The sequence below is a fragment of the Onychostoma macrolepis genome, chromosome 03 (genome assembly GCF_012432095.1).
Source record: "Onychostoma macrolepis isolate SWU-2019 chromosome 03, ASM1243209v1, whole genome shotgun sequence".
Classification (NCBI taxonomy): Eukaryota; Metazoa; Chordata; class Actinopteri; order Cypriniformes; family Cyprinidae; genus Onychostoma; species Onychostoma macrolepis.
In genome coordinates, this window is record NC_081157.1 from 15,126,705 (window position 1) to 15,270,520 (window position 143,816).

At 40.0% G+C, this 143,816-nt stretch overlaps 4 protein-coding genes and 3 long non-coding RNA genes across 16 annotated transcripts; 3 read left to right on the plus strand and 4 right to left on the minus strand.

Annotated features, from left to right (window-relative positions):
* Positions 1–4,706: 4,706 nt before the first annotated feature.
* On the minus strand, positions 4,707–14,115 carry LOC131537000 (uncharacterized). The gene is made up of 3 exons (XR_009270157.1): positions 14,053–14,115; positions 4,965–5,123; positions 4,707–4,801 (listed from the first exon to the last, which is right to left on the minus strand). It is a non-coding gene; the product is annotated as an uncharacterized LOC131537000 (long non-coding RNA).
* Positions 14,116–23,856: 9,741 nt separating this feature from the next.
* On the minus strand, positions 23,857–25,616 carry LOC131537915 (uncharacterized). Its single transcript, XR_009270427.1, has 2 exons — positions 25,574–25,616; positions 23,857–24,111 (listed from the first exon to the last, which is right to left on the minus strand). It is a non-coding gene; the product is annotated as an uncharacterized LOC131537915 (long non-coding RNA).
* Positions 25,617–25,659: 43 nt separating this feature from the next.
* On the plus strand, positions 25,660–55,838 carry LOC131536934 (gastrula zinc finger protein XlCGF26.1-like). 5 transcript variants are annotated; one of them, XR_009270146.1, is made up of 4 exons: positions 25,670–26,117; positions 47,384–48,902; positions 50,320–50,377; positions 51,493–52,888. XR_009270146.1 is itself a non-coding variant. In XM_058770137.1 (3 exons), the coding sequence occupies exons 2-3, from the start codon at positions 25,889–25,891 to the stop codon at positions 48,601–48,603; spliced, it is 1,449 nt and encodes a 482-aa protein (XP_058626120.1). In that variant the 5' UTR covers positions 25,660–25,739; positions 25,823–25,888; the 3' UTR covers positions 48,604–55,838. The 5 variants fall into 5 exon arrangements, 2 of the variants coding, with proteins under 2 accessions (XP_058626120.1, XP_058626118.1); XM_058770137.1 differs by having other exon boundaries at positions 25,660–25,739; positions 25,823–26,117; positions 47,384–55,838; XR_009270144.1 differs by having other exon boundaries at positions 47,384–50,377; positions 51,493–55,838.
* A 141-nt stretch (positions 55,839–55,979) lies between these two features.
* On the plus strand, positions 55,980–74,562 carry LOC131537957 (T-cell surface antigen CD2-like). Of its 5 annotated transcripts, none has more exons than XM_058771693.1 (6): positions 55,980–60,060; positions 68,932–70,351; positions 70,459–70,563; positions 70,675–70,739; positions 71,491–71,666; positions 71,848–74,562. In XM_058771693.1, the coding sequence occupies exons 2-5, from the start codon at positions 69,697–69,699 to the stop codon at positions 71,503–71,505; spliced, it is 840 nt and encodes a 279-aa protein (XP_058627676.1). In that variant the 5' UTR covers positions 55,980–60,060; positions 68,932–69,696; the 3' UTR covers positions 71,506–71,666; positions 71,848–74,562. The 5 variants fall into 5 exon arrangements, with proteins under 5 accessions (XP_058627676.1, XP_058627678.1, XP_058627679.1 ...); XM_058771695.1 differs by lacking the exon at positions 55,980–60,060 and having other exon boundaries at positions 66,855–70,351; positions 71,848–73,614; positions 73,866–74,562; XM_058771696.1 differs by lacking the exon at positions 55,980–60,060 and having other exon boundaries at positions 66,855–69,210; positions 69,743–70,351.
* Positions 74,563–94,100: 19,538 nt separating this feature from the next.
* On the minus strand, positions 94,101–96,380 carry LOC131537748 (uncharacterized). Of its 2 annotated transcripts, XM_058771372.1 has the most exons (4): positions 96,184–96,380; positions 95,951–96,105; positions 95,702–95,858; positions 94,101–95,578 (listed from the first exon to the last, which is right to left on the minus strand). In XM_058771372.1, the coding sequence occupies exons 1-4, from the start codon at positions 96,341–96,343 to the stop codon at positions 95,466–95,468; spliced, it is 585 nt and encodes a 194-aa protein (XP_058627355.1). In that variant the 5' UTR covers positions 96,344–96,380; the 3' UTR covers positions 94,101–95,465. The 2 variants fall into 2 exon arrangements, 1 of the variants encoding a protein (XP_058627355.1); XR_009270377.1 differs by having other exon boundaries at positions 94,101–95,170; positions 95,462–96,105.
* An 8,222-nt stretch (positions 96,381–104,602) lies between these two features.
* Positions 104,603–107,687, minus strand: LOC131534721 (uncharacterized). Its single transcript, XM_058767768.1, has 5 exons — positions 107,111–107,687; positions 106,990–107,039; positions 106,567–106,641; positions 106,402–106,476; positions 104,603–105,139 (listed from the first exon to the last, which is right to left on the minus strand). The coding sequence occupies exons 1-5, from the start codon at positions 107,247–107,249 to the stop codon at positions 104,603–104,605; spliced, it is 876 nt and encodes a 291-aa protein (XP_058623751.1). The 5' UTR covers positions 107,250–107,687.
* Positions 107,688–110,105: 2,418 nt separating this feature from the next.
* On the plus strand, positions 110,106–110,568 carry LOC131537796 (uncharacterized). The gene is made up of 3 exons (XR_009270390.1): positions 110,106–110,135; positions 110,295–110,350; positions 110,452–110,568. It is a non-coding gene; the product is annotated as an uncharacterized LOC131537796 (long non-coding RNA).
* Positions 110,569–143,816: the final 33,248 nt, after the last annotated feature.

Below are 143,816 nucleotides of genomic sequence, written 5' to 3' on the forward strand. Positions count from 1 at the left end.
CATAATATTACAATAATAGCACATTTTATTCTCGCTGGAAAGCGCTAATGACATCATGTCTGCGCAAACAAGAGTGCTCAGAGGTATGCAAAAACATATTTGACAGGCAGGCAGGACAGCCTATCATAATGTTCGGACCGAGCATTTTGATTGGATGAACAATTTTATGGTCCTACGCCTTCCACAGATGATATGAATACGTATAAATAAATTTAGAGCACTAGGTGATTGCTATTGGGAAGAGACTTTCAACCAGCATCATAAAAAAGGTTTTTGAACCAAATCACCTTCCCTGCCTTTAAACGTGTTAGTCCTCGGCCAGTAGGGGTCAGGTTTTTATGGTGGACCTTGTCTAGCCAGCCTGGTGAAGATATTAAGTAAATATATATATTACAGAGTTGTGCATGTCTCCAATTGAATATGTTGTGCTGCCCAATGGAGGTTTGCTGAAACCGATGGATAAGATTAAAACGGGTGAATGTAAAATGGCATTGTCTTCTTTGAGAAATTCTTTAGCTCATGATGCCTAACTTCACCCTCTGAGGTGCCATCAATCCTCTGATTTATCTTCTTGAGAAAGTGGTTTATCTTGACACATGCATTATGTTGATTTTTGTGTGATTTTTCAGCAGCCCTTACCAAGTGAATATTTTATCTCCTCATTGGTGGAACATGATGTTGTTCAAGAAGTGTGTGCCAATGTATCTTCATTTATTTTGAGTGAGGATTTGCATGAGAAGTGTTTTAAGTGTTTGAGCATGCAGCATGCATGAGCCATGTTTAATGGCACCTCCAATTGCACACTCTAGACAAGGGTGTTCAAATCAAAATGTTCAAAATGTTTTCCACATGAGCTAGGGTCCTGGCGATCCAATGCAGATGGACAGCTCATATCTTATGCACCAAACAGACATCAGAAAGTTTTCTCAGATCTGCACTTTGACATGCAAGCACTAAACACAGTGGAGCCTAAATGGTCGCTTGTTCCACCTAGGCTCTTTTTCTTATAGACTTGAAAATTCTGTCATTAATTACTCACCCTAATGTCGTTCCAAACCCGTAAGACCTCCTCCGTTCATCTTCGGAACACAAATTAAGATATTTTTGATGGAATCTGAGAGCTCTCAGACCCTCCCATAGAGCGCATTTACATTCACGTTCTTAAGCCGATTATGCTTAAGCCAAAAACGCACGTGGTCATCTTTCTTTCATCGGAGTAAGGTCATAAACAGCTTAAGCATAAACCAGTCGTAACAGGTAGTTTTTTGCCTCTTACTCCAATTTCGCGCAGCATGTAAACGCAATAACCCACTTTCTGTCAGCTTATTGAAGTGCGCATGTGTGATTTGTGACAGGAACGCATCGTTAGTGCAGATTAAAGAGCAAATGTCTCGCAGTAAAGAAAGAAGGAAATATATCCCAAAAGCAGACTTTTTCATGACTCAGAAAATGATAAAAATGTGTTCTCATCTCGTGCAGCAGAAGTAGAAGTGGTTCAGTCACAATGCTGCATTTATAACTGCATGAGAGGATAATATACAGTATGAGCTGAAAGTTTCCCGCTGATATGTTGCAGGCTTAATTTAACATCACAACTGACAAATGTATGGAATACTCGGAGTCAGATACGCAAATTCACAAGAGAAACAGTAGAGATGAAAATGTGGAATAAAATCGTTATTTGTTTTCTTTGCGCAAAAAGTATTCTCGTGGCTTCATAAAATTACAGTTGACGGACTGATGTCACACGGACTACTTTGTCAATCGTGTTTACATGCACATCAGTAACCTGACAACGCAAGTAAGGGTTTGGAACGACATGAGTAATTAATGACAGAATTTTCATTTTTTGGGTGAACTATCCCTTTAAGCAGTGGAGAGTCTGATGCCTCTCTCTTCATGTGGTTGCATGGTGGCACCTCACACTTTCACAAAATACTTGAATGCTGCTCTGACTTGCAACTTTAGGGAATCTGTATCTCTACATATTTTTCATATGTTTCACTCTGAATGCTTCTTTAATCTTCATGTTCTCAGTCCTTTTTTTAATAAACAGCATTTTTAAAATAGTATGACACATGGAGTTTTTTCTTTGTCTTGTCTTAGAAGAGAATAAAAAAAAAAACTGAAAGAAAAAATAAATCCAAACTAAATCTCTGGATGTCTCGATCAGGGCTACGTTTCCCAAAAGCATTGTAAGCCTAAGAAGTTCGTAAAAAACGATTGTACGACTGATCTTAATATTACGGTCTGTTTCCCAAAAGCATCGTAACTTACGTAGCACTTGAAAATCATCGTAGATCTACGAGTGCTCTGGAATAATCGTAAAGCCTTACGTGCATCGTAAGAAGACAGAATTATGAGGTCACCTGCAGGACAATCAGCAGATTACACCTTTAACTTTATTCATGTGCAGTGTGATTATAATTGAAGCTTTTGATTGTACTTTATTGTACACTTTAGTACTCGTTTTTTTATTTCTATAAAATTAAATTAAATACCGTATTGACCCGAATATAAGACGATGTTTTTTTTTGGAAATACATCTGAAAAAACGCGGTCGACTTATATTCAGGGTCTAGACTTTGACATGTCAATAATACACCCACAACAATAGATGGCGCAAAAATGCATAAAACGAGTGTGCCATGTAATGTGTGTTGTAAAGATCGTGAGTGAAAACAAAAGAAAAAGAAAATGCTGACAGCGGCATGAGATCGTGACTGTCATGTTAGCCTGATGGGACCAAATTTCCTCTGTAAGTGATTTTAAAACATAAGATTGTACCCATATTTGAAGACTACCATAAGATTTCACTTCTAATGTTAATAAAATTTTGGTAGGCTACTATGAGATGGATAGCCTAAATGATAGCCTATTTTTATGGTATATCAAAAAGTGTATATTTTTCAATGCCATTGTTGGTACAAATACACCAGTATTTACCATACTTTCAAAACAAAAATTAAAATAGGAAAAATATGCAATATGAAAATAATTTAAGAAAAAGTGTTTTACAGAGAGAAAAAACAAAACAAGATTTGGTTTTCAAAAAGCCTTTTTCCAAAAGGTACATCTGGAAAAAGGGAGTCGTCTTATAATCAGGGTTGTCTTATATTCGGGTCAATACGGTAATACGGGCAGAACCCTCTTTAATTATTTAATTATTATTATTATATATAGTATATTAATATTACACTTTTTATATATTAATATATAGGCTACTATATTATATTATCCGAGCTGTCTGGAATGCAGCATTAGGTTAACATTTCAATAAACGAACATGTACTACAATTACCAGCCATTCTATAAATTGATATTTCAGCACTTGACCAACGGATAGCGACTCCTAAGTAGCACTTAAAGCTACTTAAGGAGGAATCTTTAGACTCTTCTGGAATGTGGTGATTCTGCAGGATATTGAACAGAGTCCCTATCACGAATCCGGTCTATGAACTTCCGTTTACTCACCATCAAAGGTCACCCGCTCACCACATGGACTCTCACACTACACAGACTGTTACACTATACACTGGACTACATTTCCCATCATCCATTGCACTGATTACACACAAACAGCTGAATCACATCAGACACGCTTTATAAGCCTTGGACTTCCTCTTTCAGATCGTAGAGTATTGTTTAACGTATATGTAACACTTCCCAGTGTGCAGTGAAGAGTTCACAAAGAGGGGTTGCACATTTAAAGGGTGTTTATTCTGCAAAACAGTAAATAAAAGTTTTAGTTGCGGCTCTCGTGGTTATCGCAAAACATCACACACCATCACTCGCGCGAGATTCCACACATGTGCAAAAACATTGGGGGTTTTTAAACATGCAAATATACTCAGTTCGGCGTGAAATAATTGCAACAATATCTCAGCTTAGGTTTATTTAACTAATGACCTAAACAACTATGTGTGTCTGATACAATAGCTCAAACTTACCTAGGTAGAAACGCACACTATGTGTGTCATTAACAAACAGGAATCATGTTGTAGGCTGATAGATGATGTAACCCACAGCAACCACCCCTGAGCAAATAGTTTTAAATTTGTCATTCAAGAGTTGATTTTGTTTTTTGTAACGTTCATCAACGTTACTGCAATGGAAATACTTACTTTTTTGAAAGCATAAATCGCTGTACACCCTGTATTTGTTGTGTCATGTGCCCAGAACTAGTTCTGCCTAAAAAGCAGCTGCTCACTTATTTTGATAGTTTAAAATATTTGTATGAATATTAAGAACAATAATGTTTGCATTGTATGATAAAATCATTAGCTAAATGTGTGGCTCATTCTGTGTCCTGCAGTAAAAAGAAGCATAAAGACAGAATCAAAACCCATTTTTTGATTGATTGAATTCTGCTAGACCAGAAAGAGCTTTTTATATTGTTTGTGATAGGTCACCCAAAATTCACATGTGCAGTAATTTTCCCATTGTGTTTGCTTGGGTATAACACTTGTTGAATTAGTGCTGTCAGACTTATCACTGAGAAGGATTCAACTAAGATTATTCAATAAATACATTTTTACCAACACTTTGTCTCCTCCTTTCTACTCTTTCCCCTGCCTTTTGGCTTATAGAACAGATAGCATATTAGTTTCGGACAGCAGACAAAACTGTTTACTCTTTACAGGATCTGGTTAGTATCTCAGGTATGAGTGTATATGCTGATGACAGACTGATAACACACACTTACCAGGTAAGTCTTCAGGAAGTTTCCAGACTTTTCCCTCATAAACAAAGGTAGACCTTTGAGAGCTGTAGCCTTTCTTTGAGCAAGCACATCAGAAGCCTGAAAGACACAGAAAAAGTTATATGCATGTTATATTCAACTAGAAGCTATTAGGGCTTACTTTTAAAGGGCACTATTATGCTCATTCACAGGTTACAAATTTCATAATATGTTTACATGATTTAACACTAAATAATTACTTATCCAGTTGGTAAATAATTACTTGATTATCAAGTTGGTCTAGGAGGGTCTTCATTTCAGCTCCATAGACACCACCAAGTGATCGGTACAACATGATCATCTTTAACGTGTATTCATCCAAAGAAGAGAAAAAGGTACTCTTCAGGTTGGTTTGTGTAATTCTGTAAAACTCAGCACAGACCTTTAAAAAACACACACACACACACACACACACACACAGTGAACAGTTAGAATTAAGGTTACACCAGTTAATTAATCTTTAAATAAATAATCTCAAATACATAAACTCTGGCCAAAAATGCTGGCCATTGTTTTAGGACATCAGCCACAAGAGGTTCTTCACCAACTATCTCCTTCCTTCTCAGAGAGAATGTCAGTTTCATTTTGGAGTCAACAAATGCCATGCTGAAATGTTTCTTCTTCATTTCTTCCTGTATTGCTTCTTTTTCCTTCTGTAAGGAATAATCTGTCTGCCCTACTGGGTTGTCTGGGAGGAAGTTTACCTCGCATCTCTTTGCTTTCTTTAAACATCTAGAGTCCTTGTTCACTCTTTTTTGGTTCACAGTGACTTCAGAGCAACCTGCTGATCGTAGTTCTGTCAGGACCACTATCGTCAAAAGATAGATACTTGGCATAAAGTTTTGATTTCGCGGTATGGTTCTGTTCTGTGCAAAAACTCCCTGCCCATCCATGCAGCCTGTCATGAATGAGCAGGGAGAGCAACAATAATAACCCCCTTAGGGTAAACAGAACAGAACAAAGCAGATATCATTAATGTACTTAATGATATTTAAGTGTATTTAGTGTATTTAAGTCTGATTCATCAGGAATATCAGAAAGACAAGTCCTGACTGCGAAAGGAGGAGTTGGGAATGAAGGGGATGGAGGAGGGTGATTTGCTCCTGAGCAAGCGGAAAAAGCTGCTGATTGATACGGAATAGAGCTTATATAGGAATGCCGCGATAGGTGTTGTATTCCTATAGGTAGATACGATCAGCTGAGAATCAGCTGATGCAAGCTTGACTCACGTGACCTGCCAGAACTAACGCTAACGCTTCATTTTCTGACGGTAGTTCCCAACCTTATATTTGATGCTCATAGTCCAGCTGTGATAACCTGTTCCTGAGCCTGGGTCCTTGATTGTTTGGGTAAGCTTTGAATGAAAAGATTTCCTGAGCTATGCTATCCAGGATGTCCATTTTCATTTCTCTTGGTACTGTGATCAGTGTTCCATCTTCTTTAAAATTCCCATTCCCCTTCTCAAGCCGCAACTCAACATCATAAGAGAACTTGGGAATCGGGAAAGGAGAGGGCCATTGAGAATTTTCATGCTGTCTCACAAACACAAAGGGGGAACTCTGGTTTGAGCTATCAGATGGGGAAGATACTGGCAGTGTCTAAATAGGAAATCGAGGTCTCAGGTTCTGATTCTTCAGGTACTTTCTGGAGTATCTTCAGCACTGCTCTTTCTGGTGGAAGCTCTGTTATATTGGTCAAGTTACAGAGTTCATTTCCGAACTCAGGATCCTCAAACTGAATCAGAAAATCATCCTTGATTTCAAGCTTTTCTTGAAGAATTGTTTTCAAGTGTTCAACCGAAGTGAGACTTTCCAAAATATCCAGCCTCCTAATATTATCAGGGGCCAACACAACACGGAGTAAAACAAAATTTTCTGATTAAAAATAAATCAAGTACATTAAGTATATGGCACACCAATGGTAACATGAAAAATTATTTAAAGGGGGTAGTTCCAAAATTAAAACTTTCATAAGTTGCTAAGCTTAAGTCATGTCATTCCAAATTGGTGTTACTTTCTAATGCAGAAGAAGCAAAATAAGATTTTTTTTTAATACTCTTTTCAACACAACAGCGGTGCATACTGACTTGCTTAAAGGTTCCAAAAACATTACAAAACCTGAAATATAATGCACAAGTAAAATGGACTACTTTTGAGATTTCTGTGTCTTTAAAGTTAGATATAGAAAAAAGGAGAAAAAAAGAGACTGTTAAATTCATTAAAGGGATAGTTCACCAAAAATGAAAAGTCTGTCATTAATTACTCACTCTCATGTCATTCCAAATCCTTAAGAACTTTGTTCCATCCTCGGAGCACAAATTAAGATATTTTTTGATTAAACCCTCCTGACAGGAGTCCTACCACATTAACAAGAACATTGATAAACTAATCCATGTGGTTCAACCGTAATGTTATGAAGCTACGAGAATACTTTTTGTGCAAAAAAAATTAAATACCTTTATTTAACAATTCTTCAATTTTGGAGAGTACCAACAAAAAGTATTCTCGTAGCTTCAAAAAATTACGGTTGAACCACTGATGTCACATGGACTATTTTGTAAATTTTCTTGGTACCTTCCTCGACCTTGAACGTGGTAGGACCCTTGCTATCTATGGGAGGGTCAGCGAGCTCTCAGATTTAATCAGAAATATCTTAATTTGTGTTCCGAAGATGAACAAAGGTCTTATGGGTTTGGAACGACACGAGGGTGAGTAATTAATGACAGACTTTTCATTTTTGGGTGAACTATCCCTTTAAAACACCCGCTTTTGTCTTCTACATTAGGAAGTCATACAGGTTTAAAATGTAATTTACATTTTGGGGAACAGTTCCTTCAACCTGTGACATACTTTGTCAAGATCAAATCAGAATACAATGAACCACTTTTAATGTACACTGTGTGGCCATGTGAAAAACAATTAATGGAGAAGGAATCTCTTTAGCGCAATCATGTTCCTTCCCTGAACTGTATACGATGTGAGGCAGAAGGTCGTGTATCTTTAGTAGGAGAGGAGAAAGAAGTCCCTGTTAAAATATTAAGGAATACTGGATCAATGGATTCATTCATCTTAGTCTGTTCTGCCGTTTTCTTCACAATCCCATACTAGTGAGAGTGTGTTAATTAAGGGAATAGGACTGAATGTTTTGTCTGTGCCTCTTCATAAGGTAAGACTTCAGTCTGAATTGATTCAAGGTGAGGTTGCAGTGGGAGTACAACCAGCCTTGCCAATTGAAGGAGTTCATATTATTCTAGGAAACGGACTAGTAGATGAGCGTGTATGGGCTGACAGTTCAGTGTTCCCTATAATTAATGCTAATAATAAAAACAAAATGGAACAGTCAAGATGCCACCTGTGTAGTGACTCGTGCAATGGGTTGACTGATCAAAAGAAAATTCAGTTTAATAAAGCTTGCACTGATTTGTTTGTTCCTGATTTGCATTGTCTTTTCCTGTTTCGGCAGAGGAACTTGGAAAAGAGCAGCGAGCTGATTATTCTTTGGATTAGCTTTCCCAGTGTGCTGTCACTCCCGCAGAAATACAGTGGGGCAAAAAAGTATTTAGTCAGCCACCAATTGTGCAAGTTCTCCCACTTAAAAAGATGAGAGAGGCCTGTAATTTTCATCATAGGTATATGAGAAAAAAATGAGAAAAAAAATCCAGAAAATCACATTGTAGGATTTTTAAAGAATTAATTGGTAAATTCCTTGGTAAAATAAGTATTTGATCACCTACAAACAAGCAAGATTTCTGGCTCTCACAGACCTGTAATTTATTCTTTAAGAGGCTCCTCTGTCCTCCACTCGTTACCTGTATTAATGGCATCTGTTTGAACTCATTATCAGTATAAAAGACACCTGTCCACAACCTCAAACAGTCCAACTCCAAACTCCACCATGGCCAAGACCAAAGAGCTGTCAGAGGACACCAGAAACAAAATTGTAGACCTGCACCATGCTGGGAAGACTGAATCTGCAATAGGTAAGCAGCTTGGTGTGAAGAAATCAACTGTGGGAGCAATTATTAGAAAATGGAAGACATGCAAGACCACTGATAATCTCCCTCGATCTGGGGCTCCACGCAAGATCTCACCCCGTGGGGTCAAAATGATCACAAGAACTATGAGCAAAAATCCCAGAACCACATGGGGGGACCTAGTGAATGACCTGCAGAGAGCTGGGACCAAAGTAACAAAGGCTACCATCAGTAACACACTGCGCCGCCAGGGACTCAAATCCTGCAGTGCCAGACGTGTCCCCCTGCTTAAGCCAGTACATGTCTGGGCCCATCTGAAGTTTGCTAGAGAGCATTTGGATGATCCAGAAGAGGATTGGGACCATATTTTCATATGGTCAGATCAAACCAAAATATAACTTTTTGGTAAAAACTCAACTTGTCGTGTTTGGAGGAGAAAGAATGCTGAGTTGCATCCAAAGAACACCATACCTACTGTGAAGCATGGGGGTGGAAACATCATGTTTTGGGGCTGTTTTTCTGCAAAGGGACCAGGACGACTGATCCGTGTAAACGAAAGAATGAATGGGGCCATGTATCGTGAGATTTTGAGTGAAAACCTCCTTCCATCAGCAAGGGCATTGAAGATGAAACGTGGCTGGGTCTTTCAGCATGACAATGATCCCAAACACACCGCCTGGGCAACGAAGGAGTGGCTTCATAAGAAGCATTTCAAGGTCCTGGAGTGGCCTAGCCAGTCTCCAGATTTCAACCCCATCGAAAATCTTTGGAGGGAGTTGAAAGTCCATGTTGCCCAGCGACAACCCCAAAACATTACTGCTCTAGAGGAGATCTGCATGGAGGAATGGGCCAAAATACCAGCAACTGTGTGTGAAAACCTTGTGAAGATTTACAGAAAACGTTTGACCTCTGTCATTGCCAACAAAGGGTATATAACAAAGTATTGAGATTTTGTTATTGACCAAATACTTATTTTCCACCATAATTTGCAAATAAATTCTTTAAAAATCCTACAATGTGATTTTCTGGATTTTTTTTTCTCATTTTGTCTCTCATAGTTGAGGTATACCTATGATGACAATTACAGGCCTCTCTCATCTTTTTAAGTGGGAAAACTTGCACAATTGGTGGCTGACTAAATACTTTTTTGCCCCACTGTAGGTAACCTTGCTCTTGGATATTTTGTTAGCGATGGCGTGTTACTGAGGAAATGGATTCATCACAAAGGTGATTTTGTTGGGTATCCTGTCTTCCAGGTGGTGATTTCTGTTAAGTTTCGACGTACAATGATCGAAATTGCACATGATCAATCAGGGTGTGCGTAAAACTTATGAACGCTTGCTGCAAAACTTTTTTTTGTCTGCGTCTAAAACGAGACATCTCTATTGTATTAAAAAATGTAAGACCTGCCAGCTAACCAGTAAGCCGAATCAAGTGTTGAAACCTGCACCTTTGAAACCAATTCAAGCTGTTGGTGAACCTTTTGAACACCTCATCGTCGATTGTTTTGGGTCACTTCCTCGTTCGAAGTCCAGAAGCAATTATTTATTTACTGTGATGTGCTTGAACACGCGTTTTCCGGCAGCATATCTGTTACATAGTATAACGTCACGTTCTATTGTGAGAGCGTTAACTCAATTTATATCTGTCTCTGGAATTCCAAAAATCATCCAAAGTGACTAAGGTTCAAACCTGACTTTTTTTCAGCAGGTTCTGAAACAGCTTCACATTAAGCATAATCAATCTACTGCATACCACGCACAAAGTCAGGGTGCGTTGGAGAGATTTCATCAGTCTGTAAAATCGCTTCTTCGAGCATATTTTGTGCAATTAGATCAAGATTGGGAAGAGGGTTTACCCTGGATGATGTTAGCTGCTCGCGAATTAGTACTAGAAAGTACGGCTGATGATTTAGTCTTTGGTCATAAAGTTTGTGGTTTATTGTTTGTTTTTCAAGAGGCTGGTAAAGTTGCAGAGCCTCCAAGAATTTGACATCGTATGTTTTGGGGTTCAAGAACCGACTCAGTCAAACGTCGTGTGTTTGAACAAAGAGATCAAGTTTTGGTAGTCCGGCCAATAGTGTCTTCTCCTTTTGAAGCCAAATTTAATGGCCCGTTTCTTATGCAATGTTGAGTGATGAAAATTATGAAGTTATAACTTCATCATGGAAAAAGTCAGTTAAACAGTACCATGTAAACTTATTAAAACCATACTATGAAAATGAGACTAAATCTGTAACGAATCAGATATCTTTGCATTCGGTACTTTCTTCCGTATCTGTTGGTGGGGGTACGGTGAGTTTAGTGGGGGAGGAAGAGGAGATTATTTCACCTGATGTTTGTGTGTTCCGCGGTCGCTTAAAAAAATTCTGAATCTTTGCAGAACTTACTCTCCATTATTTGTCTCATGAAAGATGTCAGGAGTTATGTCAGTTGTTACGTAGCTTTCCTGAATTGTTTGGAGATGTGCCTTCGCGTACTGACTGGGTGCAAAATGATATTGATGTGGGGGATGCAAAGCCTATCAAACTGCGTTTTTACCGTGTTGCACCTGAGAAACGGGAATTGATGGAGAAAGAAATCAAGTATATGCTGGATCACAATATTGCGGTACCTTCGTCCTCTGATTGGGCTTCCCCATGTTTATTAGTGGGAAAGTCAGATGGTACTGTTTGATTCTGTACAGATTTTCACAAAGTCAATAGCTTAACTAAGCCAGACTGTTTCCCTCTGTCCTGCATTGAAGATTGCGTTGATCAGGTGGGGTCAGCCAAGTTCGTTAGCAAGTTTGACTTGCTGAAGGGCTATTGGCAAGTGCCTTTAACAAAGAGAGCACAAGAAATATCGTCTTTTGTCACTCCGTCCGGGATTTTCTCTTATCAAGTTATGAGTTTCGGTCTTCGAAACGCTCCAGTTACTTTTCAACGCCTCATGAACCGAATAATTTCAGGTCTTGAGGGCTGTGCTGGACGATTTGGTCGTTTTTAGTGACAGTTGGGAATCTCATTTAAAGTGCCTTCCTGCGGTGTTGCAATGTCTTTCTGATGCTTGGCTTACAGTGAATTTAGAATGTGAGTTCGCTACAGTGACCCTGACGTACCTCGGTAAGGTGGTGGGCAATGGTAAAGTGTGTCCAGTGCAGGCTAAGTTACAAGCCATCCAGGACTTTCCCCCTCCGATGACAAAAAAAGAGCTCATGCGGTTTTTAGGATTGGTAGGATACTACCAGTCTTCTTGTTGTAATTTCTCCACAGTAGTGGCACCTCTTATGGATTAATTGAAGAGTAAGACAAAGTTTGTCTGGTCCTGTAGTTGCCAACTGGCTTTTGAAAATGTTAAGTCCTTGCTGTCTTCTGCACCTGTGCTTCTGGCTCCGTGTTTCGATAAAACGTTTACGTTGTATGTTGATGCCAGTAACGTTGGAGCTGGAGCTGTTTTTCAGCAGTCCGATACAGAGGGAGTCGATCATCCAGCCAGTTTCTTTTCAAGGAAGTTTTACTCTTATCAGCGTCATTACTCTGTAGTTGAGAAAGAAGCATTAGCTCTTATTCAGCTCAACCTGGCAAAGACTGAGCTTCTTGTCTTTCCCGCCGCTCCAACTCTACAGCATGACATCACGATCCAGTTAGGTTCATCAACAATTACCCCATCAACTTCGGTCAGAAATCTTGGTGTAATCTTTGATCGTACATCGTACGAGATGGCGCCGAGGATGGCAGCCGTGTTGCGAGCTCCGAGAAAACTCTGCAGGTTTTCGTATGTTTTGTTTGTTTTTTTTTGTTGTTTTTGCGTGTTAGATGTCGTTAGTATAACTGTCTACGATAGAGACACGCTTTTAAACATCGGTTCTTCTGTCGCGCAACGCAAACCGGACTTTGAGTTCCTGAACGCCGGTGGATTGTTCACAGACACCGCATCAGAGCCCTTTGTCTGGAACGCACGACCACGACGAAAGAAACGCAGCCGAAAAAGAGGGAAGAGAGCTGGCGTTCTCGTCAGACTGAGACGCCGTGCCTTTCGACCTCCTCTCCCAAACCATTTTGCTGGCTAACGTTCAGTCACTGGATAACAAACTCTGTGAACTGCGTGCACGCATCTCATACCAACGAGAAACAAGGGACTTCTGCGTTATTTGCCTCATAGAAACCTGGATGCCTGCAATGGTTCCACACTCAGCCATCGAGCTCACAGGCTTCTCCGTGCATCGCTCGGACAGAACGAAAGAGCTCACAGGGAAAAGCAGAGGTGGGGGCGTTTGTTTCTATATCAACAACTCGTGGTGTGATGAAAGGAACCTACACTCCATTAAATCCTTCTGCTCCCCTGATCTGGAATTTCATATGCTTCTGTGTCGACCATTCTGGCTGCCGAGGGAATTCACAGCGATCATAATCACGGCTGTCTACATTCACCCTCAAGCCAACACAGACCAGGCACTCAGGGAACTGTACAGGAATATAAGTGATCAGGAAACCGCACACCCAGATTCAGCGTTTGTCATTACGGGGGACTTTAGCTCCAAAATACTTTCAACACATCACCATCAACACGCGTGCGACGCCTCGTGGTACCATCACAAAGAGGCTCAAAATCACTCTCCAGAACATTCTCGGTCACCATTCCTGGCTGGTGGAATGATCTTCCCACCCATATTCGGAGTGCTGGATCCCTGTCCATCTTCAAGCAACAGCTGAAAACTCATCTCTTTCGACACTACTTGACTACTTGACTACTTGAAAAAAAAAAAAAACTCTTTCTCCTTTTTTATTCCTTCCCTTGCTAGCTTGTACTTATTTAAACAATGCCTGAGACTTGGTGTTACAAGCACTTCGTTTGTCGGATTGCCTCTTCAGGATGAATCGCTTTATGTATTCCCCAAATTGTAAGTCGCTTTGGATAAAAGCGTCTGCAAAATGACTAAATGTAAATGTAAATGTAAATTTGGGCATTTCAGCATTTTGCTGTTTATCTTACTTCCAGTGCACCAATTGTGATATATACAGATCATAATCCTTTGACATTTTTAAATTCTTTACAGTGTCCGAATCAAAGGTTGATCCGGTGGTCTCTGTTTTTGTAGTCTTTCTGCTTGGATATTCGGCACGTTCAAGGATCGAAAAATGTGGTAGCGGATGCGCTGTCGCGCGTTCCAAATACACCATAATGTAGCTATTGGATTTAACTGGTGTTTGAAAAAAAACATGAAAGCATGAAAGCGCTGATGACGTATCCTGTCTGCGCGAACAGGATGAGCTCTGAACGCTCTTTGTTTGCACGTGTCATTGTTTACGAATAACGAATATCTTGGTAGTAAAAAACAACACTGTTTTGTAGCATACCGTCACAAACAGAATGAGACCATCCACTCACTCCACATCACATCCACCGCTGGAAAATTGTCAATGAACAGAGGTAAGTCTGCTGTGTATATACACGCCTCTTATCTTGTTAACTGGGTTGATTACTGATTGTGCTCCTCTCGTGTTAATTAGGTTAATTATCTGTACGTGCTCCTCCCGAACTTTGTTAATAAAACATCATTTCACGAGTTCACACTTACATATAATAAATTATGGAGTCAATTTAATGCAAAAGAAAATAAAGTTTTGCAAAAGAAAATGAAGTATTGCAAGAAGAAAATAAATTTTGCAAAGAAAAATAAAGAATTGCAAAAGAAAATGAAGTATTGCAAAAAGAAAATAAGTTTTGCAAAGAAAAATAAAGAATTGCAAAATATAAATAAAACAGAGCAAAAGCAATGATTTTGCAATACATATTTTCCATGGCCATATCTACTAATTTATTTGCAATGCAGCTTTTATTTTGCGTTTCAGTCAAGTTTGCGCTTGCGATACCGTTTTCCCCTTTGCGCTTCACGTTTCTGCGCATCTCACTATGTGGCGCTGTTTTGACATGGGGGTGGAGTCAGCAGACGGGGGCGTGTCCAACAGGCCTGGGCATGCCTCCCTGGAAGTGACGTCATCGGCCCGAGACGCAGATCACAACTGATCCAAATGGATGATATTACATTTAGTTGACTACATCTTTGCATTTATAACAAGATTTTTCTCTTGCAGGGTTTCACACAGCTAATTTTATGGTAGAACAGGGGTGTCCGACCCTGCTCCTATAGGGCCACCATCCTGCAGCATTTAGCTTCAATCCTGTTCAAACACATCTGAAAAATCTGACAAAAGTGTTCAGGATTACATAAAAAATTATATTTTGTTACATAAATTACATTATATGATTGTTTAGGGATGGCGCTTAACTGTGCAGGACAGTGGACCTCAAGGGTTGAAATTGCCCACCCCTGAGGATAAAGATGAGACAGTTAAAAAATGTAAAAATACAAAAAATGTCTATGCCTCAATTTTAGGACACTTAGACATGTCATACATGCAGCATATTTTTAATAATCCATATTTGTTTGCATTAAATAAATCATAGAATTATTGATGACTTGGGCTGTTTTTTATACCCTAAACAGGCAACGTTACCTGGGAGATACAAATCATAAAATCCAAAATATATCAAATATTACAAAAAGTCCAGATTATATAAAAAAATGACATGAAATTATTTTTTGCTTATCATTTTCTACTCTTGCCTATTTAAGGGTTAATAATTAAAACATTTTTTAGTAAAATAATTTAAATAATCAACATTATAGCACTATTTTATATATATTTTTTAATGTTAATATTACATTATCTAATTGTGTCATTGATTAAATTTATTAAATAGTTCTCACATCAGAAACATGGGATTTGTTCCTTTAATATTTTAAAAATAACTAAATGATCAATGTATGTCATTTATGAAAAGTTTCAGGAACTTATAGTTATTTATAGGAAGGCATCAAAATGATGGTAATATTTTATTTTATTACATCATCACTCTTCTGTCCATTCACAACTCTTTTTTTCCTTTAATTTCAGAGCTGATGGAAAAAAATGAGGAGAGTGAAGAACTGAGTGAAGTGGAGGAGGAACTGGAACATCATGACAAACCTGGAGAAAAACCTTTTGAGCTGCTTAAAGACTAAAAAGACACTTTAAAAAAAAAAGAAGAGCCAAGAAATCTGTCACCTGCACTCAGTGTGGAAAGAGTTTCTTCTGCAAACGTAATAATGACTTAACGGTACTGTATGTAGGATTTTGACTCTACTAAAGCATAAAAATACCATAATGTGTTTGCAGATATTTAAGAAACATGCTAAGTTAATCTTAGCATGTTTTTCAGATAACTTGTTTATCTGAAAAACAATTCTACAGTCAGTTATTCTCCTTTGAAAATGTGCATTCCGGCCCGGAATTTCTGGGTTTGTTATGGTTTGTGAAACCCGCCCACTGCCAGTTTACTAGGGGTGTCCCCGAATAGTCGACGATTCAATGCTTCGAATTCGAGGAGCCTGATTCGACTCCCAATCTCACAGTCGAATATTCGCGGGGTGTTATGATCATACCATTTTGGCTATAAGGGGGTGCTTGGTGTCTGATTTCACATCGAACTACCGGTTTTCTCCCAATAAGTTAATATACAGCCTATTATGATAATGCTGTAAATAAGAATCTTAAAAGAAAGAAGCTTTAAATAGATATTTCAAAGTGCGTGAATAAATCCAATTTCCCCTATAGATTAAAGTTTCGCTTTCTAATCCATCACCGACAGAGGAGCATCTTGGCGGCAGGGATTTAAATCTTTAAAAGACTCAAATCAACTTCATTTTTTTTTTTTTTCCGATCAGGTAGGGTACAACAAGTGATTTCAAAACATTTCAGTCAGTTTATTTATATCGTGTATATATTATTTATCTCGTATAAGATGCATTTGGTTGAGTTACGCTGCAGTAAAACGCATACGGTGATTATCTCTTCAGCGCGCGGTGCGAGCAGAACAACAATGCGGAATATTAATAACTATGACTAAACCTGTCATAAACATAGCATTATTGTCATGAATCCGGGTCCACGATGCTCCCTCTCACCACCAGAGGTCACTGTCTCCCGGATTCAATTCCCCAAACTCCACTCACCTCATTATTGTTTAATTTGCCCCAGCTGTGTTCCTGATTGCTGTCCCTTCTTAAGCTCCCTGTGTTTTCTGTTTTGGGCTCGTTCGTCTCACTTTTGTGCCAGGTATGCCTGTTACCTATGTCTGCCCTGTGCCTTGTGTATGTCTTGTTTTCAGTGGTTGTGTTATTCTGGCGTTTTCCCCTTCGGGGTGGTTTCAGTTGTGTTTTTGTTTATTTTATAATTTGTTAATAAAGAAGATTCCTTTTGCCAGCAATTAAGTCTTCGTTCCTCCCAACCCGTGACAGTACGAACGAGCCATTTGAAGACTCAGCGGCAATGGGAATCTTCTTGTACCCAGCTCCTGGTCGACAGAGGAACCAGGCCCCAGCCAGTGGGCCGCATCCTTGCCCACAAGACAATCGCCCTTTTGGGTGTTACGCCGAAGACCTCTTCGAGGTAGGCCAGGAGCTGGGGATTAGAGGGAGCACCCTCATCCACCTGTTTTTAGCGGGCCTGGATGAGCCTGTCAACCGGGAGGAGCTGGGGGAGCTAGATGTGGTCCTATTGGGAGATGGTCGACCACGTCATCTACTTGAAGGAGGTGGAGCTGCGGGAGGGTGCCCCCCTCCCAGTCTGGGCTGTTGCTCCAGAACCTCCTCGGATCGTGCCAGCCACTTCCAAAATCTCGGGGTTTTTCTTTGGGCGTCCCGGGCTGAGACGCAGCGTTGAGGATCCTCTGCTGATGTCGGTGAGGAGAGCGGCGGTTCCCGCTCACGAAGTTCCCGAGGCGGCGGCACCCGCTCACAGGGCTACCGAAGCGGCGGTGTCCGCACACAGGGTTCCCGAGGCGGCGGTGCCCGTACACAAAGCTCCCGAAGCGGCGGTGTCCGCTCACGATCGTCCCGAGGCGGCGGTGTCCGCACACAAGGTTCCCGAGGCGGCGGTGTCCGCTCACGAACCTCTCGAGGCGGCGGTGCCCGCTCACAGTTCCTCCGAGGCGGCGGTGCCCGCTCACGATCCTCTCGAGGTGGCGTTTCCCGCTCACAAACCTCTCGAGGCGGCGGTACCCGCTACGGTGTGGCCGCTGGTTCTGCCCTGGGTCCCCATCCCGCCGGCGCTGCCTCAGTCCCCAGGTCCCCCTCCAGCGCATGGACCTGGCCCTCCCCCATCCCTCCCCTTCCCCTGCTCCGTTCTCGCCTTGCCTTCCCCTGGTTGGGTGCTTGGGAACGTCTGGAATCCGTTCCTTAGAGGGGGGGTCCTGTCATGAATCCGGGTCCACGATGCTCCCTCTCACCACCAGAGGTCACTGTCTCCCGGATTCAATTCCCCAAACTCCACTCACCTCATTATTGTTTAATTTGCCCCAGCTGTGTTCCTGATTGCTGTCCCTTCTTAAGCTCCCTGTGTTTTCTGTTTTGGGCTCGTTCGTCTCTCACTTTTGTGCCAGGTATGCCTGTTACCTATGTCTGCCCTGTGCCTTGTGTATGTCTTGTTTTCAGTGGTTGTGTTATTCTGGCGTTTTCCCCTTCGGGGTGGTTTCAGTTGTGTTTTTGTTTATTTTATCATTTGTTAATAAAGAAGATTCCTTTTGCCAGCAATTAAGTCTTTGTTCCTCCCAACCCGTGACAGTTATAATGAGAACACTATTATAATAAAACGCTGTTATTTTTTTAGTGTTTAGTTGTGTTTCTGCATGTTATTGCGTGAAGAACGCGTCCACAAAAGGAGTTCAGAGCCGCGCAGACGCGTTCATGTGCATTCGGGGCATTTTGTGCAGATAGCCTATAAGTTGTAATATTAACGTTATGTTATATAAATAACGAAGCGTATTCGATGTGAGATAAATGAGTTAAATCCCATTGATTAAAAACCTGCTATCATATGCTTCATTCTATTGGTCATCTGCAGCGCGCGCAGCTCAAAACAGAAATGCAGAACATTATAACTACGATCATATACATAACGTTATAATGAGAGCACTATAGTAAAAAAAAAAAATTGTGAATTCTTAAGGGTTTCGCTGACGTTTAATGTTAACTATCTTTTAATCAAAACATAAAACATTATTTACCCGGTTTGTATCTGGGCATCCGTTACACATTTTCCTTGTTTATTTATAACTGTCGAACGTCTGACTTGACTCTTGGTAATGTATTTTGTCCCGCCCCCAAAGGCTTGGGGTTAGGCCGCACCAGAGCCATAGAGAGAGAGAGTTGCGACAACTCTGTTGACTCCAATGGACCGTTTTTTTTACAGCAATGGCGGATCGTGGAGCCGCTCAATAGTTCCCAGAAGTTAGCTCTCATACTATCAGCGCCATAGAGATGCAGCAGAAGAGACCGCTGTGATGAACTTTTAAAAGGTAAGACATTTATAGAACAAAATGGTATATTATCAGAACAGCTAATCAAATTACCTTGTGCATTAAAGCAGATTATTATTAGATTATTCCTCACTTAATTAGTAGATTTACGCGATGTTATTCATTCTCTTCAGGCAGTTTCATTCCTTGTTGTGTAATTAAGGCTTTTAAACGTGATTTCTGCTGCTGGGAAGTTATTTAATAGATTTACATTTATTGCAAAGGATGCTGATGGACCTGAGTGAGAATAAAAAAAGTTTAAAATAGGCGAGCGTTTCTCCTGTGTTTTTCTCCTTCTCTATCTGGATCAGAACAAGAACCACCTGAAGACTCCCTGTAATGAGATATCACCCTCACAATGAGTCCCTTCACTGGGTTTGGCAAGTCTTTCCCTGTTCTTTGTGAAAAAGTGCCAGTTCCTATATGATTACATCACATTTTGTTGGTGTAATCTATAGATTGCTCCTGCTGACTATATCCAGCCTCTTATGAAGACTTAAGATGACCAGCACCTGTGAAGAGATGACGCCAGCCCTTGAGAGGACTTCAGATAAAGCTGACTCTGACTCTGAATAAACATACAAAACTGCTAATTTTTCCTTGCATTGTAATCAACATGATCAAATCACGTAACCATTGCTTTAATTTATTCATTGTTTCTGAACTCATGACATTACTTAACTGCATGATTTGTATAGCCTAATTTTAGAACATTTTTGCCATATGAGCATTACTTTGACACAGTTACACCTGTTAACAGAACTCTTATTTGTAATGTAGAAACATTCATTTTCTGTAAAGCTGCTTTGAAACAATGTTTGTAATAAAAAGTGCTATACAAATAAATGTGAATTGAACAAAACTTGATGCATCCTTTTTTTTCTCCTCTCCATGTCAGTAAGGAAACCATACATTCACACTCCTTTCTGTGAGTGACTGGAGCACTCCCATGCAGCACAGCAAACTATAGTGGAGACTGTTCAAGGACAGCATGCTTTATAGTACGTAAATAAGTGCATAACAAAAGTTAACATACATAAAATATATGATTAAATGGGTAAAAATGTTTTAAGTTATTTTAAATTTGAATATAGGCTACTACAAATATATATTTATATATTAATAACGGAGGGGTGCACAAGAATCAAAAACATTAAAAGAGATTAATTCCCACTTAATCTTAAAATATCTTCACTTATTTGGAATGAATTTTCAAAGACAACAAACTTGACATTTACCATGAGATTAATAAAATGACAATGAACATTAAGATGTGATTGCACTTGACTAACATACAAGTTGTTAGAAAACACACACACACACATAATTATATTTATACAGAGAGGCTGAAGTTACATTGGTAAAAGACCACGATGTTGTTTATATAGCAAACATGGACTTTTACCATGATAACATCAACCTAAAATATGTTAACATGGCAGGTAAGGATAGCTGACCACATTAATCCTCAAATATTAGCGGATTTTATCTTTTAAAAGCAACACTGATACAGCTACATAGACTACGTATACATTATTTTATAAATAATGTAAATAAAGTATTTTATTGTCTGCTAATTACCAAAAATCGCAGTTCTGTCTCTCTAACTCAATGCATTCCAATTGCCCGCTATTAACTTCCTGGAACTATTGAGGTCTACGTGAATCACGTGACGATTGAGCGTTTTGAACTTCCGTTGTCGCAACTCTGTCTCTCTATGGCTCTGGGCCGCACTACAGAGAGGAAGTGGCACAGCTGGCGACTATCAGTCGACTATCGGCATGATTCGAAAATTCCGATTCGACTATGAAAACCCTTAGTCGGGGACACCCCTACAGTTTACCCAATTGTATTTCGTCACCCCGGGTTGCCAGTTGGCGGAAAACACAACAAATTTCATTTCATTCATCGTTCCTGTTGGTGTCGTTAATCTTGCAACCTGCGTGTGAGTCAAGTCTGAGGAGGAGGGGCCGGGTGAAGAAAACCGTCTCCAATATTTTGAATTTGGACTGCAATACCTAGTTCAACCGCTAGGTGTCAATCCTACATACAGCACCTTTAATATCTCATAATAATAATGCTTTCTCGTAATTATGACTTAATAGTTAGGGTTAGGTACTTTAAATGCTCTCTCATAATAACTTCCCTTGTGAAAAAGAAGTGCACTTAAGTATACTTTTATAAAGTGTACTTATTGCAGAAATAATATACTTTAAAAGAACACACACAAGTGCAAATTAAATATGCTATTTTAGACGCTTAAATACATTGTATTTGTAATTAACTTCAAATGTATCACATTTTAAAGTGATATTAAATGCAATTACTGCATTCAACATACCTGGCCGTGTACTGAAAGACTGTGCTGTACAGCTGACAGATGTCCTAACAGATATCTTCAACACCTCGCTGAGCCAGGCAGTCGTCCCATGTCTCAAATCCACAACAATCATACCGGTACCAAAGATATCACCTGTGTCCTGTCTAAATGACTACCGTCCAATAGCACTGACTCCAATCATGATGAAGTGCTTTGAGAGGTTAGTCATCATGCACAACATCAAAACCAGCCTCCCCAACACACTCGATCCGCTCCAGTTTGCATACCGTCCAAACCGCTCTACGGACGATGCAATTTCCTCCACCCTCCACCTGGCTTTTACCCACCTAGAAAACAAAGACTCTTATGTTAGAATGCTGTTCATTGACTTCAGCTCAGCATTCAACACAATAATCCCACAACAGCTCATAAATAAACTAAACCTGCTGGGCCTTAACAACTCCCTCTGTAATTGGATTCTGGACTTTCTAACCGGAAGACCTCAGTCAGTCCGTGTCGGCCACAACACCTCGAGCGCTACCACACTGAGCACAGGTGCCCCACAAGGCTGTGTGCTCAGCCCGCTGCTCTTCACGCTGCTGACCCACGACTACACTGCGAAGTCCAGCTCCAACCACATCATCAAGTTCGTTGATGACACAACAGTGGTAGGTCTCATCAGCAACAACGATGAAACGCACTACAGAGAGGAAGTGGCACAGCTGGCGAAATGGTGTGGCACTAACAACCTGTCCCTCAATGTGAGTAAGACAAAGGAGGTTGTGATGGACTTCAGAAGAAACTCCGGTGATCACCCCCCACTGACCATCGACAGCTCGCCTGTGGAGAGAGTCAGCAGCACTAAATTCCTGGGGGTGCACATCACAGAGGATCTCACCTGGACCACCAACACCATGTCACTCTCCAAGAAGGCACAACAGCGCCTACACTTTCTCCGCCGGCTGAAAAGAGCAAATCTCCCTCCACCCATCCTCACCACTTTCTACAGGGGCACCATTGAGAGTGTGCTGACCAGCTGCATCACTGTCTGGTACGGGAACTGTACTGCAGCAGACCGCAAGACCCTGCAGCGGACAGTGAACACAGCTGCAAAGATCATCGGTGCCCCTCTCCCCTCCATCCTAGACATTTTACTTACACGATGCTCCAGCAAAGCCAATAGTATCGTAAAGGAATCCACACACCCCTCCCACAGTCTCTTCCAGCTCCTACCATCAGGAAGACGGTACCGAAGCATCAGAGCCCGATCTGCCAGACTGCTCAACAGCTTTTTCCCCCAGGCTGTGAGAGCCCTGAACTCAAATCACCCCGCCCCTCTCTGAACCCCCATACAAACCCCCTACCTCCTGAAACATGGACCATCTGAAACTTATGGAACTTTTTTTGTGCAATCGAAGTGTTCTACACACAGGTGAGTGGGCCTGTACAAACCACCTGTAGTAGCACACTCTCCTCCTCTATGCGCACTAGTCACTTTTCACACACACTGCTATGTGTATACAAATCCCACAAAAAGACTCAGTAATATATGTATGTTTACATGCTCATGCACTACAAATCATCCTGCACTGTTCCCCAGCCAGCTGCTGACTCAATGTTTCTCTTCGCACATGTACAGTATTTATCTGAAGCACTCGTATAGTTTGTATAGTTTGTATTTTTTAGTTTATGTATAGGTAAAAAAAATTTTATATATAGTATATTTATAGTCAAAATCTATCAGTAGAATAGTTGTGTATAGGTTTATATTGTTTTACTTCATTGCTGTATGCCTGTATTTATGTAGCACCATGGTCCTGTGAGGCACGACATTTCGTTCCACTGTATGCCCCGCATGTAGCGGAATGACAATAAAACTCAACTTGACTTGAATTAGTTGAACTTTTGAGTGATTTTTGTAAACCACTGAAGTGGGACTTTTTAGTACATCTTCATATGTACTTTCATAATTGCTTCTAGTGTCTTTAAAATGTGTTTAAAGTGTACTACTGACAAGCAATTAATGTTAACTAAAATATACTTTTATGTCAGTTAACAATACACTTAAGCGTGAATTAAATGTAATGTTTTCGACCACCTAAATGCATGTTATTTGTAATTGATTTCAAATATATTACAGTTTAAAATGTGGCTTCTACTAGTGTGAAAACAAATTCACACGCAGTCTCACACGCTCCGAGTTCAACAGTTTTATGATTCCAGAAAGCAAAAATAAAGTCTAATAATTAAATCTCCTTGGTGTCAGTTCAGTCACATTTCCATAAGAAACATTGAAAATGGATTTAAGATATTTTAATGACAGTTAAGGTCTTATTTTTACATAAAGGATCTGTGGGTGTACCACAAACAGTCATTAAAGATGAAAGGAGGAACAAAGAGGTTGATGTTTATTCTTCAGTTTTATTCTCCAGGTTTCTGGTTCCTCCTGTTTTATTCTCCGGGTTTCTGGTTCCTCCTGTTTTATTCTCCAGGTTTCTGGTTCCTCCTGTTTTATTCTCCTGGGTTCTGTTTCCTCCTGTTTTATTCCCCATGGTTCTGGTTTCTCGTGTTTTATTTTCCAGGTTTCTGGTTCACTCATGTCTTCCTCTCTCTCCTCTTTAACAAACACCATCTTCACAGCAGATCTCAGTTTAGCTGATACTCCTCCAGATATTCCTGCTTCAAAACTTAGTCATGACTGTGAGGATGAGAATATTACAGTTATTTATTGACCTAATTCAAAAACTGTATTTTTCTATTTACAGAAACAACATCTAACAGTTTGTATTAAAACAGCATCACGACAAAACAGCAGAGAGCGCGGTAAAACTAAACTTCTTCATCTGAGGTTTAATGGTGTTTGACAAACAAGCTTATGTGTTTTAGCGCCACCCGCTGGACTGGAGTATGAAGCAGCGAGAGGAGGAAAATACACATACCGTACATCACGGAGATGTCTAGTCTATATAATGATTGTCAGCTCCATTTGATATATTTCCCTAGCTAGTTTTGGCCAGATTACCCATTTTAGATAGTAATAACCCACTTAATGAATGGGTCCAGATCGGATCCGGTTCGGATGAGGGGCTTCATTAACAGACTGAACCGGATTTGAACCGCTTTATTAGTGGATATGGTTAGGGTCCGGACCGGATCCGTAATCCTTAATTATCTTTTCTGGAGCTTGTGGTATCTCCAGGGCGGATCCACTCCGGAGTCATTTTGCTATCTGGGACATTCTGTTTAAGTTATTTTTAGGTTGTTATGGTAACATTATTTTATGGTTGCAAAAAAGATAACCTAAAATAACAATTAGGGAACTTTATCTATAAGGTTTTTTTTTTAGGTTATTTAATAATAACCACCATGCAACATTCTGGGAACATTGTTTTATGTTACAAAAAAATATAACATAAAAAGAATGTTCCCCCAATGTTAGTATTTGGTTCCCCGAAAATAAAAACACACACACACACAAAAACAAAAAACAACCAAACTGGAACCAAAAACTAATGTTGGGGGAACGTTCTTTGTTTGCTGGGACTATCATCTGTTGGCACAACCCTTTGAAAATTGATAAGCTTGAGGTTTGAGTCACCTTTAAAATGAAAAATGGGTTTGTGTACCTTAGATGCCCCCAAAAAACTAGATAAATAGTGATTTTTTTTTAAATGATAATTATTATAATTTTTTTTTACCATGAAACCAACAATTTCTTTAAAATAAACACCTGCTTGAGGGGAAAATTAATTAATTTTTGACATATTTTGAAATATGCTTTTTTAATTGAGAAAAATACATCCATCTTCCACTTACAAATCATGCAAAAAATTAAATACAGTAACCTGAGATTGACCTGTACAGATTTTGAATAGTTAAATATGTGTATTAATATCCAGTTTTTTTTTTTGTTTTTTTTTGGAAGAGAGTTTTGGAAGCAAATAGCAACCATTCCGTGGACTGTCCCTTAACCATTAGGGAACCTTGTGTGATTTTCACTGAAATATTTGACTTCTCTCGTTTTTCTCTTCTAATCCTCACTCACGAAGACTGTTGGTGTTTATCGAATACCATTCGAGTCTATTTATTTAGTCTATTTTAATTTATTTTCATTTATCTGTGCAGATCGGCTTTTTTTAAAGGAAAACAAATCAGTTCACCTTATAGACGCATTATTTCCATCCTCGCGCCGCTTCACACTCCAGTCCAGCGGGTGGCGCTAAAACACATACGTTTGTTTATCAAACACCATTAAACCTCAGAGGAAGACGATTAGCTTAACCACTCTATCTGTTGTTTTGTAGTGATGCTGGCTTAATACAAACGGTTAGAAATGTTATTTCTGTAAATAGAAAAATACCGTTTTTGGATCAGGTGAGTAAATACCTGTAACATTCTCATCCAAACAGTCGTGACTAAGTTTTGAAGCAGGAATATCTGGAGGAGTATCAGCTGAACTGAGATCTGCTGTGAAGATGGTGTTTGTTAAAGAGGAGAGAGAGGAGGAGATGAGTGAACCAGAACCCTGGGGAATAAAACAGGAGGAACCAGAACCCTGTAGAATAAAACACGAAGAACCAGAACCCTGGATAATAAAACAGGAGGAACCAGAACCCTGTAGAATAAAACACGAGGAACCAGAACCCTGGATAATAAAACAGGAGGAACCAGAACCCTGGATAATAAAACACGAGGGACACGGAGGTTGGTGTTTAATCTTCATTCATCTTTGATTACTGTCATTATTATGACTTTTATTTAGCAATGATGCTTTAAATTGATCAAAAGTGATAATAAAGGTATTTATAATGCTACAAAACGCTTCTATTTAAGTTAAATGCTGTTCTTCTTAACTTTCTATTCATCAGAGAAACCTGGAAAAAAACTTTTCAACATAATAATAATAATAATAATAATTATATAAATTTTTTTTTTTTTTTTTTTTTAGTAGCAAATCAGCATATTAGAATGTCTTCTGAAGGATCATGTAACACTGAAGACTGGAGAAATGAAAATTCAGCTTTGAAATCCCAGGAATAAAATACATTTTAATATATATTCAAATAGAAATCAGTTATTTTAAATAATAAAAATATTTCATGATATTACTGTGTTTGCTGTATTTTGAATCAAATAAATGCAGGCTTCGTGAGCAGAAGAGACTTCTTTAAAAAAAAAAATTAAATACACAACACACATTAAAAATCTCAATGATCAAAAACGTTTGACTGGTAGTGTATTAAAACACATTTTCTAAAGTGCCTAAATGTCAAAATTAGTACAATATATTCGTTGAAAATTTTTTTTTTTTTTTCTGTCTACTCTAGCTCCCTCCCTCCCTGTACAATAAGTCCATGTGAATATCTGTCTGTGCTAAATTTATTGATGTAACTTTACAATCGATATTGATGTCCGTTAGCACAGTATTCTGAATGATGATCGTAATGGGGTGCTACTGATAGCCTAACAGGTGCTAGCAGTTTAATAATCAACTAATAAAGACAAAACTCTTTAGCATATTTACAGATGAAACTGACCTGGGGCCTGTTTCAATAAGGAGGTTCAACCAACTCTGAGTTGAAACTTGAACTCTGAGTTTTCAGTTTCTGAACAACTGAACTGAGTTAGTTCAGTGCACTCTGAGTAGGTTGACTCTAAGTTTAGCGCGTATGAGAAGTCATGATCAATGGAGCTCCGAAATTATGATTCACAATGGCAACAGCTCCCGCCAAGTGTACATACTTCTGAGTCAATACGTAACTTTCATTCATAATCACAGTTATAATATCAGAGGTGAAAACAGTAAATTATTGAACTAATATTTATTTTCATGGTATCCCACGGCAAAAAAAAGAAAAGAAAAAAGAATGTGGTCAATGTCAGATTCAGTGTCTATTTCACTTTTCACGAGGCACACTTTCCTTATCGGTCTGCATACAGCGGACTTATAATGTGCTCTGCATCTCAGATTGCATTCTTCCAATGCAATGTGATAGATGCTATTTGCACTAAGTGAAAATAGCAATGGATTCTATTTACACTAAGTGCAAATAGCTATATATGAAGAACTCTTTTCCAAAACACGATAAACGCCAAATAAAAAAAAAATGAGTTCGTCATGCCATTTTGCTGTGTACTGAACCTATTCACTGCTCCATCAATGTTTCATGCCAAATCGCTATATTTCCTTGTTTTAAATGTGCTGCAAGATACAGTTCCTTTCCAAACCGCTATAAGCGCCGAACCTGTTTTAAGCCTAAATGCGATATGTCCTCTCGACCAATCAGAATTCGTTCGATGCAATCCAACATGGCGACGCTTTGAAGCGTTTTTTTGTGCTCAGTCTTCAAAATGAGTGCTTTAAACTCTAATAACACTTTTGATGGCCTGGTTGAGCCAGTGAGACCTACACCTGGGGGTAGAAAACGCAGACTGGACAAAGAAAATCACAAAAAACAACAAAAAAAGAAGGTTTGTCACTCAGGTGGTGCGTTAATACTGTTAATACCCACTGTGGGATGTCAACACAAGGCTGGTGCGCCCGGTTTCTGTCAGGCCGAGAAGCTGTCACCGGACAACCTTTTTTAAAAAGACATAAACCAACATTTTTATGAAAAAAAGGATGGATTTGTAGCGTTTAAAAAAAAACAAAAAACAAACTTTGAATTTATAATCGACAATATTGTTGCTTCATTTAACAATCATTGTTTAACATGTTCAGACTGAGTTAACAGATCATTTTAACAGGATAAATTGAATATTAACAATGTATGGGTCTAGGTAAAATGTCATTTTCATGAAAACTATTAAAATGGATTTATAGCGTTTTGGAAAAGAGCTCTTCATATTCTACTTTCACTGTTAAAATAGCAAGATGTTCTGCTATTTATACTACTTATTGCAAATAGTGGCAATTATCTGCACCTCAGTATTGTAGTACATTTTAAAACAGTACGCAATAATAACGTATTGAGTGTAAATTATAGATTTAATTAAGATTATTAAATGGATGCCACCTTATTGGGACAATAAAGCCGTTCCTACACCTACCCTAACCGATATTATATTTTCAACTTTTTGATAATTTCCTTAATTTTTATTGAAAATAAATACCTTTCAAGGATTCAAGAGCTTTATTGTCATATGTACTAGAGTACAATGAAATTCTTACTTTGTTTTTACCTCTCGAGAATGACAGGGTAGAAGGGGATGTTGGAAACGTTTTCCTCGTCGAAGCAGAGACCAGGAGACGTTGGGATACCTTTCATACAGAAGTTACTCTTTATTGAGAACTCGCTGTGCGTCGCTGCAGTCATCCAAGTCTAACTAAAGCAGTGAAACATTGTAGTTTATATACATTTAGGGGGCAGTGCTTAGGAATGGAGACAAATCACCTGGGTGACGACCTTAAACAAAGCATGCAAATGTAGTATTCAGGTATAGCAGCCTGCCCCATTTAACCACTCCTAATCCAATCAGCATAACTGCCCAAAGATTGGGGCGGGGCACCAAGAGTTATTACAAACAAAAGGTGAGAGTCTCCGAGAATGGCTCATTGGACTTACAATAAGAGAACAGGAACTGGCAGGAACCTCTTGCTACAAACTTTGTTTAACAGAATCGTTCATCTGATCATAATGCTAAATACTATAATTCACCATAAATGCTAAATACAATGTACCTAACTTTTTCAGCTTATATACTATTACATTGGAACCTAGATTTAACATTTTATGAATTTGTAATCCAACAGGGAACAAACATAACTTACATGGACAATACAAAATATGTAGAACATATAGAATTTACAGTAAAGTATAGCAAAAATATAAATAAAACCGCATAAAAAAAGAAAGTGATGAAGAAAAAGAAGAGAACCCGTACGCTAATTAGAAAAACAACTGTCAATAAAAAATTCTTCACAGTATAAATGTGCAGTGCAAGTAGCAATAAAATGACAATTTTAAAGTGTTTAAAATGACTAGTGTTTAAAATTGCCCATGATTGTCAAATGCCTGATGAGTGTATGATGGTCCAGCTGGTAAAGTGCAGAGTGCCATTGAACAGGCTGAATTTATCTTGATGATACAGGTGGAAGTGGCAGTGGGTTTTGACTATTTATCAGTCTAATGGCCTGGGGGTATAAACTGTTCTGGAGTCTGGATGTTCTGGCCGCAGTGTTCTGGTACCGCTTGCCAGACTTCATGAGGGTGAAGAAATTGTGGATGGGATGGGTGGTGTCCTTGATAAGCCCATTTGTTTTGTTGAAAGCCCATTTGCAGATCCTTTTGTTGTAGATGTCCGGCAGTGAGGGGAGATCTGTCCCTGTGATTTTCCGGGCCAGCTTTATCACCCTCTGTAAAGCCTCTCTGTCATGTGTTGTGCTGTTGCCAAACCACACAGCAATGCAGCAAGTTAGCACACTCTCCACAGTGCTTCTATAGAAGTTATGGAGTGTGTGATGACATGCCAAACTTCCTTAGCCTCCTCAGGAAGTACATTCTTTGATTGGCCTTGCTAACTAGTTTCACTGTGTTTTCTGTCCAGGCCCAGGTTATACAGCTTGTTTATGAGTTTGGAGGGGATGATAGTGTTGAATGCCGAACTGTAATCAATGAAAAGCAGTCTGGCATAGCTGTCTTTATTTTGCAGGTGAGTTAGGATTTTGTGAAGGGCAAATGAAGTGGCATCCTCTGTTGATCTATTAGTCCTGTACTCAAACTGAAATGGGGCCAGGGTGGCTGGTACAATGCTTTGAATGTGTTTCTGGATGAGACTCTCAAAACACTTCATGAGAACTGGTGTGAGAGCCACAGGTCTGTAGTCATTCAGACTAGAAACGGTGGCTTTTTTTGGGACAGGGATGATTTGTGGACTTGAAACAGACAGGGACTGTAACCATTGAGAGGGAAAGATTGAAGATGTCAGTGGTTACATTTGTAACGTCTGTGTAGGATCAGTGATGGCTGATTACACTTTGTTTTAAAAAACCCTTTTAGCCTTTTGACATTTGCATATAATTACAGACCTGGCCTCAGCGTTTACATTTATATGGGTACTAAATTGCAGATGGTCTTTATCACTATCAAAAGGATGCTAAAACAGGTCGCCTCTGGGGTGTCTCCATCAAGCTTCAAACACATTCCACAGAAGGGGGGGTGACCCCCGTGCCAGGCACCAGAGCAGTTGTCTGTCTCCACAACTTCCAATACACGTCACACACACACACCTAAAGACATTTTCTGTATTTAGGCCATAGTAAGCAGTTATAAATGTATCTGCTATATGCATGTGTTGTATTTATATTCCCCTATTATATTAACTTAGTTAAAACCCTTTACTTGTATTAGTTAAACGTTAAATGCCTGTATTCAAGTGTATGAGTGCATCTCTGCTTTAATATCGTCTGGAGGTTACCTTCTTGGTATCAAAATGATCTTCTCTTTATTTCTCACACAATAATGTACACTATGTGATCGTGAAATGCATCGAACAATTCTTACTATGTTTTGAATTAAAAGCTGCACTAGCGGTCCAGATCAGCAATAAAATGAGAATGGGCCATAAACGGAGACGAAGGATGTCTTTCCCGCTCAAAATGCATGCCTCTGATTGGCCACTCCACCCACAAAATGGGTGCGGCAATGAACTATTAAAAGTTCCGAACGCAGACTAATCATCGCTCAAAACTCTTCTTCTTGAGACAAACACACTCCAGAACTCCTCTTGAGTTTAACCTTCTGGCAGTGTTTACCTTCAAGTAACTTTGTGGATTTGCTGTGGACTTCTTCAACTCGCAGAAAGAAACCATCGAGAACCTCGTCTACCGCATCAAGACTCTTATTCAGCAACAAACCAATGCAAATAACCATTTACAACTGATTAGATGCGTGTTTAAGTTTGAACCCCTCTTAAGGTGAATTGTGTCTCTATTGATTCTCATTTTAGGTTGTGGTTAATTGATGTGAAATACTGCCATTCTTTGCTCTTCTCTCTCTTTTCCTTACTTTCCTTCATTCTATATATATATGTTTTGCTTAGTTTGTTTGTATGTTAGTTATAGTTTCATTTATTAAATCCCTTATATTCACAATTGATTGTCTCTGTGTTCCGCTCACAATTCAAAGTCACTGAATGTTGCTCCTTGCTACATGCTAAACTACTGCTAGCACTGTATAAGTAGGAAGGCTATTGTTCCTTGGCCAGGAAAGTAATCTTCCTAGAACTGATAAATAGTCTTCACTGTATAAATTAAGTCTAATAAGTCTGTGTTAAAGCTACTGCTGGGCGGTATGACCAAAAATTTATATCACAGTATTTTTCAAAATTATACCGGTTTCACGGTATATGACGGTATTTATTTTTTTCATGCATGACTGGGTGTTAACCACATTTTCTACTGATTGAGAGAGGAAAAACTGCAGGAGATTGACTTTAATTCCACACTAAATAGTGACTAAACACTACCTAAACACTACCCATTATTACATGTTAACCAGGAGTCACTCTCATTTATAATCACGACATCGTCTGATAAAATCAACATGCATCTAACCTTACACTAAAGAGCGGCTATGCGGTGGTTTTGGCTATATTACTTTTTTGTCTCATGCAGCGCACTGCCTGCGTAACAAACTAAAAAAAAAACAACAAACAAAAAAGTGCATAATATTAACAGACGAACTATGCTCATATTTATAATTTCAAATGGCAGGTGCTTGGAAACGCTGTATTGTACTCATATTTACTGACGAGTCTGCGGCGGTACGGCCAGCAGAATGCGGTGCTTCTATACCGCTCACTGCACAGAACAGACGCTGAGAGAGGCGACGCTGCGCCGGGAGATTCAGATCTTGCGCTTGCAGGGCAGCACTGGTGATATCTTCCAACTGAACCATAGCTAAGGTTTATCCAAAAAGTTGCTAGGTTTGTCAGTTTGTATATTCTATGGAAAAACACAGCTAAAAGGGTCTGAAAGTTGCTAAATATGCAATATATATATATTAGGGGTGTTAACGCGTTAATGCATGCGATTAATCAAAAAAATTTAACGCGTTAATATTTTTTTTAACGCAGATTAATCGTTTGATAAGGTTTGACCCCAACTTCTTCCCGTCATCGCAGCGTGGAAGGTCATCTATCATTGTGTGATGAGGGGAGAGCACCAGTGTTGCCAGGCTAACGATAGCAGCGCAAGTGGTTTAGTTCAAAAATACATATGAGTGTATTCACCTGAATATGAGTGTTTAGAGCTTACTAATACGAATAATGAGCGGTAACTAGGCTAATATATTAAGGAAACATACAAACAACACATGCATATGCCAGATACATTTGTAACTGATTAATTATGGTCTAAATAAAGAAAATGCCTCTATGTGTGTGTTATGTTTCTTGTAATCGTGGGGGTAGTCCACTGGTCAGCCAGGCCTGGTACCGAGGGTCATTTAGTTCTCTTGGAATTTGTTTGAAGTCCGATGGAGAGACAAGATAGTCGATCTGTTTAGCATCTTTTTGACAGTGGGGGGGACAACCCTTGGCAATTAGCACCCATATAACGGTAGAATGTGGGGCCAGGCTGTGAATTATATGCAAATGTCAAAAGGCTAAAAGGGTCTCTTAAGACATAAAGTCCCAATGACCATCAAGGATCATAAGCAGATGTTACACTGAAATATCCTTATTTAGCCACGTTTCAGTAAATATTAAGGCACAACAGTCTCTGTACTCCCTTTGAATTGAAACGCTGGTGTGGATCTCATCCATTTTGTTTAGAAGCGACCAAACATTCGCGAGTAACAGGCTGGGTAGGGGTGGCCTGGTTGCTCAAGCCTTTAGCCTAGCGTGCAGCCTGTCTCGTTTCACTCTCCTCCGCTTGAGGCCGGGTGTATAATGCAATCCAAATCTGGAAGACTAAAAAGCAGTTCTTGTGTTCTCATTCCAATCTTCAATAAAATCTCTCTGTCGTATGTTCTGTGTCCGATGGTTTTCTTAAGTAAAAGTACTAAAATAATAAGTAAAACTATAATAAAAAGGGAACATTCTCGAGAGGTGCAAACAAAGACGTCTGCCACGGGGGGGGGGCACCATCTTTCCGATGCGATAAGAGATTTGAAAAGGGAGGAAAACAAGTTTGGCAAAAAGCATGCGCCTTACCATCTACGCCACTGAAACTGATGTTAAATGAGCGTCGTTTTTCAGTGTTGACTATCCCAATCACACGTTGGTGGGCGGAGTTAGTGTAAATGGCCTCTGCCAACAAGGCGGGCTATATGCACTTAGTGTAAATAGACACTCTGAATAAATATACATGTGAATGACAACAACAACAAAAAAAGTGCATTTTTCTTATTTTGCTAATTATCTGCCAGTGGGGTGAGAAATTAAAAATATTCTTGTTTCCGTTTGCATTAAGATTTTAAGATTATTTTTCTTACCCTATGGTGGACAGTCTTGCATGTTTTACGTAAAATGCATTTAAATGCATTTCCCCCAGGAAGCAAGACTAAATATATAATTTTTTATCTATAGAAAATGCATTTTAACTTAAGAATTTTGATTTTTGTACTTGAAATAAGACAAAAATACTCCGTAAGAAAAACATTTTTGCTGCATGAATGAATGAAAGGGGTATTTAAACATCACTTACACTTTAAAAAGGAGGAGGAGATGGAAAGAAACTCTGGGTTTACTGAAGAAAACCTGCTCCCGACCAGGTTAGGTTCACAGAGTAAGTTACCACAGTAACTGATTCTGAGTATAAGTTACCGAAACGGGCTTGACTTACCCTGCTTTCTTGGGTTTGACAAACCTCCCATTTTGAAACGGAAAACCCAGAGTTTCCCTCATTTCAGGGTTAACATACTCAAGAGTTTTCACTTAACCTCCTTTCTGAAACGGGCCCCTGCACCTGAAGCCCTGAACAGGTCAGTGATGTTGCTACATTTCACTGCTTCTTCTGGCCGCTTTCTCGCTTTCATCGAGTCCTGCGCAGGATGGAACAGACGTGAGCTCATTTGTATAGTGCAGCGAGATTAAGCAATTTATGATTTATCAATTTATTGTTGAATAAAAAAAAAAATCAGAAATGATCACTTTGGTACATTGAGAAGTTATAAATATAAAATGTTAAATATAGCTGCAAGCAGCGATGGCGGGCCCAAGCCGTCAGTGCAAACGCCACCCCGGTGGCATCAGGAAAACTGTGCCCAGCAGGCACATGCATTACAGTAACCCTCTGGCAGTCTGGTTTTGAGGGATACAGCAATGAAAGGGTTAATCCAAACTATCAAGACTGTGAGAGACACACACACAACAATATATCAAATTTTGGTAACACTTTCAATAAGGTTTCAGTTACTAAATTAACTATATTAATTAATATGAACAATAATTATATAGCTTTTATTAATGTTAGTCTCTCTCTATCCTCTATCTCTCACACACACACACACACACACACACACACACACAAACACATACACACAACAACATATACAATTTTGGTAACACTTTCAATAAGGTTTCAGTTACTAAATTAACTATATTAATTAATATGAACAATAATTATATAGCTTTTATTAATGTTAGTCTTTCTCTATCCTCTCTCTCTCACACACACTCACACACACATAAAGAACAATATGTAAATCTTTTGTAACACTTTTAAACAAGTTTTTAGTTTTTAACATTATATAAGTTAACATGAACAATAGTTTTATAGCATTTGTGACCCTGGACGAAAAAACCAGTCTTAAGTGTCAATTTTTTAAAATTGATATTTATACATCATCTGAGAGCTGAATAAGCTTTCCATTGATGTATGGTTTGTTAGAATAGGACAATATTTGGCTGAGATACAACTATTTGAAAATCTGGAATCTGAGAGTGCAAAAAAATCTAAATATTGTAAAAAATGGCCTTTTAAAGTTGTCCAAATGAAGTTCTTAGCAATGCATATTACTAATCAAACATTAAGTTTTGATACATTTACTGTAAGAAATTTACAAAATATCTTCATGGAACATGATCTTTACTTAATATCCTAATGATTTTTGGCTTAAAAGAAAAATCTATAATTTTGACCTATAAAATGTAGTTTTGGCTATTGCTACAAATATACCTCAGCGACTTAAGACTGGTTTTGTGATCCAGGGTCACATTTATGAATCTTGGTTAATGATATGTTCAAAATTGACTACTACATTATTAATTAAAATTTCTGGTTAATGTACATCAGTTACTGTACCATGAACTAACATAAAGATTTTTTTTACTAACACAAAGAAATATAGTAAAACATATGTTGATCATACTTAGTTTGTTAGTTTTGAATTAATGTTAAAAACTGTTATTGAACTATACTAGTTAACATGAACAATATTTATATAACATTTATTAATGTTAAGTTAAAAATTTATTAATACATCATTAAAATTTAAAGTTGTATCTTAACATTATTTTATGTTCTGTGAATTAACATAAATTAATATTTTTAATGTTAGTATTAACTAACATTAAATAAGATTAATAAATGATTTTAAAATATATTGTTCCTTTTTAGTTCATGTTAATTAATGTAATAACTTATGTTAACCAAAGAGACCTTAATGTAAATTGTTACCAATACTTTTAATATTCTATAACTATTAAAAATAATATATATATATATATATATATATATATATATATATATGTGTATATATATATATATATATATATATATATATATATATATATATATATATATTATGTGTATGTATATATATATATATATATATATATATATATATACTGTATATGTGTGTGTGTAAAAGAATACTGACAGTACAGAACATTTCAGCTGATTCTATTGTGGGATTACAAATTTATTTAAATGTTTAATTTAGATCTGCTCAGCAAAGTTGCAATTCCTGTTCACTCCATTGTAAGTTAAATGAGTCAGATCACTGAGACTCGAATCTTTTGTTCTGCAAATCAATGCAATCAAGTGTTATGCTGATTGGGTCTGTTTTTCTCTTTTGAGCAAGCCAGATAACCTGCCAAACCGGTTTTCGCTTGATAGAATCAAATCCTCCCTCATTTGCATGCTTTGTTTGAATTTGTCTCCACCTCCAAAAGTCCCTCCTCCAAAAATGCCTTTAAGATACCATGTAAAATTACTTGAGATTGAGATTTTCGATGACTACAGCTACCAACAGCTTGTGTTCTCAATAAAAGAATCCTGCTGAAGATACAACCCGAAGTCTCCATGGTCTTCACTTCTGAGTTGCCTAAACTTTAGAAGATAAAAGTTCACAACAGATGGTGCCGTGACCCGGATAGAGTTCCAGCTTCCTCCAGAATCCAGATTGAAAACTTCAAGCTCAAACAAAGATCTGCTTCCAGACTGCATTTTTTGGAATCCAGCGAAAACTTCCAGCTGAACAAAGATTTCCAGACTGAATTTTTCTCTCAACCAAGGTTGTGGTGAGTGCTGTCTCTAATCCAAAAAGAACCTAAGACCAGTACAAATTTGTTATCCTCTGCGCCGTCAGAGAAGAGTTAACAGACAGCTGTAGGGTTTGGTTAACTAAGTTATCCTCTAAAAATGTCCTTTTAGAGATGAAGGTTATCCTCTGTTCAGGCAGGGAAGATTAGCATCACGTGCTAATAGTGTGCTACCCTCTGTTTCGGCAGGGAAGAATTGGTTATCCTCTGTTCAGGCAGGGAAGATTAGCATCACATGCTAATATTTGTTATCCTCTGTTTCGGCAGGGAAGAATTGGTTATCCTCTGTTCAGGCAGGGAAGAATTGGTTATCCTCTGTTCAGACAGGGAAGATTAGCATCACATGCTAATATTTGTTATCCTCTGCTTTGCCAGGGAAGGTTAACAATAGTTGATCTGTGTTAACAAGCGTACCCTCTGTTGATCAGAGAAGTTTTAGTGTTTTTGATTGTGTGGTAACAAAGAAACTCGCAAAATGTTTAGAAAGAATGCTAGACTGATCTCCACAACTGAAAAAGGTGGTCTCGCGACTCCTTTGTGGTCAGATAGTGAATTCAAATCACTGTTAGGAGTGCAAATGAACCTAATAGTCACTGAGAAAGTTAGACAAGAACTAACTCAGAAATATGAGATCCATCCAGACAAGACTTGGTCTGTAGATGAGTGCAAAAAGGTATTAGGAGCATGTATTCGCAAGAACAATGTGAAAGGCATTATCTGCTGCCACAGAGAATTTGGTTTAGCGCTAGCTACACAACAGTCTCAGCGTAACTCAGAGCTAGAGGAACAGAACAAAGAGCTCTGTGCTAGAGTATCCTCTTTGACTAAGAAATTGAACCGCAACAAAGCTTCAGCAAAAACTGATGTGGAAGAGGTTAGTCAGACTGATAACAATTATCCTGATTTACAAGCTTTCTTTGAAAGAGATGTAGCTCTCCAATCAGTAATTGATGTGCCTGTAAGTTCGGTCAATGTGTGTGGTGCTAGGAGAAGATCTCAGGGAATTGAGGAAACTGAAAGTGTTCCTCTCAACTCTTCTGTTGTGCAAGTACAAACTGTTGCCAAAGCACTAGGACCTAAAGATATAGAGAGACTGTCTCAGAGCTTACCCTCAGCACGCACACATTTTTCTGAATTTAGAAGAGCATTGATCAGGAAAATGCGTCTCTACGACATGTCGTTAACGGAGGTAACGCAGCTGATGTCACAAATTCTAACTGAATCTGAATTCAACAGTTTTGAATCTGCTATTACTTCTGAACTGCGACATGCAAGTAAAGGTGATTTAAGAGAAGGTATTTTGAAAGTCCTAAAGAATATCTTAGGACCCAAAATAGATTGGTCTAGAATTACTACCTGTGTGCAAAGGAAAGACCTGTGAGTGAATATACTGAGAGATTTTGTCAGTCAGCTGTAATTTACAGTGGAATCGTTGATGACCCTGAAAGTGTGCTAGATGACAAGGGACCCTTGGTTCGTATCTGGTCAGATGGCCTTGTAGCCGAATACAGAAAAGCTTTACCATTCTTAGATCTAACTTGGTCTAACAGAACTCTCAGAAGTAACCTAGACAGGTTAGCTACATGGGAAAGAGATGCTGATGTCAAGGCAAAAGTGAGAGTAGCAGCAGCTACGTTTAACACAACAAAACAAGACAATAGATGGTCTAAAAGAGAAGGCAAATGCAACTACTGTGGAAAATTAGGACATTGGGAGAAAGAGTGTAGGAAGAAGTTGCAAGATAGTAAAAGAAATGCTATGCATAATTCTGCTCCTTCTCAGCCTGCCTACAACCCTGAAGTAGTTCCGCCAGTGACCACTGAAACTTTAGGACAGCTCGTACAGGCTCTTCAAAGAGGACAATAAGACCAGGAAAAAAACTAATTGTTGGGGCTGTGAGTAGCTACCTTTCCCCTGTAATCCAACACAATGACCAAAGAATTTTTGTGAAAAGTAGCGTAAAAAAAAAGGGAAAGAGATTGATTTTTTGCTTGATACAGGTGCAGAGTGTACAGTAATTCCTACAAAATTGGCACAAGTTTTAAACATCCCATACAAGAAAACCAAACTTTGTTTAACTGGCGTAATAGGTGAAGATTCGGTTTTGTATGAAACCCCGCCCATAGAGGTACAATTTGGCCCAAAAACTCTGACTACAAAATTGCTATGTGCTCCATTAAATACAGGTGCAATTTTAGGCTTGGATCTTCTGAGACAAGTACATCTAACGTTAGACATGTCCTCAGAATCTGCTAGCATAAAAATTTCCTCAGCACAAGTTTCTACCAATAATGCAACCCCTACCGAGTATGCTTTCTTACAGAATCATCTAATTTGGGCTAAAGACAAGGATGATTGTGGTTTGTTGACAGGTGTAGAACCAGTTAAATTGACGGGAAATCCACCTCCGGTCACCAAACAATATCCGATTAATAAGGAAGCTATACAGGGAATCAAACCTATTGTAGAAAAGTTGCTGAAGCAAGGAGTGCTAGTTAAAACCAACAGTCCATGTAATTCACCCATATGGCCCATCAAGAAATCCAATGGGACATGGAGACTTACAATAGACTACAGAGTAGCCAATAAACATATTGATAAAATCACCCCCCTAGTGGCAGATCCATCTACAATTTGTAATGGCTTACCATTAGATTGTAAGATTTTTTCAGTAATTGATATGTCTAATGGATTCTTTTCTGTACAGTTGCACTCTGACAGCCAGACATGGTTAGCTTTCACAGTTGACTATGAACAATACCAGTGGACACGTTTGCCACAGGGATTTCAGAATTCGCCGACCATATACCATCAGGCTGTCAGACGTGATTTGTGTGACCCAGAATGTCCAGTCAAACAGTCCAATATTATTCAATATGTCGATGATATTTTGCTTGCCTCAACAGATCATGAGGTACATCAAACTGAATTGGCAGCATTGTTGGACTATTTGCATAAAAAAGGACACAAATGCAGCTTTCACAAAGCTCAAATTGCTAAAAAGCAAGTCACATTTCTGGGTCAAACAATTGGTGCAGGAAATAGATCCATTACACAGGATCGAGCGGCTTCAGTCAAAGCCATACCTCTGCCTACTACCATTAAAACACTCCGCTCATTTTTAGGAACAGCAGGTTACTGTAGACCTTGGATTGAAGATTATGCCTCGATTGCTCAGCCTCTCTATGATTTGTTGAAAGGCCATGGTAAAGATTCAGATACTGTTTGTATGGAAGAACTTCATCTCAAAGCTTTTAATGATTTGAAGAGAGCACTATGTCAAGCACCAGCATTAGGAATTGCCCAATCTGATAGACCCTTTGTGCTTTATGTCCATGAACACTTAGGCTTTATGACTGCATGTCTAATGCAAGATCATGGGGGCAGCTTACGCCCAATTCATTACTATTCTGGTAAACTTGACATAGTCGCTCAAGGTATGGGCCCATGCCTCAGAGCAGTACAGGCAGTTCATCTAGCGCTTCAGGCTTCATCAGGAATGGTGTTAGGTCAGAATGTAAATGTAAAATGCCCTCACGCAGTGTCCGCACTAATGAATCAAGCAAAAGTCACTTCTGTCACCTCCTCCCGTTGGGGAAATTGGGTAGCAACTCTCACAGCCCGAACATTGTTATACAGCGTGCACCAGTCACGAACCCATCCTCATGTATGATGTCTGCAATGACTGAAGTTGTGTTAGAGGGTGAAGGTGAAATGACTCATGATTGTGTTACGCTTACATATGCAGCGACAAGTGAAATAGCAGAAACTCCCATAGAGAACGCATGAATTGGAGTTGTTTGTTGATGGTTCAGCTCAAGTTATTGAAGGTAACAGACAAGCAGGATATGCAGTAACTTCCACCACTGAAGTAGTTGCTTCAGGTCGTCTTCCAGATCATTTTTCAGCTCAAGCTGCAGAACTAGTAGCCTTAACAAGAGCATGCACGCTAGCTTCAGGATCAGTTGCAAATATCTACACAGATTCCAGGTATGCTTTTGGGGTAATTCATGATTTTGGTGTCATTTGGCAAACCAGACAATTTCTAACTTCTGCTGGATCACCCATTAAGCATGCTGGATTAGTGAAAGATTTAATGTTTGCCATGAAACTCCCAAAGAAATTAGCGGTGATCAAAGTGAAAGCACACCTCGCAACTAATACTACGGAAGCTAAAGGTAATGCTCTTGCTGATGTAGCGGCTAAACAGGCTTGTTTCTATGCAACTGTACAAGTGTGTTCAGGTAGTACAGCACAGAAGACAATTCTACCTCCTGAATCAATCATTGATCTGTATAAAGACGTTCCTCTATATGAAGCATGGACATGGTTAGACAAAGGAGCCACTGTGGATTCATCCGGCTGCTGGACCAAAGGGGGAAAGTATGTTGCTCCCGAATCACTGTTGCCATATTTGGCTCAACAAATACACAATTTGGGTCACAGTGGTCCAGCAACGATGAATCACAGGTTCTCAAATCAATGGTGGAATCCAAAATTCAGAAACATAGCCACTGAAACAGTCAAGAGACGTGTTACATGTCAGAAAAATAATGATGTACCAGCAGCCACCACACCAGCAGCACATACCCCAGCTCCACCAGGGCCATTTCGTCACCTGCAAGTTGATTACATATCGTTGCCCCCTTGTAAAGGAAAAACTGACGTTTTGGTAGTAATAGACAAGTTCTCAAGATGGGTAGAAGCTTATCCAACAGGGCGTGCTACAGCTGCACATACTGCTAAATGTCTTCCCAGATGGGGATTACCAGATTGCATTGACTCAGATCAAGGTACCCACTTCACAGGACAGTTAGTCAAGGAAGTGTCTAGAATGTTGAAGATTAAGTGGAACCTTCACTGTCCCTATAGGCCACAAGCATCAGGACAGTTTGAACGATCAAACAGAACAATCAAAACCAGGCTAAGCAAAATGCATCAGGAAGGAGTACCATGGGTTGAAGCACTGCCCGCAGTACTGTGTAGTATGAGCGCATCACCTAACAGATCAGTAGGACTGAGCCCTCATGAGATTATTACTGGGCGCCCAATGCAGATGCCAGGTGTGATTGAGCTTAGAAATGCTGATGTTCACATTGCTTCAGATGCCCTGATCGCTTACTCTGAAAACCTCACAAAGGCAGTACAGAGTGCCAGAGAGAGAGTTGAGTCGTGTTGGCAGACTCCACCAGAAGGTGGACACACTATCATCCCAGGTCAAAGGAAAACTTGGACTCATGTGTCACACTGTAAAGTTGTTCCTCCACCTACAGGGATAGGATAGGACACAGAACCTGTGAGGAGCCCAGGGAAGAACCGAACGCAACATGCTTCGGGGGCCAACCCTGCGGTGAAGACTCCCTCATAGGCCCTTCCCCATCCAATAGTCCATCCTTTCCTCACTGTTCTTTAGGTGTCGCAAGAATTAAGAAATAGGGAAAGAAGGAACAACAATAGCAGATTCAGATCGAACAGAGGATACAACCCTAGTGTTTGCAGTCTTTTACAACAAACACTGCTCTGTCGTCTTTTGTTTTCTTTCTTACTCTGTGCAGATAACACTTGATTGCTGTCCCAGGACCCATACGCACCGACCTCCTCACCTGCGTATGAAGCCACAACCTCAAAAAGACTTGACCCACTGCCGAGCCAACTGTCACGGAAGACAGAACAAATAAATAAAAAAAATTAAAAAATACACAACGCAGAGAATCGCATACGAGAACTTCATCATCCATCAACATGATCAAGATTGCCGTACTAGTAATCATCATGGACATCGCACAAAGTGTAGACTCCAGAAACAACATATTCCTAGAGCTGATGAATATGTCAAGAAATGCCTTGTTTGCTGGAAAGAACGTTTGCATGCCACACCCGCCTTCAGTAGGAGCAGGAATCCCATGGGTGGCACACCCCATCTCCAACTGTGATACGTGCACCTTATTTAGAGTTCATACCAGTGGAATATACAACAAGAGTACATGTCACAACTTCACAACTCCTCCAGCTTCTCCGTGTTGCATTCCTGGATTACCATCCTGCAACCTAACTTCAGCTACTCCCATCATGACAGATCTACTCTTGCCAATGATTTTTCCTTGGTGCATTGGGTGAAATTCCACGTGAACGTTGCAGCTTTGTGGTAGAAATGAGAACAGAATCCCATGTGGACATTACTCCATCAGCAGGGAGAGAGGAAAAGGACTTAGAAGGGTGTCTCCACAGGACACCATCTCTCCCGAAACTCTTTGCAGTAAATCAGTGGTGTATGATTCCTCCACCGACTGGCACCTTTTGGTTATGTGGAACTTCTGTCTACAACACCCTACCCAGCCAATTCAACGGCAGGTGCACCCTGGTTTATGTTCTACCGGCTATCAGAGAAAATACACACTCCACCCCAAGCTCTTCACATCTACATAATTCAGCTCCTACCACGAACAAAGAAGATGGCTGCATTTCAGGACTCACTTGTGCACAAACATGGTGGTCAAGAACTCTTGGAGCATTAATCCCATCTTATGGTGTCATGCAGGCCCTTGATCAAGTCAGAAGCTTATCGAATTATGTACAAAAACTGGCCAATGATACAGTTTTGGCCCTGGGTAACATCACGGACACTCTCACTTCGCACAAGATAATGATCTTACAGAACAGAGTGGCCTTGGATTACATTCTTGCAACGCAAGGGGGAGCCTGCACCATTATCGGCCCTGAGTGCTGCACCGGGTTAATGGATCCAACAGAGAACTTAAACAAAATCCAACAAGACATTCTTGATCTTTTAGCAAAATTACACCAGATGACTGAAGATAATTTTTCATGGTTCGGAAACCTGTTAGGTAAACCCTGGCTGTGGATCAAGGAAATAGCAATTCTGATGTTATTTTTCCTACTGGTGTACTATCTATGCGTCCACATTATCAAGTGTTTCATTCAACAAATGACTCACGCCCATCACGAGGAAATGACAGTTCCAACCAGAAAAGACTATTACCCGTAAGAACCTCACGGACCCTAGCTGCATGTTTGTTTCTGTGTCAGCATGCTGTTCGTCACTACAGACAATCAACACAGAACAAGTGCTATGTGCCTGTAATGATCACAAGTTACAAGAATGAACTTTTAAGTGTTAAATTTGTATTTTGTGAGAGTTATTAGAACTCTCAAAGGGGGAATTGTGGGATTACAAATTTATTTAAATGTTTAATTTAGATCTGCTCAGCAAAGTTGCAATTCCTGTTCACTCCATTGTAAGTTAAATGAGTCAGATCACTGAGACTCAAATCTTTTGTTCTGCAAATGGCTTTCGGAGCCCCTGGCCCAGACGTTGAATCGTTAGACTGATTGGATTATCAATGCAATCGAGTGTTATGCTGATTGGGTCTGTTTTTCTCTTTTGAGCAAGCCAGATAACCTGCCAAACCGGTTTTTGCTTGATAGAATCAAATCCTCCCTCATTTGCATGCTTTGTTTGAATTTGTCTCCACCTCCAAAAGTCCCTCCTCCAAAAATGCCTTTATGATACCATGTAAAATTACTTGAGATTGAGATTTGCGATGACTACAGCTACCAACAGCTTGTGTTCTCAATAAAAGAATCCTGCTGAAGATACAACCCGAAGTCTCCATGGTCTTCACTTCTGAGTTGCCTAAACTTTAGAAGATAAAAGTTCACAACACTATGCATTATTTTTCATTCTGATACACAGACAGGCAGATATCAGGCAGCTCATGAGAATTAAGGTCATGCCTCCATTTGGTGGTCATCCTTGGTATTACACTCTTCACCTTTAAACCAATTTCAGTGATATTTTTAATTGTTTTGTGGCCCCTGAGCATGATACATTTTTGAAACTAAGCATGTTTCCTCAGAAAGACTTGTTATATTTATGTAAAAAGTTTTGAAGTGTTTGGAAACTGCACTTTAAAGATATAAGAAAATTACTGCTATTTTTTTTACTATTACTTTAATAAATCACTATTGCCACACCGTTCGAGATATCCTAAATCCGTCCGAAATTTAAAATCTTCAGTATATTGGCATCATGTTGACAAAGTTTGGTGTGAACTACTTGTTTCTGCTTGGAGGAGTATGAATTTATTTACAGCCTGTTTTCTCAAAAAACAAACATTAAAATAAAAATAGCCGACTTCTTGTTGGTCGTAGCTAATGACTGTAAATTAGAAAGTTGTCCGGCTTAATAAGAACAATTTATGTACCGAGTTTGGTGTCTGTAGCTAAAACTAACCCCCCCACTTTTGACAAAAGGTGGCGCTATAAAGTGCCTCTTCCACGCCCATTTATGAGATTTTTCCGGTGTCTAACTATCATTAATACGGATATGTCTATTGAGTTTCATGGAATTCTAAGCATGTTATCTGCCTCAAAATCACCAGAAAAGAATATTAAACTTTAACATATTACCATGGCAACAATATTTTAGATATCAATATTCCCTGCACAGTTTTACATCGGCCGTGTTTTGTCATTATTCTGATGAAGTTTGAAGCAAATCGGGTAAAAATAAGATGCTGAATTCAAAGCATTTACAAAAATGACACATTTCCTGGTGCCAGTTGGTGGCGCTATAACTTTTACTCATAATAGTCACATCTATTCGATCGGCATCGTACAACGAACAAACCCCTGACGTTTGATCAAAATCAGACAATGTATGTGGATGTTATTAGACATTTCCTGTCTCTCATTTTTCGCCATAATTCATCGCCTCGCCACGGGCAAACCGTTCGAGATATCAAAAATCCCTCTGCAATTTAGCATTCCCAATGTCTTGAGATCAAGTTCACCGAGTTTGGTGACAATCGGATGGAAGTCCTCAGAGGAGTATATCAAATTCCAGAGCATACGCTTTTCAAACAGCCTTGAATAGCCGACTTCCTGTTGGGCGGAGCTTATGACATGCAGCGCGAAATTTGTTCGGCTCAATGAGATCTATATGTGTACCGAGTTTCATATTAATATGTGCAAGTATGTGTGAGCTAGACATCAATATTTCTGACTGTTTTCTAGGGGGCGCCGTAGAGCCCCTGTGCCACACCCGGGTCCCAGCCTGGGTGGCGTCCTAATGGCCGCGGATTCCAATGTGTGTGCAAATTTTCAAGAGTTTTTGAGCACGTTAAGGCCCCCAAAAACCCCCGTAAGGTTGAAAAAAAAAAAAAAATCCTTAGGAAAACAAGAGGGCCCTGCGCCTTACTGGCTTGGGCCCTAATAATAATAACAAAAAAAAAAAAAAAAACAACAGGGCAGTGGGCCAAATCAGTCGCCAGGCCACCAGGTATTCTCCCAGTACTCCCGATGGCCAGTACTACTGTCTTAAATCAATGTTTCATAGTTTTTATGGAAATGTGACTGAACCGACACAAAGAAGATTAAATTATTTGACTTTATTTTCGCTGTTTTGGAATTGTAAAACTGTGTTGAACTCAGAGCATGTGAGACTGAATATACAAATTATTATTATTTTTTTAACATTATTTGAAGTCAAGTCGCTTGGACTGTGGTTATTTTCAACCATGTGAATGTTTGCTTGTTCAGTAACGTTTACTGTGGATTCTCTGGTAAATCAGTTACAGTTTTGCAGCAGCAAACAGATTTTTGTTTAAAGAAATAAACGTGATCTGTGATTTATTTTGTAATTATTTAAATTCAATCAGATTTTCTGTCTTAAAATCGTTTAATGTTTTTTGTTTGACAGTAAATCAAGTCAGTGATCAAATTTAACACTTAAAACCAAACTTGGACACTTAAAACTCTCATTATAATCAGTGGTTCTCTTACACAACACAATGAACCTTTTACAGTATTTACATCATGTTTGCTCTTAGTTATGATGAGTACAGAAAATGAGATGTAACGATGAGATCAAACAGACTGTCATCTGCTCAGTTCTCATCACTGCAACCTTTCATGTGATGGGAGTAGATCTACATATAATGCTAAATTGACACTTTACGTGACAGCTGTTATTGTAAAAACATAGAGACTGTATTTGTGACTGTTCCACATGTAATACTTCCTATGCAAAGATGTTAGCCTGTCATTGTCAGTGGGCAGTTACACTGAAGTCTCACAGCGTTCAAATCAGAGACTAAAATAATTTATTTCTATGTAAAAACATTATAGGTGCAGGAAACATTATAAATAATAATAATAATAAATGCAGGTCATGACCCCTTTAAAAGTATTAAATTTGAGGTGCTGATACCTGCAGATTCCCTGTAGACAGCAGTGACATCATCCACATTTGTATTACATGTTCAGCCTATAGATGTGGTGTTTCTTTACAAAGTGACATCGCCAACTACTGGCCTGTCAGCATAATGCCGCGTTTTAGTCGTTTTCATGGATCTGTCTGAAAAGGGACAGTTTTGACAGTTTCGTCTGTAGACAAATATTTTCCTTTTATTTTCCAAATGTCCCAATTGATTTTCATCACTTTACTGTTTTCATTTTAGGCCTGAAGAAAGCAAAAGAAGAAAGACAAGACCTGAATGAGGTGGAGGAGAAACATCAGGATCAGAAAGATCATGATGTCAGTGGAGAAAAATCAGTGAGTTGCAGCATTCAAATAACAGACGTCAAAAGGCCTTTCAGCTGCTCTCAGTGTGGAAACACTTTCAAACATAAAGGAAGCCTTATGAATCATATGAGAATTCACAGTGAGGAAAAGCCTTTTACCTGCCCTCAGTGTGGAAAGAGTTTTACACTGAAAGGACATCTTAAGGATCATTTGGTTAGCCATACTTCAAAAAAGCCTTTCAGCTGCTCTCAGTGTGGAAACACTTTCAAACAGAAAGGACATCTTAAGAAACACATGAGAATTCATAGTGGGGAAAAGCCTTTCAGCTGCTCTCAATGCGGAAACACTTTCACGTGTAATGAAAACCTTAAGAATCACATGTTAAATCATGCTGGAATAAAGCCTTTTATCTGCTCTGAGTGTGGAAAGAGTTTTACAAAGAAAAGGCAACTTCAGGATCATTTGTTAACTCACACTTCAGAAAAGCCTTTTACCTGCTCTCAGTGTGGAAACACTTTCACACGTAAAGCAAGCCTTAAGAATCACATGCTAATTCATACTGGGATAAAGTCTTACAGCTGCTCTCAGTGTGGAAATAGTTTTATGCAGAAAGGAGAGCTTATGGATCATATGGTAACTCACTCTTCAGAAAAGCCTTTCAGCTGCTCTCAGTGTGGAAAGTCTTTCACACGTAAAGGATATCTTAAGACTCACATGTTAATTCATGGTGGAATAAAGCCTTTCACCTGCGCTCAGTGTGGGAAGAGTTTCATATGTAAAGGAATCCTGAGGAATCACATGTTAATTCATACTGGGAAAAAGCCTTTCAGCTGCTCTGAGTGTGGAAAGACTTTTACACATAAAGGAAGCCTTAAGAATCATTTGCTAACTCACACTTCAGAAAAGCCTTTCAGTTGCTCTCAGTGTGGAAAGAGTTTTACACAGAAAGGACACCTTAATGATCATTTAGTAACTCACTCTTCAGAAAAGCCTTTCAGCTGCTCTCAGTGTGGAATCACTTTCACACGTAAAACAAACCTTAAGAATCACATGTTAATTCATACTGGAAAAAAGCCTTTCATCTGCTCTCAGTGTGGAAAGTCTTTCACACGTAAAACAAACCTTAAGAATCACATGTTAATTCATACTGGGTAAAAGCCTTTCAGCTGCTCCCAATATGGATATGTAAATGAGGATTTAATCATCACATGAGAATTTACACTAAAGCCAACCCACACCAAGCCGACGCCGACGAAAGCAGACTGCGGGGTCGGCTCACGTCGGCAGGATGATTAGATGGCCCGACTGACTGATGAGCTCCGACGGCGATTCAATATGTAGAATTGGCCAAAAAAAAGCAGACGAGGACCAACTATAGCCGACAGCGTGGAACACACTGAAAAAACTTAGTCGGCCGACGAACAAAAACTGCCCGACCGCCGACTGTCGGCTTGGTGTGTACCGGGTTTAAAAGAGATGCCTTACCAGACAATTCATACAAATTAAAGTGTCATGAAACCCCCGTTTCAGCACTGGTCTTTAACACCTTAGATCTGAAAAAGACTCCAGAAATGGGCGTTTAAAACTGTGGAAAGTGGGAGTGAACAGGGTGGGAAGAGGGGAGAAAACAACCAATAAAACACAGACCAGCAACACACTCATTACGCAGACAAATGAATATTAAAATCTGTTTAAAACAGAAACAATAAAGACATAGTTACTTTTTGTTTACTCTTCTTTCAATTTTCGGTCTATATCATTGTTTGGTGTGTATCACAATAATCTGTCGTGTCATCGCATTTATGATCAGATGTACCACTGTATCAGCACCCTTATTTGCGCATCGTTCATTGAAAGAAGACATGATATGCACGGGAACATGGTGCTGGTTCATGTTTGGAGTAGCACGAGGGAATATGAAATATACTCATAAAAACTTGAAACAGGCTTGCTCCAGTCTGGATATGAACTATGATCTGCGCAACGAATGCAGTTAAACTCATCGCGGCGTTCCACGCAGAAACCCTTCTCTCATGAGCGCTCCACGTGTTGTCATTAAATATTGTTACGGTCATGTTTACAGAGGTGAACTGACGGCAGCCAATCACCACTGGAAATTTAACGTGTATACGTCACTTTTCGTGACGTCGGTTCAACTTTTCTTTTTGAACCGGAAGAACGAAATTGTTCCAAAAAATAAAATAAAAAACACCTTTCCCTTAATAATAGACATAATGAGTCCTATTGTTGTTTTCACTTATGTGCAACCTGTTCATATATGTTAACATCTAAAAAAAAAATGTGTTTTAGGGTTTCATGACACTTTAAAAGCCTCACGTCTGTCCTGTTTGTGGCAGGCAGGGGTGGATTGGCCATCTGGCAATTCTGGCAAATGCCAGAGGGGCTGGACAGATTTTTTTTTTTTTTTTTTTGACAGTATAGCCTACATTTGTATTAAACAGTTGTATATTTTAAAATGTTATTGCTTCGTGATAATTGGTTACAAGTGTTAACGAGCCTGTTACTGAATTGCATGACTGAAATAAGCGGATAAGGTGGGATTTAGGGTAAACACTGATGTAGGCTACTTGCAATATAGTCTAACACATCAAAACACTATAGCAATAGCCATAGTACGATAGACATTTGTAGTGAACTTTACTTTGAATATGTAGATAGCCATATATTAAAATAAAACATTGAATACATGCATACAGTACATAAGTTTACAGTATGCAATTGATCCATAGGGTGGAACATAGGCTTCTATTACTGGCACTCATATGCAATAGTTAGATGAGGGATTATAAGCCATTGGCTTACTTAATGTTCTTCCTTGTCTGAATTGTGTGTTCATCTATTCAAAACTAGAATGTTGCTGGACCCAGTGCACAGCTCAGCTACTGCAGCAGAGTCAAGGGTCATGGAGGTAGGAAGACACGATGAGAGAGACACACCCTGGCTCCGTTTACACTGTCAGTTAAATGTGACTCAATTCAGATTTTTTGCTCATATGTGACACAGATCGGATCTGTTCTATGACAGTGTATACATGAAAAAAACGCATGCATTCGGATATTTCGAGATCAGTTTCAGGCTTCATTCATATGTGGAAATAAATCAGATATGTGCCAATGTGGCTGTCATGTAAACAGGCGGATCGAATTTTCTGAGGCATTGCGTTCTGTACGTCATTAAAACTGCGACAATTTGGTACTTCTCTGCGGTTTAATGACGTCATATGTTACCCGTGCTGGCCAAATGAGTGTAAATACGCACATAGCAAAGATAAAATAAAAATAGCTCTATTGTGATTATTAATAAGAAAAGAATTGGAGGAAAACTTTAATCTTTCTCATAATTAACTTTGCTGACTCAATCGACTTCAAACGGGTGTAGCGCAGTCATTTTTTACATCATTTTGGAGGTTTTTTAATGGAGAATGGAAAATAAAAATAACTCCTTTTTAAAATTTGACTCGTTTGGTCAGCACAGTTAACATTATTCTCAGGAGGAAGCACATGTGGAGGCGGTAAACGACAACAACGCATGTGCGATGTTTCAGATGGTATGGCAAGTGTAAACTCATGAATCGGATATGGGTCACAATTAAAAGAATGTGTAAACGGACAGCCCAAAAAATCAGATATAGGCAACTAATCAGAATTGGGCATCAAGGCCTGCAGTGTAAATGAGGCCCCTGACACAGATGCTGCCAGTTTCTTAATAATGTGGCTCTAATTAACTATTAATTGACTCTTAGGATAGGAGGAACCTGTGCATGTATGTCTCACAGACATGTGCACATGCAGCACATACTAGCAACACTTCAGCATACTTTAATTCAATAATTGTATATCAAAAAGGATTTACTGCTGCTACTATTTATATTATTTATTTATAATTATAGGTTTTGCTATGTATTCTATTCTCTTTTGTGCTATTATTACTTGTTTGTATTCATGTGTATTACAATGTTGAGAGCAGTCAGTGAGAAAATATTTTGCTGTAATGTTTACATCATATACTGTGTTCATTAACTAGGATGTTGCTGGAATCAGTGCAGCCAGAGACTCCTGGTCTGCCAATACCAGTGCTGTGAGGAAGGATGCTACGGTAGGCCTAGCAGAGACAGGGAGGAGTGTGGTAGAGGTAGGAAAAACCCAACAGACAGACAGTAACAACAAAGAACAACATACTGTAGAGAATGACAGTAACAGCAGACAAATGGCATAAACAGACAACACACAGTCTCTTTACTCTGTGTAAATTTGTTATAAACTCATGCTCTTTAAAAAGTAGTAAGCATTGTTTGCCAGACACATACAATAAATGTTTCAATATCTGTTACTTATACAGTACTGCTTATATTTCACCATCTGTACACAAATGTAAGAAGTGAATGTGCGTGTCCGTGGGTGGGGTTGTGTGGGTGTGGTAATGTGGGCCGGTGTGGCTACAGTGGCTGAATTTTTGTCCCAGTCTGCCCCTGGTGGCAGGATATTTATACGGGTTTTAAAAGTGTGAAAAACTTGTGTGCTGTGTAGGGATGGATATCGTTAAGGTTTTAAAGGTATTACTGCTCTTACTGATACTGCTGATCCATCTGGTATTTTTATCGGTTCTTTTTGTTATTTAAAATCTAAAACTCTCAGTCCCTTTGGCTCAATTCTCATAACTTTTTTTTTCTCTCAAAACTATAAAACTATGAAATATGTTCAAGCTCTCTGAACAATTAGTTTATTGTTCTGTTTACATGTAACACACTGCTACACAAATAAATGTACTGTATAAATTCTAATGTGCATATTCTTTTTCTGTGTACAATAATGTACTTTTACCTACCATTGAAATCAACTGGTGCACACATCCATGTGGGGCCCAAATTGCTTGCACCTAGGGCCAAGTAAATTTTGTCCCATAAAAGATCATTTTTTATTTGCTGGCGATTTTAATTCTATTTAATTGTGGAAAAAACATGCTGAAAAATGAATCAAACACAGCAAAGTTATAGCAAGGTAGTAGTAGCAAGGTAACGCTCATTCACACTGCAAGCGACACACAGCAACAAAGCGACACGATCCCATTTATTTCAGAGCTAGACATGAGTGACAGTGACCAGGATGGCGACAGGATGTAGGCATGCCCAGTGCCTACAATAGAGGTAATGTTAGTAGAGCTATGGCAACAATACTCCTGCATTTATGTTTCCCTGAGGGACTACTGCAACAGAGTGAATAAAGGTAAAATAAAAACAATATTTTTAGAAGATTGACAGTCCATACTGTTCTCTTCATGCAATACAGTGGTGTGAAAAAGTTTTTGCCCCTTCCTTTTTATTTTATTTTTTTTGCATATTTGTCACACTTTAATGATTCAGATCATCAAACTGATTTTAATATTATATAAAGATAACCCACAAAATGCAGTTTTGAAATAATGATTTCATTTATTAAAGGGAAAAAAGCTGTCCAAACCTGCCTGGCCCTACGTGAAAAATAATTGCCCCCTAAATCTAATAACTGGTTGTGCCACCCTTTGCAGCAACAACTGCAATCAAGCGTTTGCGATAACTGGCAATGAATCTTTCACATCGCTGTAGAGGAATTTTGGCCCACTCTTCTTTGCAGAATTGTTTTAATTCAGCCACATTGGAGGGTTTTCGAGCATGAACGGACCTTTTAAGGTCATGCCACAGCATCTCAATCGGATTTAAGTCCGGACTTTGACTTGGCCACTCCAAAACCTTGATTTTGTTTTTAGCCATTCAGAGGTGGACTTGCTGGTGTGTTTGGGATCACTAGCTGCGTTTACATGGACCCTAATAATCCGATCATAATAGGACTAGAAGCACAATCGGAATAAAAAAGTCACATGTAAACATGCCAATCGGATTGAATTGGCCAGATCTGATTAAAATTTTGATCGGATTGTAAGGGGTGGTTTACTCCTTTTGTAATCCGAACGAGAGGACATATAAACACTTGATCAGATTGAAAACCGAAACTGGAAAGTACTGCGCATGTGCAGTGACGTAAAAATAGCGTAATGACGTATGACGTGCAGAACGAGCTGTTCTTCCTGGTGAATAAAAGTGTCATATTCTAAAACGCTGCTTTTACTCAGCATATGTGAAGTGGAGCAGGACAACGTCCCACCAGTCCTTGTTTAAGACTCTCATCCACAGAAGACTGGTTTTGGGCATGGGAAGAGGCACTTTTACTGCTTTCTAAAGTAAGCAGCACTGCACAATAGTTAATGTGCTGGTTGTCGGCTAATTAGGACCTGAAGTAAATAAATATCAAGTGTGCTTTTTAAAACAATACACGACAACAGCGGGAAACTCTGAATATTCATGCAGTGTGTGCATGTCAAAAGCTTGTGACATATAAACGCTCACATCAACCCGATTACTTTATTTAGTGTTCATGTAAACACAACGTTCGGATTCGTCAATCAGAATGAATTCATTCCGATGGATGCAAAAAGTGTCCATGTAAACGTAGCTACTGTTCTTCTGCATAACCTAAGTGCGCTTGAGCTTGAGGTCACAAACTGACAGGCGGACATTCTCCTTCAGGATTTTCTGGTAGAGTGCAGAATTCATGGTTCCATCAATTATGGCAAGTCATCTAGGTCCTGAAGCTGCAAAGCAGCCTCAGACCATCACACTACCACTATGTTTGATTGTTGGTATGATGTTCTTTTTATGAAATGCTGGTTTTATGTCAGATGTAACAGGACACGCACCTTCCAAAAAGTTCAACTTTTGTTTCATCAGTCCACAGAATATTTGCCTTGGGGATAATCAAGATATTTTTTGGCAAATGTGAGACGAGCCTTTGTGTTATTTTTCGTCAGCAGTGGCTTTTGCCTCGGAACTCTCCCATGGATGCCGTTTTTGCCCGGTCTCTTTCTTATTGTTGAATCATGAACACTGACCTTAATTGAGGCAAGTGAGGCCTGTAGTTCTTTAGATGTTGTTCTGGGTTCTTTTATGACCTCCTGGATGAGCCGTCATTGCACTCTTGGAGTAATTTTGGTAGACCGTCCACTCCTGGGAAGGTTCACCACTGTTCCAAGTTTTCTCCATTTGTGGATAATGGCTCTGGCCGTGGTTCGCTGGAGTCCCAAAGCCTTAGAAATGGATTTATAACCCTTTCCAGACCGATACATGTCAACTATTTTGTTTCTTATCTGTTCTTGAATTTCTTTAGATTGCGGCATGATGTGTTGCTCTTTAAACATGCTTGACTTTGTCAGACAGGTTCTATTTAAGTGATTTCTTGATTCAACGGGTCTGGCAGTATCAGGCTTCAGTTTGAAATTTAACTCAGCTTTCTAAAATAATGTGGTTAATCACAGTTCTTTCAAGATTTAACAGGAGGGGGCAACTAATTTTTCACGTTGGGCCAGGTAGGTTTTGACAGCTTTTTTCCCTTAATAAAGGAAATCATCATTTAAAAATTGCATTTTGTATTTACTTGCATTATTTTGAGTAAAAAACAGGAAGGGGGCAAAAACCTTTTTACAGCACTGTATGTGTCAGGCTTTCTTTCTTTTTTGGGCTTTTCTGACGACAAGGCAGCCAGAGCAAAACACTCCATTAAGTAGCCATTGTCTGGTTACACTCACGGTACCTTCTGTCAGTGGACAGTCCCGTCTTCTTGAAGACAGCATGCACATTGTTAAAGACGGCAAGCGATAAAGGGTCAGCTAGCAGCGTGTAGTCTGATATGTTTTTGTCCACGTCACATCAAGATTTTAGGAGTTAAAATCACATAATCTGACATAGTGACTATCGTAATCAACAAAAATATTGTGTAGTCTGAACCCGACATTAGAAATGCAATCCTGTGAAAAGATATACATTAAGTCACAGTGAAACAAACATATGCACATTTTTATTAAACATAATCTGGTAACACTTTATAATAATTGCACAATTTGAATTATTAGTTAAGCATTATTAAATAGTCAATTCATCCTTTATAAATCATTATTCCAACATTAATAGGCATTAGTAAGCAGTTTATAAATACAGCTATAAATGTTTTGTTCTTGAGCATATCTACAATGTTTAATAATTGTATTTTTATACTTTATTAACGATCAGTTTATCACTTCTAAATAATTACGTTATTTACAAACCAGTTATTTAGGAGTTGTCAGTGGTTCATAAGATCATTTAGAAAGTGTAAGTAAATGATTAATAAACTATTTAAAAGTACATTTATAAATCTTATTATTTAGACACATGATAATAATTGCTCTGTGTGTTAATAAATGCTTTATTAACACACATTCCTGCTGTAATTCATGATTAAGTCAGGTAGTTATAAAATATTTAGTTGTTGCCAGCCATCTATTTTTGTGAGTTTATCTGAAGTGAGGACTATTTATATCTTGTAAAGCATTTACAAGGGAGAGTTAAAGGCTCATTTATCTTCCAAACAGAAAAGTTAAACAAACACAACACAGAGGGATACAGAACACAGAATTATTTTTTCAAGATGCAAAAAATGAAACTGTACAACTTGATAAAAAATGAAAAATAAACCTCTGTAATTTCATAGAAAAAAAAAATTTAAGTGTACAGTTTCATTTTTTTAGCATCTTGAAATAAATATTTCTGAGTTCTCTATCCCTCTGTGTAGTGTTGTCACAGTACCAAAATTTCTGTATTCGGTACCAATACCAGTGAAAATCCATGGTTCTCGGTACCAATTTCGGTACCAAAGCAATGCACAAAAACCATGCGAATTAAAAAAAACATTATTTTTATTAATAAAGTTAAACAAAAATAAATGTACAAAAATCAATGCCATACTTTATGCTTATTTAAAATTGTTTCAAGTTTTTCCACAAGTAATAAAGGTATGAAAAAAAAAGTAAACAAGTTTCACCCAAAAGTTTTTGTCATATTTCTGCTGCCGCTGAAAAATAACTGTAAACTGTTGTCTTGTTTTAGGGTTTGCTGGTGTGTTTCATGATCTTCCTCAGCCTGCAGCTGTAAAAGGAAAATAGAATATATTTAAGTAAAGCAATGGGCTGAGTCTGACCAAATGCATCATTAGATCATTGACAACAGCTAAAATATAACTTTTCAGTAAATAACAAACCTTAGCTTTTATAATAAATTTAGATAAGACTACATATATTTTAACTGTATATCAAATAGATGGAAACTGTAGTATTAAAAACACTTTACAATAAGATTCCATTTGTTAGATAGCATGACCTATCAATACAAGTTATATAGCAATTACTCTTCTTAGGGTTAATTTCAAAATGTACTAATACATAAAATCAAAGGTTCAACCTATTAAAATTATTTAATGCACAATGACCAAACATGAATGATCAAGTGTTTGTATTAAATGCCATTCACAAACATTAATTAATGTTGTAAAAAATATACAGTATATATATTGTTCACTCACTGTAAGATGATGTTAGATAATAACATGAAGTCATGTTAATGAATGGTATTATTGTAAAGTCTATACAGGAGATAAAATTTGACTGTACTTTCATTTAATCCAAACTGTACATATTTAATTTTAAAGGGCTTTTAAAACCTGCTAGTTATCCAGCCAAGAATAACAACTAACTAACTAGCTAAAAAAATAAATAAAATAAAAAAGCCCAGAACTGCTTTTCTGACGGACTGATATGACATAAACACTGTTAACCATTTGTACATTCTCTAACACGCATATTTTAGATTCACAATTCATTTAAAAGCCTCTGGTGTGTCCTCCTGTTGTTGTTTTTTACCCTAATAAAAGTTATAGACGCATTAAATAGTTAATAAAGAAACTTCATTCTAATGCTCATTATATTAGCGTTAGCTGTGCTCATGCTAACATTAACTCTGCTAATAACGGCAATGTTTATTTCAATCCGACATTCAAATTAAAATATGGAACAATATTCATAACAGAAGATCTAAATATTAAATTGAAACTTACCTGCTTGAACTCTTTCGTTTGATCCGGGTGTCGGTCTTTAAAGTGTTTAGTTTGATGTGTTTCCTCTTGATGTTGCCCTGTCTCAGTGCTTTTATGAAGAGAGTGCATCTGCGCACCTTTCAGATCGCATCAAGAACTGGGTTGACCGGATTGACCGGGTACTCGGTTCCACCGGTACTTAAAAAAACCTGGTACCGTGACGTTTTAATTTTTTAGTTCCAACTTGGTACCGGGTCATTTGACAACACTACCTCTGTGTTGTGTTTGTTTATTTTTTCTGTTAGGAAGATAACTGAGCCTTTAAATTTCCTTTGTAATAGATATGCTTATAAATCAAGAACAAGGCATTTATAGCTGTATATGTAAACTGCTTACTAATTACTATTAATGTTGGGACAATGCTTTATAAAGGATGAACTGACGATTCACTAATTCTTACCTAATGATTCGTAGAGTGCAGTTATTATAAAGTGTTACCCGTAATCTTAACTTTAATCTTCCGATTCATGCTGTTTTTTGATTCACTACTTTGAAATCCTTCATCCACCCAGGTGGTTTTGTCCTGACCAGTCGTTGGTGGATTTCTTGAGTTGAACGGAGAAAAGCAGGTTTAACAAAATGATGCTCACCTCACATTATCAGTCCATCGTGCACTTAAGAAGAATGCTGACCATCTTTCCTGTTGTGTGTCTGTTAGGGCTGTGTAAATAATCAAATGCAATGGTCATGCGCATCTCGTCAGTAAAGCCAGTTCTGTGTTTAGTAGTAAATCTCCATCACGTGCTTTCAGATGGAATGGCATTTTCTACACAGATCCATTGTTCACTGACAAGCTATGCAATATCGCGCTCATAATCACAGGCAATACATCGCCGATAATGAATGCGATATTGCGTAGCTTGTCAGTGAACTATACGGCTCTGTGTAGTAAATGTGCCCTAGTGTCCATTCCTTCAGTATTTGTGTTCTAAGCAAACTCAGCTCAGGACAGGATTCAGAAGCTGTTGAGAAGTCCTCCATGGACAGAGTAAGTGATCTTGGGAAGACTGCAGTAACCATTTCAGGTTTCTCAAAGTCCTCAACCATTACTGGTAAGGGCATTCTTGATAAGCAATCCACAGTTGGGTTCTGAGCTCCAGGGTGGTACACACCGTCTTAAGAAAAACACAGCTGACCACCTCTCCACTCTCATTTCAGCATGTTCAGTTTCTTTCGTACCCAGCAATGTGGTTAAAGGGGTTATATGATGTGATTTCTTGTTTTCCTTTTCTTTAGTGTGTTATGTAGGTGTTTGTGCATGTATAAGATCTGCAGAGTTACAAAGCTCAAAGTCTCCCACAAAAGGATTTATTCTATCCAAAAGAGAAGTCTGATCCAGACCGGGCTAAAACGCCTCATTAAAACACGCACCCACATGTCTACGTCACGATGTGGAAATATTTGCATAATGTCGCCCAAATGTGCACGCAAAGAAAGAAGGCGTGGTTTCAGTAACCGCAGTAGTGTTGATGCAGCCTTGCCATGGGAGACACTGTGCGTTTCTATGCGAAACAAAAGCACTTTATTTGGCCTTCTGAAAGTAGATACAATTAGGAATCACTGGTTAAGATTTGTTTACAACAGAATAGCACAACCCAAATGTTCGAATTTGTGCAACACATTTTATGGATGACAGTTTCGTGAACCTAGGAGAGTACAAGGCTGGCTGTGCACAAAGGCTATTTCTAAAAAAAAAAAAGAAAAAAAAAAAGGTTCAGTTCTGACTCAATCAGTGACTGCAAGTATGTTTTGTTATTAGTATTAAGTATTTGCTATTGACTGTTCAAATGTACAGTTTTGTGCAGTGTAGAGTAACGCATTGTGTTTGTGTGTGTTAGGGGAACAGGGTCACATCAAAACGGAGTGTACAGCCCGTCAGAAATCATAGCACGTCAGCTGTTTCCAATCAGAGCAGACTGTGCTTATCGGAAGGATGGGGCTTTGTAGAAAACAGAATAATGATCTTTAAAAATAGCATCAGATAACCCCTTTAATGCTTTGTGGTCCATTTATAGCAAAAAGTGGTGCCCCCACATGATGCCAAGTGATGTCTCCATTTTGCTACAGTTAACACACAGGCTAATGATTCTTTGTCCACTGTGGAGAATTTTCTTTCAGCCGCAGTGAGCATACGTAAAGCACCATCTACAACGTGTTGTCAAATCCCTGCCAAGACCATAGTCCATGCATCAGTAGACACGACAGTTGGAAGAGAAGGTTTAAAGAGAGCGGGAACTGGGCTCTCCACCAGCACTGCTTTCACTCTATTAAAACATTTGTCGCTTCTGCAGTCCATTCAAACAAATTGCATTTCTCACAAGAGCATGCAGTGGCTCGACTTATGCTGGTACGTACATGATAAATCAATGGTTGAGAATATTGCTGCACCCCTCAACTCACTCAGCAGGTCCTCCATATGGGGTAAGGGGCGTTTGTCAACTGTTAATGCTTTGTTAAGCCCTACGTTTGTGCCAGACTGCGCCTTGTCTTTCCATTCACCAAAGGTCCTCTGACTCCAAGTGCTTCTCTCTCATCAAGACAACATCAGCCAAGATCAGCTGGAGCCTCAACAAGCTTCAGCACAGTTTTATTCAAATAGGTGAGACATGCAAGCATCAAATTATATATTTAAGCATCCCTTCTCCTTTAAAGAAGTGAATGTTAGAACTGAGAAACTGATGGTTTGCTCAAGGCTGTTGTTCTGCTGAATTTCAAACAATGTCATAACTTCTTGCTTTCCTGTACTCTGCTTCAGCTCTCTTTCTATTGATAAACTGTATGCATGTGTGTGTGTGTGGTAGAATAGATTAAGTGTTTAATGTACTTAATAAAGTCTCGTTTGAATCACACTCAAGGTTGTTTTTTGTTTTGCTCTTAACTGGAGTCCCTAACGATGCAGATTTTGGCTACATGCTCTGAGTAGTACTGTACAGTAACAAAGTTATTAATTTCTTAGAATTAATAAACTATTAAGATTCAGTGTTTACTGGACTAACAGATTAATTTATTGTAATATTAATTCTGCTGCATTAAGTTAATTCTATTAGCTGATCCAAATATTTATAAATAATTAATTTTCTTCAATTTTCTATATCAGGACATTGTACAAATAATCTTTTGCAACAGAAAATCTTCAGAATTTAAAAGAATAACTTTATAAAATAGACATACTGGATTGTGTTACTGATTGTGAACTCATAAACACTTAACATTTATTGAATTAAAACACTTCAACAGAAACTTAAATTTGAAGAATTATTAAAGCAAATATTATTATTCTGTTAAATGAATCAATTAATTAATTAATTAATTATTAAAGGGTTAGTTCACCCCAAAATGAAAATTCTGTCATTAATTACTCACCCTCATGTCGTTCCAAACCCGTAAGACATTCGTTCATCTTCGGAACACAAATTAAGATGTTTTTGATGGAATCAGAGAGCTATCTGACACTCCATAGACAGAAACACAACTGAAATGTTCCCAGGTCCAGAAACGTAGTAAATACATCGGTAAAACAGTCCATGTGACATCAGTGGCTAAACTTCAGTTTTGCGATGCTACAGGAACATTTCAGTTGTGTTGCTGTCTATGAAGTGTCAGATAGCTCTCCGATTTCATCAAAAACATCTTAATTTGTGTTCCAAAGATAAACGAAGGTCTTACGGGTTTGGAACAACATGAGGGTGAGTAATTAATGACAGAATTTTCATTTTGGGGTGAACTAACCCTTTAACAGAAGTACAAATTTAAACAATTAAAACACTCCAACAGAAGGACAAAAGCAAGAATTGAATAATTTCAACAGAAGTACAATGTGTAGTATAAAAATGCCATGATTTCATCAATGATGTGACTGCTCGTGTATACTGTGCTTGTAAAAAATAGAATGAAGAAACTTGCACATCATTGTATAAAACTGAATGATCACATGAATGTATGCAATACAGATTTATATTGTAGATTGAATTACTATTAGACATTAAATCTTAACAATTTTAATAGACCTAAACTATGTGCGGGCACTTAACATCTAATTTCTCAGACCTTCCAGCATTTGAGTGTCTTGTAATCACCCCTCGTTAAGCCCTGTATTTAAAGTGTTGTCTGCCCCATGTTTCCTTGTCTGGTGTTGAACGTCAACCCTAGCCCGTAGGGACTTTCCGTTGGTGGAGTTCGCCAGGGAATTCAGTGGGCTTGCCGGTTTGACGGCATTGGACGACTCCACACTGAATTTTTTGTTCTGGATCGAGGCCAATTACCATCACCCCGTCGACCTCCCAGACACCACTGGACTATGCTGGAGGGAAGGTTCCTCCGGTGTCTGGAGAGCTCCACTCTCATGCCCGCCGGCCGCACCGCCATCAAACCCATCCCAGAGAGGGCTTTTTTTCCCCGAGTTCAGCGCAGAGAGGGCTTCTATTCCCGTGTCTAGCCCAGAGAGGGCCCCTGTCCCGACGTTCAGCCCAGAGAGGGCTGTTGTTCCCACGTCCGGCCCAGGGAGGGCCTCAGATCCCAAGTCAAGCCCAGAGAGGGCTGCTGTTCCCGCGTCTGGCCCAGAGAGGGCTCCTGTTTCCAAGTCCAGCTCTAAAGAGACTCTCTGTTCCGGAGTGCAGCCCTGCGAGCCCGGAGGCTCAAAAATCACTCTGGCTCATCGACTCTGTCTCCACCTCGGGCTCCTCCACCACATGCTCCGCTGCCGTTGGTCGGCCCCCTGGCGTTGTCAGCCCTTCCTCCCCCATGACTCCTCCCTCCGTCGCCTCCACCGTGGGTCGACATTACGGCTGTGGCCTGGGTCCCACCTGGCACCGCCTGCTCCAAGCCCCTCCTCTCTCCATCTGGTCCACCCTGGCTCTTCCCTCCATCATCACCTCCCTGGACTCTGTCTGCTGGCCCCCTCCCGGGTACCCGTCCTCCTCCCGAGCCTCCTCCCAAGTTCCCACCCGTCCCTCCCTCTGTTGTTTCTATGGCGCGAGGACGGGTCTTCCGGGAGGGGGGCAATATATGAGGAATATGGACCTGTTTTGTTGATTTTCTCCCATGTGTGATTGCCTTATTTGATGCACCCGTGTCTTGTAATCACCCCTCGTTAAGCCCTGTATTTAAAGTGTTGTCTGCCCCATGTTTCCTTGTCCGGTGTTGAACGTCAATGTTGTGCTACGTGTGTGTTCCTGCCTGCCCTGTGTCACCCCTGTTTGGACTATTAAAGACTGTTGTTCGTATTTATCCTTCGTCTCTGCGTTCCTTGCTCCTCTCCGTAGGCAGTCGTGACAATATCATTATTGTGTAGTTGAGGACTTGATTACAGTTCAGGTGCACGTAGTAAAAAACTATGGGCGTGTTGTTCAGTGTGAGAAAAATGACACAATATCGATGTGCGTATACACAGTAAGCCCTAGTAGGACAATCTGATGGGTAGAATGAAATGTCAGGACAGCAGCATCCATTTAATAATTTTAATTAATATAATAATTTACACTCTGTTATTATTGCATCCTGTTGATGTACAACAATACTGATTACTGAATTTATAAGTATAAATAGCATCAAACTTCTATTTGCACTTATCGCAAAGAACTTTTACACTGTAAATATAATCTATTTCCATTTTTCACTTAGAGCAAATAGCTTCTGTCATTTTTTTAAAACCTTGTTGTTCAGGAATAAGAGGAACTATATTAAGCAAAAAACAAAATGTGACAAAAGTCGAATTCCCAATACAAATAAAATAGGATACCAGGATAATCTACTACTTCTGAAGTGTGCATATGATGGACACTTTACTATCCCATGAGGCCACAGGAGAGGATTTGTGAATGGCTGGCAGAATAACAACATGGTGTAGTAGGTCCATATTACATTCATACTATATTAAATATACCTTTTTTAGAGGTCACAAAGTAATTACTTGTTTGAAAATGTACTCAGAGTATGGGATTTTGGACACAGTCTTTGTGTATAATCTTTACCTTTTTCACTGTAATATGAACTTTTATTTTTTTTGTTGGTGCTCATTGCAGAGCCGAGTGACATTCAGTCTCCCCTCTCTGGATGTAATGAGTTAAGCTTGACCAACTCCAACTCCACCTCTGTGAACCTAAAGGGCGGACGTATGTTTAGCGGTAGGGTTAGGGTGTAGTCAGACCCTCTAGCTTCATTCACTGGCTCTGCAGTGAGCAGACTATCTTTCAGGTTTTAGAAATATTCTTCTAACATTTTTAACAAATATTGTTAAAAAAAAAATGACCAGAACTGACAGTTGACTCTTTTAATGGATTGATTCAGTACTTTATTTAACTGTAAAGCAGTTTTATCTAGACAGGAAGTCAGAGTGTGAGGTTCATTAAAACCAGCTGAGATGGAAACTCGAGCCTGGGACTTGGACTCGAGTCGCACTTAAGTCGCATAAATAAAGACTTAGGACTTGACTTGGACTCATGAACAGCTGACTCGAGACTTGACTTGGACTCGTGACTCGTGAGACTCGTAAAAAACTTTTGGTTTGGGAGTTTATATGAATGTATAGCCCCTTTCGCACCGCTTTAGTTCCAGAACTAAAAGTACAGTACTAAAGTACTGGGACGATTTTGCGCGAACTATTTCCCAGTACCATTTAAAGGGTTGCATTCGCACCGACAGTGGGTGACGTAAGCCGGTCGACAGCGACGTCATTTGTGCACGGCGTTCAACAACGAAAACAAAGAAGAACAAGTTCAAAATGTTCAAAAGTGCCTGCACTTCAGCGTCCATCCATCTATCGCTGTTCTCCATTCCTATGGAACTGTTTTAGACCCTACTCTGAAGTAGGAGCTAATTAGTTCCTCCAAACGGAGTTCCGGGAACTAAAACAGTTCCTAGTTCCCGCGGTGCGAACACGCCAAAAAGTGGGTAGTTCCACAATTAGTTTGGGTACTATGAAAAGGTTCCTGCGGTGCGAAAGGGCCTTATCTTTGACTTTAGAAAAGTTTAGATGGTATTTTCTTCTCATCTTGCCTCTGTATAATGCATATTAAAGTAGCTATCATAACTGCAAGCGCAGCTTTTACAGCGGCAACCAAGGAAACAATGTTAAATTGATGTTCAAGCGCCACCTGCTGGCAGAAAGTGAATTTGCTTTCTAATTCAGCCCGTCTGCTGTTTTGTTTCGTGCAGATGTTTTATGTAGAATAGTTTCACAAAACTAAAGTCAGACCATTTTGTTTTTGCTTCAAATTTCGAAGTGATGCAATCCAATTTAGATTAAAAACTGCTCATGCTGCATGTATTCGGCCTCTTTGTTTGGATTGTGTTGTGTTTAAAATAAATTGGTTGCTTCTAATTTTAAATTGAAAAAGAGCACAGACAAAGCCTTAGTTTGTTTATATGAGATTTCTTTTATTTGTGTTATTCATTTGATTGATTGGGGTTTGTTTTAAAATTTCAATTTAGTTTTGTTGTTTGACACATTTCAGTTTTACAAAAAAATGTGCAGCATTTTGTCTGACAATAAATTGACACCTTTTAATTTCTAATTTGTCTTAAATTTTGTTAAATTTTTTTCTGAGAAAATCATATGAAATCAGTATTTCAAAACGGATTTAGCCTCAATTACTAGCTGAAAGAACTGTTGTTAATAAATAGAACAAAGACTTGAGACGTGACTTGGACTTGGACCTCAGAGACTTGTGAATATGTCTGAAAACCAGGACAGCAAGAAACTCTTCATCTACAAACTGAACACAGGTCAGACAAATGGCCACATACGAGATCTTTGTCCACCCAGCACATCAAACCACATTTCTGAAGAAAACTGTCCGCAGAAGGTTTCAGTTTGACTCAGATGAGCTTCTAGAGCAGGGTCTTCAACACATCTCTTGCAAGCTACCGGTAGCTTGTGGCCTGACTGGAGCAAGGTAGCTTGCCAAGGCATACTTTTCATTCAAACAGAGTGAGCTAATATAGACAGGTGTCCCACCAGTGTCCAATTCAAATAAATTATTTGTTTTGACATGTCGGCCGTGAGGTTACTTTAACTATCCCGTTTAGTATTTTAATTATTATTAAAACCGTATTTGATTTTCGCAATTTGAGAGTTTCATTTCATGTGGAAATATTATGGAAGGTAGACTGCTGAGAGAAATTATATGAAAGAATGTAGGATTGAATTAATTGCATGAATGCATAAGGAGGAACCAGCTGTCTTCAGAAAAGTTTCAATGACATTTGCTTTTCATCTTCCCACCATGCAATGCTTAATAAAACAGTGCTTAAGGCCCTTATCATCCTGAATCATCCTTTTATATATAAAAATGATTTAAAGGCTAAAATGTCAGGTTTATCATTTTATAAAACTTTTTTGTTTGTTTTGGTCAACTTTATTTGAACATGTTGTACATGTCAGTAGATAACATGCTATGATTTTTTTTATTTTTTTGTTACTTTAAAATCTGGCCATCGTTTTAATGTTTTTATTTCAATGTTTATGCAAACAAAAAGTGCATAGTGCTGCTACTTTTGTGGATTTTCGACATAAAACTTGGTGAAATGATTTTAGTGTGTGTATCAGTACTTTTTTAACATTTCCAGCACATTTTAACATGTATTACACCATGTATAACAGTTTTGACTGATATATTATTTAAGAGATTTAAGTATTGTGTAACATGGGTAGCACTCAGCCACTTTCATTTTTAAAAAGTAGCTCTCGAATGAAAAAAGGTTGGAGACCCCTGATCTAGAATAACACTAGCAATATGAAATGGTAGACGATTTTAACTCCTCTGTTTTGTTTATCCTTTAAAGGTGTCATCGGATGCCCATTTTCCACAAGTTGATATGATTCTTTAGGGTCTTAATGAAAAGTCTATAACATACTTTGGTTAAAATTTCTCAAGGGTAGTGTAAAAAAACACCTTTTTTTGCCGTCAAAATCAGCTCTGTTTTTAGCAAGCCATTCTAGTCCATGTTGCTTTAAATGCAAATGAGCTCTGCTGACCCCGCCCTTCTCTTCCGTGGGGTGACGAGTAGTACTGTTTACTTTAGCCGTGAAGCTGGCTAACTAGCACGTTATTAGGAAAGGCGATTTGCAAAGATTCAAAATAAAACCCTTATACTCACTTCTTCTGTAGGTGAAGCTGGATCACCAATGATTCGTGCGAACATAGACCCATTTAGGCAGATCGGGGATCGGCACATTCCATTCAAAGCGAAAGTAACGTCAGAAGACAATAATACAAAACTGGTTTACACCGCACATGTGTGGGAAAACATATTGGATCCATAGCCTCCTTAAAATAGTAACTTGTGAGTGTACAACAGCACGAATTAATAAGGCCAAACCTAGTACTCTTGATGCTAGGCAATGTTTTTCCTTGAACATATATAAAAGATTTTTTTTTTCTCCCCCCTCCCCTTTCTCTCTCTTCTTTGACGGGATTCTTGAAATTATTGATTATATGTCTGTTGTTGTTGTTTTTTTTTTTTTGTTGTGTTGTGTTTTGAATGGAAGTTATGATGTTGTGTTATGTATAAAAGACAATAAAAAGTTGATCACAAAACGAAAGTAACGTTAATCCTCTGCGTCTTCAGCGGCTCAGATGTCGGGAGTAAATTACGACTGCTATATTCATTATTACATCCAAAAACAAAGCACCTCAATCACTTAATCAGAGACATTCTTGTCTTCCCCTGCACCGGAGTTGGCACAATGGTAGACAGAGGTCAGCTCACTCAGGGCTGGTCTAAGTCAATCAACTATCGTTGGAGCAGCCTGTGCAGAACTACGTCATTCTGACAGGAACTTCAGAACAGCCTGATTTGAGAAAGGCATTTTAAAATAGATTAAAAAAAATAAAAAAAAACTCTGCGTGGATTTTTATCATTATAGGATGGATGTACACACACTACCAACACACATTTGTTCAAACAACTTGTAAAGTGAATTTTGCATCCAATGACCCCTTTAACACAGTTGATATAGGCCATGCATATTTCAGTTGAATTATAAAACCATTTTGAAATCAATACGTTTTTTTTTTTTTTTTTAAGGCATTAATTCAACTACATTATCAATGCTAAATGATAAAAAAGATTTTTTTCACTATTAAAACAGTTAAAGTCTTAATTAGAGGCAGAAGATTATTTTGTTTAACATTAAGTGAAGAGGCATTCCCGACCATCAGCAAAAATACGTTTTCTCATATAAATTTTCTCGGGAAATTACAGCGATTATATGCCACATCTTCAAGCATGGACAATCAACTGGTCCTTCAATTGGTCTGTGAAGTTTTTATCCGAAGAAAGAAGGAACTACGACAAAAGAGAATATATAGAAACAATGGTTTGGAAGTCGTGGAAAGGACTGTCAGTACTGCAGAAAGAGTTGGAGGTAATTAAACAGTACAATGAAACGTGGTATTATATACACAATATATGCATTTGTTAAATTTATCTCTAGTTAGTTGATTTGATTAATTTGTGGCTTTTCGTTTCTGTTCATAAACATGCATGATGAGACTGTTTATACCATCTGCACTGTAATTGGCTGGATTTGTTCCAACTTGTCATTGTATCGCTCACATTACGAGATCAATGGCAATAATATCAAACAGATTTGAAAATGTTGTAGCGTCTGTGATAGCTCGAGATTCGGTTTGGATCACGTTGCTGACCTGCTCATACTTAACGAGCTTCGGCATAAAAAAGCACCGCTTTGGTCATGATCCGGGGGTTTTGTTGCAGACTGTGGAAATCTGTCCGCGACAGCAAAATCCAGCCAAACATCCTGTAGTGTGAGCCTGGCTTTAGACTAAGTGCAAGATTTTATCTCTGATGTGCGCTACGCCTAAATGGTGTAATAGGCATTGCGCTATTAAAAATAAAGGTTTTTAATAGGCATTGATGGTTCCAGGAGGAACCTTTAATATACATTGCACAAAAGGTTCTTTAGATTTTAAAATGTTCCTCACACTTCTTTTATTACTTGACCTCAGCTCGTCTTTCGATACTGTTTGTCATAAGATATTACTCTCTCCTTAAAGAGTTTGGCATTTCAGGCTCTGCATTATCCTGGTTCTCCTCATATCTCACAGATAAGCAATACTACATCTCACTGCACAATTACAAATTTCCCACTGTCTCCCTCAAACAGTGTGTTAAATTCTCGGACCATTATTATTCATCATCTACATTCAGCCTCTTGGCCAAATAATTAGTCGCCATGGTTTTAACTACCACTGTTACGCTGATGACAATTCAATCAAAATTCTGCCACCAGACTATTAACTTCCACAAAAAAATCTGCTCATATCACCCCTATTCTATTTAATTTTCACTGGTTGCCTGTATCATTTTGTGTGCAATACAAAATTCTTCTGCTCACCTTTAAGGCACTCAATGATCTTGCTCCCTCCTATCTTTCTGACCTACTCTCTTCCTATATTCTTTCTCGCTCACTCCGGTCTTCTAGTTCAGAACTTCTTTGTGTGCCTAGGTTCTGCTTATCTTCAATGGTCGGCAGGTCCTTTTCTTTCACGGCACCCAAACTTTGGAACTCACTCCCCTTGGCACTCAGAACAGTTGCCTCTTACAGTGTATGTCCGAAACCTCAGTATTCATAGAAGAGTAGTCGAGAAGTTCCCGGATGTCCTACTACTTTAGCCCAGATTCTTGAGTGCTCATCGATGGATACTTTTCAATCCCAAAAGCCCACGGGAGATCAATACGTCATCTTCGAACGTGATGGAGAACAGCGACGAGGCTGTTTACAAATGTGAGTATTACAAACCAAAAACACGGTTTCCTGTGTTAAAATCACATTTGTTGAGCTACTGTACAGTAAACTGTTGATTTGCTTAAGGTGTAAAGACGCTAGACAGTAATGTTACAGTATATTTGTGATTTTGCTCTAAAAACACGTCTCATTATGTATAGCAAACAGGGGAGCTCCAGTAAACACATGCACGCCTCCAGAGTACATATTCAAGAGATAACGATTTATAATTTATTTTTAATAAAAAAATAATATATTTAAGGATTAAACTGTGGGTTAGGCTATATTAGTAGTTAAAAATATAAAAACTTAAATCAACCCCAAATTTATTGGATAGCCTACTACAATCATAAGGGCAGCTGTTTCTTCAACAAGACCAAAAATGAGCAAATTTCATCAACATCAAAATTTACAGATAGACGAATTAAACCTGTCGCTCATATCTTTTAAGTTTGTGTTTGCGTTTGTTATAATGTCATAAATCACATGATAACGTCAACATGGTCTCAGTGTTCCTGTTCATGTCCTTCAGGTGTGTTTCCTGCTGAAACAAATGGAATTCAGTCAGTGATGGAGGGAGATTCAGTCACTCTAAACTCTGATCTTACTGAAATGTTGGATGATGATCTGATTCTGTGGAGGTTTGGACCTGAAAACACTTTAATAGCTGAGATTGATGTAATGGCTGATAGCATGACTGTATATGATGATGTTCTTGATGGGAGATTCAGAGACAGACTGAAGTTGGACAGTCAAACTGGATCTCTGACCATTATAAACACAAGAACTGAACATACTGGACGTTATAAACTAGACATAAAACGTGTGATCAAGAATTTCAGTCTCACTGTCTATGGTGTTCTGCCTGTTCCTGTCATCAGCAGTAACTCTTCACAGTGTTCTTCTTCATCAAATTGTTCATTGGTGTGTTCAGTTGTGAATGTGAGTGATGTGACTCTCTCCTGGTTCAAAGGAAACAGTTTATTGTCCAGCATCAGTGTGAGTGATTTCAGCATCAGTCTCTCTCTACCTCTGGAAGTGGAATATCAGGATAAAAACACCTACAGCTGTGTGCTCAACAACCCCATCAGCAACCAGACCAGACAACTCAACATCACTCAACTCTGTCACACATCTGCAGGTACGGATCAATGCATCTGCATCTGCAGGATCAATGTTGATTTACTGTTAAGAGCTCATGTTTCAAGTCACAATCACAGTCACACTGTCTCATTTTGTCTATTACAGATCAGGGCCTACCTTTACTGTACATGGTGATGATCTCGGCTGGATCGCTGTTGATTGTAGCTGCAGTCGTGTTCTGCTGCATCTGCAAGAAATGTAGAAAAACAGGTCAGGGGAGGAAGCAATTAATATGTACAAATATTTAAAATTTTAAGAAAGCTACTTTCCATTAATAATGAAACTGTCATTTTAATACATCTGTGATTATTGTTAATGCAGTCGAGACACAGGAGGAAGACAGAAGAAAGACAGACACATTGAGTAAACCAACAAAACGAAAAACAGTAAGTACTGTAGTTGAAAGATGTTGCAGTTAGTGTGATTGAAGTTTGCAAGATCAGGCGGTCAGTGTAAAGACGTTTGTGGTTAGCAAGCCGTCATCATTACTACCTTCAGTGTACTGTGTATAGAGCACATCAAAGGAGTGTTTAACTATGTTTTTATGCAATTTCCATTAAATAACCCATACAAAGTCATTTTTTATAAAATTAGATTGTCATTGTAAAGAAATTAGGACTGCTAAGTAAAGTGCTGAAGTCTGTCGTTGAGCTGCAGCTGCTCTGCGGTTCATCATTATCCTGAGTTCAAATGCAGCTTATCACCGGTTGCTCTGTAAAAGTGCTGCAACAAGTGTCTTTGCTGTTGCATTTGTGCGACAATCATTCTCAGAGTAGAGGCTGTCATGACAAACTGTCAGAACTTGATTTATCTGATTAAAGTCATCATTGATATTATTTCCTCTAGCTGCTCCATGTTAGCATCTGTTTGTAGTATGTAGTTAAAAATAAATAAATAAAAATAAAAAATTAATAATAATAATAATAATTCATTAACTTTTTTATATAGAGCTTTTCTGGGTACTCAAACTGCTTGTACTGCTTGTACGATGTGTCCTCTAGCTGTTATCATCACGGCATCAAAAAGGATGTTGCATGGAAGGAGATAGCGGAGGAGCTGTACAAATGCAGTCCTTATTAGCAGACAGAGTTTGTTCTTTGATACTGAAACTTTGTATGTTCGCTTAACACTTAACAGTTGGAGAAGTTATAACATGGGCAACATCCCTCCGTACTCAGTTCGGGAAGTTACTGCATCCTAAACCGAGTGGGAGCGGAGCAAAGGAAGTCACCCCGCGTCAGAACTGGATAATTAAGCATCTCGACTTTTTGAAGTGTCATGTTTTGCCTCGTCAGACTTTCAGCACTTTGGAGGTCTGTATGTATACATTTTTTCAAAAGTTGATTCTTTCACATGTTCACTATTCTATTGTGTGGTTATTGGATTTCATTTACTAAAGAAATAGTTCACCCAAAAATGAAAAATTTGTCATTTATTTACTAACGCTTATGTTGTTCTAAACCGGCATTAATTTCTTTGCGGTTTTGGACACAGGAAAATATATTTTGAAGAATGTTGGTTACCAGACAGTTGACAGCAGGTAGATGACCTCGATGGTTTGCCTTCAGCATCCTCAGGCATGGACACACCAACTACACAGTCATCACCCCCACCAGAGACTGAAGATACTCAGGAAAAAAGGTGCAGACAAAGGGGCCAAAAAAGAACAATAACAGGGAGAAAGAGGAGCTTAACCTTGAAAGAGAGAAAATTGAGATCCTCAAGCAGGTAGCAGCTAATAACTCCTTCAGCAATGACAATCCTGATGCTATATTCGGTAAGCAAGTGGCAAGTGAGATGCAAGTCATAAAAGATCCAGTTGTGAAAATACAAGCAAGGAGGTCCATCATGAGGATTCTGTATGATGCTCAAGACAGAAGCATGTCAAACACCCAGCAGATGTCAACCTAAACCTATCCTGCATCACAACCAATGTACCACACCTTATCATCACTTGCTACACCACATCATCGAACCCTTCCTCTTTACCACCTGTCTCCTGTCACTTCCACTGGTCAGCAACCTCCTGGTACATTCTTAGGAATGCTCACTTCAGAGCAGCAGGGTGAAGAGAGTTTGTAAAAATGTTTTGCTTTTGTTTTGGTTGTGAAGTCTCAGTACAATTGGCTGTACTAAAATGTTGTGTTTCTATGTTTATGACTGCAATCTTCAGATAGACAAAAAATAACTACCATTCTGAAATTCTTAAAACATGCTATGGAGCCAAAAGTTGTTGGTTTTTATTTATTATTAATTTATTAATTTTCAAATTTATTTTCAAGCATTGATTTGATTTGTCACTTGCTTAAGAATCAATAAACAGTAGGTTCCTATATCTTGTTTCTGTTGAGATAAATGTGAACATATTTCAGAATTTGCCACAAAACATTGTATCTGTCACACACAGAGACGCGAACCAAGAGTGAGTGATCAACAGTGAAGTTTATTAACAGAAAGTGGAATCAGGATAATAACGTGCGTCAGTGGATGAGTGAGAGTTCGTGTAGTCCGTCAAGGGGATGAGCTTGGTTTGCCGATAACAGATGAGTTTCCAATAGAGAACCAGGGAGCTTTGTAATCCGCCGCAGGGAATCGTGGAGAGACTGGGGAGAAACACTGCGCAGCAACTGGAGAGTAAACACACAGGTTAGAATTGAGGAGAGTCAGGTTACTGTTCCGTATGTGAACCGTAGACCGGACGATGAATGTCAGAGAGTGTGGGTGCTTTATGGGAGTGCTGATGAGGGTACGCAGGTGCAGGTGATTAGAAGTCAGGTGACTGTGATCTGGTGATTGCAGTTGATGACGGTGACTGTGACTCTGACAGTATTTATAAAACAAGAAATATTTCAGTGAAATGATAAAGACAAATGTATGGAAACGTATTTTACAGTTTAAATTTATTTAGATTTATTGCATATTGTTTGTGTACAGATGCTCAAAATGATTCAGTGACCCTGGAGCAGGGTTTTCACATGCCTTCGTACATTACAGCATGTATTCCTGCCAACACACAGACCCTGCTGCTGAAACAAAATAGTCTTTCAGTTTGTCACGCTGCTCCTTTGCTGTTCTGCTCCCATTTCCATCTCTGCCAGCAGACACTGATGTAAGGGTGGCATCACTGCGCCAGCTTCCAGGAATGATATGGTGGTCTTCATCCTCTGTGTCTACTAATGCAACGGGCATGTGGCATGTACTCGCAGAGACAGAGCAGCCAGGGTTACCATGGACACTGCTTCTGGGTGTAGAGGAATTGTGGTAAGAAAGACTTGCCATCTGTTGGCAAGTACGCCAAACGCATTCTCAACAACACGTCTAGCTCTTGATAGCCTGTAATTGCAGACACGCTGGTCATGGTCAAGATGTCTGAAGGGATATGGTTTCATTAAGTGTTTTTGAAGTGGAAATGCCTCATCTGCAACGAATATGAAGGGCATGACCATGTCTGTGCCTGGTAAACGTTGGGCTAAAGGAACATTTAAGATGTCGTTGTCCATTGCCTCTTTCAGATCACAGTGGGCATAAACACCTCCATCAGATACTCTGCCCTGGGTACCAGTGTGTGCATACAGAAAATGGTACTTGGCATACAAGAGCCATCAGGACTACAAAGCGAGACTTATAATTTCTGAAGGTGCTCCCACTGTTGCTTAGTGGAAGGATGGTGATGTGCTTACCATCTAACGCACCAAGACAGTGGGGAAATTGCCATCTTTCCTGATAACCGCTGGCCACCTTTCTCCACTCAGCCAATGTAGTCGGAGTCTACAAAAAACAACAACAGACTGCATCAGAACAGTGTCACATTATGTGATCTTTAAGTGTGTCTTGTAATGACATGTTGCATTGTACTGTAGCTGCTTCACTCTAAGAAATGCTAAAAAATCAAGATTCATTTACAAGACAACTGAAATTATGTAAGGTATTAAGTTTTGTTTTCTGGAAATTACACAAAAGAAATCAAAATTATGTTTTCAGTTAGTTTTTTTTTTTGGCTGTAAAGCAAGACAAAGTATCTGCCAATAGGGTAAGAACAATAATTGTCACCTGATGCAGTTTGGTTTCCTTGCCACTGTTGCCTCTGGCATGTTTAGTTGGGGGCACTTAATATTCAACAGCGTTATTGATCTGACTGTATTTACACTATTAAATGAGAACGGAACTGTGCTGGATGATGAAATCAACATTTTCTCCAGAGCTGCTGTATAGATGAAACGAACTAAATAAGTGATGTTTGCAAGTAAATCAACTGACTTTAGCTGAAACAATGACAATATTGCCATAATGAATAATTTTCCTGTTACCACAAGCTGCTTTGAAACAATCTGTATTGTAAAAAGTGCTATATAGATAAGGGTGACTTGACTTCAGTTCACTTGATTTGTAATTCAAATGGAAAAGAAGATTATTTTTTGTAATGTTCAAAACAAAACTCACCTTCAAGTAATCATTCTTTAGGACATGATGCAACGTCTTGCATATGTCTCCTTAACTATAACCCCAACAGTACTTCTTTCAACATAGTACTGGAAGCTCAATGAAGAGAAGGACTCTCCTGTCAACATGGAAAAATATTGTACAATATGTGCATGAATTTATGTTTAAGCTCAATTAGGATTTTTTTATTTTATTTTTTTACCAGTGGCTAAGTATCTCAGTGCTATGGACAGTCTATCTCTGGCACTGATTGGCTGTCTCAGTTGGGTACTTTGCTTCGTGATGTATGGAGTCATAAGTTCGAGCAGATGATTAAAGTCTTCCACATCCATGCGGAACAAATTCTCGAAATCCACTTTAATTGTCCATCTAAACAGTACAAAAAACAAACGTTTTATTGTGTGAACTGTTTGTGAAGACAATGCTGTGCTTAACATTGCAGTACCACGAATATTCAGTTTAACTGTACACACAAGCTAGGCTTACATTTATGTAAACTATACTTACCTCAAGCTCCCTGTGCAACACTGGCATCCCAAGTTGGCCTCTTTTCCCTAGCCATTACTGGGTCCATATTGCCCTCTTCCGCTAGCACCTCTTCTTTTTTTCAGCGCACATGAAAACCATAACTGCCAAAGAGCGATTCATCTTAATGTATTTGTTTACAACTAGCGCATGCTGATGACTGCGCTAACGTGAGTCGCAGCCTGCGATTCAACAGGTGTCCAATTGTACAGTCTACACACGCGTCGTAGCCAAGTTTATTAGATCCATGTCGCGCAGTGTGATACACAGTGATCTTATAGTATTGACAAAATCGTGCAGTGTATCTCGGGCTTAAGGTGTAGATGACTGAATCCATGGTTCTTGGCGATTCATAGAATGGAAGTGAAGGGGATCCATCACTTTGAGAGTCAAAAAAACTAATCAGAAACAGGAAATCACGGCATTTTTGTTTCCGGGCGGAACGTTAATGAATGTGACACACGTGTTTCCTGGAAATCCTGTGTAATTCAACCAATCCGATGACAACTTTGAAGCTCCTAAAGTGTTTCCAATTTTGCGTGCGATATTTTCAGCCAACATAGTACTGTGCGTGAAATACGTACTGTACAACGAGGTACTGTGCGTGTTGTCTGAGGCTAAGACCAGGGACATGCACAGACATTTTGAGGGGCAGGGGCTCAATTGGGAAAAAGGGCACTTCTCATATTTATTTAAAAAACAATTCTAAACAAAACGTTAAATATAATAACATAACTCTGACGTACCAATTTATTTTGTAATAAATATATTACAACTGTAACAACTGTAACTGTAACAAAAGCATTGCTCATTGTTAGCTAATGGTAGTTAATGCATTAACTAATGTTAACCAATGGAACCTTACTGTAAAGTGTTTCCATTAAATTTAAGATCACGGTATTAACAACTTAAGTCATACTTACCATACCCGACCAAACAAATTGTACTCCAGTGCCAGCTCATTTGATAAGATGCATTTCATCATCCTTCTTGTTGCATTATCTACACTTGTGCCACCTACATCTGCCACCATGGTAACCTAAGGATGAGAGCCAAAAGGAGAAACCAAAGGTTTACATAAACTGCAAAAACAATAAGTTAATAAGATTAAATAAATCAGTTTTTTGACCTTAAATGAGTTCCAGGAGGAGAAATAAATAATTTAAAGATATTAGTAATAATAAAATAAAGTAAACTTACAACAGCAGACATGACAAAACGATCCCCCAACTTCTGATCAAGAGCCTCAAGGTCAGACTGGGTTTTCAGAGGTAAGACCACAGATCCGTCTTGCTTTTTCAGCAGGGCATTCAACATCTTACCATGAACACGTTGTGTCTCCTTCACTTCTTCTAAAATTGTCAGAAGCTTAGTGAACATGGCTTCACAAGTAGGGCTGGTAATTGTGGCTATGGAGCTGCTAACTCCTCGGGCTGTGGGGCTGGTAACTGTGCCTGTTGGGGGTGGTTACTCCTTGGTCTCTGGGGCTGGTAACTGTGGCTGGTAACTGTGGCTGTGTGGCTGGTAACTCGGTTTGTGGTGCTGGCTTGTTGGGCTGTGGGGCTGGCACCTCGTTGGGCAGCATGACTGGTGATACGTAGGGGAGTATAGCTGGCAACATGCTGGTCAGTGGGGTTCTGAAAGTAGTCGCTCACTTTCTTTGCTGGCCAAAGGAGTTGGTTTGGCGGAGTGGGTGGAAGCTCCTCTGAAGAATCTGATTGCTCACTTGATTCCAACTGGGTGCTCAGTTGACTCTGGAGAAGTTTTGCACTTGGCCTACAGAAGTTAACACAAACATATAAGGCACACCTTACCTACTGTTTTCATATTGGGCCTGGGCGATAAAACGGCCTTCAATGATACCAACAGAAAAAATGTTCGATATAAGTCAATACAGTTTCACTTATATGCACTAAAATGTAAACAGACACGAAGTTTGGTTGTATTTACAACCCTTATTCGTGCGCCATTCCTGGATCAAAAATCATGTGAAATCATAACACGGAAATAACACATAACACATGACACATAACAAGTCAAGTCAAGTCACCTTTATTTATATAGCGCTTTTAACAATACAGATTGTGTCAAAGCACTTAACAGTAGCAAATTGAAAGATAGAGTAATGTATAATATTAAGATTAAACACTACAGATAACACATGAAACTGAGTACAGTGCTTACAGGCAACAAGGAGATTGTGAATAAAAAAGGACATGTCAGCTCGTCAGTGTGGCAGTTTCTTGGTTTCAAATAAATCAAATTAAAATAGAGCAAATCAGATTTTGAAAGAAATTTGGCGCTTAAAATAACACATTTATTGATTACACAAGTGACTGATTAAAAAAAAATGTATTTGACATTGAGGTCCAACTTTATATTAGGTGGCCTTAATTATTATGTACTTACATTTAAATTAATCATTTGATACAATGCTCTAATTGTATACATACATGTTTTTACATTGTACTTATATTTTTAAAAATACCTGTATTACTCTGTTGACCCATCCCTTACACCTTAACCCACCCTTAAACCTACCCATACCACCAAACCTGTCCCTAACCTTACCCGTATCACACCTCAATAGCAGTAAAAGTGTTTTGCAATACAATAAGTACATTGTTGTCACGAATCTGGTCTGCACTCCCGTTCATTCACCACTAGAGGTCACCCGCTCACCACATGGACTTTCACACCACACATCACATGGACTCCATTTCCCATCATTCATTGTACTAACGACACACACAGCTCCTTGCACTGATCACACACAGCTGATTCCCATTTGCACACAGTATTTAAGCCACAGACTTTCTCTCCCTCGTCGCCGAGTATTGTATGCATTTTCGCTGCCCTACAGAGCCCCGTTAGTTTTCCTAGTCTCGCCTCGCCTCTGTTGGATTGTGTTTTCCCCTGCCTGGACTATCGCTGACGTTTTGGACTACCTCTCCTGTCTCGTCCCTTTGGATACTGTTCGCCGATCATCGACCCACGCTTGTCTTAGTTTACTCTTTGTCTCGCCCATGTTAAACCTGTCTGCCATTGTTCTACCCTGCCTGTTATGACCACGTCTCTCTTCAATAAAAGTCTGCATATGGATCCGCACGTCTCTCGTCTCGTCAGCCCCGTAACAGAATACTCAGCCGCACAAGGATCCAGCGGCTTTTCATGTGGACATTGGCCAGGTATGGACACTGCGAGACTGTTACTAACCCTCGAGCAGGGCTTGCGATCGCTCAAGGATTATATACAGGAGTACTTGGAGCTCGCATACTTTTCTGATCTGCCGGACTGTGTGCTCATTGATTTCTTTTGTGAGGGCATTAACCAGCCACTCAAATCAGTATTAACCTTTGAAGGTCCCCGTTTGTCTCTAATGGATTTTATGGAGTATGCTCTATTGACTGTGGGTTCATCGTTCACTGTGGGTGTCGCGGAGGAACGCGACACCGCACTCAATTGTATGATCACAACCACGCAGGAGCACGCTCACAAAATGGCGGTGCCAGCGGAACCCGTTCACAAAATGGCGGCCACAACAACACCCCGTCATGTTCTTGCTGCCAGTAATGAGCCAGGTCAAGTCACAGTCGATCTTAAAGAGCCCAGTCAAGTCACCGTTGATTTTCATGAATCCAGTCAAGCTACCGCTTCTCTTCGTGAGTCAGGCCAAGTCACAGCTTCTCTTCGTGAGTCAGGCCAAGTCACAGCTTCTCTTCGTGAGTCAGGCCAAGTCACAGCTTCTCTTCGTGAGTCAGGCCAAGTCACAGCTTCTCTTCGTGAGTCAGGCCAAGTCACAGCTTCTCTCGTGAGTCAGGCCAAGTCACAGCTTCTCTCGTGAGTCAGGCCAAGTCACAGCTTCTCTTCGTGAGTCAGGCCAAGTCACAGCTTCGTGAGTCAGGCCAAGTCACAGCTTCTTCGTGAGTCAGGCCAAGTCACAGCTTCTCTCGTGAGTCAGGCCAAGTCACAGCTTCTCTTCGTGAGTCAGGCCAAGTCACAGCTTCTCTCGTGAGTCAGGCCAAGTCACAGCTTCTCTTCGTGAGTCAGGCCAAGTCACAGCTTCTTCGTGAGTCAGGCCAAGTCACAGCTTCTCTTCGTGAGTCAGGCCAAGTCACAGCTTCTCTTCGTGAGTCAGGCCAAGTCACAGCTTCTCTTCGTGAGTCAGGCCAAGTCACAGCTTCTCTTCACGAATCAGGCCAAGTCACAGCTTCTCTTCACGAATCAAGCCAAGTCACAGCTTCTCTTCACGAATCAAGCCAAGTCACAGCTTCTCTTCACGAATCAAGCCAAGTCACAGCTTCTCTTCACGAATCAAGCCAAGTCACAGCTTCTCTTCACGAATCAAGCCAAGTCAGAGCTGATCTTCATGAGCCAAGCCAAGTCAGAGCTGATCTTCATGAGCTAAGTCAAGTCACAGTTGCTGTTAAAGAGCCCAGTCAGGTCACAGTTGCTGTTAAGGAGCCCAGTCAAGTCACAGTTGGTCGTCATCAACCGAGTTACGTCTCAGCTGTTCGTCCAGAGTCACGTCACGTCTCAGCTGTTCGTCCAGAGTCACGTCACGTCTCAGCTGTCCGTCCAGAGTCACAGCAGCACGTCTCAGCTGTCCGTCCAGAGTCACAGCAGCACGTCTCAGCTGTCCGTCCAGAGTCACAGCAGCACGTCTCAGCTGATCACCTAAAGTCACGTCACGTCTCCGCTGACCGTCCAGAGTCGGGTCGCGTCCGGGCTGACATACCCAGATCATCAAGGTCAGTCTTTCATTATCCCAGTCTGATATCCAGTGTGAGGGATTCACCGCTGGTGTCTGCACGCACAGCTGGTATCCCCAAACCCACTCACTCTAGCCCTCCTGTTCCTGAACTGATTCCCCTGTCTGAGGCACTTCCCCTGATGGGAATCGCTTTGTGTTGTGTTTGGGCTGCTTACACCACCGCAGAACTGCCCGAGGTGGCGACGCCCGCTGTAGCTTCTCCAGAGGTAGCGGCCCACGCTGCAGAACCTCCAGAAGCGGCGGGGCTCACGTCGGCCCCTTCTATGGTGGTGGCGCCCAGCAATGAACTCTCAGCCTGTTGTGTTGCGGTCGAAGAGACCATTACTGAACTCCCTGTGTCCTGTGTTTACCACTGTAGAACCTCCAGAGGTGGCGGCAACCGCCGCAGAACCTCCAGAGGTGTCAGCGGTATCAGTCAATGAACTCTCGTTCTGTCCTGTCACGGCTATGGAGGCCGTCAATGAACTCTCGTTCTGTCTTGTCACGGCTATGGAGGCCGTCAATGAACTCTCGTTCTGTCCTGTCACGGCTATGGAGGCCGCCAATGAACTCTCGTTCTGTCCTGTCACGGCTAGGGAGGCCGCCAATGAACTCTCGTTCTGTCCTGTCATGGCTAGGGAGGCCGTCAATGAACTCTCGTTCTGTCCTGTCACAGCTATGGAGACCTATTATGAGCTTTCCCTGCCTCTATCCTTGGGTCTGTGCATGTTCTGTCTTTTCCTTGTGTCTCCGTTCTCCCTAGTTCCCAGGCTCTGCTGTGGTTTCCTGATCCGTCGTGGTGGGCTCCTGCTCTATCTGCTCCACCGTGGTGGTCTTCAGGTCCGTCTGCTCCGCTCTGGTGGTCTTCTGCTCCAACTGTTCCACCCGCTCCGCTGTGGTGGTCCACTATCTGGCTCTGGTGGTCTTCTGCGCTGCCTCGGTGGGCTCCTGCTCTATCTGTGCCGCCGTGGTGGTCTGCTGTCTGGCTCTGGTGGTCTTCTGCACCGCCGTGGAGATCTTCTGGTCCGCCCTGGTGGGCTCGTGTTCCGTTGGCTCAGACCTGGTGGGCCCCAGTCCCGCCTGCTCTGCCCTGGTGGGTTCCAGTCCCGTCCACTCTGCCCTGGCTTCCTGCTCTGCCAGCTCTACCTCGGTCCCAGATCACTCCGCTTCCACAAGGACCTGGCCCTCCATCCCTCCCCCTGTTCCGCCTCCGCTCCACCTCCCTCCTGATTATAGACTGTGTGGAGCGTCTGGAAGCCGCTCTTTGGGGGGGGGGCTCTGTCACGAATCTGGTCTGCATTCCCGTTCATTCACCACTAGAGGTCACCCGCTCACCACATGGACTTTCACACCACACATCACATGGACTCCATTTCCCATCATTCATTGTACTAACGACACACACAGCTCCTTGCACTGATCACACACAGCTGATTCCCATTTGCACACAGTATTTAAGCCACGGACTTTCTCTCCCTCGTCGCCGAGTATTGTATGCATTATCGCTGCCCTACAGAGCCCCGTTAGTTTTCCTAGTCTCGCCTCGCCTTTGTTGGATTGTGTTTTCCCCTGCCTGGACTATCGCTGACGTTTTGGACTACCTCTCCTGTCTTGTCCCTTTGGATACTGTTCGCCGATCATCGACCCACGCTTGTCTTAGTTTACTCTTTGTCTCGCCCATGTTATACCTGTCTGCCATTGTTCGACCCTGCCTGTTATGACCACGTCTCTCTTCAATAAAAGTCTGCATATGGATCCGCACGTCTCTCGTCTCGTCAGCCCCGTAACAATTGTACTTATTTTTTTTTGTAAGTACATAGTAGTTAAGGTCACCTAATATAAAGTGTGACCAATCATTGAATCATACATTCATACATACTACTGCTGCTAATACTATATGAAAGGGTCACAACTCAATGTAATTGTGTATGACTGTTCATTAGTAGTTAACTAGTAGATAATTAATAGTTCTTCAGGAGGTATGACAGAATACACTAGTTATTGATTAGCTAACTGTTACTTAACACAATCATAAAATTGTATTACATACTGATTAGTTAACACATCTTCCTTAGTAGTTAACAGCAGTGAGTTAAGTGCCTGTTAGTTCTTCAATAATTCCTTATTAATTATGCAGTAAGAAACAGTATTCTAAAATGTTATACTGAAAGATGTTCCTGTATGTCTCCAAGAGTGTGTTGTACTGATTTATGAATGAATGCAGCGCTCATTTATTCAACGAAGTCAAAGCTTTTTGGAAAATCTATTTGTGGCGGTCAGTTTTGATATTGTGGCAGGCCGCCACAAATAAATCAATGTATGGGAAACACTGCCTCTTTTTTTTCAGAATTTAGCATTAAGAAATTACTCGTCATCCAGTTTATGTCAACTATGCATTCCGTTAGTTTTTCAAATTGGTAAGTTTCGTTGGGCCGCAAAGAAATATAGAGCGGAGTATCACCAGCATAACTGTTACGGGGCTGACGAGACGAGAGGCGTGCGGATCCATGTGCAGGCTTTTATTAGGCAGAGACGTGGTCATAACAGGCAGGGTCAAACAATGGCAAACAGGTATGGCAGGGACAAGACAAAGAGTAAAACTTAGGGCAAGCGTGGGTCGACGATCAGCGAACAGTATCCAGAGGGGCGAGACAGGAGAGGTAATCCAACAACGTAAGCGATAGTCCAGGCAGGGGAAAACACAATCCGACAAAGGCTAGGCAAGGCAAGGCTAGGAAAACTAATAGTGCTCTGTAGGGCAGCAATAATGCGTACAATACTCGGCCACGAGGGAGAGAATGTCCAGAGTAGAAATAGTGTGTGTGATAGTGATGCAGTGTGATCAGGTGTGCGTGTGATTAGTGGAATGAGTGATTGGTGACAGCTGTGTGCGTGTGATTGGTGAGATGGCTGATGGGAAATGCAGTCCATGTGATGTGTGGTGTGAAAGTCCATGTGGTGACCTCTAGTGGTGAATGACCGAGAGGGCAGACCAGATTCGTGACAGAGCCACCCCCCAAAGAGCGGCTTCCAGACGCTCCACACAGTCTATAATCCAGGAGGGAGGTGGAGCGGAGGCGGAACAGTGGGAGGGATGGAGGGCCAGGTCCTTGTGGCAGGGGAGTGATCTGGGACCGAGGTAGAGCCGGCAGAGCAGGAAGCCAGGGCAGAGTGGACGGGACTGGAGCCCACCAGGGCGGAGCCGACAGAACACGAGCCCACCAGGGCGGAGCAGGCGGCATAGCCTCCATAGCCGTGACAGGACAGAACGAGAGTTCATTGACTGATACCGCCGACACCTCTGAGGTTCTGCAGTGGTAAACACAGGACACAGGGAGAGTTCAGTAATGGTCTCTTTGACCGTAACACAACAGAATGAGTGTTCATTGACAGATACCGCTGACACCTCTGGAGGTTCTGCAGCATGTACCGCCACCTCTGGAGGTTCTACAGTGGTAAACACAGGACACAGGGAGAGTTCAGTAATGGTCTCTTTGACCGTAACACAACAGAATGAGTGTTCATTGACAGATACCGCTGACACCTCTGGAGGTTCTACAGTGGTAAACACAGGACACAGGGAGAGCTCAGTAATGGTCTCTTTGACCGTAACACAACAGAATGAGTGTTCATTGACAGATACCGCTGACACCTCTGGAGGTTCTACAGTGGTAAACACAGGACACAGGGAGAGTTCAGTAATGGTCTCTTTGACCGTAACACAACAGAATGAGTGTTCATTGACAGATACCGCTGACACCTCTGGAGGTTCTACAGTGGTAAACACAGGACACAGGGAGAGTTCAGTAATGGTCTCTTCGACCGTAACACAACAGAATGAGTGTTCATTGACAGATACCTCTGGAGGTTCTGCAGTGGTAAACACAGGACACAGGGAGAGTTCATTGCTGGACGCCACCACCATACGAGGAGCTGAAGTGAGCACCGCCGCGTCGGGAGGTTCTGCAGCATGTACCGCCACCTCTGGAGACACTGCAGCGGGCACCATCACTTCAGGGAACACAGCAGTGAGCGCCACTACCTCAGGAGGTTCTGCAGCATCAGCCGCCACCTCTAGAGACACCATAGTGGACGCCACCACCTCTGGGAGTTCTGTGGTGGTGTATGCAGCCCAAACACACCAAAATGCGATCCCCATCAGGGGAAGCGTTTCAGACAGGGGAATCAGTTCAGGAACAGGAGGGCTAGAGTGAGTGGGTTTGGGGATAACAGCTGTGCGTGCAGATAACAGCTGTGCGTGCAGACACCAGCGGTGAATCCCTCACACTGGCTATCAGACTGGGATAATGAAAGACTGACCTTGGTGATCTGAGTGTGTCAGCCCGGACGTGACCCGACTCTGGAAGGTCAGCGGAGACGTGATGCTGTGACTCTGGACGAGCAGTGGAGACGTGACGCTGTGACTCTGGACGAGCAGCGGAGACGTGACTTGACTTTAGGAGATCGGCTGTGAAGTGCTGTGACTCTGGACGAGCAGCGGAGACGTGACTTGACTTTAGGAGATCGGCTGTGAAGTGCTGTGACTCTGGACGAGCAGCGGAGACGTGACGCTGTGACTCTGGACGAGCAGCGGAGACGTGACTTGACTTTAGGAGATCGGCTGTGAAGTGCTGTGACTCTGGACGAGTAGCGGAGACGTGACGCTGTGACTCTGGACGAGCAGCGGAGACGTGACTTGACTTTAGGAGATCGGCTGTGAAGTGCTGTGACTCTGGACGGGCAGCTGTGACGTGCTGCTGTGACTCTGGACGAGCAGCTGTGACGTGCTGCTGTGACTCTGGACGAGCAGCTGTGACGTGCTGCTGTGGCTCTGGACGAGCAGCTGTGACGGGGCAAGATTCTGGGAGATCAGTTGAGACGTGACTCGGTTGATGACGACCAACTGTGACTTGACTGGGCTCTTTAACAGCAACTGTGACTTGACTGGGCTCTTGGAGATGAGCTCTGACTTGGCTTGACTCATGAAGATTAGCTTTGACTTGGCTTGATTCGTGACGATCAACGGTGACTTGACTCGACTTGTGAAGATTAGCTTTGACTTGGCTTGATTCGTGAAGATCAACAGTGACTTGACTTAGCTTGTGAAGATCAGCTTTGACTTGGTTTGACTCGTGAAGATCAGCTTTGACTTGATTTGATTCGTGAAGATCAGCTTTGACTTGGCTTGATTCGTGACGATCAATGGCGACTTGACTTAGCTTGTGAAGATCAGCTGTGACTTGTCTCGACTGGTGAAGATCAGCTTTGACTTGGCTTGACTCGTGAAGATCAGCTTTGACCTGGCTTGATTCATGATGATCAACGGTGACTTGACTTAGCTTGTGAAGATCAGCTGTGTCTTGGCTTGATTCATGAAGAGAAGCTGTGAATTGGCCTGACTCATGACGATCAGCGGTAGCTTGATTGGATTCATGAAAATCAACGGTGACTTGACCTGGCTCATTACTGGCAGCAAGAACATGACGGGGTGTTGTTGTGGCCGCCATTTTGTAAACGGGTTCCGCTGGCACCGCCATTTTGTGAGCGTGCTCCTGCGCGGTTGTGATCATACAATTGAGTGCGGTGTCGCGTTCCTCCGCGACATCCACAGTGAACGATGAACCCACAGTCAATAGAGCATAATCCATAAACTCCATTAAAGACGAACGCGGACATTCAAGGGTTAATACTGATTTGAGCGGCTGGTTAATGCCCTCACAAAAAAAGTCTATCAGTACACAGTCCGGCAGATCAGAAAAATAGGCTATATCTAAGTACTCTTGTACATATTCCTCGAGCGATCGCAAGCCCTGCTTGAGGGTCAATAACAGTCTTGCAGTATCCATACCTGGCCAGTGTCCATCTGAAAAGCCGCTGGATCCTTGCGTGGCCGAGTATTCTGTTACGGGGCTGACGAGACGAGAGGCGTGCGGATCCATGTGCAGGCTTTTATTAGGCAGAGACGTGGTCATAACAGGCAGGGTCAAACAATGGCAAACAGGTATGGCAGGGACAAGACAAAGAGTAAAACTTAGGGCAAGCGTGGGTCGACGATCAGCGAACAGTATCCAGAGGGGCGAGACAGGAGAGGTAATCCAACAACGTAAGCGATAGTCCAGGCAGGGGAAAACACAATCCGACAAAGGCTAGGCAAGGCAAGGCTAGGAAAACTAATAGGGCTCTGTAGGGCAGCAATAATGCGTACAATACTCGGCCACGAGGGAGAGAATGTCCAGAGTAGAAATAGTGTGTGTGATAGTGATGCTGTGTGATCAGGTGTGCGTGTGATTAGTGGAATGAGTGATTGGTGACAGCTGTGTGCGTGTGATTGGTGAGATGGCTGATGGGAAATGCAGTCCATGTGATGTGTGGTGTGAAAGTCCATGTGGTGACCTCTAGTGGTGAATGACCGAGAGTGCAGACCAGATTCGTGACAATAACAGTGAAAGCTAACACCGTGATCCCTTATAATATCTCCCAAGGGTAACATGTAAAGCGTGAAAAGTAACGGCCCTGGTACTGAGCTTTGAGGTACTCCATACTGCACTTGTGATCGATATGATGCCACTTCATTCACTGCTATGAATTGATGGCGGTCAGATAAGTACGATTTGAACCATGCTAATGCACTTCCACTAATGCCAACAAAGTTTTCTAGTCTATTCAAAAGAATGTTGTGGTCGATAGTGTCGAATGCAGTGCTAAGATCCAGTAGCACTAATAGAGAGATACAACCACGATCAGATGATAAGAGCAGGTCATTTGTAACTCTTATGAGAGCAGTCTCAGTGCTATGATATGGTCTAAATCCTGACTGGAAATCCTCACAGATACCTTTTTTTCTCTAAGAAGGAATATAATTGTGAGGATACTACCTTTTCTAGTATCTTTGACAGAAAATAGAGATTCGAGATCAGTCTGTAATTAAGATTAGATTAGATTCAACTTCATTGTCATTACACAAGTACAGGTACAGGGCAACGAAATGCAGTTTAGGTCTAACCAGAAGTGCAATAGTAGCAAGTGCAGTATATACAATGGTTGAATAAGTGCAGGACAAGGATATGTACTGAATATATGTATAAATATATATAGAAAGATGGTTATTAATATAAACAGAATTTACAGGTGAATATGTATAGTGAATAAATATACAGAAATTTACAGGTGAATATGTATAGTGAATAAATATACAGAATTTACAGGTGAATATGTATAGTGAATAAATATACAGATGGCTATTACTATAAGCAGAATTTACAGGTGATATGTACTATCAATATAATATATATACAGATGACTATTACTATAAACAAGGTGTAAAAGTGCAGTGGAAGTGATTGTGTATTACAATTAGACATACGGTGCAAAATGTTAATGTAAGCATTGATAATGTAACAACAGTCGGCAGTGCAAATGAGCATAGTCCAATTTAGGTATGGTAGTGCAAGATACAAAAGTAAACAGTTGTTACTGTAATAAAAATTTACATTCAGTAGTGCAAATAAGGCAGATGTGAGGTAGGAGAGAAGAGTTAATAATATATGAGGAAGTGGATCAACGGGGGGTAGAGTTCAGTAAAGAGACAGCTCTGGGGAAGAAACTGTTCTTTAGTCTGCTGGTCCTGGTCCGGAGGCACCTGAAACGCCTGCCGGAGGGCAGGAGAGAAAACAGTCTGTGGGCTGGGTGAGAGGAGTCCTTAAGGATGCTGCGAGCTCGATGCAGACAGCGTTTCCTCTGGATGTGTTCGATGGCAGGTAGTGGAGTCCCTGTGATGCGCTGGGCAGTTTTCACCACTGGCTGCAGTGCCTTGCGCTCCGCAACAGAGCAGCTCCCATACCATACTGTGACACAGTTGGTCAGGATGCTTTCTATTGCGCAGCGATAGAAGTTCACCAGGATAGCAGAGGAGAGCTGATTCTTCCTCAGTGTCCTCAGAAAGAAGAGGCGCTGGTGAGCCTTCTTGACCAGGCTGGAGGTGTTGGTTTTCCACAACATGTCCGCCGAGATGTGGATCCCCAGGAACTTGAAACTGGAGACACGCTCAACAGCCATTCCATTGATGTGGATGGTGTCGTGTGCCTCTTGACTCCTTCCTGAAGTCCACGATGAGCTCCTTCGTTTTGGTGGTGTTGAGGAGCAGGTTATTTTCAGTGCACCATGTGGCCAGGTGCTGGATCTCCTCCCTATTGGCAGTCTCATCGTTGTTACTGATGAGGCCAATCACCGTGGTGTCGTCTGCAAACTTGACGATGGAATTAGATCCATACACAGGCTTGCAGTCGGAGGTGAAGAGGGAGTAGAGAAACGGGCTTAGCACACAGCCCTGTGGTACACCAGTGTTAAGTGTGATGGATGTGGAGCAGGTGAATCCTGATCGAACATTCTGGGGTCTGTTGGTCAGGAAGTCCAAAATCCAGTTACACATTGAGGTATTGATGCCCAGGTCTCCAAGTTTGGCTATTAACTTGGTTGGGATGACAGTGTTGAATGCTGAGCTGAAGTCAACAAACAGCATAAGTGCATAAGTGTCCTTATTGTCCAGGTGAGTGAGCACAGAGTGCAGTGCCATGGAAACTGCGTCCTCTGTGCTCCTATTGCTACGGTAGGCAAACTGGTGTGAGTCCAATGTGGATGGTAGAGAGTCTTTTAGGTGTTCCAGGACCAGCCGCTCAAAGCACTTCATGACGATGGGTGTGAGTGCTACAGGGCGGTAGTCATTAGGGCACCTCGGACTAGAGTGTTTTGGCACTGGCACAATGGAAGTGCATTTAAAGCATGTTGGTACGGCTGCTTGGGCAAGAGACAGGTTGAAAATGTCTGTAAAACCCCAGCGAGCTGCTCCGCACATGCCCTGAGAACACGACCAGGGATGTTGTCTGGTCCAGCAGCCTTGTGCGCTGATCCGGCTCAGTGCCTTGCAGACATCTGTGGAGGAGAGTATGATTGGTGGGTGGTCAGCTGAGGGATTGAGCTTGGTGGCAGTTTCTCTGTTGTCTCTTTCAAAGCGAGCATAAAAGTAATTTAGCTCGTTCAGGAAGTTGACATCAGTGGCTGCGGGGGTGGAGTGGGTGGGTTTGTAGTCACTGATGGCCTGAATGCCCTGCCACATGCGTCGAGGGTCAGAGTTGGAAAAGTGTCCCTCTATCTTTAGCTTGTAGCAGTGCTTGGCCTTTTTGATGCCCCTCTTCAGGTTTGCTCTGGATGTGCTGTAGGCTTGTGCATCTCCTGATCTGAAGGCAGTGTTGCGTGACTTCAACAGGAGTCGCACTTCCTTGTTCATCCAAGGCTTCTGATTTGGATATGTGGTGATCTGTTTCTGGGTTGTAACACTGTCAATGGTGATATTGATATGATCCAATACAGAGGAGGTGTAAGAGTCAATGTCTGTGTGAGCGCCACTGGTGGCTTGAGAAGCAAACATACTCCAGTCTGTGTGTAGAAACCTTTCCTGGAGTGTGGAATCTGCCCCGGAGGCCACACCTTGATGGTCTTCACTGATGGCTTCACACGGTTGATGAGGGGTGCATATTTGGGGTGAGGAACAAAGAAAGGTGATCTGACTGTCCCAGGTGGGGAGGGGTGTCGCAACGTAAGCTCCAGCCATGTTTGTGTAAACATGGTCTAAGGTTTTGTTTCCTCTGGTGTGACAGGAAACATGCTGGTGAAACTTGGGTAGCACTGACTTTAAGTTTGAGTGATTAAAGTCACCTGCAACAATAAAAGCCGCTTCGGGTGATCAGTCTGTTGTTTACTGATGGCTGCGTGAAGTTCTTTCATAGCAAGCTTGGCATCAGCATCCGGGGAATATAGGCTGCAGTTATAATGGTGGAAGTGAACTCCGCGGTAGATAAAACGGTCTACATTTAACCATTAGAAACTCAAGGTTAGCTGAACAATGACTCCCAACAATAGCAGAGTTTGTGCACCAAGCTTTGTTAATGTAAATGCACAATCCACCACCTCTGGTCTTACCGGAGCCATCTAATGTTCTATCCGCCCGAGTGTGTGGCGTCCGCTAGCTCAATAGCGGTGTCCGGTATTCCGCTGTTTAACCAGGTTTCCGTGAAGATTAGGACGTTACAGTTCAAAAGTTTCTTGCTGTGTGTGATGCTGAGTCGAATCTCCTCCATTTTGTTCACTAGCGACCGTACATTGGCAAGGAAAATGCTGGGTAAAGAGAGCCGGTGTGTTGTTAGCCTTAGCTTAGCTCTTAGTCTTCCGCGCTTCCCCCGCCTTTGTTTACGATCTCGACGCCGCCTGCGAGCACTTCCGCCCGGCTGGGTAGGGTGCATAGCCTCGGGTGTCCTAGCGATCTCAGGAAGGAGTCGAAGATTGTCCGTAAAAGTGTCGGAAATTCGCAAACCGATATCCAAAAGCTCACAACGGGTGTACGATGTAAAGGCACAACTGTTCTGCACGAACAGGCCCGAGATGAGTAAGAAAAATACCGCAAAATTGCAAAATCTGGAGAGACCCAGAGCCTCGCGATGTACTCGCGCCGCCATCTTGGGTTCTAAATAATTAACTAGATCTTTGGGGTCAAGTTGTGTTTTTTTTTTATGAGAGGCTTAAAATGAAGGTTTTGGGGAGACAATTAGCCTGTTTTACTCACCCTCAAGGCATCCTAGGTGTATATTACTTTCTTCTTTCAGACGAATCCAATCTGAGTTATATTAAAAATTGTCCTGGCTATTCCAAGCGTTATCATTGCAGTGGTCCTATGTAACAGTCCAAAACACGGTAAATAAAATGCACACATCCATAATAAATCGTGTCTGACACAGCTCCGGGAGGTGAATAAAGGCCTCCTGTAGCACATTTATGCCCAAATCCATGCGTTTTTGTAAGAAAAATATCCATATTTCAAACATAATAAACACATTTCTCTCACTTCCGGTATCTGTCGTACATGGAAGCCGTTCCGGCGGATGATGTAGGACGTATGCATTGTGCGCCTCTGAGATATGCTAGTCTCACAAGTTTGTTTACAGGAGCAAAGGAAGCAAAGTTTCCTTACTTTAGCAAAGGAAAACCAGTCTCCTCAAGATGTATTATGGATGCGCACACTTTATTTGACGTGTTTTGGACTGAGTAACAGAAGCACCCACCCACTGCAATCATAGAGCTAGAAGTGCCAGGACAATTTTTTAATATAACTCAGATTGGATTCGTCTGAAAGAAGAAAGCCATAGACACCTAGGATGGCTTGAGTGTGAGTAAGTAACAGGCTAATTTTCATTTTTGGGTGAACTAACCCTTTAAGGTGACCAGATGTGCTACTTCCCAGGGACGCGTTCTGCACAGGATTTCTAAATTGCCTAAAATAACCAGGTGTTGGTTGTTTGCGCTGCGCAGAATGATCGTTGTATAACATCAAAGTACATATCCTAGAGAAGTGGCACGTCTGGTCACCTTAATGTCAGTGCCAATACTGTGCAAATGTTTCCAAGAAAACAGAGGAAAGACATACATAGGATGAGGCTTTGATGAGAGTGATAGGGATGATACTGATGAGTAAAGATGCACTGTGTCATATTTTAGGATGATTTTGAGCTGTAATGAATCTATTGTAGAGTTGTCCATTTTTGGCATTATTGAAAATTAAAGGGGGCGGGGTAGCATTTTGAGTAATTTCAGCCAACTTGGGCCAAATTGTACTTCTTTTTTATCTTTCTGTGATTACACAGTACCTAATGAAAATTTTTATGTATAAAACATCACAGTTTTGTTAAATTTACAATGTGTATCATTAATTATGCTTGGTGACATTCTGTGTTTTTTCTACGAATTTTCCATATTTCATGGTCTGCATTTACACTTGAGTATACTAATGCACCAATACTGGTCTCAGATATTTAGGTACATGCATTAATGTCAGTTTGAGAGATATTTTGCATTGCTAAAATGAATATAAATAAAGTTACAAGCAAAACCAGCAGCATAAGATTTTCGGGGGTTGGAGCGTTTCAATGCACAAATATATGCATTTATGGATTGCGACAAAAAAAACTGCAGGATATTTTTTTTCTTTTAACCTAAAGTCCAAAAGGGTATTGTCTATGCAAAAATGCATTGAAAAAGTAGTGCCCAGGTGTGGGAACGAAAATCACTTTCTAGACATTTTTTTCCTAGTTCACCTTATGGCCTATAAGCAATGTGATGTCATATTAGAGAATTAGAGAATCAAAACGGCAGGCCTAGTGAGACTAATTTGGTTTATAGGTGATTAAAGTGGGTGGATTTTTATCATTGTAGGGTGGTTGTGTTCACACACTGTCGACACACATTTATGTCCAAACACCATGTAAAAGTGGATTTTGCATAATAGGTGCCCTTTAAAAAAAAAAAAAAAGATTAAAAACAAAGAGTTTTGGAAGCAAATAGCAACTATTCGGTGGAATGGCCCTTAACCATTAGGGAACCTCGTGTGCTTTTCACTGAAATATTTGATTTCTCTCATTTTTCCCTACCAATCCTTACTCACGAAGACTGTTGGTGTTGATCAAATACTATGCGAGTCTGTTGTTTATTTATCATTTATTTGTGCAGATCGGCTTTTTCAAAGGAAAACAAATCAGCGCACCTTATAGACTTGGTCGGCATTGCTGGGAACGCCCACAAAAACGTCATATCCGTTTATGCTGTGGGGGGAAACAAACTGTTCGAATTAATGTACGGAGATCTTGTTAGACGCTTGATCTTTACTTTTTGTTATGATTTCGACTGATTTTTGCTTGGTGCAATGCCGAAAATTTGCTGTGTGGCGATCTGAAGATTTGTATAGCCTACTGACGAATAAACAGACGGAGGTAGCACAATCTGAGCGGGTAGCACACAACATCAGAACTCCGACAGCAGTTATGGATATACAACGTATGAAACAAATCAAGCTTAATATTCATATTTATATGCACTCCAGATAGGCTAGACTTACCCTTCAATGACCTGTCATTAGTCCCGTCGCCCTGCACCGCAACCCAGTTCTGATGGGGCTTACAGTAACCCTCCTTCACACCAAATAAATGTCACTCCCTGATATTTTGTAATGTAAATGTCATAATCTATTGAACATTTATTTCATATGATTATATAAAATCCCTTACGAAAATTAACAATGGTATTACTATAGTAAATGTAGGCTATAGTAGGCTAACCGTGTTTTTTGGGCGTTTTTATTACCAGTTGTAGCCTATAAGCACAGTTTTACTACAAATACCAGGGTTAAACTATGGTTAGTGTAGCAAAACATGTTTAATTTGTTTTTACCATGGTTTACCTATAATAACCAAGTTTTTTTTGGTTGTACCACGGTTAATTTTCGTAAGGGATATTTTCATGTTATTTTATATCTTTTTGATTAATGAAAAATGATTAGGCTATATGTTTAGCACACACCACATAATGCAGTGCATTTCAAGGCACTTTAAGTAGTAGACCCAAGAGAATGTTACCCATGTTTTGTCAATGTTAAAATACTTTTTTTATTGATATATTAAAAATTATGACAGGCTTTTACTCTAGTCTTTATCACTTTATTAAGATTAAGCAAAACGAAACGACAAATGTTTACGAGCCGTTACGTAGTAGTAAGCTTGTAGTAAGCTGTCTCTTGCCTGGAGACTCATTCAGGTAACAAAAAGAATCGGGAAACAACTCCTCTGGCCATTCAGTTGGGTCGTTTGTCCAGTCACAGATACCGTAGGGACATACGGAGCCCTTTACAGGACATTGTGGTGGGAAAAATTCGGGGTGAATGGAAAAAATTCAGGGTGGGAGGAAAAAAAAAATTCAAATGTATTGCGTTCTCTCGCAAAACTTTTGCGTTCTCTCGCAAAGATATTTGCGTTCTCTCACAAAACTTTTGCGTTCTCTCGCAAAACCATTTGAGTTCGGACAAACGCTTCCTGTTTACTTTGCAGCTTGCCGTGGTTACAGCTCGTATGTTCACAATGGAGCGGTTCATAGAGTTTTATTTTGAACTTGCACTCAAAGTAATACAGTCAGTGTTTATGTCGAAGCACGGTTTTGGGACATTCTAAAACGCTTAATGTGACTTAATGTTTTAAAACAGTGACATTGGAAACATATCTATCCTGCACAATAATCCTGCAGGAACTATATGATGTTATGCAGGAGTTACAAATTGTCTTCTGCAAGATACCTGCAGGAGAAATAACTTCATAAGGAAATAATGTATTTTCACAATTTAATTTATTGAAATTGTTAAAGCAGAGCGAAGGAGAGTCCAATTCACAGCCAGAAGGTGGCATCTACTCCATTTTCCTGCAAAAAGAAAAGATGCATTGATGTTTTAAAATATGGTGTGTGTGTGGTCCTGGTATTCCCAACGTTATGTCTTTTTTTTGGTCCCAATGAGGAAACAAGCTTGTATGTACATTATAAAACCTTGCGTCTATGGAATGCGCCCATAAAACATGAAAATCCAACGTGTGTGTGTGTGTGTGCGCTCTGGTTTGGGTGGTTTATGGGGACACAATTTTGACATGGGTATGACAGAGGTATTAAAATGTGAAGGTTTATGAGGACACTGCCTAGGTCCCCATAGTTCAGAAAGCTTAAAAAACACACACATTTTGTACAGTATACAGTTTGTACAGTATAAAAACCATTACGCCTATGGAGAGTCCCCGTAAACAACCAATACAAGTGTATGTGTGTGTGTATGCCACAAATTATTACCTTATTCGTAACTTGTGCTCATCATTTAATTTTTCTCTGAGTGCTGCCCTGATAAACTTTGTTGGAACATTTGGAAATTTCTTCTTTACCGTGTCTGTAAATGCAATTTCACTTATCAATCATTACAATTTTGCACTGTAACATAATGTTTGTGCAAAAAAAAAAAAAAAAAAGGACATTTAACTCACCCAAGATAAGAATAACTTTGTCTTGATCAAGAACTAGCTTTGCTGTAGTGTCTTAGTTTGCATTGCTAGCTCTTCCAGACAGCCCATGAGTAGCCAGCGTCTCTCGCCCAAACACTGCCACTGCCAGATCTTTAACCATGGCAGAACATGATGTGCCACCCCGTCCACAACTTGCCGGGACAGTAGGACTAATTCCTAGCCCCTGTGTCTGCAAAAAAATAAAATAAAATAAAAAAAAAGTTAAGGACACTAAAATTAAAAGCATGTAACATAGACTACATATATGCTATAAGTGCTATGGCCTGTTAGATTCTTCATTCAAAAAGTTACATCTTTTTCTTTAGTGTGCTAATTTTTTTTAAAGACAAAGGGTTGTTCATACCAAATTTGGATTCAGTTACAAAAATAAATTGTACATGAAGTTAACATGCCTTCTACGACTTCTGCACAGCACTGCACATGAATATATATATGAACAAAGAAATATTTTATTATTCACCTTTTCAGGGGGATTTTTGCGGCTTGAATTCTCTTGTTTCTCTTGATTTTTGGTTGTTGAGAGTGTCTGTTCCAAGTGTAATGTTCTGGCTCATGGATTCTAGCACTGGAAGAATTTCTTTAAAAAATAATAATAATAATAATAATAAAATTAAAAGTGATTACTAGCAGACAACCACACTGATGGATAAATTGATAAATAGATGGATAGACAGAGAAATACAGATATAAAAAATAATACTTTGTTGCAGAGATATATTCAGGGCATGTAGATTTTCATTTTCTTTCTGTAATCGAAGAATTTCTTGCTGTAGCTGAGTTTCCCTGCTTGACTCTTCAGCCTGACTGTCCATGCTGTTTATCTCTTGCATTAATATAATATTCTTTCTGTGAATGACCTAAAGATGAAAACACAATATTGGCACCTTGGTGTCATTACTATTTGTGATAAAATAAAATAAATAATGAAAAGCAGTAATGTAGCAATTACTTGTTGTTTCAATGGAGGCTCTGCATCAGATGATGGGGACTGAGTTGGAGTGTAAATTTTCTTTGCCACTCTTTTTTCTACATTTGGCACACATGGCTGTTTTCTTCTTTTTCCCTCTAGCCCGAACATCCTCCTCCTGAGGGTTTCTTTGTTCTCTAAAGGGACAAAAATATAAAGTAGGAAATACATATCTTCTATCATGACTGAGTCTAGTTGTTTGCAGTACTTTTTACCATCAATGTCTATAATTGTGGCTGGTGAACTTTCATCCTCGTAGGCAACATCCACAACATCCCCAAGTTCAAACTTTTTTTTCAGTATGTCCTTTTTAGGGACAATGTCATAGGTGGGTGGCTCCTCCCTCCATTCAACCAGAACCCATGTTTTGCTCATATTCTAAGATAGATAGATAGAGAGATAAATAAACACACACACACACACACACACACACACACAAATATACATATCAATCATTCATCTGTTGCCTTCAGCTCAGCTGCGCTCTCACGGTCTTGTCCGGTGCTGATCAAAATGATTTCTGAGGTAACAAAAAAGTACAATGCCATCAATTATAAGCAGTGAAAATACAAAACAAAAGACCATTTTGTTAACAATGCAAAAAGCTCATTTTATTTCTTAAAATAAGTTTTGATATAAGTGGTAGGCCTTGTACTGGTCTTGCTATAATGTATCCTCGACAGCAAAAAAAGAAAACAAAATAACATTTTCATTTGTTTTAGTGTTAGAAATACACAGCAATTTAATGATTTAAAAAAGAACAGTAATTTAGAGCACTATAACGATAAAATAATTTAATAAAAGTAGGACTTTACCTTCTGAAGACGGTTGGTGACAGTTGACTGACGTGCATTCGAATCGGCGAAGTGAAGCGAATACGACAGGACGCAAAAGCACGTCATCTCAGTGAATCGAATCTTTTCTCTAAATTATTCATTTACCGGTGCTTAATGTAAATTATTGTTACACCAGCAGGTGGCGAAAACAAACGTCTTTTTATGTGTGAAATGCTCTTTGAATTAAAGAAGAGTATTCCACGACCAAAACTTTTATTTTCTTAAAAAAAACAGAAGAAAAAAAGTCTGCTTAGAATATAGAGTGTTTATTTTAATGTTCCTACTCAAGTCAATTTTGTCAAATACACAGACGTTATTGACAGTAATAGTTTTTAATAGAATTTTTAGTTTTAGTTTTATTTAAAATGTAATCTTTTTTTTTTTCTTCATAAAATGTTATGATATTACAGTTTGGATCACAGGACCCTGTAATATTGCAGAAAATATATTATGTTTACATATAACACTAAATTGTATCTTTTTAAAGGATAAAAATGGAGTACAAAGTGTACTTAAATGAAGAGGCACCAGTTCCAGCTGCCACAAAAAGACGATGGACACAGAATAAAATAGGTTGCTGAATTCAGAATAATCTGCAATTAATTCTAATTTAGGCAATTTGTTTCATATTTTACAGTTACATCTCAACTTATATTAATCAAATAAGCAAGAATTCTGCTCTTTCTACTTCAGGTTCAAAAAAGAGAAGATCATACAAGACATGGCTTATTCCAGAGGTAGTTGAAGTAATTTATGTTTTGATGTTGGCCTAAAAACATTTTCAGTTACAAATCCATGCCCATGTAGTCAAGAAGTTAAATGCCACTTTATCTTTATTATTTCATACAGGAAAACATTTCCATTGATGATAGTGATGACAGTTTCAGCAAATCAAATAGGAACTCTCCTGATGCTCATGTGAGAATAGTCCCCCTAATTATTCTTCTTAAAGTGGTGCTTCTTTATCATCATGCACATATAAATAAGTATGGCAATTCTTTGTTCCTTTTTCAGCCAGTACATATAACAATTAAAAATTGAAAATATTATGTATAAAACCAGAGGTCAAAATACCTGTACATGTCTCACAGGGAAACCTTTCTACTAACGATGACAATGAATTTGTCAGTGATGCTGATGGGAACTTTTCAGATGCTGATGTGAGAATTAATTTTTGACCTTTCTTTAAATCCCAAATGCTGTGTTTTTAAAAACCTTGCTATTTTTTATGCATGCATTTGTAAATATGTGCATTTGTTTTTTACTGTGCAATAAATGCACCTTGTCCGACAGGAAAGCTTTTCTGCTGATGAGGAGAGTGATGTTTTCAGCACAGCTTATGAGAACTTTCCAGAGACTCATGTGAGTTAGAATACAGTACAGAATATTTATCTAGATTATCTAGTCTCATGCTTCTTTTAAAGTACACTTCATTATGTGTCAGCATGTAATTAGTGCAATATCTACTTTCTTAGATGCTCAGAAACTACAGTGCAGTTTGTGAGGAAAGCACAGAAGAAAGAGAGGAGTTGTGTGCCAGTAAGGAAAAAATATATCCAAATGCCAAAATCACCAATGAAGAATCTCTACTGTGTATACTTGCCTACAGCCTCAGACATACAACATCCAAAGTGGCTTTGAGTGACTTGTTAGAGCTTATCAATGTCTTGATTCAACCAATGGTGTTCCAGACAGTTTATACAAGTTCATCAAATCCTTTCACTGTGACACTTTTGAAGTCCAGTATATTTGCCCGTCCTGCCAGTATTTCTTTGGTAATCAAATCCCCACCCATTGCGCTTCATGTGATGGTACCCCAGGGGACATTGACAAAAATCAGCATTCTGAAATTTACCTCGTAACTGATCAAGTTTTCAGTCTTTGAATTACAAATGGTCAAGGACCAAGTGCAACTCACAAAATGTTGAAGACATATTTGATGGCGCTATGTACAAATCGATCAGTGCACTAAATGACCCAAAACTGGCAAATATTTCAGTGTCATGGAATGTTGATGGTGTTCCAATTTTCAAATCTTCTCCTTTTCACATCTGGCCACTTCAAGTCACAATCAACGAGCTCCCCCCTAATCTGAGGGCAAAACATGTCATTCTTGGTGGATTGTGGTTTGGGCCTAGAAAGCCAGAAATTAACTCATTTTTGCAATCATTTGTAAATGAGCTGCAAAGTCTCGAAAACCATGGGTTGTCTTGTCAGTGGAAGGGAGAAAAATCAGTAGTCCGTGTTTACAGTTTGCTTTGCATTTGTGACTCTGTGGCTCGTTGTGCTGTACAGAATGTCAAGCAGTTTAATGGAGAGCATGGTTGTAACTTGTGTTATCAAAAGGGTGAAGTTGTAGAAAAGGGTAATGGGTTTACAAGGGTGTATCCTTTGCAGTCAGTGGAGCCAGAGGTGAGGACACATGAAAAACACACTAAAGATGCTCACCAAGCTGTTGATTCTGGAACATGCATACATGGAGTAAAAGGCCCATCTCCTCTAATGCTGCTGACATTTTTTAACATGGTTTCTGGGTTTGCATATGATTACATGCATGGCATATTATTAGGTGTTTGTCGCCAACTGACTACCCTATGGTTTGATTTCAAATACCATACAGAGCCTTGGTACATTGGGAGAGAAATCGAGCAAATTGAAAGAAGGTTGCTTGCCATTCAACCACCTGCAAGTATAACAAGACCACCCCGTTCAATTTCTTTGCGTAAATATTGGAAAGCTTCTGAATACAGACACTTCCTCCTATTTTACAGCCTTCCCTGTTTGTTTGGAATTTTGCCCCAAAAATATCTTGACTATTTACTACTTCTAGTGCAGGCCACATACATTCTCCTTCTAGATTCAATTTCCCCCCCAAAACATTGACACAGCTGATGCCCTTATAAAAGCATTTGTGGGCCGTTTTGAGTCTCTGTATGCTAAGTGCCATGTGTCTTTTAATGTCCACATACTTGTACATGCAGCAGCATCTGTAAAAAATTGGGGTCCTTTATGGAGTCACAGTGCATTCTTATATGAGACTCAGAATGGACACCTACAGAAACTCTTTCATGGCACACAAGCTGTAGCAGAACAAATTGTTAACATGTTTAACCTTTACCAGCATGTTCCACGACACATAGCTGCTGTATTCAAGGATGAAGAAACACAACAAAGCAAAAGCTTCGTTGAAAAAAATGTTGGGAGGCAGCAAGATTGTGACAAAGTGCATTGGTAGGTCTAGCATGATGTTTCTTGGATGCCCACATGTACGACAGCCGACCCCAAGAGAGTCTTATCTCCTTCAAGAGTCAGGTTTCAGTGCAAATAAAGCCTTCAGTTTTTATTCTAGGGCTGTGGTTAATGGCAAGCGAATTCATGCAAAAGGAACAAAATCTCTAACTAAAAGAATCAACCATGCAGTTCAAACCAAACATGGGTCTGTAGCATTAATACGATCATTTATAGATGTAGGTAGTGGGCAAGGAGAGGGACATGCCTTCATTGATGTAATAAAAACAACATGTAACAACATCAGCAAAGACAGTGAATCAGGGATAACAGCAACAAACATTTTAAAAGAAAAAGGGCTAGATTCAGTTGAACTCATCAAATGCACAGACATACATTCAACCTGTGTCTACCTCAAGGACCTACCAGGTCTTGCAGATAGTTTTTTTTGCATCCAGCCAAACAGATGGGAGTTGGATTAAAAATAGATAGCTAGATTGGCATTTTAATGAATGTATAGAAATAAAACATAAAAGTGTTACAGTTTCATATCTCTTGAATATTGAAACTTATTGAATGTTTGCATAAATGCATAATTTTGAATGGTTTAGGGTAATGTTTATATATATATATATATATATATATATAATTGCCTATAATCTATTCATAAGTATACTTTTATTTATTTATTTTTTGTTTGTTTGTTTGTTTGTTTGTTGTATTGATTTTTTGTTAGGACAATTTTTTTTATTGCTGCCAACAGCCAGTGCCTGATCAAAAATAGTTCCATGAAATGTACATTACTTGAATCTAAATAAAAATATAGTATAAAATTACAGCAACTATCAGAGTTTTATTCTCTATATACCCTAATCCTGTAGATTCCAAAAGGTATTTAGGTAGGTAGGCATTTCTTTCTTCTTGTTTTTTTTTCTTTATTTCTTTCCAATTACAAGAAATAACTCCTGCAAGAAAACTACTTTCCTTTTTGTTATATATATATATATGTATATGTCCACATGAGGTGGAGGTGATCAGCAGTCCTGCAGAAATTATAAAATCCTGCAGGATTTTTCACTTGTGTTTGCTGGATGTTTCTGGGTCCATTGTAAAACCTGTAGGAATTTCCAGCACATATTGTCAATGTGTCCTGCAGGATTTTATAATTCCTGCAGGACACAGGTATCCTGCAGCAAAAAAAATTAAAATCCTGCAGGATTCCAGTAAAGAGTGCTGGATCATCCTGCATGATTCTAAAACCTATAGGACTTGCCTGCACATATTGTTAATTTGTCCTGCAGGATTTCATAGTTCCTATAGGATACCAGCAGGTATCCTGCAGAAAAAATGAAAATCCTACAGGATTCCTGTAGGTTATTTTTGTAAGGGTGTGTAAACTATGCATCATTAATGTAGTGATTACTGAATTTGATCTTTTAATATTACTGTTTTAAATATATTAAGGCACTTTAATTGTTTTTACAACGTTTTGTCGCACTGTTTATGATTGAAATATTGCCGCAGGTGCTTAATATGGATTGCAAATGGACAAAACTTGCATTTTGTTCAGAAATACCTTTGTTTTATTCTTTTGAGAGGTGATCTAAATATTCGCGGCTGGGAAACAGATGAAAAATTTGCACGCTTGTGCTGCAGTTCTATGGATGTTTTGCCCTCCAAGTCTTCGAGCCGGTCACGTGACTGAAAACTATCAATAGACGCACTAAGTAATTTCCCCCGTATTACTTCCCTCCTTTCGCCGCTTCACACTCCAGTCCAGCGGGTGGCGCTAAAATACGTTCTCAAACACCATTAAACCTCAGAGGAAGAAGATTAGTTTCATCGCGTTCTCTGCTGTTTTAATACAAACTGTTAGAAATGTAATTTCCTTACAAAAAAATCCTGCAGGAGTCCTGTAGGATTTTGGTTTTATGTGCAGGAGTCCTGTAGGATTTTGGTTTTATGTGCAGGAGTCCTGTAGGATTTTGGTTTTATGTGCAGGGATCCTGTAGGACTGAATAAAAATCCTACAGGACAGGGCTCATTCCTGCAGGAGTCCTGTAGGATTGTTCCTGTATAACTGTGTTATGTCCTGCAGGAATGTAACACTCCTGCTGGATTTCTTATGTACTTCTATGATTCCTTCAGGTATGTCCACTGACATCCTGTAGGATTGTGTAACATCCTACAGAAATGATAAGATTCCTGCAGGATGTAAAATTTATGGTTTTGCTGGAGTGTTAATTTTTTTTTTTTTTTTTGGACAGATATCAGGAACTTCATGCAGTTGTTACATTACAAAGGATTTTTCAAATAATGATATAAGCAGTGGAGCATATTGTAGAAAATATTTATGCATTCAACTGGCCCAAATACATTTTCCAAATTCCAAAATGCATACTAACAAACTATATAAAAAAAAGTGTTATAATACAACCAGGTTCAGTCTGCAATATAGGCTACTGTACTCATAAGAAGGCCATAAGGATCCCATTTATCACTGTACATTTATATAAAATAGAGCTAAATATCATTGTACATATATTAAAAACAGAGCTATTTATCATTGTACATATTTATCATTGTATATATATCTAAATATATAAAACAGAGATCAGTGTATAAACAGAGCTATTTATCATTGTACATATATTTAAAACAGCTATTTATCATTGTGTATATAGCTAAATATATAAAACAGATCAGAGTACATATATAAAACAGAGCTATTTATCATTGTACATATATTTAAAACAGAGATCAGTGTATATAAAACAGAGCTATTTATTACTGTACATGTATTAACTGCAGATGTTTAAGAATGTTCAAAGTACAGTAGAATAATAATCAGTCAGCTTCCCATTTGTTGGGTTGAATGCAAAGTAAATTGTGTACAAGTCCCACATCTCTTAAGTAAACACAAGTTGTTCTAATTACATCGCACTTGATTAATTTAACATCAGTTGAAATATAATTTTCCTAACTATCCCAGAGAAAGCAGTTCCTGTTTGTTTATCTTTAACCAGGTTAAACTTGGCTGTAATAACTGGATCAATAAAGGCATAGCCTCTATCAAGACCCACATCAACAAACGATCTCACCAGTGCCATTGTGCCTTGTTCTGTTACAACTGCATGGTTAATTCTTCTTGACAGTGTTGTGCTTGCCTTTGAATGAATCCTGTTTCCATTAATTATAGCTCTTGAATAAAATGCACATTGGTGGACATCAATGTCCTGTTCTCTGAATAGAAATGCCTCCCTAGGTGTTGGCATTCTTACTGTAGGTGAGCCCAGAAAGATCATGTTTGTCTTTTTCACACAGTTTGTGGCAAGTCTGTACCCACGTAACATACGGTCAACAAAATCCTTGCTTGTTGTTTTTACACTGTTGTGGTAAACAGTAGATAAAAGTCGCGGGATACTTTGAAAAAGAGAAAAGCTATTGGCTATTTGTTCTGAAACTGCCTGGGTGCCATGGAAGAGCTTTTGTAAGTTACCATTGTGGCTTTCAAAAATAAATGCACTTTGGCACCATAGTGGACCCCAGTTTCGTACTGACTGTGCTGCATGCTGTAAAATGTGCACATTAAAACTAACATGACATTTGCCATACAATCTCTCAAATCGGCTCACAAAAGTTTTTAACAGGTTTTCTGCTACATCTATGTCATGAGAACACATGTCATCTTTTAATAGACAGTATGTTGCTTGGACAAGGAGTAGTAGGTGCTCTAGGTAATCACATGATAAAATGCCACTCAAGCATGGAAGACTGTAAAACAAAAGAAAATTCCTGTACTCTGAGGCCTTCCAATATTTGCGCAACCTCACAGAGCGTGGAGGTCTTGTAATATTAACTGGTGGCTTGATTTCAAGTAGTCGCTTGTCAATGTTGATTATTTCTCTTCCCAAATACCATCTCTCTCCATGATATTTTGAGTCAAACCATAAAGTTGTTAATTGCCGACTGACACCCAGCAAAATGCCATGCATGTAGTCATAAGCAAATCCCAGAATTATATTGAAAAATGTTAAAAGCATTAAAGGGATGGCCCTTTGACTCCCTTAACACATGTGCCTGTTTCGACTGCTGTTTTAGCATCATCAAAATGCTGGCTGTGGGTGCGTGGTCTTGCATCTCTTGTTTGCGACACATACACCCTAGTGAAACCATTTCCTTTAGCAACTATTTCTCCTTCTGATAACACCAGTTGCATCCATATTCACCATTAAATTGCTTAGTGTTTTGGACAGAGCAGCGAGCAACCGAATCACATACACAGACAAGATTGAACACATACATCTGTGTACTTTGTCCTCTGTGCTGCACTGTTAGACCTTCCTGCTCTAACTGAACGCACTCATCAACAAATGACTGCAAAAGGAATTCATTTTAGGTTTAGAAGCACCAAACCACAAACCAGCCAGGAGCACATGCCTACTTCTCATATCTGGGGGAAGTTCATTAATTACTACTTGGATTGGCCAAATGTGAAAAGGAGAGGACTTAAAAATAGGGACACCATCAACATTCCATGTAAGTGAAAGGTTGAATTGATTTGAATCATTCAGGGACCTACTGATTTATACATTTCACCATCAAATATGTCTTGAACACTGTCTGGACTGCTTTTGACTCTGGTCCACTTGTAATTCAGTGCTGCTGTAAATGTAGAATCTGACATTTTGTCTTCCAATTGTTTTCTTATGGACAATTTCATGAAAACGTCACCAGATTTAATAAGAGAGTTCTTATCCCCTGGTTCAAAACCACATGAATCACAATTTGCTGGGATTTCATTACCAAAGTATTGATGACATGTGGGGCAGATGTACACTATTTCAAATGAATTATAATCAAATTCCTTCAAGAACGTGTAAAGACTATTTGGTGCTCCGTTGGTTCCTTCTGGGCAATGTAGATTAATTAGGTCTAATAAGTCACCAAGAGCGGATTTTGTTGTGGTGTGCCTAAGAGCATAGCATAAAATTGCCAGTTGTGATTCTTCATTACTAATCTTAGCAGTGGGATAGATCTTGTCTTGTGTTGTTTTGGGGTTCTCTCCATCATAATTCTGTGTGTTGTCATATGCTTCAGCATCCATCTGAAAGGAACACAAAATTGTTTCTATTTAAACATGATACCTTATTCTGTACATGTACACTATAGCCTTCAATAGTATAGCTCAAATATAATCTAACACCACAGGCTGCATCCTAATTTGCCTACATATACTATGCCCTAAAAGTGCACTACCAGACAAAAGTTTTGGAATTTCAATGTTTTTGTTTTTTAAAGAAGTCGCTTCTGCTCACCAAGCCTGCATTTATTTGATTCAAAGTACAACAAAAAGTTTGAAATATTTTTACTATTTAAAATTAAACTGTTTTCTATTTGAATATATTTTAAGATGCAATGTACTCCTGTGATTTCAAAGCTGAAATTTTAGCATCATTACATGATCCTTCATAAATCATATTATAATATCATATTATTCTGTTTTGCTGCTCAATTTAGTATTATTATTATTATTATTATTATTGTAGTTGTTATTGTTATGTTGAAAACAGCTGAGTAGATTTTTTCAGGTTTCTTCAATAAATTGAAAGTTCAGAAGAACAGCATTTATATGAAATATAAATCTTTTGTAACATTATAAATGTCTTTACCCCCCCCCAAAAAAGCTTTTGAAGTATGTATAATCTCTTTTTTTCAGATAAATGCTGATTTTTGGATCTTTCAGTTCATCAAATAATCCTGATAAAAATGTACTCAACTGTTTTAAATATTGAAATAATAATAATAATACATGTTTATTAATAAATTCAGTTGAACAGCAAATCAGCATATTAGGATGATTTCTGAAGGATCATGTAACACTGAAGACTGGAGTAATGATGCTGAAAATTTAGATTTGCACACAGGAATAAATTACATCTTAAAATATATTGCATTGTCACTTAAAATAGAAAAATATTTCACAACATTACTGCTTTTTCTATATTTTGGATCAAATAAATGCAGGCTTGGTGAGCAGAAGAGAATCTTACTGTCCAAAAACTTTTGACTGGTAGTCTGTTATGGAAAAGTATATACATTTTAGTACAAAATACAGCTCTTCAGATCTCTCTTTTTTTCAAATGAATGAATGAGTCAAAATGATTTTCACTGGTAATCAACATCACAGAAGCTGTTCATAGACCTTACATTGTATTTGTCCCATTGAAGTCAAACCAGTGCAGTGCACTATACTGACATAGCAAAGACAATATATTAAATGAATCTGGCACATTTAAATGAAAGCAAACAAAGATACAGATAGCCCACATTAGTAGGAATAACTGAAATATTGTAATAGCAACCTACTGTGGTATGATATGATTCTGTGTCAGTCTCATAGCATGGGGAACTGTTTTCATCTTCACTGTTAGATGTGTCATCCTTGTAATCAGAAACATGGAAAAGTAGTCAACAGATAGCCCACATTACAATACAGTATATAGAAGAACAGCTGAAATTACAACAACCTACTGAGGTATGATGTGGTGCTGTTTCGGTCTTATAGCATGAGGAACTGTTCTCATCTTCACTGTTAGATGTGTCATCCTTGTAATCAGAAACACATACAAATGTGACTTTGTTGCTCAAATTAAAAAATAATAATTTATGCGGTGATCATTTTAGTCATGATATACTGTATTACAGGGCTCTTCAAATCTGATCCTGGACAGCTATTGCCCTGCAGAGTTTAGCTCCAACCCTGATCAAACTTATCTACCTGTGATTTAGTGATCCTGAAGACCTTGATTAGCTTGCTCAGGTGTGTTTTGGAGCTAAACCCTGCAGTGCAGTGACCCTTCAGGACCAGATTTGAATAGCCCTACTGTATCATAATAGTAATGTAACATCTTATAATGGTATGAGACATAAGCTGCATTTAAACTTTGTACTTACTTGACGAACTGGATCTTGCAACCATGCTTTATATTGCTTTTTCCTAAAACCTTAAAGCAACAGAAAAGAATCCTCAGTTCCATCTCAAATGAAATACAATCCAATGTCCACAAGCCAGTACCTTTATGGCAATCACTCCATCTTCTTTTAGTGCTACTTGGAATTGTACTCTTGCTTTGCAAGTACAACTTATACTCCATTGTCTTTATAGAGTTACTGACTGCAAGGTAAAAATACAGTGCAAAATTAAGACACTGCATCGGATCGAAAAGTAACAAAGATAAGAAATACAAAGTTAAGACTTTAGGGTTACTATAATGATTCTTATGATCTTGATTTAAAGGTGTATGCTAACTTACATTAGGTTGGTATATAAAGTAATGTGTTTGCACAGTAGGCTAAGTAATGTGTTTTTCTTACTTTATAAACCAGGCATGAAATGTGTCACTTTTAAAATGAAGAATCCAATAAGAGTCTGAATTTCAATAGTGTTAATCTGGTTTTAACAAAAACCATAATTACTGTAGCACAACCTCGGTTAATGTGTGGTTGCCATAGCAACCATGTTTTCTTGCTTATTTGTTTTGAATGGTAATGTAACAGTAAAAATAGGCTATAACACCTTTAAATATAGATATTTTCATTAAAATAAAAGATAAATAAATAAGCGTTGTACTTACAGTAAAAAGTCAGTTGTGTTGCTGGTCTTAAAGCGCAGTTACTTTGTCGCTACATTTCCGTTATTTTGTTGCTCGCGCACACACTCGAGGAAACGCGTCATACGCTGTGAATTCGAGCAGCTGCGCCGTCTACTGGTGAATCGGGTAAGTAAAACTTAATTTTTCATTAATTAAAATACTTGAAAGTAAAAAAGACACCTTAGAACAATGGTGTAGTGAACACAACGATAAAATGCTGACAAACCACAAGATTTCTTAACACAGTTAACTAAGTGTAATATGTTACCATGGAAACATATAGCAACAATGAAGTTAAAACGGTTTTGAGTTGCTATTGAAATGATTAAATCTCTTTGAATATCTATCTATCTATCTATCTATCTATCTATCTATCTATCTGTTTTAAATTGTAGTCCTTTTTTTCCATTATAGACAAAATGTGGGCATTAATTGAATGGACAGAAATTGAAGCCTCTCTGGACATTGTAAAGAGAAAAGACATTCTTCAATCTGTAGTTCATGAGGGGGATGTTGTTGATGTAAAGTATGAAGATGAAAGCTCTCCTGCACTTATTCTCAAGATGAATGGTGAGATTGGTGAATGAGTGAATGCATGCATATTTAAAAAAAAATTCTGGTTGAACTATTCATTTGAAATAATGAATTTCCTTTCCTGTACAGAAAATAAGGACAAGCTACTGAAGCGTCTAAATCGGATGGAGTCAGAGCGAAGGCAAAAGAGGAGTGCAAGCTGCCTGAAAAGAGAGCAATAAAAGGAAAATAATATTCAGTCCAGAAAACACCCCATCATCAAGTCCAGATCAAGAGATTTAAAAAGTAAAAAGTAAAATCTAACTTCCTGATAAATTATATCAACATTGTTTAATGCGGTCTTCGTTTTGAGATATACATTCATGGTCTTTGGGGTCTCTAGAGACAAAATTGAATTTTGTAACAAAATAATAGTTAAAAAAAAAAATCCTGTTTATTAATGTTTTTACTCCAGTTTTTACTCCAGTTTTCGGAGCATTTATGATATTTTTTAAATTTATATAAATCTCATACAGTCTATGAGTTTCTGCAATTTGTGAGTGGCACATTTATTTTGCAAGCCAAAATTTTCCAAAACATATTTATTTATTAATTTATATAAATAAATAAAAAATATCATAAATCCTCAGAAAACTGCACAAATGAGTAAAAACATTAATAAACAGGAAATTTGCATTTTTAAAAAAAAAACTATTATTTTGTAACAAAATTCAATTTTGTCTCTAGAGACCCCAAAGACCATGAGTGTTACTTTTTTTTTTTTCACACTAACATAAAATCAAGATATCATTCCAATTTTTTTTTTTTATTATTTGTAGATCTAGAAAGTGTTGACCATTTTACAAAGTCTCATGACATTTGGACAAAGAGAACATTTTTAAAAATTGTAGCAAATGCCATTTGCGGGTCAAAAACACCCCGAAGACCGTATAAGAGTTAAGTGACAATGCATGTCTTTTTGTTGTTCTGTGACTTTAATTTTGTCTCTCAACTTAGGTGGAAAAAACACAAAATGACACACTGTTGCTAAAAAAAATAGAAGAAAAAAACAAAGAAAATTACACATTAAATGACCTGAGAAATGAAATAAAGGCCTTGAGAGCAGAGAATCAGCAACTAAAGGCCCTGAACTTTAAACTGCAAAATGGTAGGCTATTGATATACATGGTTATAGATTTTTTTTTTGCTATATGAATGAATGAGTTCATTTAAACATTGCTTTTTTTATTTAGAGATTATTAACAGATTTGGAGTTGCTGCCAAACAGAAGTGCAAACAAGCATGCTGTGCAAACCTCCCTAACAAGTGCAGCTTGCAGCGCTGCCCTTCAACCAGCCAACTCTTCACATCTTAGCTCTTCTGGACTGGACCATGTGAGAATACTATTTTTATTTTATTTTTTTCACACCATATAATAAGTCTATTATTTGTGTGTGAGATTTAGGAAAGCATAAGGATTTTGTAAAACGCAGATTAAAAAAATGTGGCCAATTCAATTTATTATTTAATGTGTATTGCACAGGTTGAAATCCACAAAAAACTAAACATGGCAAAGGATACATTCCAAGCATGTGGTAGAGGGGGCACATCATGGTCAGCCATGATTAAGGATTTAGCCGTGGCTGTTTTTGGAAGGAGCATGTTAGCTACCCACAGCCTTTCTGGAAAAATTGGAAATGCCAACAAGGAATCACAAGCCAAGCCCCTCTGGACCCCACAAAAGTGGAACTTATTATAGGTATAAAGGTGTTAAAGGTTTTAAGTATATATGCTCTCATAACAAATATCTGACACTGAACTTTATATACATTTCTCTTTCAGACACTGTTTCGAAGAAATTTCCAGAAACTCCACGAAAGTTTCTTCGGCTGCTTTACGGGAAAAATTGAATGATGAACATAAACTCCTTAGCAGGTTTTACTTTCTAATATATTTGTAATATTTTAAGTGTTATTCATTAAATATTTTGTTTCACATGTCAACTAATCTGAAAGATAATCATTTACAGTTCTTATAATTACAGTACCTTATATTTCAGTATTTATATATGTAGTGTATACTCATATTTCTCAGGCATCATAAGAAGGACACTGTTACGCTGCAACACTGAGTGGTGAAGCACATAAGAGGTGAGGGCAAATTCACTGTTACATATGCATGTAATTATATTTATGCATATTTTATTAACTTATTAAAAGTTAAGGCAAAAATGTTTCTCTCTTTTTTCCAGAGTCCAGAGTTATTGGTTTCTGAAGAATGATGGGCCACGTTCTGTTCAGAGTGTTCATTTTCGTCACACTTATCTCATTTTATCTTTAAGCTCTTTTGACTAATAAATAATTCACAATTAACATTTTCTGAAGTCTTTTTATTTTTGGTGATATTTAAATTTGAGACACAACATTGCTTTTAAAAGTGTGTTGTTATACAGGAGGTTCTGAATATCCCTTCAGCAATCCAACATGATGAATATACATAATAGTTCATTAGGATTTCTGCAGATGTCCTATAGGAATTGAACACTAATGCAAATTAGATTTCCTGTAGGTTTCCTGCAGGAGTCCTGCATGTTTCCTGTAGGTTTCCTGCATGTTTCCTGTAGGTTTCCTGCAGGAAGTCCTGCATGTTTCCTGTAGGTTTCTGTAGGATTCCTGCAGGAGTCCTACAGGAAAATGGTCACGAAAATCCTGTGGGATCCTGTAGGAATGTGCAGGTATGTGGTGTGTAGGTCCTGCAGGATTTTTCCTGCAGGATTCCTGCAGGATTTTTTTGTAAGGGTTCTGTTAATAAATTAATAAAAATACTTTAATCAGGTCAATAAATACCTGTAATATTCTCATCCTCATAGTCGTGAGTAAGTTTTGAATTAAGCAGGAATATCTGGAGGAGTATCATCTGAACTGAGATCTGCTGTGAAGATGGTGTTTGTTAAAGAGGAGAGAGAGGAGGACACGAGTGAACCAGAACCCTGGAGAATAAAACACGAGGAACAAGGAGGTTGGTGTTTATTTTTCATTCATCTTTAATGACTGTTTGTGGTGCATCCATCCACAGCTCTTTTATGTAAAAATAAGACCTTAACTGTCATTAAAATGTCTTAAATCCATGTTTCAAAGTTCTTATGGAAATATGACTGAACTGACAATGAGATTTAATTATTAGACTTTATTTTTGCTTAATTTTTGCTTTTTGGAATCATAAAACTGTGTTGAATTTGTTTTTACTCTAGTAGAATCCACATTTTAACTAAAGTCATAGGACTGTGGTTTTCAAGCTTGTGAATGTCTCAGTAGAGCATTATTTGCTTGTTCGGTACATTTCACTGTAATTCAGTAACAGTTTTGTAGCAGGTTTGCAAACAGACTTTTACTTTTAGATAAACCTGACAGCACTGTTACAACATGGCAGTAAACTTGTTTATTCAAATGTCTGATCTGTAATCAGTGATTTTTGATGTGTAATTAAGTATTAAGTAATTCAAGTTCAGTCAGATTTTATTTGTCTCAAAATTGTTCAGTGTTTGTTGTTGGTGTGTAAATCAAGCCATTGACCAAACTAAACATAATTTCTCCTAATAGCATGACCATAATCTGTTATTTATATCGTCAAATCACAGAAAGTGATCAAAGAACGATCCCTGTTTGACGGAGCTATCAATCACACAGCACCCACTTAAAACTCTCATTATAATCAATGGTTCTCTTACACAACACAATGAACCTTTTAAAGTGTTTACATCATATTTGCTGTTAGTTATGATGAAAGCATTTTGTGAGAGTGCAGAAAAAGAAATGTATGTAATGATGAGATCAAACAGACTGTCATCTGCTCCGTGCTCACTGCTGCATCCTTTCATGTGATGAGAGTAGATCTAAATATATAATGCTATAATTAACACTTTACATGATAAGATAATCTCAACAGCTGTAATGGTAAAAACATAGGAAGTATTACATGTGGAGCAGTCTCAAATACTCTTCCTATGTAAAGGTGTTAGCCAGTCATAGCAGTGGGCATTTTCATTGAAGTCTCACAACAGACACGCCCCTTCAAACAGTGCGTTCAAATCAGATGCTAAAATCATAATTTATTTCTATGTAAAGACATTATAAATGTGCACCTCAAGAAACATTATATTTTGATGGAAAAACATTATAGGTGCACCTCAGGAAACATTATAATAAAAAATGCAGTTCTTGATTCCTTTAAAAAGTATTCAAATTGAAGCGCTGATACCGGCAGGTTCCCTGTATACAGCTGTAAAATAATGTAGATTAGACAAATACTTTTCACAATACTTCAAAAGGTACATTTTAGGGATGGCTCAATACCATAATTTTGGCTTCGGTACGATACCAAAATATAATACCTCGGTATCTATACTAAATCGATACCATAGGTTACAAATATTCAGCCTCAAAAGATAAGTGAATTGAAAACAATTTTATTAAAATAATAATAATAATAATAAAAACAGATTCATATCTTAATATTTATATAGTGCTTTTAAAAATACAGATTGTGTCAAAGCACTTAACAGTATCAAATTGGAGGACAGAGTGTCAGTAATGTTTAATGATAAGATTAAACACTCAATTTTCAGATAAAGGCATTTCATAATACCGTTGTATCAAACTGTAACAAAAAACCTACAGCGAACATAGGTTACATTTTGATGTAGGAGGAAAAAATATACACTGAACAAAATTATAAACACAACACTTTTGTTTTTGCCCCCATTTTTCATGAGCTGAACTCAAAGATCTAAGACTTTTTCTATGTACAAAAAAGGCCTATTTCTCTCAAATATTGTTCACAAATCTGTCTAAAGCCCTATTCGGACGGGACTAGTTTTACAGGGGGTCGTTAGAGAAATGTGTGTTTCACAGACGTACTTGGTGATTTTAATCCCGTCCGAATCTGCGATGTCTGTGTTTTTCTCACACAACCTCTGTAATAATTCCAGAGCAAATTACCTACTGTTTTTCAGCAAACTCAGTGATCCTCTGAGAAAACTAATCCCGTCCGAATGCGCCTCAGATAGCCAAAGAAAAAGCATTAAATATAAATCTCACTAGGGCTGCAACTAACGATTATTTTAATAATCGATTAATCTGTCGATTATTTTTTCGATTAATCGATGAATCGGATTTAAAAAAAAAAAAAAAGCATTCATTTCCAACCCTTTATTCAAAAACAGAACTAAAATCTTTAGAAAGTGCACAAACATGTTGCTCCTTGAACATCCCTGAGCTGTTATAATAATAATAAAATAAAATAAAAATGGACTAACACAAAAAACATACACATGTATGCTTTACATCTGCCAAATATATAGACTTTTTTGGGGAAAGTGCAAAAAATTAAATAATTTAACAACACTGCGTCGTTAGCGTTGGTATTGTATCAGACACCTGCACTTAACATTATATGAAAATCAAGCTCAAATGGAGTTAATAATGTTTTTGACCAGAGAATGACGGAGATGGAGTGTTTTGTCTGTCGTTAGAACGGCTGTAACTGTTATGCAGTGCATAAGTGCATTAAGTGCATTATGCTTTCATCAACTTTTACAGGTTATATAACTTTGATTGTAGCTATATGGGCGCTTAGTTTTTTCTTGTTGTTTAATACACTTGGCCAAAATCTCAAATTAAGCGCTTATGCACATAATGCACAGGATATTTAAAACATATATAGACAGCAAATAACTAATTCTTCTCCACTCTTCAAACACACAAAAACATTATCCTTTACTGACATAGTGTTTGAGTAAAGAAAACGCTGTACTATTCAAACACCAATTATTTATTCACCCTTGCATTGCGAAAAAGCAGAGATCTCATCTTCTCCAGGCTGTGCGCGCGTCAATCTGAACGGAGGCGGGGTGAAGTTACGAGGTCTCGCTGAGAGCTCGATGATCCAATGGCGTTACAGTTTTACTGACAAGTTATTTTAATGCTTATCATTGGTTTACTATTTTTAAAACTCTCTGATTTAAAATAATAAAACGAATTATAAGCGACTCAAGTTTGGATAATTTTTCACAGCACCTGACTGGGCTAGGGTATGGCAACTGCCATACTCTGCCATCATAACGCCGCCCCTGCTCCCACACCTTGGATGACTTGGGTCGCACGGATTTCTCTGCCTCCGCCATGTATCTTTCCTCTACCTCCGCTCGTTTTTTTGTTTTGTTTTTTTTTTACTTTTTTTTTTTTATTTATGAGGCGCCAAACTCTGCTAGCATCCGTGCGCGAGAGAGACCGAGTGTGTTCACTCCGCTCCGCTCAACTAAAGTTTTTTTTTTTTTAATAATCAAGCGTCTCCGCGTCGCGACACAACGAATCGATTATGAAATTCGTTGCCAACGCTTTTAGTAATCGATTTTTATCGATTTAATCGATTCGTTGTTGCAGCCCTAAATCTCACTCTCGCGTTCTCTCGGCTGCTTCACATTAGTGGTCGGCAGCACAGCAGAAACATTCCCTTCATATTATTGATACTAAAATTAATATAGCAAAACTCTTGCTTAATTCAAATTCAATTAATATTCGATTGTGTGAAATGCAAGTGCATATATTAACTTCACTGGTTCTAGCGTGTCACACACGCACATTTGCACAAATAGTTTGATGTGTTGCCTCCTGTGGCAACACATGATTTATAGCAACGCTTGCATACAGGTGCAGTAAGGTCAGTTCGTTCACCTTTGTCATCTGTTTTGAATGCAAAGTAATGCCATATTTCACTTCTACTGTTCTCTTTATTTATTAATTTCGGGGGCGTTGATAGTTTCATGTGTTTGATCGATCGCGTTGTTCTGTCATCACATTTACCGGTTGCGCAGCAATTTGGGAAGCACTGCCACCTACAGGTGCTTTTCACGACAGCAGCGTATCAAATACCGAATTGAGGGAAATTATGATATCGTACCGTTTGAAACATAATAAAACATAATATATAGGTTTTCCAGTACCAGTATACCGTGCATCCCTAGTACATTTAAACAACAATATATTTTGCTTAGCATTTAAAAAAAAAATAATGTGCACAGACAACAGCATTGTAAAAGGGATCCCCATTTGTAAAAACAGTAACATCATGCACGTATTACATTTTCAGCCTATAGATGTGTAGTGTTTCTTTACAAAATTACATCGTCATCTACTGGCCTGGCAGCATAATGCCTTTTTATTTTTCAAATGCGCCAAGTGATTTTCATCTTTTTATAATGATTTATTTTTAGGCCTGAAGAAAGTGAAAGAAGAAAGACAAGATCTGAATGAGGTGGAGGAGAAATATCAGGATGAGAAAGATCATGATGTCAATGGAGAAAAATCAGTGAGTTGCAGCATTCAAATAACAGACGTCAAAAGGCCTTTCAGCTGCTCTCATTGTGGAAACACTTACAAACATAAAGGAAGCCTTATGAATCACATGATAATTCATAGTGAGGAAAAGCCTTTCACCTGCTCTCAGTGTGGAAACACTTTCACGTGTAACAAAAGCCTTAAGGATCACATGTTAATTCATGCTGGAATAAAGCCTTTTACCTGCTCTCAGTGTGGAAAGAGTTTTACACAGAAAGGACACCTTAAGAATCATTTGGTAACTCACTCTTCAGAAAAACCTTTCAGCTGCTCTCAATGTGGAAACACTTTCACACGTAAAGGAAGTTTTAAGAAGCACATGTTAATTCATAATGAAATAAAGCCTTTCAGCTGCTCTCAGTGTGGAAAGAGTTTTACACAGAAAGGACACCTTGAGAATCATTTGGTAACTCACTATTCAGAAAAACCTTTCATCTGCTCTCAGTGTGGAAAGTCTTTCACACGTAAAGGATACCTTAAGACTCACATGTTAATTCATGCTGGAATAAAACCTTTCACTTGCTCTCAGTGTGGAAAGAGTTTCATATGTAAAGGATACCTTAAGACTCACATGTTAATTCATACTGGAATAAAACCTTTCACCTGCTCTCAGTGTGGAAAGACTTTTACACATAAATCAAACCTTAAGAAGCACATGTTAATTCATACTGGAAAAAAGACATCACTGAATTCAATGAACTGCCTTTAACTGAAAATTTAGTGTTTTCTATTGTCCTTTACATTATTGACACACTATTTTCCTATTTGAGACTGAAGCTGCTTTGACACAATCTGTATTGTTAAAATGGCTATATAAATAAAGGTGACTTGACTTGACCTGCTCTCAGTGTGGAAATACTTTTATACAGAAAGGACACTGTAAGGTTTATTTGGTAACTCGCACTTTATAAAAGCCTTTCACCTGCTCTCAGTGTGGAAAGTGTTTTTGCTCATGTTCCTTTAAAAGCTAATGAGCTCTGCTCACCCCACCCCTCGCTTCCGTGGGGTGACGAGCCATTCTCTGACACTGCAGATACTTTAGCCACAGAACGTCTTGGTTACATAAGTAACCCTCGTTCCCTGAAGGAGGGAACGGAGACGTATGTCGGACTGACCGACGAATAGGAATTCCTACCAAAGTGCCACAGGAGCTGCCCCCTTCCAGCGCTCTGTAGCCAGCCTCCTGTACCCCCTTGCTTAAGGACGGTGGGACAGGGCAAACACAGAGAGTGTCGATCACTGCTGTTCCCCAAAACCCATTCAGTGAGACTTTTGGATAACACTGGGAAAGCGTACCCTTTCACTGGAAAGGAACGCTGTGGAAGCCACATCCTTCCTCGAAGGAGTTACGGGGTTAATCCATATGTACTTCTCCACATAAGGCTGTACTACATATGGAAGTACTGGGGTGACTCCAACCTGACGAGAGGTGGGTTCTCCTAGAGGGAAAGACACGGGTTTGTTTATGAGCAACCCGTGGAATACCCCATATGGGATCCCCGTAGGGTCACATATATGGAACCTAGCCTAAATCCGGTTCTCAAGGATACAACGGAGTGAAGGCCTGGCGCCAGAGGCTCCGCCACGTCTGGCTGCCGAAGGGTGATCGGAGGACTCAACAGGGTCTGCCTTGTAGGGACTCTCTGGAGCAATAAGCGTATGAAACGCAGCAAGCCGACACTAAGCCGGGACCTCTCTGTGCCTCTGACCTGAGGTGAGAACACGGGAGGAGATCGGCTCGACACGAAGGCTATAGAACCTAGCGAACGTGTTAGGTGTCGCCCAGCCCCGCAGCTCTACAAATATCTGTCAGCGAGGCGCCACGAGCCAGCGCCCAGGAGGATGCCACGCCTCTCGTATTCGTCGACTGAAAATGCCTGCAGGTCCCCTACTCTCTTGATGGAAGCCAATGCAAACAAAGTCTTCATAGACAGAATCTTTAAGTCTGCTGACTGCAAAGGTTCAAAGGGAGCAATCTGGAGTGCTCGAAGCAGCAGAGCAAGGTCCCAAGAAGGTATGGAGGGGGGTCGAGGAGGATTTAACTGTCTCGCCCCCCTAAGGAACCTGATGACCAGGTTGTGCTTACAGGGAGGGAGACAGCCTACGCTCCAACCCTTGCTGCAAGAAGGAAAGCACGACACCGATCGAACATCTTCGGGGGTCTTCTCGGCGAGAAGCACACCACTCGACGAACAGGTTCCTCTTCAAGGTGTAAGCACGTCTCGTAGACGGTGCACGTGCCGAAGCGATGGTGTTAAGTACCTCAGGGGGTAAGTCACCTAGAACCTCCGCGTCCCGTCCAGTTCTTTGGACCAGACATGGAGTTTCCAGAGGTCTGGACGCGGGTGCCAAAGGGTGCCCCGCCTCTGAGAAAGAAGATCCTTCCTCAGAGGAATTCGCCTGGGAGGGGCTGTCGTGAGAGGAGTGAGAGTTCCGGGAACCAGGGGGTGGAGTCGCCACTCTCCTGGCAGCGCAGCTCGTGAGAGCTCGTCGGCCGCACGGTTGAGCACACCAGGGACATGAATGGCGCGAAGCGACCTCAGATGCTTCTGACTCCAAAGGAGGAGATGGCGGGCGAGTTGCGACGGGAGCGCAGACCTCCTTGATGGTTGATGTACGCAACGGTTGCAGTGTTGTCCATCCGGACCAGCACATGTTTGCCCCGTAACGGCCCCTTCAGGCGGCTCAGGGCAAGGTGTACTGCTAGTAACTCGAGGCAGTTTACATTCCAATGCAGTTGGGGGCCCTTCCACAACCCTGACACTGCATGCCCGTTGTACGTGGCACCCCAGCTGGTGGCAGAGGCATCCGTGAAGACCACGGCATGCCGGGACACCTGCTCTAGGGGCACTCCTGCCCGAAGAAAGAGTCTGACCTCGGGCTGAAGGCTTGGCGGCATTCCAGAGTGATTGCCACTCGGTACGTGCCGCATTGCCACGCCCATCTCGGGACTCGGCCGTGAAGCCAGTGCTGAAGCGGTCTCATATGAAGCAAACCGAGCGGGGTTACTGCCGCTGCGGCTGCCATATGCCCCAGGAGCATCTGAAAAAGTTTCAGTGGGACCGCTGTCCTGCCTCTGAATGTATTCAGGCAGTTCAACACCGACTGAGCACGTTCCTCTGTGAGGCATGCTGACTGTTCGACCGAATCCAACTCCATACCGAGAAAAGAGATCCTCTGCACCGGGGTGAGTTTGCTCTTTTTCCAGTTGATCTGAAGGCCCAACTGGCTGAGGTGACCGAGCACCAAATCCCTGTGTTCGCACAACTGCTCCTGAGACTGAGCAAGAATGAGCCAGTCGTCGAGATAGTTGAGAATGCGAACACCCTGTTCTCTCATGGGAACAAGGGCTCCCTCCATGACTTTCGTGAAGACGTGGGGAAACAGGGCCAGCCCGAAGGGTTGATATGCTGATATGCTCGACCCTCGAACGCAAAGCGCAGAAACGGCCTGTGTCGAGGAAGAATCAAGACATGAAAGTACGCGTCCTTCAGGTCGATCGCTGCAAACCAATCTCGGGGACGGATGCACTCGAAAATGCATTTCTGCGTGAGCATTTTGAACGGTAGCTTGTGAAGACTCCGATTCAAAACTTGCAGGTCCAAGATGGGTCGTAACCCACCGCTCTTCTTGGGTACAATGAAGTAAGGGCTGTCCTATCGTGTCCTTCGCCAGTAGGACTACGATCTCCGCACACAAGACATGGGCATTGACAGCTTTCACTGAAGTGAAGTGGACACCTCTGAACTTGGGGGGACGCCGGGCGAACTGAATCGCATAGCCGAGCCTGATGTCCGAATGAGCCAGCGAGACGGACTGGGGAGCGCTAACCAGGGACCAAGGGGACCGTAGGTGTACCCGCAGTGGGGCAGCGAGGTGGAACGCAGGGACGTGGCTCTCTTTGGGAGGCGGCCCGTAGCGGGGTCTGAGTGTGCTGTGCAACATTTACCTGGTTCCACGGTCGGACAGGGGGTGCAGGAGAGGCTTGGGTGACCTTCTCGCGCACTGCTGTCCGCTGGCGACAGAAGAGGTGGATGAGAGTGGAGAGGTTTTACTCCTCCCACTACTCTCCGAGCCCTCTTCAGACCCAGAGATGATAGAAACTGCTCTTTTATTGAAAATTTGGGAACAGAAAGAAAAGGAAACAAAAGATTTACCACCCGGCCCTCCTCCTCCTCCGGGGGAAGGAGCGGTGCAGTCACCGTCTCCTGAAGAGCAGTCCCAACCACGGCACCGCTTGGGTGGAGGCTGTTGCTGCGGTGCGGGAGCAGCCGCAGGGGGTCGCCCTCGGCGATGAGCAGGCTGAGGTGCTGCCGGCGGCGGGGTGGATGCAACAGCGGACTGCTGTGGCAGAATGTGACTGATCGTCTCAGACTGCTTCTGTACAGCCGAGAACCCAGAACACAACTGCTCCACACGGGGGATGCAAGTGTAACCCTTAGCCACACCGCCATCAAGGGTGGTGAGGGAGGAGGGCCCACCGGCACGGTTTCGGGCAGTAAAAGGTGCCTTCCACGTACCGGTGAGCTCTTAATGCACCTCCGGGAAGAAAGGAACCGGGGTGGGTGGCAGAGAACCAGCTCGTGCCACCCCGAGAAACCAATCGTCCAGCCATGAGGGCTCGGGACACGGTGGAGGATTCCACACAAGCCCGACCCACGTTCCCGGGAAAGCATAGCCATCATTTTTGGATCTGAGATGCAAGCTTTACTTGTGTAAGCTCTTTTAGGGACTTTGCTCTTTTAATCCGTGCTGAAGCACGCAGGGGAATGGCCACGGCAACACGGACAGGGATTTTGTGCAACAAAAAAACAAACTGCAACAAAATAAAAATAGAAATATAAACTTTTGAACTGCGGGTTTTGTCTGGCCAGAGGAGAACTGGCCCCCCGACTGAGCCTGGTTTCTCCCAAGGTTTTTTTCTGCATTCTGTCACAGAGGGCGTTTTGGTTCCTTGCCGCTGTCGCCTCTGGCTTGCTCAGTTGGGGACACTTAATTTCTAGCATTAATGAATTCAATAATGAAATGCCTTTAACTGTTGAGTGTTGAAAATTGAGTGTTTAATCTTATCATTATACATTACTGACACTCTATCCTCCAATTTGATACTGTTAAGTGCTTTGACACAATCTGTATTGTTAAAAGCGCTATATAAATAAAGGTGACTTGACATGTATACCTAAGAATACCTGACCATACCCTAAAAATGTCAAATTATCTCACATTTTAAAGAGAGTTACTAACCTTTGTATGCAACAGTTAGTATCACCAGATCACCACTTCTTTGTGATATAATTTCCTGTCACATGATCTTGCAAAATATTAACAAAATGACTCCTTGAATCGTGATTACACCACCTTGACACTCAAGGAATTTGACTTGACTCCCATAATTCCCCAAATTAATTATAATATTCAGAACAATGGTGCTTCATTTACGTTTATTTACTATTAAATAGTACTAATGTACTATTATGCCAAACTAGCTGATCTGGTGTTTTATTGTGAATTTCACCTTTTTCAAACAAGATACACTTTTTGGTACAAGGTTTTTACGGTTACACCACATTGACATTTCTGCAATAATCCCCCAAATATTCTCTCAAAATTAATTAAAACCAGAAATGACTTGGTCCACAAAAAAGAGAATTTATGAAATTAATTTGCACATTTAATTTGAAATTTGAACCCTTTTAAATTTAATTAAACCATATGGACACAAAAAAATTAGTGTCACGTCATTGACCTATTAACAAATACTTGATAATTTCAGTTGCATCCGATATCGAAGGCTGATTCCGAAGGACTCGGACCGGTCCAGCCTACGGAGGACTGTTCTTGTTGCCTAGCAACTTTGACAGCTGCCGTTGACACTCGGCAGTAAGGTTTGTAAGTGGACTATTCCAATGCATAAAACTAAACAGGGTTGAAAACCTGTTTAAATATGTTCACCATGGTCCATTTATGTACATAATAATCAATAATAGAATAAACAACATAAAATCACATTTTGGCAAGATATAAGTCAACATTTAGCTTCATATTTTTTCATGTCATTACAATGTTCAAGTAAAGTCGAAACCCAATCCTTACATTTAAAGTGTAATTCGATAATTAAAAGTCACAAACTAACAATTCAGGCTCCAGTTGTTTTCATTTTCATTAACAAATAACATCTATGGCAGCTCTCTTCTCGCACTGTTGCTACGCGACAGGAGTGGCGAAAGCGAACACCTGCTGGTGCAATCAGGAAATCCTGCGAAGTCTAGACTTGGGCTGCATCCGAAAACAGAAAAATGCTGCCTTCGGAGGACACATTCCAAGGTAGGAAAGCATCAAGGCACGTCCGAATCCAAAGTTAGCTTCACTTCCTGTCTCATGAGATACCTTCATCTGATCGATTTTTGAAGGCAGCATAGATGTATCCTTCGCTGCCTTTGATATCCCACAATCCTGTGCGTTCCATTCCATGACAGTTCAGCTTAAAAGGTCACACTTTATATTAGGTGGCCTTAACTACTATGTACTTACATCAAAAAAATAAGTACAATGTACTTATTGTGTTCATATTGTATTTCAAAACACTTCTGCTGCTATTGAGGTGGGATATGGGTAAGTTTAGGGACAGGTTTGGTGGCATGGGTAGGTTTAAGGGTGGGTTTAGGTGTAAGGGATGGGGTCAACAGTGTAATTATAAATGTAATTACAGAAATTAATTACAGATGTAATTACATAAAGGTATTATTAACAATATAAGTACAATGTAAGAACATGCATGTACACAATAAGTGCATTGCACCAAATTATTAATTTAACTGTAAGTACATAGTAGTTAAGTGGGACCGCTTAAAAATAAAGATGGCATCTGAAAGTTGCATTTGGTGGTTAGTTTGTGTGCAAATGTATATTTCTGATTAACTTTTTGCACTTTTGATGTTATTTCTAGCAAGAAATTGGTATTATAGTAATTAAATATTATTTTAGTTATCACCAAAACTTGTTCTTGTTATGTAATCAAGAGAGAAGGATTCAATTGCGGAATACAACAGTTTATTGAGAAGTCACAAAAACAGAACAGAGCTCGTGCACAGCGTGGATGGAAGACCGGCGCAGGGACGCAATGGGCAGCCAAGTCCAGCTGAGTAATCCTCCGACACCAGACAGAGACAGGAACACACCAGAAGACAGACGTGCGGGACCGGAACGCTGAGAACTGTGAGGATCTGACAAAGAGAGGAGTGTTAGCTGATCTTAAATAGCCCCAGTAATGAGCCACCGCTGGGACTGATCAGCCCGTAATCATGAGCTCGGACACACCCACTCACAGCACACCACAACAGACAATCAAGGACGAGACAATGATTCTATCAACTGTGACAGTACCCCTTCCCCTAGGAGTGCCCCCTGGCGCTCCCAGCCAACCTTACCCGTAGATTGTAATCATCAATAAGGGAGTGATCCAGGATGTCCCTGGCAGGAACCCAACTTCTCTCCTCCGGACCGTAACCCTCCCAGTCCACCAAATACTGGAATCCGCGTCCCCTCCGCCTTGAGTCCAGAATACGATTGACCGAATACGTTGGTTCCCCATCTACGAGACGCGGCGGTGGAGGAACCGGGGCAGGCGGATTAAGGGGTGAACGAAAAACGGGTTTTAATTTAGAAACATGAAACACGGGATGAACTCTCCTACGCTGGAGGAAGTTTGAGGCGGACTGCCACCGGACTAAGGATTTTGGTGACAGGAAACGGGCCAATGAATTTGGGAGCAAGTTTATTACAAACAGAGCGGAGCGGAATGTTCTTAGAAGAAAGCCACAACTTTTGACCAACGACGTATACTGGAGGTTTCGACTGGTGGCGATCGGCCTGAGCCTTAGTGCGCGCCCCCACCCGGAGAAGAGTCTCTCGGGCTCTTTTCCAGGTGCGACGGCACCTCTGGACGAATGCGTGGGCAGAGGGAACCGTGACTTCGGATTCCAGACTAGGAAAGATAGGTGGCTGGTACCCTAGACTACACTCAAATGGCGAGAGGCCCGTGGACGACACTGGTAACGAGTTATGTGCGTACTCAACCCACGAGAGTTGTTGGCACCAGGAAGTGGGATTCTGCGCCACCAAACATCGCAAAACTCTCTCCAGATCCTGGTTAGCCTGCTTCGTCTGGCCGTTGCTCTGAGGGTGAAAACCAGAGGACAGACTAACATTCGCCCCCAGCAACCGACAAAACTCTCTCCAAAATTTGGACACAAATTGGGGTCCCCTGTCGGAAACCACGTCCATCGGGAGGCCATGAATGCGAAAGACGTGATCAACGACAGTAACTGCTGTCTGCTTAGCAGATGCTAATTTGGGTAAGGGGATGAAATGAGCCGCCTTCGAGAACCGGTCAAAACGACCTTATTGCCCAGGGAGGGCGGGAGGGCTGTAACGAAATCTAATGCAATGTGGGACCAGGGTCTCGAAGGGACCGACAGCGGTTGAAGTAACCCCTCTGGGGGTCGATTGGAAGTCTTACCACGAGCACAGACTGAGCAGGCCAAAACAAAATCCTGAATGTCGCGAGCCATGGCGGGCCACCAGAATCGTTGTTTAACTAGAAACCTAGTGCTTCCAATTTCTGGATGACAAGCCACATTGGAACCGTGACCCCACCCAATAACGTCAATAACCGTAACCTCTCCGGCACAAATAATCGGTTCGGAGGGCTTCCAGGCGGAGGCGTTACCCCTTCTAAGGCTGTGCGAACCTTCGATTCGATCTCCCAAGTGAGCGTAGAGACAATGAGTCTCTCAGGTAGTATGCACTCGGGAGACGACGGGCGTTCGGAAAGATCAAAAATACGAGACAGCGCATCGGGTTTGATGTTCTTGGAACCCGGGCGGTACTACAGTGAAAAATCAAAACGACCGAAAAAAAGTGCCCACCGAGCCTGCCTGGAGTTGAGGCGTTTAGCAGATCTGATGTATTCCAAGTTCTTATGATCGGTCCAGACGACAAAAGGTACCCCAGACACCCTTCTAACCAGTGATGCCATTCCTCCAATGCCAACTTAACCGCCAACAACTCTCTGTTACCAATGTCGTAGTTACGTTCGGCAGAGGACAATCGATGGGAGAAAAAAGCGCAGGGATACATCTTATCGTCCGAGGAAGCCCGCTGGGACAGCACCGCGCCTACCTCCACCTCTGATGCGTCGACCTCCACCACAAACTGACGTGTAGGATCAGGGGTGATCAGAATGGGCGCCGAAACGAAGCAGCGTTTCAATTTGGTAAATGCAGCCTCAGCTGCACTGGACCACCTGAACGCCGTCATGGGGGAGGTCAAGGCCGTCAGAGCGGCTAGTTGGCTGAAATTACGAATGAAACGTCGGTAGAAATTGGCGAACCCCAGAAACCTCTGCAGGGCCTTACGGGAATCAGGGGTTGGCCAATCCACCACAGCCTTAACCTTATCGGGGTCCATGCGAATTCCCTCGACCGAGATAATGTACCCTAAAAAGGGAACCGACTGTGCATGGAACGCGCACTTCTCCGCCTTGACAAAAAGCCCATTCTCAAGCAGCCTCTGGAGCACTCGCTTGATGTGCTGAACATGTTCCTGGAGAGACGAAGAAAAAAAATCAATATGTCATCCAGGTAAACATATATGAACTGATCTACCATGTCTCTCAGCACGTCATTAACGAGTGCTTGGAAAACTGCGGGACAGTTGGACAACCCAAACGGCATGACCAGATACTCAAAGTGCCCCCTGGGGGTATTAAAGGCTGTTTTCCACTCATCCCCCTCCGCTATGCGAACCAAATGATAGGCGTTACGTAAATCTAATTTGGTGAAGATGGATGCTCCCTGCAACCTCTCGAACGCTGAAGACATCAACGGCAAAGGATAGATATTCTTTACCGTGATGTTGTTCAAGTCCCGGTAATCAATACAAGGTCGCAGAGAGCCATCATTCTTCGCAACAAAAAAAAAAAATCTGCCCCCGCTGGAGAAGACGGGCGAATGATCCCAGCTGCTAGAGAATCAGAAATATATTTCTCCATGGCCTCCCTTTCAGGAACCGAAAGCGAGTATAACCTGCCCTTAGGCGGAGACGTACCTGGAACTAGATTAATGGCACAGTCATAGGGATGATGTGGAGGGAGAGAAGCAGCCCTGGACTTACTGAACACTTCCTTCAGGCCGAGATACTCCTCGGGCACGTTTGACAGATTCACCGCCTCGTCCTGCAACGAAACACAAGACACAGGGGAACAAGCAGACACAAGACAAGAAGCATAACAGTTCTCGCTCCACGCAGAGACGGAACTCTGGCCCCAATCCACACTAGGATTGTGTCGGACGAGCCAGGGATGGCCCAGCACAACCGGGGTCATGGGTGAATCCGTCAATAAAAATTCTATTGTCTCTGTATGGTTACCTGACGTGACGAGTGTAACAGGTGTAGTGGAGTGAGTGATGTCGGGAAGGGATTGTCCGTTAAGTGCACTGACAGAGACCTTGTGGCGGAGCGAGACTGTGGGGAATGTGGAGCTGGTGAGCCAGAGTACGGTCCATGAGATTCCCTTCTGCCCCCGAATCCAGCAGAGCCAAACTGTCATGTCTTCCGGCCGCCCATTGCAGTCTTACCGGGAGGAGCGTGGTGGTTGAGGGTTGGTTCAACGATACTCCACCCGACAGTAACCTCAAATCTACTGCCGGCTTGCCCTTTTACTGGGCATTCTGCCAGGAAGTGCCCTGACGCACCACAGTATGAACATAATCCTCTAGCTCGTCGACGCTCTCTTTCCTCCCGGGAAAGCCGAGCTCTACCAACCTGCATGGGTTCGCTGTCAGACAAGTGGCTGACCGTGCGTCCAGACTCGACCGGGAAATAATCAGGAACTACTGGCAACAGCTGATGACGAACTTGCAGGCCATGTTGCTGTAACCGTAAATCAACACGGAGGGCTAAATCAATCAGTCCATCCAGGCTGGTGGGCAACTCCAAAGTGAATATTTCCTTTTGGATCCGGTCAGCCAACCCATGCAGGAACATGTCCCACTGTGCCTCCTCGTTCCACTTGCATTCGGCCGCCAGGGTTCGAAACTTGATGGAAAAGTCCGAGACAGATCTTTCACCCTGACGGAGATCGGCTTCGCGCTCGACCACCGCTCGATCGAAGACTCTTCATTTCCTCAGAAAGTGCGTGGAACGAGGAACAGCAGGAATGACGATTCTCCCACACCGCCGTTCCCCATAAAGCCGCCTTCCCAGACAGCAGGGTGAGAACTAACGCCACCTTCGACTTCTCTGCGGCGAAAGTCTGTGGTTGCAGGGAGAAAAACATTGAGCATTTTATGAGAAAAGCTCGACACAGGTTGGGCTCACCGTGGTATGCATCCGGTGTCGGCAACCGCGGCTCGCGTTGAGTCACGCTGTTAAGAGGCGGTGGGGGTGGCACAGCGGGCATCCTCAGTTGTTGAAGTTGAGTGGTGAGCTCGGACACCTGCGCCACTAACGCTTGCACGGCTCGTCCAGTCGCGAGCATTTTCTCATCTTGACGATCCAATCGCGCGTTGTTGCTTTCAAGGCATCCTTGAATGGCTAGAGCTTCCGCTGAATCCATTGATGGTCAGATCCTTCTGTTATGTAATCAAGAGAGAAGGATTCTATTGCGGAATACAACAGTTTATTGAGAAGTCACAAAAACAGAATAGAGCTTGTGCACAGCGTGGGATGGAAGACCGGCACAGGGACGCAATGGGCAGCCAAGTCCAGCTGAGTAATCCTCCGATACCAGACAGAGACAGGAACACACCAGAAGACAGACGTGCGGGACCGGAACGCTGAGAACTGTGAGGATCTGACAAAGAGAGGAGTGTTAGCTGATCTTAAATAGCCCCAGTAATGAGCCACCGCTGGGACTGATCAGCCCGTAATCACGAGCTCGGACACACCCACTCACAGCACACCACAACAGACAATCAAGGACGAGACAATGATTCTATCAACCGTGACAGTTCTATTTTGTTGTAGATCATTAAACAGTTACGCTGCCTCAGAAGCCTGTCCGAAATCAGTTTCGAGAGTTGCCCTCATGCAAAAACGCTGCCTGCAAAATCATTAGGTGTGTTCAACTTGAAGCAGTGTATGACATCAAAGTACTGTGACAACGATAAGAGAGCCGACGGATCCTTATGCTTTCGAATCGCTCTCGTGGTACTTTGATGTCATACACTGATCATTCTGCGCAGCGCCGCTTCAAGTCAAACACACCTATAGCCTCATAAGGCAGCGAGGCAGCAAGTGGTGGAGGAGCCCGAGGTGGAGATGGAGAGTCAACGAGCCAGGGGATGCCAAGGATCTGGGGGGGCCCGTGGTGTGCGAACTCCAGGTGATGACTGGGAATCAGTGGTTATGACGGGTGAAGATCGGAGATCGTCCGTCACTTCGCCAACGGTGAATGCTGATCCCTCTATCTGAAGAGAGAAGTCGATGTAAGACTTTAGATCCCAGCTTGGATCAGTCACAGGCATGATAAATCGGATACTATCATCCAGTCCATACCAAAATCCTTCCATTAGAGTTAGGTGATCTCCAGCTGCCCAGGTACAGCAGTCGAGGAAGTCCTGGACATACAATTCTAGATGCCGGCCGTTCTGAACCGGAGGATGGTAGACTGATTGGGGTCATTGCTCCAAGGAGTTGTGTTAAGGAAAGCCCGTTGTCCTCGCATGTTGTTTTAAGTTTTCAAGGTCTGGTCTTCTGTCACACACTGGATGGAGAGGCACACGAGAATGAGTAAGGTAAGAGCTTCTTTATTTCACAAACTAATGGAAACGTCAAAAGGTAAGTGCAAAACTCAAAGTTCAATGAAGCTCAATAAACTGAGGAAATAAACAGTCCTTATCTTCCCCTTAGTGGAGGATCAACACATGGAGGACATCTATGGAGTCACAGGGATCCAGCAGGTGAGTGATGAGACAGACAAAGAGCTTGTAACCTTGAGACCAGACAATAGGTGCGTTTACATGGAGCATTGTAATCGGTTTAAAAGTCCAATCCGAATGAAAATGCTCCATATAAACACCTCAATCAGAATAAAAATGCCCAAACCGAATGAAATTGTAATCGGGTTGAGAGGGGTGGGATAAACCTTTCTATAAACCGAACAAAATTAAAATCCTGCCATGTAAACACTTTAAACCGATTACTTTGCGTCTACGTCATCACGTCCAGAGGTCGGGTCGTCAGAACGTGAACGTGATGTCGGCAACGGTACATTCTGTGATTTGGGGACACCGACACTACAGTGGAGACTGGGTAATAGTGGAGGTATAAAGTTAAAATTTCAATTATACAGTTAAAAACACATTAGAAAGGAGAACGCTTGCTGTGTGACGGACTGCTCTCATGGCCGGAGTGAAAAACGGATCTGAAATGAAGCGCAATTTTCTGCTTTTCAGCTTAGAAACAACACAGTGATGATAGTGAAAGTAGCTCAATGAAAATAAACAACTTGACCAAAAGTTGCCTTTGTCGTTTGTATTTGTATAGATGACAGATTCATAATTTCCGATCTGCTTGAATTTATACTTGCTCACGCCATGAATGTTGTACGAAACACGATTGTGATAAAGCAATGCTCCTTTGATTCATTGTTCAGCAACTCTTGGTAAGAAATCGTGTATTTGTTCCATTTAAGTACAGTACAACTTTGTAGTATCGGAGAACAATTAATCTCAGCTGCATTACAGAGGGGCGTATGATTTCTATGATCGCGTTCTGGCCATATGACTGAGCGCTAGAATGAACGCAAGGGATTCAAATATTAACCCCAAGCAAGTGCAAACAGATATTAAAAATATTAACGTAAATATGGGCGTTTTTTCCTCTGGTGACTTGTTTTTGTTGTCACTGTAGGCTATTAGCATATCCTAAAATCGAAAGCACAGGCACATGTAAACACCATATCGGATTAGATAACGTCTCATGTAAACAGTTCATCGAATCTTTCAATCGGAATGATTTTAATCGGAATGACAAAAAAGTGTACATGTAAACGCACCTAATGAGGGTATGGATGGAGTGAAGTCTTATAGGGAGCTTGATTAGTGGCAACAGGTGAGGAAGATTCCCTGATGGAGGTCAGGTGTGAGTGATTACTGATGGAATGCAGGTGAGTGGCAAGAGGGATGCTGGGAATTGCAGTGCATTTCAACTGGTGTCCAGATGTGGGTAGTAACGAGTTACATTTACTTCGTTACATTTACTTGAGTAAATTTTTTGGGTAACTAATACTTTTAGAGTATATTTAAAAATGGGTACTTTTACTCTTACTCAAGTACATTTTTAGTGAAAAAACGGTACTTTTACTTCGTTACCGTGGGCGACGCTCCTCTCGTTACTTTATCTTAATGCAATGCAAGTTAAAAATCCTTCAATTTATTCCAAGTGCGCCATCTACTTTTTTTCTGGGTAATGAGCGATGCCCATTCGTGAATGATTCATTCTTTTGAGTCGATTCTGTTCGAAGGCTTGATCAAACCAGTTGGCAGACCAGTTAATCGATTCGCGAATCAGTCTGAATGATTCGTTCAGTTCCCTTCCGCATGCGCCGAGTCGTTGTAACATCAAGAGCGCTGAAGACGTGTCTTTGGATCTACAGTCAGTTGAAAGCAAATCTGCAAAGGCTATGGTTTGCTAGATATGAAGATCTTTATTAGATGAACACCGCGTGTGCTGTCGGTACCACAGGTATAGATTCGATTACAATACATGATACCACTATGACATTACAGTTTGTTGCACATGTACCTTATACATTAAATACATTGTGACAGCTTATTTAATGAATAAGTTATACAGAGTATGAAATAAACACCCGCCAAACCCGCGTTAGTTCCAGGAGGAATGCCTTGCCTAGACAATTAATATTGATATTTTCACGATATTTACGCTTGCAGAAATAAAGGCTACATTTGTTTACATTTTGCAGAACAGACGGAAGAAGATCCGTCAATGTGCATTTGTTTCGTTATGTTCAGATGTTCTGTAGCAGTCATGGAGAAGAGTGAAAACTCCTCACGTGTCAGAGGTTATATACATTTATAATACATAAACTTTAAAATATCATTTAATTTAACTGAGTGATGCAAATCAGAATTTGTATCAGCTGTTACTCCAGTTTTCAGAGTAATATGATCTTCAGAAATCATTCAAATATATTGATTTATTACCAGTGTTGTTGAAAAAAACAAAAACAAAAAAAACAGCATATGCTGGTTAGGTATGTTTTGAAGCTGGGATGCTGGTTTATGCTGGTCATGTGCTGGTCTTGAGCTGGTCGGACCAGCTTAGGACCAGCACATGACCAGTTTAAAACAGCTAAGGACCAGCATCCCATGCTTCAAAACATACCATACCAGCATATGCTGTTTTTTCAACAGGGAACAGTTTTGCTGCTTAATATTTTTTGGAACCTGTGACATTTTGTTCAGGGTTCTTTTATGAATAGAAAGCTAAAAAAGAACAGCATTGATAATAAATTAGGCTGATAAAAATTCTGATTTGCATCACTGAAATAAATTACATTTTACTTTTAAACATTAAAAGTATTTTGAACGGCAGTGTATGTGTGTGTATATATATATATATATATATATATATATATATATATATATATATATACACATACATGTGTATATATATATGTATATGTATATATGTGTGTGTGTGTGTGTATATATACAGTGGGTACGGAAAGTATTCAGACCCCTTAAATTTTTCACTCTGTTATATTGCAGCCATTCGCTAAAATCATTTAAGTTCATTTTTTTTCCCTCATTAATGTACACACAGCACCCCATATTGACAGAAAAACACAGAAGTGTTGACATTTTTGCAGATTTATTAAAAAAGAAAAGCTGAAATATCACATGGTCCTAAGTATTCAGACCCTTTGCTGTGACACTCATATTTAACTCAGGTGCTGTCCATTTCTTCTGATCATCCTTGAGATGGTTCTACACCTTCATTTGAGTCCAGCTGTGTTTGATTATACTGATTGGACTTGATAGGCCCTTTTCACAATGACGTCAGAAAACTTCTGCCTTTCCTCAAAGCAGTGTATAAGCACTTCCGTTTAACCGTACGCGCGCTAGATACCTCAGGAAAATGTCGGAAGTTGGAACTTATTAACTAACAACACGAAAGGTAAAGTTCAGAATAATAATGTTTAGGTATTTACCGGGTTTTTTATGTTAATTCGTTTGATAACGTTAATGATTATTTCCAGTTTTCCTTTCTTTAACGTGTAACTGCCTTGGTTGGGAAAGTAGGCTAACGTTAGCTATCAGCTAAAAATAAAAACATGCATCGCTCTCAGCCTGTGTTGCCTTAAGTTTACTAATAAGAGTTAACTTTTTATTTATTGTACATTAATGTATATTCCAGCACTGTTGTTTAGAATAACTCCCTCTTAATAAAAGCAAAATGTTAAACCATTTTCATATGCTGATGTGATTCATTATTCCTTTCTTCCTGTGTCCATCTTTCAACAGTTTTCCATCCAACAAGCATGGCACAGTCATCTTGTAGATGTTATTGCAGTGTTCCTTGTTGTTCGAACAACAAACAGAAATTTCCTTATTTAAGTTTCCACGATTTTCCAGTGGACACAGACACACATGCCCGTTGGATTAGGGCGATCAAAAGAGATGAGGGACCGAGTTTTCAAATCCTTCGTGGGAGTACCTATGTGTGTAGCCAGCACTTTGCCCCAGAGGATACATGTACATCAGCCAGTGGACGAACCAGGATTAAAAAAGGAGCAGTGCCGTCTAGATTCTCCTGGAATGATTGGGGTAAAGGTAGGATAGTATTAAGTCTGGTAATATATTAAATTGAACAAAACATCACAATTTATTACATTATATAATTACTGTGCTTTACAGTTTATTACACTAGTATGAAATGCATGAAGAAAATATGAATGTATGGGGTTGAGTATTTTTTAAGCACTTTTTAAATAAAGTATTTTTATATATATATTTTTAATAAAGTATAAATTTTTAATTTTATAAATGGTGTGTAGTTTTTGGGGCCAGTAAAATGATTACCAAATATCAATAATGACGATCATACGTATCAATATATTTCACATCTCTAGGAAGAGGCTCACATGCTCGGCAGTCAGTTTACCAGAGATCAAGGAAGCATTTTAGGGCTGCTGTCCTTGATGAATCTCAGGAGATGCCTGTCCCAGGAGACATCACAGAGGAGGCACTGTCTGCAGGTGGAGTGGCAAAAGATCATGACTATGCCTATCATCCTTCTCCTGGTTAGTATTACAAAAGAGTAACAGGTTTTTGTGAACATTTTCAGTGAAAATGGATAGATGAATAAATGATGATGCTTTTTCTACCTTCTAAGGAAACTGGATAGTGCTGCGGAGAATTCAAGAGTTGGAGCTTCAGGTTTTGTCACTAGAACTTGAAATCCAGCAGCTGACAGTTAAGCAGCTGAAGCCGCTGATTTTCAAGTTCTGTGTCACAGATGAGGACTTCCGTTACTACGAGGTTCAGCTCAAAGGAGGTCTTCACTGTGTTTTGGGAGTCAGTTTACCCCTCTGCTTCAAGGCTTTTGTACTGGTCCAAGGCACAGCGAACAGATCATGAGACACCTAGCCCTCAACGAAAACTTCAGCTCATTGATGAACTATTCATGTTTCTCTGTCGTGTTGCAGCTGGGCTTCAGGAGAAAACCTTGTCGTCCATCTTTGAGGTCAGCTTGTCTACAGTTAGTCGCATCATTTTAACATGGACAAGCTACCTTTACCAGGTTCTTGGCTCACTACCATTGTGGATGACAAGAGAGCAAGTGCAGGCCACAATGCCTGACAAGTTCGAGCTCTACTGCCCTCAGGTGAGAGTGATAATTGACTGCACAGAGATCCGTTGTGAAACAGCATCTTCTCTCTTACTGCAGTCAGAAAGTTTTTCCAACTATAAAAACTACACCACCTTTAAAGGTCTAATTGGCATTGCCCCGTTATCACATTTATATCTAAACTGTACACAGGCTCCATCTCAGATTTAGAAATAACTCGGCAATCGCAGATCTTGCAGTTACTTCAACCAGAAGATGGGGTAATGGCTGATAAGGGGTTCCAGATTGAGAAGATGCTGTCAGAGGTGGGGGCAACACTCATCATCCCTCCGCTGAAGAAATCTACTCAGCTCAGCTTGGAGGATACCCAGAAGACCCAGGCTATTGCCCGTCTGAGAATTTTAGTTGAGAGGGCCATACGCAGGGTGAAGGAGTACCATATTTGGGATGGGCTTGTTCCTCTTTCAATGGTCGGATCAGCCAATCAGCTGTGGGCCATATGTTGCTTGATGTCAAACTATCAGGGACCTCTTGTTATCAAAGGGGACAAACCAGTCTGAAGTGTTTCCTCTCAATCCCACTATTAGCTGTTTGAAACTGTGTATATAGACTGTAAATACAAGTGCCATGTAATATATTTTTTTATTTGTTACATTTTCTATTTTTTTTCATTAATGTAGGGTTAAGTATATTTTCATATTTATTAATGAACAATGCTGTGAAGCATTCTGTAAAATAGTTTTTCCTGAGAAATGCATTTACACCTTTTTTCATTAAAAGAACCAGAATATTTTTGAAACTTGCCTCTTTTATTTACACATTTGGTAAGAACTGTAGTGAAAGAAACTAATTAAGTTTCCATAGCAGCTCAAAGTGTATTCTACAAACAAGGTTAAAAGCAGTTTCTTGCAACCATGAAAACAAGCAAATAGGGACCAATAACAGACTAAAAGCCCACATACATTTACAGACAATGCAACATTGACTGAAATTGTAAACTTCAAAGATAATTATACGAAAAAAGTATTTACAACAGAAATTACATATTACAAATTAATATAAAACTATTTACATTATGAAATTCTGTCTCAATGTAATAATATATCCATGTAGATGTTATGATAAAAATAATCCAGATTCTGTCGCATTGAGTTGATGATCTCCTCATCCCTAAAGATTCTTTCAACTGTGAAGTCAGTGTGGGTATCTGTAATGAAATCACACCACTGAAGTCCGCTTAAGGCCAGCTGGCCTTGAACCTGATAATAATATTTGTGGGTTTTCTTAAGGCAGGCCTGGCCTTGAACTGTGATCAGGTGTTTAACTTGAGAAACCTCTTCAACATCGCAACTCTTTACCTCTGCCAATCCGAATGGTGGTGTTTCTCTTGGGTTGAAGACTTTGGCATTAGGGCTGGCTGCAAGGTGAGGTGCATCAGGGTGGATGATTATCCCACACTGTGTTACGGAGACATTACAAAAATCTGAATATTGCCGAAGTATGTCAGGTTCCAGGTCCAGCCCTCTTTTCATAGCAGCTGTCTGGGGAGTTCCTCTCAGAATGCGAGCAGCTAAGGCTTTGGCAGTAGACGCCCCGCGGACATGGCATATTTCTCCAAATCTGCTGGCTGTAAGTCTGGGTTTGCGTACCTGGTTCCACAGCTGGCATTCTGACTGTGGTCGTGTTTCTGCCTCAATAGCAGCAGAGATCTCCCTTGACACCTTAAGGCTCTCTAAGTGGCATTGTTGCTTGTAGTTGGGCTCAAAATTTATTTGAAATTTAAAATTGTAACCATCAACAGGTAGCTGAGGAAATACAGGGGCACCATGGTGTTTAATAATGTCTCTACTTATCTCAGGAGGGCACTGGTAAGAGAGCACAGACCCAAATGGCACAGGGCCAAATTTAGAGTCCACAAAATTAAGACCTTCAAGCCTGTGTAGCAATTTGCAAATGCCTGGTTGTGGGCGTATGTCTTGCAGTTTCTCACCACTGGCCATGATGTGAGGATCTGGAAGAGGCCCTGACATAAAAGTGAGATGTCAAGTTTAATTTACATTTTACTATTTCACCCAACATTTCATATTTTAGCAGATACCGACACTTGTTCCAAAATGGATTTAATTTATTATTTTCTTCAAAATTCTACAAGCAATACCCATAATGACAACGTGAATGAAGAACATTATGGAAGAAAATAATGAATTAAATCCAGTGTCGGTATCTGCTAAAATGCATTTCAGTACCACAGGAACCTCTTTCGCATGAAATGTAACCTGTTAATAAAAGCATGAAGATATGTTTTTGCTGCACAACAATTTTACATTTCATTGGAGTAATGGAACAAACTTAAGGACTACAGTAAGTGTAGCTTTAAACATCAGCTTTTTTATTAATCACACAGAATATTTCTCAGTCTTTATTGTTCACAAACAACCCTCTTCTGTCTTAAATATATGTAAAGTTGTCTTTTGCAGTTTGTTTCCACAAACTAATTGACATCAGACTGAGAAACATACTGAACCACAATGGAACTTTGTGGGATACTGCAAAGTCTGCAACCGCAGCAGAACACAACAATCAGAAAAACCTGAAGGTGATGAGCTTCCTCATTTTTCCTCATGGACCTGTGACAACGGCCTCTCACTGTCACCTCATCGACATCTACATTCGAAACTATTCCAAAGCAATGTTTTGGTAAAATGGCACAACATTAACAATGAATATGTTACCGACTTTTATGTAACAATACACAATCTATAGCTAACATTGGTAATATGAAAACACGATTGCAACAAGGGTTTTGCGTTCTCTATTACACTAAATTAATCAAGAATATAAGGACTTTAAGACTTTCTATTTGCAGAAGAGAAAGCTAACAACTACCGGTCCGGTTCTAACTCCTCCGCTAACGTAAGCTGGGCTGGACAATGCAAAAAAATGCTTACCTTTATAATCAAACAGGTACTGTTCAATGAAGAATTTGTATCCTTTATCAAGTTTAGAACGTGTCGCAAGCGAAAATTTGTCTGAAAGTCGCTGTACATCATCTAGATGTATTTCTGGCAGATGTAGAAGGGACTGTGTAAACTCCATAGCGTTTCACTATGCTGGCGGAAGTAACTATACACTGTGTTGAGTCAGAACGGAAGTTGCGTGACGTCATGTGAAAAGGGCCTATTAGGAAAGCCACACACCTGTCTATATAAGACCTTACAGCTCACAGTGCATGTCAGAGCAAATGAGAATCATGAGGTCAAAGGAACTGCCTGAAGAGCTCAGAGATAGAATTGTGGCAAGGCACAGATCTGGCCAAGGTTACAAAAAAATGTCTGCTGCACTTAAGGTTCCTAAGAGCACAGTGGCCTCCAGAATCCTTAAATGGAAGACGTTTGGGACGACCAGAACCCTTCCTAGAGCTGGCCGTCCGGCCAAACTGAGCTATCGGGGGAGAAGAGCCTTGGTGAGAGGTAAAGAAGAACCCAAAGATCACTGTGGCTGAGCTCCAGAGATGCAGTCGGGAGATGGGAGAAAGTTGTAGAAAGTCAACCATCACTGCAGCCCTCCACCAGTCGGGGCTTTATGGCAGAGTGGCCCGACGGAAGCCTCTCCTCAGTGCAAGACACATGAAAGCCCGCATGGAGTTTGCTAACAAACACCTGAAGGACTTTCTGGTCTGATGAGACCAAGATAGAACTTTTTGGCCTTAATTCTAAGCGGTATGTGTGGAGAAAACCAGGCACTGCTCATCACCTGTCCAATACAGTCCCAACAGTGAAGCATGGTGGTGGCAGCATCATGCTGTGGGGGTGTTTTTCAGCTGCAGGGACAGGACGACTGGTTGCAATCGAGGGAAAGATGAATGCGGCCAAGTACAGGGATATCCTGGACGAAAACCTTCTCCAGAGTGCTCAGGACCTCAGACTGGGCCGAAGGTTTACCTTCCAACAAGACAATGACCCTAAGCACACAGCTAAAATAACGGATGAGTGGCTTCACAACAACTCCGTTAAACCCAACTGAGCATCTCTGGAGAGACCTAAAAATGGCTGTCCACCAACGTTTACCATCCAACCTGACAGAACTGGAGAGGATCTGCAAGGAGGAATGGCAGAGGATCCCCAAATCCAGGTGTGAAAAACTTGTTGCATCTTTCCCAAAAAGACTCATGGCTGTATTAGATCAAAAGGGTTCTTCTACTAAATACTGAGCAAAGGGTCTGAATACTTAGAATTGTTGACATTTTTGCAGATTTATTAAAAAAGAAAAACTGAAATATCACATGGTCCTGTGTTTTTCTGTCAATATGGGGTGCTGTGTGTACATTAATGAGGAAAAAAAAAAAGAACTTAAATGATTTTAGCAAATGGCTGCAATATAACAAAGAGTGAAAAATGTAAGGGGGTCTGAATACTTTCCGTACCCACTGTATATATGTATACAGTGAGGAAAATAAGTATTTGAACACCCTGCTATTTTGCCAGTTCTCCCACTTAGAAATCATGGAGGGGTCTGAAATTGTCATCGTAGGTGCATGTCCACTGTGAGTGTGATTTCTGGATTTTTTTTTTTAGATTATGTCTCTCACAGTGGACATGCACCTCGATGACAATTTCAGACCCCTCCATGATTTCTAAGTGGGAGAACTTGCAAAATAGCAGGGTGTTCAAATACTTATTTTCCTCACTGTATACATATATACAGTGGGTACGGAAAGTATTCAGACCTTATTTTCCTCACTGTATATGTGTGTGTATATGTATGTATGTATATAAAATTTTATCTAAATATCTCCGTATCTAAATAAAAATATACTATATTCAGTATATGATCCAAAGTAACTAGTAACTAACTACTTGAGTAGTTTTATTACTCAGTCATAGGTTATAGATAGATAAATATAGAGTAAATTAAGAATAAAGAATAAAGAAAGAAAAATAACTATATTTGCAGCATTGTTGTTTTCTGCTGTGTTTTAGTGAAAGAAATCTATAATTTTTTGCTGCTCACCATATTTCTGTTGTTGTTAGAAAAACCGTGTCATTGCAGCTCTTAAACTTGGCGCCGGCGAGAGAGAGAAAGGTCACAGTTGAATAAAGCGCGTTTGGCTTTAGATTAAAATACTAGAGGATATAGCATGTATTATGCATAAACACCATTTTAAATAAATATTAAAATGTTCTCTTTCCTTTTTCTTTTCTAAAGGTCACCTATTTATTTAATATATTTAGGTTTGAGTATATATGTATGCATGTATATCTGCCTCAGTAAAGGAAGTAAAATTACTGGTAACAATGTTATCTAGACAGGTATTCTGAAAGTGTGTACTTATGTATTTATTTATTATTTTATTTTTTTTATTAATTAATTAATTTGTCTTTGGATGTTGTCAGGCCTTTCACGTTAAATGATATCATATGGACTGAACAAGCATGGGACACTTTATTTGTATTTTTAAAAAGAAGGAAAAAAAAAAATATATATATATATATATATATATATATTTTTTTTTCACTGTAAACTCTGAAAATTCTGGAATGTTTTTGACTCAAGATCATATGCCTTTTTATTTTATTTTATTTTTTTTTTTTAAGGCCGTGGTTGTGGGGTAGGGGGGAGAGTACTGTTTAAAATTGTAATGTAAAAACTCAATAAACAAAATATTCAAAAACAAACAAACAAAAAATGTTCTCTGTATAAGGAATAATTTTTGTGATTATTTATATAACATTATTACATATGTCATTCCTCCCCGCTGTGTGCTCCATGACAATAAGTTGTACACTTTATTCATTTTTGCAGTGTAATTTACTTGTAAATGAGCCTGAGTACTTATCTGTACATTTTTATTTAGCATATTCACATGTGTAAATAAAAGAGAAGTAATTATGCACATTGTAATTTTTTCACAAAACATTCTTCTATACGTTTTTTTTTTTTTGTCCTGTAAATACATTTTTACACATTAAAACAAATTGTTCTATACATTACTAAAAGTACTTTTTACAACTATTTACAACATACCATAGTACACATAACATAACATAGTTTAACATCAGAAAAACCACATCAATTTTAAGCCCAGCCCTGCCTCCAATTGTTCTGGGGTCTTCGGGAGGTGAATTTCTTGGTGGCGAATGGCCAGCACCTCCTCATTGACTCGGAGGACAATGCAGTGACAGTGGAACGAGGCATGTCAAAAAATCTGGAGACCACCCTGTATGATGTACCACTGGCCAGACAGAAAAGAAACACCAGGGTCTGGATTGTGGCACTTCTCAGAAGATTCAGCAGCACTATTATCTTGCATACTCTTAATAAAATTAAAGGTATACAGTATTGTTCTGAAAAAGAATTAGTCAGGATGGTTTGGCATTAATATAACTGCTGCACTACTGTGTATGTTGCGTTTTACTTCGGAATATGTTCAAGGTTATTAAATTTAAAGTTGCCTACTAGATATACTGTTGGGTAGTTTAATCTACGACAATGCATCATGTTGTGAAATACCATATTTTTATAGTGTTGCAAGTATTTAACCTCATTGCATACTTTAAGGACAATACCAGATAGAGAACTCTTCTTTGCATTATATTTAATATTAAAATCTAAACCACAATGAGAGCTAACCCTCAAAAACTGTTGAAGGCACTATATGGACAAAAGATCACCAAATCACAGCTGTTTAACAGCTTTAATAAGTCATCCATATACACATTAAGTAGAGAGGAAGACAAAATACTTCCCTGTCTTCCCTGTCAAACTCCATTTCCTACACTGAATGGAGCAGACACACAATTACCCCATTTCACATGCATTAACTGATGAGAATACCAAAAGGCTAGAATTCTCACTAAATATTTAGGAAAATAACTAAAACTAAACTAAAATAAGGAAAATAGAAAAAAAAACCTTGCAAAATCATTTTTCATGATTTACATGATCAAAGGCTTTCGAAGCATCAATAAAACACACAAACATTGTAGAATTGTGCCTGTTATACAAGTCTAAAATCTCCTTTAAAGCAAAAATACATATCTGTACCATATTTAGGTTTAAAACCAAACTGGTTATCAGAAGTCAGGACAAACTGCTCCAACTTATTTAGTAAAGTCCTCTCAAGGACTTTGGATAGAATGCTGGCCAAAGCTATAGGCCGGTAATTGTCCATATTATTTAATTTGCCAGCTTTATCTTTAATAATCAACATAACAGACAAGATAGAATCGGGTAAAATACCATGTACTAAAAACCCAGTAAAACAAATAGCAAGCAGGTAAACTGAGATACGGCTTGGAGCCTAAAGGAAAATGATGAATGGGGTTACAAGGGAAGACCTAAGATGGGCAGATGGGAACAAATGGAAGACCCGTTGGCGTCTGTCCATGGTTCCATGCTAAGAAGTATGATATAGTAGAATGTGTTTTTAACTTTTTGCAGTGTGTGTGGAAAAGTACAGCTGTTCAGAGTTTGTAACCTTGAAGGCTAAGGTAAGAGATTATAAAGGTGGAGGAAAATCCTCCCTTCTTTGTCACACTCTGCAGCAACTTGTGTGTTGATGTATGACTGTTGGCCTTCTTTGCAAAGAATAAAACTTTTGAAAGACATTAGTCTGAGTGAGTTTGTCTCTTACATGGTGAGAGTCACTTTTAATTTGCCACGACAATTTGGTGTCAGAAGTGGGATTCCTTGGATGTGCCTTCTGGATCTGAGAGCGGACGGTGACGATCATCCTGGGACTTAGAAGCAGGAGTGGCGTTTTAGTATGGCAGAGTATGGCAGTTACCATACCCTAGCCCAGTCAGGTGTGCCGTGGAAAATTATCCAAACTTCACATCTCTATAATATTTTGTTAATATCAGTTTAAATCAGTGCTATTGGTCTTCCTTATATCTGTTTGAGGGCTTTACAAATATTTAACCAATGAAAAGCAATTAAAAGAGCTTGTCAGTAAAACTTCATAACACCATTGGATCCTCACACTATCAGCGAAACCTGTAAACTTCACCCCGCCTCCATTCAGAATGAAGCACCGAACACAGCCTGGAGGAGACAGATCTCCGCTTGTTCGTAATGCAAAGGCTAAATAAATAACTTATGTTTGAATAAGAACAGCATTTTCTTTACTTAAACACTATGTCTGGCTAATTAAAGGCAATTTTTTTGTGTTTGAAGAGTGGAGAAGAGTTAGCCTACATTTGCTGTCTAGTTGTAGCCAATATACATTTGTATGTTTTAAATATCCTGTGCATATAGCACTTCATATCAGAGATTTTGGCCAAGTGTATTAAACAACAAGAAAAGCTAAGCACCCATATAGCTACAATAAACGTTATAACTGTAGAATATTTTCATTAATCTTGAATTAATGTAATACATAGAATTATGCTTATTTGTAAGAAGAAACAATTCTACTACTATATCTATTATTAGTCTGATGTTGTGAAACAACTTTGTGTTAAGGATTGCAGTGAGCCGTGAACTAAAGTGAACTATTTAAAGATTGAAAAACCCATATATGGAAAAGACTTTGTTCAGGAGCTAGAAATACATGCATGACTACTGTTTCTCAACTCTCAGGTTTCTGATGAGATGGAAAGTAAGTATCACCATAATTATCAAGAGTTCTCCACCCCACCAGTACGTTCATCTCTGACACATTTCAAGAAAAAAAAGCTTATCCTGAGCTTTTCATAGGTGTCTTTTGCGAATGTGAGTGGAATTATCACCACCTTTTACTAAAATCAATATCATCCCCACAACTTGTTGAAAGCCTTTGAAAAAACAGCATGCAGAAGCAGAAGAACAAAAAAGACATTTCCAATCCATCATTCTTCATAATTTAATGTACTTTTAATCCACCATCCATCTCCATATTTAGTGCCAGTATACAGAAAAGTGGATTAAATATATATAAATGTCTGTGAATGTTACATTCAAGTACATCGATCAACCTTTTTTTCTTACTATCTCTGTTTATGATTTTTTTTTTTTTTTTTTGACGTGTGTGTTTTAAGAGTAAAACTCAAGTACAAGAAAGATGTTTCTTTCTCATGAAATGACATGTAATTTGCAATGCAGGAGACAGATTTTCATGAGTTAGAGCTTTTTTGCAGAGAAAGTCATGTTAGAGCTTCAATGCTCAGAATCACTGTTTTGGAGCTTCTGAGAGCACTAAAAGCTGTGTTAGTGCAACTAAGCAAATGAAGAGAATCCAAGGCCACAGATGCTGAAAAGCTTCTTTCTCAGTAAGAGAAAGTTGCTCAATGCATTTTTAAGAGGAAAGGTCAAGTACATGAAAGATGTTTCTTTCTCATGAAATGACATGTAATTTGCAATGCAGAAGACAGATTTTCATGAGTTAGAGCTTTTTTGCAGAGAAAGTAATGTTAGAGCTTCAATGCTCAGAATCACTGTTTTGGAGCTTCTGAGAACACTAAAAGCTGTGTTAGTGCAACTAAGCAAATGAAGAGAATCCAAGGCCACAGATGCTGAAAAACTTCTTTCTCAGTGAGAGAAAGTTGCTCAATGCATTTTTAAGAGGAAAGGTCAAGTACATGAAAGATGTTTCTTTCTCATGAAATGACATGTAATTTGCAATGCAGAAGACAGATTTTCATGAGTTAGAGGATTTTTGCAGAGAAAGTTATGTTCAGAGCTTCAATGCTCAGAATCACTGTTTTGGAGCTCCTGAGAACACTAAAAGCTGTGTTAGTGCAACTAAGCAAATGAAGAGAATCCAAGGCCACAGATGCTGAAAAACTTCTTTCTCAGTGAGAGAAAGTTGCTCAATGCATTTTTAAGAGGAAAGGTCAAGTACATGAAAGATGTTTCTTTCTCATGAAATGACATGTAATTTGCAATGCAGAAGACAGATTTTCATGAGTTAGAGGATTTTTGCAGAGAAAGTTATTTCAGAGCTTCAATGCTCAGAATCACTGTTTTGGAGCTCCTGAGAACACTAAAAGCTGTGTTAGTGCACCTAAGCAAATGAAGAGATTCCAAGGCCACAGTTGCTGAAAAGCTTCTTTCTCAGTGAGAGAAAGTTGCTCAAAGCAAATTTAAGAGTTAACCTCAAGTACATGAAAGTTGTTTCTTTCTCATGAAATGACATGTAATTTGCAATGCAGAAGACAGATTTTCATGAGTCAGAGCTTTTTTGCAGAGAAAATTATGTTAGAGCTTCAATGCTCAGAATCACTGTTTTGGAGCTTCTGAGAACACTAAAAGCTGTGTTAGTGCAACTAAGCAAATGAAGAGATTCCAAGGCCACAGTTGCTGAAAAGCTTCTTTCTCAGTGAGAGAAAGTTTCTCAAATCAAATTTAAGAGTTAACCTCAAGT

Bases quoted from the DNA above. Each gene is read 5' to 3' on its own strand.
- LOC131536934 (XM_058770137.1), top strand. From the start codon at position 25,889: ATGGTGTTTGTTAAAGAGGAGAGAGAGGAGGAGATGAGTGAACCAGAA. The intron at 26,118-47,383 runs GTTGGTGTTTAA...TTTTCATTTTAG, and splicing joins AAAACACGAGGGACACGGAG to GCCTGAAGAAAGCAAAAGAA.
- LOC131537957 (XM_058771693.1), top strand. From the start codon at position 69,697: ATGATAACGTCAACATGGTCTCAGTGTTCCTGTTCATGTCCTTCAGGT. The intron at 70,352-70,458 runs GTACGGATCAAT...TGTCTATTACAG, and splicing joins ACTCTGTCACACATCTGCAG to ATCAGGGCCTACCTTTACTG. The intron at 70,564-70,674 runs GTCAGGGGAGGA...TTGTTAATGCAG, and splicing joins CAAGAAATGTAGAAAAACAG to TCGAGACACAGGAGGAAGAC.
- LOC131537748 (XM_058771372.1), bottom strand. From the start codon at position 96,343: ATGAGCAAAACATGGGTTCTGGTTGAATGGAGGGAGGAGCCACCCACC. The intron at 95,859-95,950 runs GTAATTGCTACA...TTTCATCTTTAG, and splicing joins AGCCTCCATTGAAACAACAA to GTCATTCACAGAAAGAATAT. The intron at 95,579-95,701 runs GTATTATTTTTT...TATTTTTTAAAG, and splicing joins GAATATATCTCTGCAACAAA to AAATTCTTCCAGTGCTAGAA.
- LOC131534721 (XM_058767768.1), bottom strand. From the start codon at position 107,249: ATGCAGTGTCTTAATTTTGCACTGTATTTTTACCTTGCAGTCAGTAAC. The intron at 107,040-107,110 runs GTACTGGCTTGT...TGTTGCTTTAAG, and splicing joins ATGGAGTGATTGCCATAAAG to GTTTTAGGAAAAAGCAATAT. The intron at 106,477-106,566 runs GTAGGTTGTTGT...TCTGATTACAAG, and splicing joins CAGCACCACATCATACCTCA to GATGACACATCTAACAGTGA.